This window comes from Rana temporaria, chromosome 12 (genome assembly GCF_905171775.1).
Source record: "Rana temporaria chromosome 12, aRanTem1.1, whole genome shotgun sequence".
In the NCBI taxonomy this organism is placed as follows: Eukaryota; Metazoa; Chordata; class Amphibia; order Anura; family Ranidae; genus Rana; species Rana temporaria.
In genome coordinates, this window is record NC_053500.1 from 135,645,201 (window position 1) to 135,789,379 (window position 144,179).

The 144,179-nt window shown below is 46.1% G+C and overlaps 2 protein-coding genes across 2 annotated transcripts; one reads left to right on the plus strand and one right to left on the minus strand.

The window, feature by feature from the left end:
• Window positions 1-49,370: 49,370 nt before the first annotated feature.
• Window positions 49,371-96,858, minus strand: SLC9A8 (solute carrier family 9 member A8). Its single transcript, XM_040330857.1, has 16 exons — window positions 96,719-96,858; window positions 93,754-93,932; window positions 88,779-88,859; window positions 87,399-87,457; window positions 84,918-85,001; window positions 76,657-76,758; window positions 74,571-74,605; window positions 67,482-67,625; window positions 65,161-65,299; window positions 63,726-63,831; window positions 60,019-60,135; window positions 57,151-57,233; window positions 55,321-55,432; window positions 53,209-53,429; window positions 51,562-51,708; window positions 49,371-50,367 (listed from the first exon to the last, which is right to left on the minus strand). The coding sequence occupies exons 1-16, from the start codon at window positions 96,730-96,732 to the stop codon at window positions 50,260-50,262; spliced, it is 1,731 nt and encodes a 576-aa protein (XP_040186791.1). The 5' UTR covers window positions 96,733-96,858; the 3' UTR covers window positions 49,371-50,259.
• A 22,555-nt stretch (window positions 96,859-119,413) lies between these two features.
• Window positions 119,414-140,333, plus strand: B4GALT5 (beta-1,4-galactosyltransferase 5). Its single transcript, XM_040330858.1, has 9 exons — window positions 119,414-123,243; window positions 128,128-128,262; window positions 129,144-129,257; window positions 130,492-130,613; window positions 132,315-132,431; window positions 133,638-133,825; window positions 135,718-135,840; window positions 135,976-136,077; window positions 139,335-140,333. The coding sequence occupies exons 1-9, from the start codon at window positions 123,138-123,140 to the stop codon at window positions 139,480-139,482; spliced, it is 1,155 nt and encodes a 384-aa protein (XP_040186792.1). The 5' UTR covers window positions 119,414-123,137; the 3' UTR covers window positions 139,483-140,333.
• The last annotated feature ends 3,846 nt before the right edge of the window (window positions 140,334-144,179 follow it).

The window sequence follows — 144,179 nt, forward strand, 5'->3', positions numbered from 1 at the left end:
GTCGGCGTAGATGTAAATGAGTTTTTACGCCGATTCACGAACGTACGCCCGGCCACCGCAGTCGATTTACGGCGTTTCTGTAAGGCCTTAGTAGGCCTAAAGTTATTCCACCTATTAGGTGGAATAACAATGTTAAAGTATGGCCGCCGTTCCCGCCGCGAGATTCGATTTTTTTACGTTGTTTGCGTAAGTCGTCCACGAATCGGGAGTTACGTCGTTTACGTCCACGTCGAAATCAATAGGCTCGTACGGCGTACTTAGCCGCAATGCGCACTGGGAAATGTAGGCGCCCGGCGCATGCGCAGTAGCCAAGAAACATCAAAAACGTGAGGTCAAGCCTCATTACCATTAAACACGCCCCCCTCCAACCCATTTGAATTAGGTGCCCTTACGCCCGCCGCATTTACGCTACGCCGCCCTAAGTAAGGAGGCAAGTACTTTGAGAATACAGTACTTGCCTCTCTTACTTAAGGCGGCGTAGCGTAAACACGCTAGGCTACGCCGTCTTAAAATTGCGCGCCCGTACCTGAATCTACCTATATGTATATTTAAAAAACGTTGTATGGCCACACTGTTTTTTTAAGGTCATTAACCGATTAATCAAATAATCTAAACAATAATCGGCCAACTAATCTAAATTACCATTGGTTTGTAATCGGCCAACTAATCGATTATGAAAATAATCGTTCGTTGCAGCCCTAATACAGACATGTTGGCACGGCTTTGTAGGACTTCCTGGATAGAGAAGCAGAAATTGAGGTTTAGTCCGAGAGCTTTCAGAACGTCTCCGTACACAAAGATTAATACAGTAAACGAAGAGACCACTAGAGGTCTCCGCAGACGTGAAAACAGCTTGACAAAAAGTTTTGGAGAAGGGAAAGCAAAACAGTTCAGAAAGATCCCAGATTCACTTCTATGATATCTAGCAATGATTTCTCTCTGGGTGTAAAAGAGCGCAGCGGAGAAAATGGAGCTCAGAACACTGCAAGGACCAAACAGGACCAGAATCCTGAGGACACTGCAAAGACCAAAGAGAAAAAAGACAAAGTATACAGAGCAATCCAAAAGACACAGGTAAGAGCCATTCTTTCTGCTCCACTACGTCTTTTGATATATACAATATATATATATGTACAGTATATTAGTATGATATTCTTATATATCATGTTTTCTTTCCCAGCCACAATGACCACCGCATATTCCTGGACAATTCTCATCTTCCTTAGCCTCAGCTCCATTGTCTTTGCTCAAAGCTGCAAATGGCTCCATAGAAACCAAGAAGTGGTGAACAGACAGATTCTCCAAAACTTTAAACAGATGGTGAGTCCCAGACAGTTTTCTTCTGCTCTGTACATCCTTGTCATGCTGGGCCTCATTTACGTATCTTTAGTGTGCTCACAAATTTTGTAATCATCAACCCCTCTTCTTCTTCCAGCCCCATCTTGGCCTTCCTCCGCTATGTAAAACCATAAATGGAGGCTCATGTCACCTCTGGTCAGTCCACCCCAATCATGGGGGTCACTGGTCTTCCTGTAAAACCAGAAGGTGGGATGCCACCATGCCATTCCTCTCCTCTATCCATCCCCATCATGAGCTTCATTTCTTCTTCTTGATCATGTTGTATATTTTTATGTGAACATTCAATGTACCAAAAAGAGTAAATCTATCATACTGTATGTACATTACAGATTCCAGCTGAAGATTTTCCTGAAGTTTGTCTCAGTAGTAACTTTAGTGTCCCCGATATCAAGACTCTCTACAACATCTCTAAGGTAAGTGAAACTCCATATTGGGAGCTCTTTGACATACACAAAAAAAAATGGTCTCATCATGTGAAGAAGATAATAGACATGTGCAGACTGAAATATTTGGATTTGGAATTTCGTTTTTGTCCGAAAAATAAATGTATTTACTCCCGAAACTCGTTTTTATTTATTTAGTCTCGTTAAAAATGCATTTGTTCGAAAATCCGAATTAAGGTCGAATCTGTCAATTGAAGGCATAGGCCTCGTACACACGACCGAGTTTCTCGGCAAAAAGCAGCAAGAACCTTGCTGGGAGATATTTTTTTGCCGAGGAAACTGGTCGTGTGTACATTTTCGTTGAGGAAACTGTCGAGAACCTCGACGAGCCAAAAACAGAGCAAGTTTTCGTGACAGGAAAAATTCCATATCGGGAATCGCGATTGTCTGTATGCAATTACGATGCAAAAATACCCTGCGCATGCTCAGAATCAAGCAGAAGAGCCGAACTGCCTATTGAACTTCATTGATCTCGGCTCATCGTACGTGTTGTACGTCACCGCGTTCTTGACGTTCGGAATTTCGTCCAAGATTAGTGTGACCGTGTGTATGCAAGACAAGTTTCAGCCGTTTTTTTCTGCTGAAAAAAAATGCGGTTTTCTTCGCGATTGTGTGTACGAGGCATAAGACAATGGTTCATCTAGATGAGAAATGTAGCTTATAGCAATAATTCCATCTCTCTGCTGTGAAGTATTATTAAAGTATGATATTTTTCAGGTTGAGTCCGCGGCCATCGCTGTGCATGAAGTTGCCAACCAAATCATCCAGTTCTATAGGAGATATGGGGAGAAGTTGGACCTCCACTGGCCTGCCTGGGAGAGGCTTCAGGAGCTCCTCTATTACCAGGAGCAGCAGCTGTCTGACTGTGTAAGTGTCCAAGTGACCACCAACCTTCCCTGCCCAGGCCTTCATAGATGGGAGACTTATATATGAACGTTTTCTCTGTTACAGATCCCAGAGGGAGCAGAGAACCAGATCTTCATACGGGGAATCAGCCAGCAATTCATCACCATGCAGAGGATTCTAGAGGAGCAGGTAAGTGATCCTCCTCTCCTTCGCACAATAAAAAGGTCCATTGTCCATAGATCCTTGAGCAGGCCATACATAATACATTTTATTTCGTTCAACCAGCAGGTTGACTGAAAGAAAATGAATCGATTCCCCCATTTACACATTTGAGGTGGATAGGGGAATCCCTCCCGCCGAACTATTGTATTCTGACACTAAGAAGGCTTCCCCGCCATCAGAATACACTCATCGGCACTGTTGGCTATAGCCGGGCAGCACTGATCGAGTGAAATCTTTCCAACAAGCTGGTTGTACAGAAGTCAAACAAAAGATCGCTTTCTGTGTCTGCCCATTGATGGATCGAAATTCAGCCGGCCCCTGCTGAACCAGACAAAGTTTGATCCATCTATTGCCAGCTTTAGGGAAGGGGTGAAAACAATTTAGGGGAGAGGTCTATGTTCATGGTTAATTAAATCCTCATTTTCAAAAAACTAAGCAGGTATCTGGTGGTTCACAGAGAGTTGGTGTATGGATGTCACCTGTAGATTATCTATTTATATCCGTCTGTTTAGGACTCCCCCATACACACACTAACATTTACCCCATCATATTCCATAGGATGACATGGTGTGTGCCCGGAGAACCGTCCATGCTGAAATCCAGAGGAATCTCCTACTCGCTAGTCAGCTCTCTTCTCGCATGAGAAGACGACACCTACTGAGAAGTCTTTTCTAACAGTTTGACAGAGTTCACTGAAATCTGATGCTGGGAAAATAAATATTTATATATTTATGTAATTTCATATATTTATATAGTATTATTTAGTTATTTAATTTTATATAAAAGTTGGAATATATTTTATTATATTTATTTATATTCTAAATGTAGATTTATATTATTTTTATATTTATTATTATATAAAACGGTGAATATATATTTTTTATATTTATTTATTTATATTATAAATGTAGATTTATATTATTTTTATATTTATTTTTATATAAAACTGTGAATATATTTTTTATATTAATTTTTTAATATAAATGTAGTTTTATATTTACAATTGTTTAATAAAAAATGTATTTAAACATTTTCTGACTTCTTTCCATGTATTAACATAAGGGAAATGAAAAAAAGAGAAATAGGGAATGTATTTTACCCAATTTAGGATGGCTTAAACTTTAAGCCAAAGAAGTTTTGCCTTTAGTTATACTTTAAGCCTTAAAGTATAACTAAAGGCAAAACTTCTTCCTTAGTTTTGGATAGCGTGGAGAGGGACTAGAACACCCGTCAGGTTTTTATTGCGGTCTGTGTCCCGGTTATGGAGATTCATCCTCTCCATTTGTTCAGTTTACCGTTATCATTGAAAGTGAAAAGTAAAATAAATTACCCACATTTTGGGTTGTCTCCAGAAAAGTATTAGTTGGAAAATCTTCCAATGGGGACACTAGTTCTGCTGACCTGGTCCCCATAAGATTCCCTCAATTTGCAGGAATTTCCTCTCACTTCCTGTTTGGCTATGGGACAGGAAGTGAAGGGAAATCTCTGCAATGGGACATAGATGGTGAAAAAAATATCTGATAGGGGTTATAATCCTCCTTTGCTCTATCCAAAATGTTTTGCCTATAGTTCTGCTTTAATATCGGGGTGGTGAGGGTTGTCACTATGGTACCCTCAGATGAGAAATGCATATTGGGAAAGGACACCGAGGAACTCCGTGTAGTAAGTAGATATCTGCTAGTAGTTATGGAATGGGGATAAATGTATTTTTCAATCGCAAGTAGAAATGTGTACAAATTGTACAGGAGAGGGGTTGGGAGAGTATAACATCGGGCAGTATATGGAGGAGAGTGTGGAGGGTACGACAGCAAGTACAATAGAAAATAGTGGAGAGGAGCAGAAAGGAGTACAGATGGTGTTATGGTGATCAATATTTTGAAGAAAGGAGTGTGAAAAGCATGGCCGCAGGCAATATGTGCTGGAAAAGAGTGCAGGGGGTACTGCAGTGGACACTATGTGCAGGAGAAGGGTGTGGACAGTAAGGCATAGGGCAGTGCGAACAGGGACGTGCATTGAGGTGAGTGGCTGGTGAGGCACTGGCTATTATCAGAGCCAGATACACACAAGTTACATACACGGCGAACGTTAGAGCGAGAGCAATAATTCTAGCACTAGACCTCCTCTGTAACTCCAGATATGTAACCTGTAAACAATTTTAAAGCGTCGCGAAGTACCGAAGTTTGACGCCATTCCCCAAGTGTCAAAATTGTAAAGCACGACATGTTAGATATCGGTTTACTTGGTGCAACAACATCTTTCATTGTATACAAAAAAAAAATCGGGCAAAATTTTAGTTGATTTTTTTTATATTCAAGACACATTTTATTTCCAAACACATTGTATTTACTGCGCAAATACAGTGTAACATAAAACGTTGCAATGACCACCATTTTATTCCCTAGGGTGTCTGCTAAAATATATACATATATGTAGGGGCAGATCCACGTACCTGCGCGTAAGAATACGCCGGGCGCAGAGTATCTAAAATACACTACGCCGCCGCAACTTATTTTTTTTTTCGAATCCTCAACAAATTTGCACCGTAAGTTACGGCGGCGTAGTGTATCTTTGGCGGCGTAAGGGCGCAGAATTCAAATGGATGTAATGGGGGCGTGTTTTATGTAAATACGTCGTGACCCGACGTAAACAACGTTTTTTTTTTAACTGCGCATGCGCCGTCCGTGGGGGTATCCCACTGCGCATGCTCGAAATTAACCCGAAAAAGCCAATGCTTCCGACGGTGACGTCATTCTACACAAATCCCTATTCACGAACGACTTACGCAAACAACGTAAACATTTTTAAATTTCTACGCGGAAGGACGGCCATACTTAACATTAAATACGCCTCATAACAGTAGCTTTAACTATACGCCGGAAAAAGCCTAACGAAAACGACGTAAAAAAACGCGCTGGCCGGACGTACGTTCGCGGATCGCCGTAAATAGCTAATTTGCACACTCGACGCGGAATTCGACGGTAATGCCACCTAGCGGCCGCCAAAATATTGCACCTTAAGATCCGACGGCGTACTAAGACGTACGCCTGTCGGATCCCTCCGAGATGCCGTCATATCTTGTTTTGTAGATACAAAACAAAGATACGACGTGGGAATTTTAAAATTATGCCGGCGTATCAATAGATACGCCGGCGTAATCCTTTTGTGGTTCTGCCCCATGTTTGAGGGTTCTGAGTAATTTTCTAGCAAAATAAAATATGATTTTTACTAGGGCTTTTACTGATTAAAATGTTTGTGTTTGATTAATCGTTTTTTTTTTAATCGATTAATCGACTCATTTCGAAAAATTATAACTATGTGTCGTTATTCCCAGGAGTCAGTGTGGGTGGCCGCCGGTCGTTCGAGATCTTCCGTCTCTGAGTGATTTTGATTATCTCTGTTTGCCATCACAACGGGGTGGGCACTTCGGCCACCGCCACCCATTGTGATGGCAACGTCAGAGGTGTACGGCGCTGCGCATGCGCGAGAGCGGGCGGTGCATGCTGGTAGCTCGGCAGCACTGTATCCCGGAACTGTATGCTTGTGGGCCTTACAAGCCCACAAGCAAGATGAAAACTGCCAGGAAAGATTTTTTATAAATTTGTTTAAAGGATACCGGACATCGGGGGATGAATTTAAAAAAAGAAGTGAGTTTAAAATTACAATGTTATAAACTGAGGAATTGTTTTAAAAAAATCAAAAAATCATTGTCGTTGTAAATAAAGTGCAAATAACCTCCAATAACTTCTTCAATTGCTAAAGATGTTGGGCCAGATTCAGAGAGACGGGCGCATCTTTAGTTAGGCGTAGCGCATCTCATATGCGCTACGCCGACGTAACATTGAGAGGCAAGCTGAGTATTCACAAAGCACTTTCTCCCATAAGTACGCCGGCGTAACGCAAATGGTCCGGCGTAAGCCCGCGTAATTCAAAGTAGCAAGGCAGTGGGAGTGTTGTATTATAATGAAGCATGACCCCATGTAAATGAAGTGCCGAACGAACGACGCATGCGCGCGCATGCTCAGTATCACGTCGAATTTACACCATAACATACGCCGGCTCAATGCCTGTGACGTGAACGTAACCTACGCTCAGCCCCATTCATGTACAACTTACGTAAACAACGTAAAAATATACGCTTGTTCCGACATTCATACTTCATATAGCAGGGGTAACTATACGCCGGACGTAAGCCTTACGTAAACGGCGTAGCTGAATGCGACGGGCGCAAGTACGTTCGTGAATCAGCGTATCTAGGTCATTTGCATATTCGACGCATAAATCTACGGAAGCGCCCCTTGCGGCCAGCGTAAATATGCACCCAAGATACGACGGCGTAGGAGACTTACGTCGGCCGTATCTTGGCCAAATTCAGGCGTATCTGAGTTCCAGAATACGCGGAAAGATACGACGGCGCACATTTGGACTTAGGACGGCGTATCTGGATATACGCCATCGTAAGTCCTTTCTGAATCTGGCCCGTTCAGTGTTAATTGTGAATAAAGTGCAAATAGCATAAGATGACTGATAATTTAACATATGCAAATCATCAAGCAACATGAGATAAAAAAGGTATAAAAAGCAAAAAAGCTGTTTTCACATAAAAAAAAATCCAGAAAAATTCATAAAGTGCTCCGTGCAGAAACTTTTAGGTAGATTCAGAAAGAGTTAGGTCGGCTTATCTACAGATAAGCCGACCTAACTCTGAATCTACGCCGCCCTATGTTTAAGCGTATGCTCAAACAGAGATACGCTTAAACAAAGCTAAGATAGGACGGCTTGCGCCGTCCTATCTTAGCATGCAATTTTTCTGGTGGCCGCTAGATGGCGCTTTCATTGCGGCCGGCGTAGATTATGTAAATGAGGGGATACGCCGTCGAATTACGTTGTTTCTGTAAGGGATAGGCCGCCTAAAGTTAGAGCTATGCTCTAGTGGAATAGTAATGTTAAGTATAGCCGCCGTTCCCGCCGCGAAATTCGAAATGTTTACGTTGTTTGCGTAAGTCGTCGGCGAATCCGGATTTACGTCCACGTCTAAATCAATAGGCCCGTACGGCGTACTTAACCGCAATGCACACTGGGAAATGTAGTCGCCCGGCGCATGCGCAGTGTAAAAAAACGTCAAAAACGTGAGGTCAAGCCTCATTACCATGAAACACGCCCCCCTCCAAGTCATTTGAATTAGGCGCCCTTACTCCCGCTCGTTTGAGGCTACGCCGCCGTAGATTAGCAGGTAAGTAGATTGAAAATCACTACTAGACTAGTTAATTTACGGCGGTGTAGCCTAAACAGGCTAGGCTAGGCCGCCCTAAAGATATTCCAATCTACCTGAATCTACCTATTTGTGCAAAAATAGTTCATATGGTGATGTCACCACCCAAAATGCACAAACAAGATCATTTTACAACTCTTTCAAAGTGATAAGCTTTCACCATGTAATATCACACCTGAAAACTTGCGATGCCTGTGAAAACATATTTAACAGAATAGGTAATCAGCTGAATGATCAGACAGTAACTGTAACATGAGTTTAGTAAACAGGGGTGCAAATAGGGTGACCACATTTCCAAACTGCCATTCCGGGACACACCCCCTCTCTCACCTTCCCCAAAAAAAGATGGGGGGGGGGTGTAAATGTAGTCTCGGGGTTGATGGGGAATTTGGCGGCGGGTTATTTGTCAGGTGAATGTTCCACAGGTGACACAGGTGGGCCACCCCACTGGATTAGCAGTACTATTGTAGCAACTGGGGAGGTGCTTCCCACAATAACAAAAAAATGTATGTTCTTATGCTGACACTCTGACAACGCTCCAACACACACTTTGTTTTCTCTGAATGGATTCCATACTTCCTGGAAAGGATAAACAAATATGTTGCCACAGAACCAGAAATTCCAGTTCTGTTGATTTCAGAACATCTCCATACATGAAGATTAATAAACGAAGAGACCACTAGAGGTCTTCACAACGTCTTGACAAAAAGTCAGAGGCCCCGGATTCAGAGAGAATTTACGCCGGCGTATCCATAGATAGGCCGCGTAAATTCAAATCTGCGCCGGAGTATCTTCTTTCTGTATTCAGAAAGCAAGATACGCCGACATTAGCCTAAGATACGACTGGCATAAGTCTCTTACGCCATCGTATCTTAGGGTGCATTCTCACGCTGGCCGCTAGGTGGCGCTCACGTCGTTTTCGGCGTAGCGTATGCAAATTACCTAGTTACGCCGATTCCCAAACGTACGTGCGTCCGGCGGTAGTTTTTTTACGTCGTTTGCGTAAGGCTTTTTCGGCGTAACGTTGCTCCTGCTATTAGGTGGCGCAGCCAATGTTAAGTATGGACGTCGTTCCGGCCTCGAAATTTGAATTTTTTGCGTCGTTTGCGCAAGTCGTTCGCGAATAGGGCTGGACGTAATTTACGTTCACGTCGAAACCAATGACGTCCTTGCGACGTCATTTGAAGCAATGCACACTGGGATATGTACACGGACGGCGCATGCACCGTTCGTAAATCACGTCAGGTCATCACATATTAGCATAAAACACGCCCCCCTTCCACATTTGAAATACGCGGGCTTACGCCGGCCCCATTTACGCTACGCCGCCGCAACTTACGGAGCAAGTGCTTTGTGAATACTGCACTTTCTCCTGTAAGTTGCGTCGGCGTAGCGTAAATACGCTGCGCTGCCGTAACATAAAGCGCAGCTACCTGAATCTACCCCAGAGAAGGGAAAGTAAAACAGCTCAGGAAGATCCCAGATTTTACTTTTGTGATCACTGGTAAGGAGATCCCTTTCGGAGCGCAGAGGAGAAGATGGAGCTCAGAACATTGCAAGGACCAAACAGGACCAGAATCCTGAGGACACTGCAAAGACCAAAGAGAAAAAAAGACAAAGTCTGCAAAGCAGTCCAAAAGATACCATCCACCCTGCTCCACAACATCCTCATTTATACCCTATATTATCAAAAGTATTGGGACACCTGCCTTTACAGGCATATGAAATGTAATGGCATCCCAGTCTAATGCCCCGTACACACCATCACTTTATGTGATGAAAAAAAATGACGTTTTTAAAAACGTCACTTTAATTGACCGTGTGTGGGGGAAAACGTCGTTTTATGTCTTCTAAAAAACGACCAAAAAAAATTGAAGCATGCTTCAATTTTATGTGTCGTTTTTCAAAACGTCAACTTTTACTTCACAGAAATTGACCGTGTGTAGCAAAAACGTCGTTTAAAACGACGGTTTTTCACCCGCGCATGCCCAGAAGCGAGCTTCAATGGAAAAACGTGGTGAACGTAACCTTGCTTTGCTAGAACATTGTGAGAAAAACGATGGTGTGTATGCAACTTCGTCTTTGAAAATTGAAGTTTCAAAAACGTCATTTTTTACTTCACAGAAAATGTCGTTTTTTTTCATCACATAAAGTGATGGTGTGTACGCGGCATTAGTCTGTAGGGTTCAATATTGAGTTGGCCCTCCCTTTTCAGCTTCTATAAATTCTATATTTTTTACATTTTACTATAATAAATATCCCCAAAAAAGATGCTCGGAAGCGTTGAACTTAATTTTCTCGGCTCGTCGTAGTGTTGTACATCACCGCGTTCTTGACGGTCGAAAGTTCAGAGAACTTTTGTGTGACCGTGTGTATGCAAGCCAAGCTTGAGCGGAATTTTTCAGACGGAAAATCCATTCATATGTACGCGGCATAAGATGAATTGGTGGTGTATGGTAATATCCAGCCTTCCAAGCCCAGACCATTCATATCACATATAAGCTGCACACTTCATCTGATGTCTGCAAACACAATTTATCTCCTCAGTCTCTGCAATCAGCACTGTGGTCCTATTAACATGTTTTACAGCAGAATTTAAGTGACGCTGTTCTAGAGAGAACAGAATAGGAAAATAACAGTGACATCAATTACAGAAAAAGCATATTAGCAAACTTGTTCTCATGGTAATACAAAGACAATACAGGAGACTTGCTATGTAATATCACACCTGAGCTGCTAACATGGTGCGATGTCTGTTAAAACATCTATACTTGTCTCTATCCGATACAACAGATCAGGAATTGCACCCAGTATAAAGACATGGGGCGTTATTTACGAAAAGGCAAATCCACTTTTCACTCTACGTGCAAATTACAAGTGCAACGTGAACTTGAAATTGCACTGAAAGCAAGGTCCATAAAGACATGGTGAGCGAGTTTGGGGTGGAAGAACTTGACTGTCCTGCACAGAGTCCTGACCTCAACTTAAAAGAACACCTTTAGGATGAATTAAATCGCAGACTGCGAGCCAGGCCTTCTCATCGAACATCAGTGCCTGACCTCACAAATGCGCTTCTGGAAGAATGGTCAAACATTCCCATAGACACACTCCTAAACCTTGTGGACAGTCTTCTCAAAAAAATGTAACCTGTTATAGCTGCAAAGGGTGGGGCCAACTCAATATTGAACTCTATAGACTGAAACTGGGATGCCATTAAAGTTCATGTGCGTGTGAAGGCAAGTTTTCCAATATTTTTGATGATATATAGCCAGATTCAGAGAGAGTTACGCCGGCGTAACTCTGAATCTGCGCCGTCGTAAATTTAAGTGTATTCTGGTAACCAGATACGCTTAAAATTAGGCTAAGATACGAGCGGCGTAAGTCTCCTACGCCGTCGTATCTTAGGGTGCAATTTTCGCGCTGGCCGCTAGGTGCCACTTCCGTTGAGTTCGGCGTAGAATATGTAAATGCCTAGATACGCCGATTCACGAATGTACGTGCGCCCGTCGCAGTAAAGATACGCCGTTTACGTAAGGCATTTTCCGGCATAAAGTTATTCCAACAAATAGCTGGCCTAGTCAATGTTAAGTATGGCCGTCGTTCCCGCGTCGAAATTTGAAATTTTTACGTCGTTTGCGTAAGTCGTCCGTGAACGGGGCTGGGCGTAATTTACGTTCACGTCGAAAACAATACGTCCTTGCGGCGTACTTTGGAGCAATGCACACTGGGATATGTACACGGACGGCGCATAAAAAACGTCAATCACGTCGGGTCACCACCCATTTACATAAAACACGCCCCCCTCATCCTCATTTGAATTAGGCGCGCTTACGCCGGCCCCATTTACGATACACCGCCGTAAATTAGGAGGCAAGTGCTGTGTGAATACAGCACTTGCCTCACTTACTTACGGCGGCGTAGCGTAAATATGATACGCTACGCCGCCGGAAAGATGCGCCGCCGTACCTGAATCTGGCTAATAGTGTATAGATGGATGTTTTTTATCTTTCAGACCCCAGAGGGAGCAGAGAACCAGTTCTTCATACAGGGAATTAGCCAGCAATTCATCACTCTGCAGAGGATACTAGAGGAGCAGGTAATTTTCCCTTCACTTCTCTACACACTTATGCAGCATACATACACGCTCGGAATTTCCAACAACAAATGTTCAATGGGAGCTTTTGGTCGGAATTTCTGACCGTGTGTAGGCTCCATCTGACATCTTCTGTCGGAATTTCCGACAACAAAAATTTGAGAGCTGCTTCTCAAATTTTCCGACAACAAAATCTGTTCTCGTAAATTCTGATCGTGTGTGGACAATTCCGATGCACACAATTCCACGCATGCTCTGAATCAAGTACGAGACGGAAGCGATCGGTCTGGTAAAACTAGCTTTCGTAATGGAGATAGCACATTCGTCACGCTGTAACGGACTGAAAAGCACGAGGCTGAAAAGCGCTAACCATCTCTCACCAAATTTCTACTAACACGACTGGTATTGAACTGCTCTTTTCTAGTGCCGTCGTACGCGTTGTACGTCACGGCGTTCTTGACGTTCAGAATTTCCGACAACATTTGTGTGATCGTGTGTATGCAAGACACGTTTGAGCCATCCGTCGGACATTTATCCACGGTTTTGTTGTCGGAATGTCCGATCGTCTGTACACGGTACTAGGGTCAATTTTCAATAGATCCTCAGGGGAGGGGCTTTGATTAAAAACAATTCAGGTGGGGACTGAGAAAATAGCAGATGGTTAAAATGTAATTTATGCAAAGAACTGAAAAGATAGCTGGTGGTTCACACATGGTGTAGCGATGTCGCCATCAGAATATTAATTGGCTTATCTGTCTGTCTCCCTTATACACAGTGGCCCGGATTCAGGTAGATTTGCCCCTTTCTTGCGGAGGCGCAGGGCAACGTTTTTGCCCTGCGCCCCCGCAAATTTACTGCGCTACCCGTGATTCACGGAGCAGTAGCTCCGTAAATTGCGTGTGCGCTGTGTAAATTTGCCCTGCGTAAGGGCGCCTAATGTAAATGATCCGGTAGGGGGCGGGAATCGTTTAAATTAGGCGCGCTCCCGCGCCGAGCGTAGAGCGCATGCTCCGTCGGGAAACTTTCCCGACGTGCATTGCGGCAAATGACGTCGCAAGGACGTCATTTGCTTCAAAGTGAACGTGAATGGCGTCCAGCGCCATTCACGAATCACTTACGCAAATTACGTCAAAATCGAACGTCGCGACGCGGGAACGTCGGGTATACTTTAGCATTGGCTGCCCCTGCTATTAGAAGGGGCAGCCTTACGCTAAACACGCCGTACGGAAACAACGTAAATTGCGTACGCAGGGCTCGCGCAACATTGTGAATCGGTGTTAGTATGCAATTTGCATACTATACACTGAGCACAATGGGAGCGCCCCCTAGCGGCCACCGCAAGAATGCAGCCTAAGATATGCGTGGCATAAGAGCCTTATGCCACACAGATTTTAGGCTGCAGTCGGCGTTACGATGTTCCTGAATCAGGAGCATTCGTAACGCCGGGGCAAGTAAGCAATTGCGCTGTGTAACCTACGGTTACGCAGGCGCAATTGCTTCTTGAATCCGGGCCAATAACATGTTTTTCAGCATCAGGACTGGGAAACTGGTCAGAGTTGAGGGAAAGATGGATGGTGCTAAATACAGGGATATTCTTGAGTAAAACCTGTACCACTCTGTGTGTGATTTGAGGCTAGGACGGAGGTTCACCTTCCAGCAGGACAATGACCCCAAACACACTGCTAAAGCAACACTTGAGTGGTTTAAGGAGGAACATGTAAATGTGTTGGAATGGCCTAGTCAAAGCCCAGACCTCAATCCAACAGAAAATCTGTGGTCAGACTTAAAGATTGCTGTTCACTTGAAGGAGCTGGAGCAGTTTTGCAAAGAGGAGGAATGGGGCAAAAATCGCAGTGGTAAGATGTTGCAAGCTCATAGAGACTTATCCAAAGCGACTTGGAGCTGTGATAGCCGCAAAAGTTGGCTCTACAAAGTATTGACTTTAGTAGGGTTGAATAGTTTTGCACATTTACTTTTTCTGTTATTTTGTCCTATTTGTTGTTTGCTTCACAATTAAAAAATAAGTTGTGGGCATGTTCTGTAAATTAAATGATGCAAATCCTCAAACAGTTCATGTTAATTCCAGGTTGTGAGGCAACAAAACACAAAAAATGCCAAGGGGGGTGAATACTTTTGCAAGGCACTGTATACGTAAAAAAAGATTGAAAACCATTTATCATTTTCCTTCTACTTCACAATTATGTGCCACTAGTTTGTGTTGGTCTATCACAATAAAATAAACGTATGCCCCGTACACACAATCGGAAATTCCGCCAGCAAAAGTCCAATGTGATCTTTTGAACGGAAATTCCGACCGTGCGTAGGCTCCATCGGACTTTTAATAGAAAAAAACAACAACAGGCGCCACTTAGAAAAGACTGTAAACTTTTATTGTGATTACATTAAAAGTTTACAGTCTTTTCTAAGTGGCGCCTGTTGTTGTTTTTTTCTATTCCATGTCTGGAGTTTGGCTTCAGCTCCCTGCACAAGGCTGCCCAGATCCTACAGACTGTTATCACACTTCAGAGCCTGGTGCTCAAAGGACTTTTTTACTTGAAATGTTTTATATCCTCTAACTGCAGCGTGCGCCATTACTGTGTATATTTTATTTCCATCGGACTTTTGCTGGCGGAATTTCCGCCATCAAAATCTTAAAAGCCGGTTCTCAAATTTTCAGACGAAAAACCGGTCGTCTGTAGCAATTCCGATGCGCAAAATTCCGACGCATGCTCGGAAACAATTCGACACATGCTCGAAAGCATTGAACTTCATTTTCTCGGCTCGTCGTAGTGTTGTACGTCACCGCGTACTTGACGGACGGAAGTTCAAGAGAACTTTTGTGTCACTGGGCCAGATACACATACATGTAGATCGGCGCAGCGTATCAGAGATACACTACGCCGCCGTACCTTACCTGGCGCATTTTCGAATCCTCAGTGATTTCACGCCGTAAGTTACGGCGGCGTAGTGTATTTCTGGCGGCGCATTTCAAATTGGGCGGGTTGGGGGCGGGTTTCATTTAAATTAAGCGCGTCCCCGCGCCGAATGAAATGCGAATGCGTCGTCAAGAAATTTCCCGCCGTACTTTGCGCGAAATGACGTCGCAGCGACGTCATTTTTTGAACTCAGACGTGAGTTACGTCCATCCCTACTCACAGACGACTTACGCCAAAAAAAATTCAAATTTCGACGTGGGAACGACGGCCATACTTAACATGGCAAGTCTATGTATACGCCGAAAAATACCAGCTTTAACTATATGCCGGAAAAAGCCGACTACAGACGACGTTAGAAAATGCGACGGCCGCGCGTACGTTCGTGGATCGTCGTAAATCGCTAATTTGCATACCCGATACGGAAAACGCCACCCAGCGGACGCCGAAGTATTGCATCTTAGATCCGAAGGCGTACACCTGTCAGATCTAACCCAGAAGCCGTCGTATCTTGTTTTGAGGATTCAAAACAATGATGCGACGCAGGAAATTTGAAAGTACGCCGGCGTATCAGTAGATACGCCGGCGTACTTCGTCTGTGGATCTGGCCCATAGTCTGTATGCAATCCAAGCTTGAGAGGAATTCCGTCAGAGAAACACAGCAGCACAGTGGTGTAGTGAGTAGCACTTTCGCCTAGCAGCAAAAAGGGTCGCTGGTTCGAATCCCGACCACGACACCATCTGCCTGGAGTTTGCATGTTCTCCCTGTGTCTGCGTGAGTTTCCTCTGGGCAGTCCGGTTTCCTCCTACACTCCAAAAGACATGCTGGTAGGTAAATTGGATCTTGTCCAAAATTGGCCCAGTATATATATGTATATCTGTGTGTATGACTGTGTGTCCCTAGCGTGTCGAGATCCTACAGGGTAAAATGACCGCACCAGCCAAGCAGACACTGGCTGGAAAAGCGCCCAGAGGCGATTCAGTTCGCATGTGTAGCGCTATACAAGTCATTAATTCATTCATTCATTCAGAAACCATCCAACGTTTTTCCCGACGGAAAATCCGGTCGTGTGTACGGGGCAATACGTTAACATGACAAAATGTAGAAAAATTTAAAGGGGTGTGAATACTTTTTCAAGGCACTGTAAATGAAAACCTAATGCTTTGCCTGTTTAAATATGTTAACATGTCATTTCCTTAGGTTGCACTTGACTTGTTCACATGACTGTAAATACATATCTGCCTTTTTATCAATGCAAGTGAAATGCACCCAGTACTGAATACTAATGCCACATGAATAAAAAGAATAACAAGAATGTAATTAAACCTCTGTAGATACGTCACTGTATCTGACGTAACATGTGTCTCTTGCAAACAAATTATAGCACGCTAATATTGTTTTATTAATTAAAAAAATAGCATTTCGCTTAGTAGCAACTCTTGAACATTCCCAAAAACCACGAACGTACAACTATTCATGCTCCACATAACAATTCTCAGAAAAAAAGTAGAACAGAATCAGAACTCCTTCTGGAGAACACGGAGCCCACAGAACAGTACAAGCCTTGTACCCAAGACAGAATGAACACAACGTATGCTTGGAAAGTCATCCTTCTAGGAAGCCTCAGCTCCATCATCTCTGCTTAAGCCTGCAAATGGCTTGATCAAAACCAAGAAGAGCAGACCAGACAGATTCTGCACACCTTCAACCAGATGGCAAGTTCCCCTAAACCAGGGGTCTCAAACTCAAATTACCTGAGGGCCACAAGACAAGTTTTCATATGCCATGGGGGGCCGCATGCAAACTTTCAAACTTCAAAAACAACAGTACTGGTGTCAGCAAACGCATTATTAACCCCCAGCACTGGTGTCAGCGAGCGCATTATTACCACCAGCACCGGTGTAAGTCAGGGTTTGACAAATTTGCTTGGAATCTAGGAGCCAGCTAAAAAAGTTAGGAGCCAGAAAACGCACCCCGTCCCGACGAGCTTGCTCGCAGAAGCGAACACATACGTGAGCAGCGCCCGCATATGTAAACGGTGTTCAAACCACACATGTGAGGTATCGCCGCGATTGGTAGAGTGAGAGCAATAATTCTAGCTCCTCTGTAACTTAAAACATGCAACCTGTAGATTTTTTTAAACGTCGCCTATGAAGATTTTAAAGGGTAAAAAAGTTTGTCGGCATTCCACAAGCGGACACAATTTTGAAGCGTGACATGTTGGGTATCAATTTACTCGGCGTAACATTATCTTTCATAATATTAAAAAAAATGGGGATAACTTTACTGTTGTCTTATTTTTTAATTAAAAAAAGTGTAATTTTTTCCCAAAAAAGTGCGCTTGTAAGACCGCTGCGCAAATACGGCGTAGCAGAAAGTATTGCAACGATCGCTATTTTATTCTCTAGGGTGTTAGGATAAAAAATATATATAATGTTTGGGGGTTTTCTTTAGAGGGAAGAATATGGCAGTGAAAATAGTGTAAAATGACATTAGAATTGCTGTTTAACTTGTAATGCTTAACTTGTAATACCAATGGCCACCACCAGATGGCGCCAGCTCACAACTGGTGGTAATAACTTGTAATACCAACGGCTCACCACCAGATGGCTCCAGCTCAAAAAAAAAAAAAAAAAATATTGTTTTTTTTTTTTTGCTCCCCTCACTTCCACCCTGCCTGAGGGCCATTTATAACTGGTCCACGGGCCGCAAATGGCCCGCGGGCCGGTACTTTGAGACCACTGCCCTAAACCTTACCCTCTCTCTCCATCTCCATCATGGGATCACTTCTGTTTTGCTTACCTACAAACAGGGCCGCCATCAGGGGGGTACAGGCAGTACACCTGTAAGGGGCCCGGATGGCAACCCCCTTTAAAAAAAAAATGTTTTTTTTGTCTTGTTTTTTTAGGGGTCCAGAGGTCCCCGAGATGGCAACCCCCCTTTTTTTTAATTTATTTTTTATAAAAAAATATATTTTTTTAAATATATTTTTATTTTATTTTTTATTAAAGGGCCAATTTTTTTTTCTTTAGAGGTCCGGAGGTCCCCAGGGCCCTGGATGGCAACCCCCCCTTTTTTTTTATTTATTTTTTATAAAAAAATATATTTTTTTAAATATATTTTTATTCTATTTTTTATTAAAGGGCCAATTTTTTTTCTTTAGAGGTCCGGAGGTCCCCAGGGCCCTGGATGGCAACCCCCCCTTTTTTTATTTATTTTTTATAAAATAATATATATATATATATATATATATATATATATATATATATATATATATATATATATATATATATATATATTTTTAAATATATTTTTATCTTATTTTTTATTAAAGGGCCAATTTTTTTCTAGGGGTGCGGAGGTCCCCCAGAGGCCCGGAGATCCCCAGGGCCCCCAGGTGACAACCCCCCTTATTTTCATATTTTTTTTATAAAAAAAAATAGTTTATATATATATATATATATATATATATATATATATATATATATATATATATATAAAATTATCATCATTATTATTATTTTTATTATTAAAGGACCCAGAGGTCCCCATTATTTATTTTTTATTAAAGGACCCAGAGGTTAATTTTTTAAATTTTTATTAAAGGGCCCAGAGGTCCCGGATGTCTACCCCCCTATTTTTATACCCCTGCCTCTCAATTCGCGGCAGCCCCCCCCCCCCCCCGGTTCACTGCCCATTCCTGAAGCTGTGTAAGGGGCCCCATAATTCCTGATGGCGGCCCTGCCTACAAATGAACTCTTGGTGTGATCCCTATACTGCTCTACACCTTTCTATCCACCCAGTCATGTCTTCATATAACCAGATGGTTAGTTTGTACCCCTCCTTACTTTCTCCCCTCTCAATCTCTGAGATGTCTCAGCACGACACGACATTGAGATCCTCCTGATCTTCACTCTCCTCTCTACATCTATAACATTTTTTACATCACAGAACCTGACATTTTAACAGGGGTGTGTAGACGTTTTATATCCACTGTATATAAGATGGGGGTATCCACCTTCTTCTGTCCCCTATCTCCACCATGAGGGTCTGCAAGACCGACGGTGGGTTTCTCCAGTGATTGAATATGCCATCAGTATTATGGACATAATTGTTTATAAATAGAAATTATTACTGCAAATAAGATAGAATTTTCTATATTTTACTCAAGCCCTCCTAAACATAATTTTGGCAAGTTCTGCACATTACAACTGTCAATGACCGATTATTACTGTGAACAGTGTATTATAAATTCCTTTTTTTTGTCTTGTAGGTTCTGGCAGAGGAAACAAGCCAAATTTGCCAAAAAGACACATCACACCTCCCTGTCATCGACTCGCTTTGCATTACTCTTTCGGTAGGTGGCACTAAACATTCGATTGATGTGCCTCCAGGGATTAAAAAAAAAAAAAAAAAGATTTTTACATACTTTCCCTGGTTTTACTGAAGCTGGCAACCCTGATGGGGCCCCCTAGTGACATGGGGCCCCTGGGCAGTGCCGCATGGCCCAATGGACAGTCTGCCTCTGCTCAAAACCAGTCACCTCAGTCTCTGCACCAGAGGAGCTTACAATCTATGGGCCAGATTCACAAAGCAGATACGACGGCGTATATCCTGATACGCCGTCGTATCTGTTGTTCTATCTATGCGGCTAATTCATAGAACCAGTTACGCATAGATCGCTATAAGATCCGACAGGTGTAATTTTTTTACACTGTCGGATACTAGGATGCAGTACCGCGGCTGCCGCTGGGGGGATTTCGTGTCGTAAACCAGCGTCGGGTATGCAAATTAGGAGTTACGGCGATCCACGACGGATTTTCGCGTTCGCTACGTCGTCGGTAGTCTAGTTTCCCATCGCATACTTACACTTTTTTTTTTGGTGCCCTAACTTTACACAGCAAGCGTATTGCTGTGTAAAGTATGGCCGTCGTTCCCGCGTCGAAATTTAAAAAATAACGTTGTTTGCGTAAGCCGTCCGGGAATACGGAATTACGCTACGCGCGTCGCCGTTTGAAAAAATGACGTCACGGCGCGCAAAGCACTGCGGGAGTTAAGAAACGGAGCATGCGCAGTAGGTCCGGCGCGGGAGCGCGCCTAATTTAAATGGCACACGCCCATTTAAATTGGCCCGCCTTGCGCCAGAGGCTGCCAGCGTAGGTTTTCATTGCAAGTGCTCTGTGAATCAGGCACTTGCGATGAAAACTTGCGGCGGTGTAACGTATCTACGAAACGTTACGCCACCGCAATTCTACGTGAATCTGGCCCTATGTCCCCACCACAGGTACACCCTATTAATATTATACCTTTATATAGCTCTGACATATTCAGCAGTGCAGTACAAAGATCACTAAGCCAGTCATAACTGTATGCTCCTTTGGTGCTGAAACTCTCTAATGTCCCCACCACAGTCATATCCAAGTATCTCTCATCCTTCTCCTCTCCATCCTCTCTGTGACATTCTGATACACAGTGACTTTATAGAAGGTGATGGCACCACCTACAGGCCGTTCTGTGAAATGACAATGGCATTAGCAAAGCAGCAGCGAATGCCGGCACTGATCAGGTAGTTGCAGTGATATGCAGCATCCTGGACAGTAGTTGTATTAGAGATAATAAACACGGACTTATAACTGTCTTTAACCACTTCAGCTTCAGAGGATTTACCCCCTTCATGACCAGGCCATTTTTTGCGATACGGCACTGCGTTACTTTAACTGACAATTGCGCGATCATGCAACGCTGTACCCCAATAAAATGTACATCTTTTTTTTTATCTCCTACAAATAGAGCTTTCTTTTGGTGGTATTTGATCACATCTGCGTTTTTCATTTTTTTACGATATAAACAAAAAATTCTGACAATTTTGAAAAAAATATATAATATTTTTTACTTTCTGCTATAAAACGTATCCAATAAAAAAAAAAAAAGGAAAAAAATCTAATTGCTTCATCAGTTTAGGCCAATATGTATTCTGCTACATATTTTGGAAAAAATAAAAAAAAATAAGCGTGTATTGATTGGTATGCGCCTAGCGTCTGGGATTTATTTTTGGGATTATTTTTTTACTAGCAATTTATAGCAGCACTGCGATATTACGGCGGACCGTTTGGACACCTGACACTTTTGGGGGCCAGTGACATTATTACAGTGATCAGTGTTAAAAAATATGCACTGTCACTGTACTAATGATATTGTCAGGGAAGGCGATCAAAGAGTAAAATGTGTTCCTTTTATGGGTGCTTCCGAACTGTGTGGGGGAGGTGCTTGTACTGTGAGAAGGCAGAGATCCGGGTTTCTGCTTTGCAGAAACACAAGATCACTGCCTTCCCTTGTCACAGAACAACGATCTGCCTTGTTTACATAGTGCCTCGAAACGATTGCCGGATCCCGGCGGAAATCGTGCCCGCCGGACCCGCTGATTGGCTCCTGCTGTGTCCAATCACAGCGGTAGCAGGTCGCTGGCGGCACGCGTGCTCGCCCCAGACCCGGGAGTGTAGAATCACGTACCTATAGGCGATTCTGCACAGAGCGGCTGCCCTGCCACAGTAAACCTGCTTTATGTTAAAGTGTATGTAAATCCTAACAATGAACTTCTCTTATTTGTTCCTTTTTGTCTGTTAAATATATCATTGAAAGCATTTTGTTATATTTGTCCAATAAGTGCAACAAAAAAAACACGGTTGATCCTGCCAGAAATGTTGTGAGCTCATATGTTTTTTTGCTCTCTGCAGCGTTATTTCAAGCAGTGTTGTCAGCCCTGCCCAGTTTACCTCTGTGGACCTCAGACCACCTCCACTTTATGGTATGGAAAAGGAGGAGGGTTTTCTCCATTACCGGCGGGGACAACAGCTCCTCAATAGGATCCACTGCAACGGTTGGGGGGCAGGGAACTTTTCAAACAGTTTTTTGGCCTTCAGACTTTAAGGGGACTGGATTGTGGCCATTGGGGGTAGAAAATGGCCCCCAGGGCCCCAGACGGCAACTCTCCCTTTTTTTATTTATTTTTTATAAAAAAAAAGTTTTTATATATATATATATGTTTATATTTTTTTATTAAAAGGCCCAGAGGTCCCCAGGGCCCCGGATGGCAACCTCCCTTTTTTTTATGTATTTTTTATTTTTTTATTAAAGGGCCCAGAGGTTTCTTTTTACTAAAGGGCCCAGAGGTCCCCAGGGCCCCTGATGGCTACCCCCCTTTATATATATATATATATATATATATATATATATATATATATATATATATATATATATATATATATATATATATAAATATATTTTTTTCTTTATTTCTTCTTTTTTTTGTAAAGGCCCCCCTCGCTTCTCAATTTGCGGCAGCCCCCCCGCTTCTCAATTTCAGGCGGCAGCACCAACCCCCCCCCCCCCCCGTTCTCTGCTCCAGGGGGCCCATGCCTTAAGCTGTATAAGGGACCCTAAAATTCCTGATGGCAGCCCTGCGCATACCTCCCAACACGCACGGATTCTGCGAAAGGGTTAATTTTCCCGCACTGCAAGAGGAGGCAGCACGGAAGCAAGAGGAACCAGAGAGGTGTGTGGAGGACTGTGGCTGCTGAAGGGAAGAAAGCCGACAGCCGGGCTAATGACAGTCTGTGGCCCCGGCTGTCGGCACAGGTGAGAGGCACTCCCCCCCGATCAACAACTGCAAACCTCCCCCCCCCCAGGAGGAACCGGAGCGGTGTGTGGATGTCTGCTGAAGGGAAGAGAGCCGACACATTCCGTGCAACTTTAATGCGCACCCCCCCCCCCGGCTCAACAACTATGATCCCCCCCCCCACGCTCAACATCTTCGATCCCCCCACAATTCTCGGCTCCATGGGGCCCCTTCAACACTCAAGCCCAGGGGCCCCCACCACCCTAAGTCCTGCCCTGCACATAATAATAATCATAATAGAATGAATACCTACTTAATTTAACCCATGTAGCCCCATGGTATCTCATGTGGCTCTTTCCAGGTTGAGTCCGCAGCCATTGCTGTCCGTGAAGTTGCTGACCAAACCATCCAGTTCTACAGAAGAAACCAGAAAAGACTTGACTACCACCAGCCAGCCTGGGAAAGGCTTCAGGAACTGGTCCATTACCAGAATCAGCAACTGTCCGACTGTGTACGTATCCAGGTGTCCCCCAAGGTAGTCCTCCTCAGACTTGTGTTAGGGAGTTATATTAATGTTTTCTATCTTCCAGATCCCCAAGGGAGCAGAGAACCAGCTCTTCATACAGGCAATCAGCCAGAGATTCAACACCCTGCAGAGGTTCCTGGAAGAGCAGGTAAGTCACCCTGCTTTCTTTGTCACATATATTGCCATTTGTCCATAGATCCTCAGGGGAGGAGCAGGTAGGTCACCCTGCTTTCTTTGTCACATATATTGCCATTTGTCCATAGATCCTCAGGGGAGGAGCAGGTAGGCCACCCTGCTTTCTTTGTCTCATATATTGCCATTTGTCCATAGATCCTCAGGGGAGGAGCAGGTAAGTCACCCTGCTTTATTTGTCACATATATTGCCATTTGTCCATAGATCCTCAGAGGAGGAGCAGGTAGGTCACCCTGTCTCTGTTACATATTTACTGTCAATTGTCTATAGAACCTCAGGTAGGAGTGAGAGCCCACCTCTCCTTTCTTTTCAATTCGTTTTTATTGATATTAGGTTACCCTCCTCTCCTTCACACATTTATTGTAATTTATTATTTATTGAGAAAAGGGTCGGCTTGTTGTCTTTCCCTTCCATAAACCTCTGAGCTGCAAATTTGTTTTCTCAGGGCTCCACATTCTTCTCACATATGACATCTGAGCCTAATCCAATTCATTAGTTCACTGCAAAGTCAAAGTCTAATGCCGCGTACACACGACCATTTTTAATGGTCTAGAAAAAACAACGTTTTTTTCAACCCGAATTATTGTTAAACCGGCCTTGCCTACACACGGTCGTGAAAAAAAAGATGCTCTAGCAAAGCGCGGTGACGTACAACACATATGACGGCACTATAAAAGGGAAGTTCCATTCGGATGGCGCCACCCTTGGGGCTGCTTTTGCTGATTTTGTGTTAGTAAAAGACGATTCGCGCTTTTCAGTCCGTTACAGCGCGATGAATGTGCTTACTCCATTACGAACGGTAGTTTTACCAGAACTTGCTTCTGAGCATGCACGTTTTTTTTTTCACATCGTTAAAGCCCACACATGACCATTTTTTACGACGTTAAAAACGACGTGAAAATTTAGAGCATGTTCGAAATTTTTAATGCCCATTTTTTACGTCGTGAAAAATGCTCTGGAGCCCACACACGATCGGTTTTAATGACATAAAAAAAAAAAGGCATTTTTTTACATCCCGAAAAACGTTTGTGTGTACGTGGCATTACACTAATGTAAGACATCAAAAGCTTTATCCACTTAAGCCCCGGACCATTTTGTTGCTAAATGCCCAGGCCAGGTTTTGCGATTCGGCACTGCGTCGCTTTAACAGACAATTGCGCGGTCGTGCGACGTGGCTCCCAAACAAAATTGGCGTCCTTTTTTCCCACAAATAGAGCTTTCTTTTGGTGGTATTTGATCACCTCTGCGGTTTTTATTTTTTGCGCTATAAACAAAAATAGAGCGACAATTTTGAAAAAAATGCAATATGTTTTACTTTTTGCTATAATAAATATCCCCCAAAAACATATATAAAAAAAAAAATTTCCTCAGTTTAGGCCGATACGTATTCTTCTACCTATTTTTGGTAAAAAAAAAATCGCAATAAGTGTTTATTGATTGGTTTGCGCAAAATTTATAGCTTTTACAAAATAGGGGATAGTTTTATTGCATTTTTATAATTATTTTATTTTTACTACTATTGGTGGCGATCAGCGATTTTTTTCGTGACTGCGACATTATGGCGGACACTTCGGACAATTTTGATACATTTTGGGGACCATTGTCATTTTCACAGCAAAAAATGCATTTAAATTGCATTGTTTATTGTGAAAATGACAGTTGCAGTTTGGGAGATAACCACAGGGAGCGCTGTAGGAGTTAGGGTTCACTTAGTGTGTGTTTACAACTGTAGGGGGGTGTGGCTGTAGGACTGACGTCATCGATCGAGTCTCCCTTATAAAAAGGATCACTCGATCGATGCAGCCAACACAGTGAAGCACGGGGAAGCCGTGTTTACACGCGGCTCTCCCCGTTCTTCAGCTCCGGGGCGAGATCGCGACGGAGCGGCTATAAACAAATAGCCGCGCCGTCGTCCCGGATCGCTCCCCGAGGTAAGCCGCACACATCGGGTGGGGGGGGGGGCGGGGGTCCCGATCGGACCCCCGACCCACGGAAAGGCGGGGACGTATATATACACGCCCATCTGCCTGTCCCTGCCATTTTGCGGACGTAAATAGTCGTGCGGCGGGCGTTAAAGCGGGGGTTCACCCTTAAAGGGCACTTTTTCCCCTTAGATTCCTGCTCGTTTTCTCTAGGGGAATCGGCTATTTGTTTTAAAATATGTGCAGTACTTACCCGTTTACGAGATGCATCCTCTCCGTCGCTTCCGGGTATGGGCTGCGGGACTGGGCGTTCCTTCTTGATTGACAGTCTTCCGAGAGGCTTCCGACGGTCGCATCCATCGCGTCACGATTTTCCGAAAGAAGCCGAACGTCGGTGCGCAGGCGCAGTATAGAGCCGCACCGACGTTCGGCTTCTTTCGGCTACTAGTGACGCGATGGATGCGACCGTCGGAAGCCTCTCGGAAGACTGTCAATCAAGAAGGAACGCCCGCTCCCGAAGACCCATACCCGGAAGCGACGGAAGAAGATGCATCTCGAAAACGGGTAAGTACTGCTCATATTTTAATACAAATAGCCGATTCCCCTAGACCGAACGAGCAGGAATCTAAGGGGAGAAATTTTTTTTTTTTATAAATGGGTGAACTCCCGCTTTAAGTGGTTAAAGGGTAAGTCTACCTTTTGACATAAAATGAAAAGGTGAACAAATGCCAAATATCCTGGCCATCCCTCCAGACCCCACTGCACTTAGTGACTATGATGCCCTGTGCCGACAGGGTAGAGGTCCATATACCACAATTCACAGCCCTGGAGTGAGTATCCATCATAATTCTCACAATAGCAAATGATAATTGGTCAGAGCAGTTAAATGGTCATGCTGACCAATGAAAAGGGCATCTGAGGATTCCTCTTCCACTAAGGTGTCCCACAAGATAGAAGCACTTATCATTGGACAGCATACTCACGCTGACCAAGAAGCAATTGCCATTGTGAGCATTATGAGGGAATGTGTATAGTGGTGTTTGGACCACTACACTGAAAACATAAAGGGAACAAGGCCCCTATGTGGTGCGGGTGTAGAGGGGTGGTCAAGATATTTGGAGCTAGTTTACCCTTTTTATTTTTGGTGAAAATTAAGACTTTATCTTTTAGCTGTAATTAATTCACACACTTAACATTGGATCCTTAACAAACAAAACTAAATAGAATTTTTAGTAACATTTAGATAATTTTGTCAAGACATTTTTGCAAGGCCATCATTGGATAAGCCCTGTCGCCTTGGCCTATCTCTAGGTGGTCACAGGGCCGCCATCAGGGGGGTACAGGCATTACACCTGTATGGGGCCTTATGGTCCCCAGAGGCCCGGCTGGCCCCGCACCCATTTATTTTTTTATTAAATTTTTTTTTGCATTACACCTGTAAGGGGCCCAATGGTCCCCAGGGCCCCTTACAGGCAAGGCCCACTCCCGCTTTTTAAAAAAAAAATTACAATACACCTGTAAGGGTCCCGATGGTCCTGTATGCATCCTTTAAAGCGGTTGTATACCCAAATCTCGAACTTTCCATGTAATTACGTCTCCTTATCTCCTTAATCTATTGCAATGTTTTTTTTTTGCCTACCTGCTTCTTTTTCCTGTTATCGCTATATTGCCGAGTGATGACGTCGATACGCGCATGCGCTGTATCATCGTTCAATCCGGCAAGCCGTGACCCTTCCGGAAACATTCTTTGTTTATGTCGGGGCTGCGTCATTTCCTGTTGACGTTAGCCCCGACATCCTGCGATGGTTAGGCAGATATTTCCTCCCCGAGAAGAGGCTTGACTAGTGAACTTACTGCGCACGCGCGGGATTACACGGCAAAGAAGAAACTGTGGGCGGAAATAGAAATAGAACTGAACACGGAAGACCACAAGTAATATGGCGCGGATGTAACTCGAGAATTTATTTTAAACGATCATCTGTAAAACAGCGAGTAAACTAATGTAGTCAAAACAATAGCGCTCAATCGATTTACAACTATTTGTTCTTCAAAACCATATGCATTGTTAAATTAGGACCAGAGGGTATACAACCGCTTTAATCACTGTTTCCCCTGGGCTCAACACTGCGTGGCTAGGCTATTAGGTGGCTCTGAGTTTCCCATGATATGCCATTTCGGTTACCTGCATTGCAGAATGTTATTTTTGTATTAATAAACGTATTGTAATGAATGTGCGTTGAGCTAAATATGATGGCTGGCATCAGAATCCAATAATTACAGTATTGATATACACTTATATTCACAAGGTAGAGATTTAGGGCAGAGATCCTTACTCATTGTTCAGAGATCCTCGTGGTAGGAGCTTCAAGCTCCAAGACAGATTTAAGGGAACAACAAGGATTGAATCAAGAATATCTTCTTATATGTCTATGTAAAGTGGATAACAGATTATGAAAAAAAAAAACTTATGGCTCACCAAGCATTCATCAGTCCTTAAATTTTATCCTGTTATTTTCTGCAGGAAGACGAGGTATGCGCCCAGAGAACTGCCCATGCTGAAATCCGGAGGAATCTCCTGATGGCTAGTCAGCTTTCATCTTGCATGAAAAAAAGATACCTAAAAAGCAGTCTTACCCAACTGTGATCACTGGAACTCAGATATTTAAATATATACGTAGCGATACCCTCCGCGAGGGCTGCTAGTAGACTCTATACCCCCCCATTGGTTATCTTAACTCTGCAAATCCTCTCTTACCTCTGACACCTTGGGTTCCATCCTGTCACAGCTGTGATAGTAATTAAAGACTCACGCAATGTCAGGAAACAAATCAGATAAGTTTAGTGCAGTAAAGAAACACAAAGAATTGTATAAGTACATTCAGCTGAGGTCAACAGTAAAGATGCCCCATACGTTATTATGCATGAACAATTGACATAAATCCAATACAAGTCCTATGTGGACAGAGGAATAAATATCCAATACTATATCACATGCATTGGATTTCTCCCCTCTGTGTCCTCCACACACAGACCAGCAGGAATATATGCAATATAACAATTACAATACAAATCAAATAACCTCCTATAGCAGTGGTCTCCAAACTGCGGCCCGAGGGCCGGATGCGGACCTTTACTTGCCTTTATCCGGCCCTTGGGGCACTATTCCTCCCACTGATACAAGACACTATTCTGCCATCTAACACTGACAGTGGAGCACCATTTCTCCCACTAACACCACTAATGGGGCACTATTCCGCCCTATGATACCAACAATGGGGCACTTTTCCTCCCCCTAATACCAGATGTTTAGTCCCACTGATGGCAGAAAATTTCCAACCCCACTGGCCAAAATCCGGCCCTCCAAGAGTATGAAGGACAATAAACCGGCTCTTTATTTAGAATGTTTGGAGACCCGTGTCCTATAGGGTGGCTCCCTGAAGTGAATCAATCGAGTGTGCAACGGCGTTTAACCACTTAAGGACCCCTAACGCCGATATACGTCGGCAGAAGGGCACGCTGGGCACAAGCATGTACCTATACGTCCTCTTTAAGAGCCCAGCCATGGGGTCGCAATCGCGCCGCCAGGTCCGAAGCTCCGTGACCACGCCCGCGGGACCCGCGGACCCGATCACCGCTGGTGTCCCACGATTGGTCACAGGAGCTGAAGAACTGGGAGAGGTGTGTGTAAACTGGAAGGGTATCAGAAGTGAACTAGACTGTAATTTGTTTGAAGAAAAGACAACCAGGGTATGTTCCTCCTTTACTGTGACAAATAAGTGTTCACAATACTGACTTTAAAACACAAGTGTGTATAGGCCCCAAACAAATGCTGTGTGAGGTCTGTGTAGAAGTAGATTCACATCCGTGGAACTACAAGTATCAGCAGCCAGTCTGGATAGTGGTTACTCCGTAATACAGTTGTTAATTAAAAGGGGTTGTAAACCTATGTGTTTTTTCACCTTAATGCATCCTATAAGGTGAAAAAACACCTTGCAGTGTCCGGCCCCCCAGCCCCCAGTTTTTACATACCTGAGCCCTTTTTCCTTAGGTGGATAAAGGGTTCCAGCCGGAATTCCTTGCCTCTGTATCCCTCTTCCTGTGGAAATGGCGCCACGGCGCCACGCTGCAGCTCCCGGTGGACTGGATGGCAGGCACCTCCGGATGGTATGGAACATGCTCCGGTCTGCTGGGCTGGAATAGCAATGCTGTCCCCAGAGATCCCTCTGGGGCTGGCTATCCGGCTTCCTGCTTGCTAGGCCGCAGATTCTCAGCACTCCCCGTCACACAGACCAACTGCTGGCAGGTTCAGAGTGGTGTCCAGAGAGAGAGAAATCAGGCCACCGCAGGCTGTTCTGTGCGCACAGCATTCTGTTACCTATGGTCCAGATTAACCCTGACGACAGTGTCACTTCCTTATCCCGAACTACATGTCCCATGATGCTTTGCTCTGAATCTTCACAAGTGTAAAGAAGAGACACACACATATAGAGTCCAGCATGCACTAGAGAGGGAGCCAAACCCATATAACGATACAGAAAATGGCCCTTAATCATAAACATAGTAGCAAACCGTGGCTACATTACATATAAAGTATATACTGTTATATATATATTACATTCAATTTTATATTCACAGAGATTTAATAAAAAATTATATTAAATTGAATGGCTAAGCTTAAATTGATCTATGAAGAAAAATGCAGAGCACACAGGAAAATGTGGAAGGTATCCATCTTCAGGTGGATTTATAAGGGGGTGCAGGGGGGGGGGGGGGTATCAGCGAGGTACAACAAGATAAGAAACACATTTGTAAAAGGATGTCGGTGTAACAAGCAGATGGAGGTTCAGTACATAGATGTAGATCAGTGGTTCTCAACCTGGGGGTTGAATTACTATTTGCCAGGGGTCACCGAATCCTGGGATGTTCCTAAAGTCCATCAAGGCTGTCCCTGGAGCCTGTGGCCACCCAGCTGGGCTGTTCCTGGAGCCCGCAGCCGCCCACTCAGCCTCTTCACAGCCGCCCATTCAGTTCATGGCATGGCTGGGGGGGGGGGGGGGGGCAGAGACTAGAGGTCAGCTGACTGGTGAGGAATGTGAAGTGGGAGAGGCTGGCGGAGACCCTATCTCCTGATTTTGGCATAGGTGTCACTGCTGCGAGACACTACAGAGCCGGAGACACATTAAGTAACACTACCTGTGATTATAGTTGCCATTAATAGTGCCCACTGCAGTTCTCAGATCAGCAGATGACCTTGATCAAGAGCACCTAAGTTGGCTGATCAGAACTCCCCTCCCAGAACTGCCACTCATCCCATTCCCCCCCTCCCCCCACCAAGGAGTAAGAGAAGGAATAAAAAGAGAATACATGTAAGGGAAAGGAAAAGAGGGGGAGGAACAAAGAAAAAGAGAAAGAATATGAGAACAAGAAAGAAGACTAGAGAGATGGATGGGAGAAAAAAAACAAGAATCTAGGATAGAGAGAGATAAAAGGGAAAGAAATGAGAACAAAGAGTGGTACATCCTAAATTGTACCACAAGGGGTATTAATACTGTATGGGTGGAAGGGACTCAGGTAGCGCTAAAATGTCCGTGGGTTAGGGGTGCAAATTACTTGTCTTGCCTTGGGTGCTGGCAACCCACGCTACAGAATTTTTTTTGTTAGGGGTCCCCACAACTTAGGAAATTTTATCAAGGGGTCACGGCAATAGAAAGGTTGAGAACCACTGATGTAGATGGTACATATCAGAACAGCTGGAAGCCTTTCAAGAATTTGTAGCTCATGTTCAGAGGTGATGGTGAATGAGTTTTCAGTCTATGTAAAAGATACAATGAACCCTCTGTTTTGGCCAACATCCAGCTTGTTAAAATACTACTGTAATAACGAGACTCCCTAGTTCCATGATATATGGATGTCTCAAGGACTTATGTGGACAACTCGTAGGATTTATCTCATAGATATAACCCTAGGTCCTGATAGCCAAACGGAAAGTTCAAAGCTTTTTTCATTATTGGGAAGGTCTCTGTGTGGGCAGGCACTATCAGGCCCTGTACACACGGCCGAGAAACTCGACGAGCAAAACGCATCGTTTTGCTCGTCGAGTTCCTTGTGAAGCCGCTGAGGATCTCGGCAAGCCAAGTTTCCCCGTTGACTAACGAGGAAATAGAGAACATGTTCTCTATTTGGCCCGACGAGATCCTCGTCGGTTTCCTCGGCCGAAAGTGTACACACGGCCGAGTTTCTCGGCAGAATACGGCTCCGATCGAGTTTCTGGCTGAATTCTGCCGAGAAACTCGGTCGTGTGTACGGGGCCTCAGAAACAGAACATTTCAAGCAAGCTTTCACACAGAAAACCCAACGGAAACGTGAAGTCAAAATGAAGGAGCAAAGATCAAAGTGGAAATTCCTTTAACACCACTTATCCTGAGGGACTCAAATAACGCTCCATACATACAGGTACAACTCCACCTCATGTAGGACTGATAAGTTCTGTGCAGAAACAAGCAGGAATTGCCAAACAGGCAGGGGAGGATTTACAAACATTCACAAATGACGCCTACTGGACTGAGCCGGTGGGTGACTTCTAATCAGAGGGAGCCATGTGCAAGAAAGCTTTGGCCCTATGTAAATACACGGGAACCTTGGAAAATCAGATTTCCTGAGAATGGGAGCAGAGTAGGGGGAAGGAAATTGCGCTAACAGTTTGAGGGACTTAAAACGTGAGCTTATGTAGAGTGCAGGAGTCAGAAGTATGTAACATAAATAGCGCAGGGGTCAGGTGTGTAGAGTACAAAGTGTGGAGGTCAAGTGTGTGTAGCATACCAAGTTTAGGAGTCAGAATTATTTACAACCCAGCACAGTGCACCCCCTCTGATTCTTTTCACCCCCACCATCCTATATGTAGAACTACGCCCGCAAGGGCTGCTGGTAACTGGCTCACCCATTTCTGCCGAGCAAAGCAACACACATTTTGCACTTGCATTCGGACACAAAAAATCAGTCCCTGGGCTTGTTTTGGTAGTTTTTATTAGGGATAACAAGTTGGATGGGGTAGAGGGGACAACTTCTTTTCTATGTACAGAGAAATGATCCTGGACACAATCAGTCATTAAGGATCAGTGGCAAAAGTCCCTTGCGGACTAGGAGCTCTTAGTACCCTTTGGAAAATAGCACAAAACTTTGCAAAACCGCATGCCGGAGTATCTCCTCTGCTCTGTAGAACTGTTCCAAGCTCCAGTGCCTACAGGTACTACCAGCCCTCCTATAGAGCCTGATGAAGAAGCACGCATGCATCGAACGCGTGTACCTCCCCGCTGACTTCTCACCCGGAAGTGACGTCATCTACGGCCGTGCGCTCGGGAACTCCGTCCTCCTTCTCCACTCCTCGAGAGCGCCTGGATTCTCCACCGCTGCCGATAGAGGCAAGGAGCCATGGTGACCCTGCCTGACAACATCAAGGCACGAGCAACACTAGCTGTACCCGGGGCCAGAGCAGATGAATTTCTACAGATAAGCCCTGCTATGTAGCTCCTTTTGTGAGTTCCTTTTTTTATATGTTTTAATACTTTTTAAATAAATACTATTTACTACGCTCAGAAGGCGCCGTTTTTCTTTTCTTACTACCAGCCCTCCTTGCTGCTTGTTTGCCAGCCCACCTGGCTGCTCAGATCTCCCAGGACAAGCGATAAAACGGGTAAACGAAAAGCGCTGTCCTTTGAAAGCTTGCTACATGCGAAAGTCTCTCTCCTTGCGAATCTCTGGGTGTGCTGATGTACTCACGCTGTGTTCCTTGCTCCCAGGCAAGATTCCTTCTCAAACCTGGCGCTGAAATGATTCTCTCCAGCCAGCCCAAGCCCAGCCTGTAGGCAAAGCCCCCTTAGACCTAGGGGACCCCTCCTAGGCCACCGACACAGCCTCCTAAGCACTCCATCTTCAACCAAACTTCCCTTGCTGGCTAGGCTCTGCCATATTTAAGGGCTGATCCATCCACCCTGCCAGAAAATGTGGTCTGGGGATTGGTCAGACTCCCCTATATATGCAGATCACTAACTTCCAGAAGCTGCTACGGCAGCAGAAAACGATACCATGGGTGTCTCTTCTGTCAGCTAAGAACAGGAATCCGAGGCTACAATTCGCACATGCTCACCAAAATTGGACAATAAAAGATTGAAAAAAAGCTGCCTGGTCTGATGAGTCTCGATTTCAGTTGCAACATTCAGATGGTCGGGTCAGAATTTGGCGTAAACAACATGAAAGCATGGATCCATCCCTATCTTGTATCACCGGTTCAGGATGGTGGTGGTGGTATAATGGTGTGGGAGATATTTTCTTGGCATGCTTTGAGCCCCTTAGTAAAAATTGAGCATCGTTTAAACACCACGGCCTACCTGAGTATTGTTGCTGACTATGTCCATCCCTTTATGACTACAGTGTCCCCATCTTCTGATGGTCACTTCTAGCAGGATATTGCACCATGTCAAAAAGCTCCAATCATCTCACCACTGGTTCCTTGAACATGAAAATTAAGTCACTGTACTCCAATGGCCTCCACAGTCACCAGATCTCAATCCAATAGAGCACCTTTGGGATGTGGTTGGACGGGAGATTCGCATTATGGATGTGCAGCCGACAAATCTGCAGCAACTGTGTGATGTTATCATGTCATTCTGAGGGATGTTTCCAACACCTTGTTAAATCTATGACATAAACAATTAAGGCAGTTCTGAAAGCAAAAGGAGGTCCAACCCGGGACTAGCAAGGTGTACTTATTAAAGTGGCCAGTGAGTGTATCTTGCCAGCACACTATTGATACGTAATTAATTGTCCAATGTTTATTGAAGTGATCAATTCACAATAAGTATAGGTGCAACGTTTCGAGGCCATGCTGGACCTCTTTGTCAGGCATGTGATAAGTTCAAATTTGTGTTTGCCCTATAGCCTATTTCCCCTCAATGATGTTTTAACTGTACAAGCGCTATGGTATGGCAACTAGTGATGCAGGACCACCAGAAGGTGGATCAAGCTGTCACAAGGACTATGGGAGAAGACCATGGAGCAGATAAACTAAGATTGGTATTAGTTCAAATTGTTACACATGATATCTTATTTTGGTGCATCACAAGTCAAAAAAACTATTATGTCTCAGTGGATAGTAGAATGAGTTACTGTCTTGCACCGCCATCCTCTTGGCGTGCTACCACATACCTTATGTGGCAAAAGCTGACAAACTCAATTTCCATACCATTACCATTTCCATACCTGCTTTCCAGGGTCCTAGACTATGGAACGCTTTACCAACCAGCATTCGGTTGGAGGAAAACCACCTGACTTTCAGAAGACGAATCAAAACTCTGCTCTTTTGAGGTCATGAGTCATAAACAACTAGCGCCCAGAAGCGATTCAGTTCGCATGTGTTGCGCTCTATAAATTTTTCATTCATTCATTGTGATGCCGCGTACACACGACCAATTTCCATGACGTGAAAAAAATGCAATTTTTTTAAATGGGTCATTAAAAACGATCGTGTGTGGGCTCCAGAGCATTTTTCTTGACGTGAAAAATGGCCATTAAAAATTTAGAACATGCCCTAATTTTTCTCGTCGTTTTTCACGTCGTGAAAAACGGTCGTGTGTAGGCTTTAACGACGAGAAAAAAAACACGCATGCTCAGAAGCAAGTTATGACACAGGAGCACTCGTTCTGGTAAAACTGGCGTTTGTAATGGAGATAGCGCATTTGTCACGCTGTAACAGACTGAAAAGCATGAAGACTGAAAAGTGCGAATCGTCTCTCACCAAACTTTTACTAACACGAAATCAGCAAAAGCAGCCCAAAGGGTGACGCCATCTGAATGGAACTTCCCCTTTATAGCGCCGTTGTACGTCACCGCGCTTTGCATGAGCATTTTTTTTTAGCGATCGTGTGTAGGCAAGGCAGGCTTGACAAGAATTGCGTCGAGAACATTTTTTTTTTCCTAGTATAATAAAAATGGTTGTGTGTACGCGGCATGAGATATTATATGAAGTCACATATAGGCTTCTTTTTTCTTTTTTTTTACAATTGCTGCGCCAGTTGAATCTTTATTTTCAAACACTTGAAATTGAACTATTATTTGGCAGATCCAAAATTTTGTTTCACTGCCCTCCAAGATCACGATAGTTAAACTATAAATGCAGTAGAAATAATGTTTAGCAAAAATGAAGGATAAATATAATTTTATAACATGAGAGTGCCATAAATCTGTGCTTATGTTTCCCCCAAAAATGCAATAGTTATTCTCGAGCACAAATATAAGTAATTCTACAAAAATAATACTAGTGTATGGCAAGCTTTAGGCTGGATGCTGGCAGGTAAATCCCTCACTGGTTTCCTGTGTCACCCCCTTACTGCTGTTCATTTACGTGTACAATATGTCATAAAAAAGGAACCATATGAGTTCAGAAAGGGATGAAGTAAAACGGCTGAAACAATTATTTTTCGTCACTGCGAAATGATGTGAAACTGAAACTAAACTCCTGTCAGTATGTCAGGGAAGTCTGAACTTAACGTTTTTGAAAGTTTTCACTTTTGTGATAAATTGTAAAACATCAGCATATAAAAAGAGAGCTAAAAGATGGAGCTCAGCACAGACAAGCAAACCAGCAGAACCAGAATCCTTTCTAGAGACCAAGGAGCCCACAAAGCAGAACATCCCTTGCACCCCCGACACAATGACCAGCACATATTCCTGGACAGTCCTCGTTCTACTGAGCCTTAGCTCCATCGTCTCTGCCCAAACCTGCAAATGGCTCTATCGAAACCAAGGAGAATGGTCCAAACAGATTCTGCGCAGCTTCCACCAGATGGTGAGTTCCCCTACATCTCCTCTCTCCAATCTCTTAAGTCCATCTATCTCTGTTGTCTATCTACATCTTTGTGTGCTCCCCATTGCTCTTCTCTCGTCATCTCATCCCGGGGGTCTCATCTACAGTATCTGTTATAAGTCTTCATATAACACACCTCACCTTTTCTCCATCCATATAATCTCAGTTGTCTACCTACAACCTCATGGTGTGCTCCCCATTGCTTATCTCTCGTCATCTCATCCCGGGGGTCTCATCTACAGTATCTGTTAAGTCTTCATATAACACACCTCACCCTTTCTCCATCCATATCCTCTCAGTTGTCTACATACAACCTCATGGTGTGACCCCACCATGAAAATCTCAACTACAATATCTGCCATAAAGCCAGATGATGAGGTTGTACCACACCTTATCTCCTCCCTCCATCACCATTATCCCCTGTATCTCTGTTGTCTATATACAATGTATTGGTGTGGTCCCCATACTGCTCTTCTTTCTCTATCCCACCCTGGGGAGGGAGTGGGTCTCATCTACAGTATCGGACATGTCTTCATTTAGCCAGATGGTGAGTTTGCACCACTTTCCATCCCCATCGTCTCATCTATTCGTACAATCTCTTAGTTGCTTCTTATGCTACTCTTCTCTCTCTGTCCGACCCTGGAGGGGGAGAGTATCATCTACAGCAGTGGTCTCCAAACTGCGGCACAGGGGCCGGATGTGGCCCTTTGCTTGCTTTCATCCGGCCCCTGGGGCACTATTTTTTTCACTGACACAAACAAAGAGGCAGAGTTACCTCCAATGACACCAACAAGGGGGCCCAATGAGACCAATGACACAAGATGGGCCACAGTTCCTCCCAATGACACCAACAATGGGGTACAATTACTCCCAATGACACCAAAGATAGGGCATAATCCCTCCTAATGACACAAACAATGGGACGCTATTCCCCCTAATGACATTAACAATGGGGCCCAATGACAGGTCACAATTCCTCTCACTGACACCAAAGACGGGAGATTGTTTACTCCATCTGATGCTGGCACTTTTTCTACTCCCGATGGCCACAATCCGGCCCCCCTAAAGTCTGAAGGACAGTAAACTGGCCATTTATATAGAAAGTTTGGAGACCCCTGATCTACAGTATGTGACATGTCTTTATATAACCAGATGATGAGTTTGTACCACACCTCATCTCTCTCCATCCCCATAATCCCACCTATCTCTGTTTTCTACATACAATCTCTTAATGTGGTTCTATGTACAGCTATTCTATCTCTGTCCCATCTTGGACGGGAGAGGGGGGGGGGGGGGGCTCATCTACACTATCAGACATGTCTTCATATAACTAGGTTAGTTTGTACCACACCTCATCTTTTCTCTCCATACCCATTATCCCATCTATCTTCGTTATCTACAATTACTTGGTGTGGTACCCATTACTGTTCTTCTCAGTCCATCCCACCCTGGGGGGAGTCTGATCTACAGTATCTGACACGTCTTTATATAACCAGATGATGAGTTTGTACCACACCTCATCTTTTCTCTCCATACCCATTATCCCATCTATATCTATCTATGTCTACAATTACTTGGTGTGGTACCCATTACTGTTTTTCTCAGTCCATCCCACCCTGATTTTTCTATGAATGTTCGTACACAAATCGAACTGTGTATGGCCAGCTTTAGCCCTTAAAGGGACACTAAAGGCAAGATTTTTGTTGGTTTAAAAATAACAAACATGTTATACTTACCTCCGCTGTGCAGTTCGTTTTGCACAGAGTGACCCGGATCCGTGTCTTCTGGGGACCCTCGGCGGCTGTCTCGGCTCCTCCTCGCAAAAGCTTTCCACGTTCATGCGAGCTCCCTCGCATGGTGGAAAGCTTTTGCGAGCACGCAACGTGATACAGCGGCGGTCATAGCCGCCGACTCTATCACTCGGCCCCACCCCCCGGCGCGCCGCGTCATCCGCTGTGACTGACAGCAGCGCCAGCCAATGGCTGCGCTGCTATCAATCCGCCCAGCCTAGCCAATCAACGGCCAGGCTGGGAACCGAACAGGAGGACGAGAACGTGCACAGGACTTTCGAGGGGTGAGGTAAGTAAAACGGGGGCTCGGGGGGCGGTGCTGTCAGATGTTTTTTTCCCTTAATACATAGGATGCATTAAGGTAAAAAAACTTTTACCTTTACAACCCCTTTAATATTGGAGGGAATGAAGGGGGGGGGCTGTCTACATCAACCTTTCTCCACCAGGGTTCCGTGGAACCTTATGCCCCGTACACACAGGAATTTCCGACAATAAAAGTCCGATGTGAGCTTTTGGTCAGAAATTCCGACCGTGTGTAGGCTCCATTGGACTTTTCCTGTCGGAATTTCCGCCAACAAAAATTTGAGAGCTCTTTTATACTATTTATATATATATATATATATATATATATATATATAGTTGTGACATGACGCTACTCTTATATCAAGACATCGCTTATATATCAAGTCAAAATGTATTACAAATGTTTGCTTGTCTTGCAAAACGCTCTCAAACCAAGGTTTTACTGTACTTTAACCACTTAAGCCCCGGACCTTTATGCAGCTAAAGGCCCAGACCAGGTTTTGCGATTCGGCACTGCGTCGCTTTAACAGACAATTGCGCGGTCGTGCGACGTGGCTCCCAAACAAAATTGACATCCTTTTTTTTCCACAAATAGAGCTTTCTTTTGGTGGTATTTGATCACCTCTGCGGTTTTTATTTTTTGCGCTATAAACAAAAATATAGCGACAATTTTGAAAAAAATGCAATATTTTTTACTTTTTGCTATAATAAATATCCCCCAAAAACATATATAAAAAAACATTTTTTCCTCAGTTTAGGCCGATACGTATTCTTCTACCTATTTTTGGTTAAAAAAAAAAATCGCAATAAGCGTTTGATTGGTTTGCGCAAAATTTATAGCGTTTACAAAATAGGGGATAGTTTTATTATTTATTTATTTTTACTACTAATGGCGGCGATCATCGATTTTTTTCGTGATTGCGACATTATGACGTCATCGATCGAGTCTCCCTATAAAAGGGATGACTCGATCGATGCAGCCGCCACAGTGAAGCACGGGGAAGCTGTGTTTACATACGGCTCTCCCCGTTCTTCAGCTCTGGGGAGCGATCGCGAGGGGGCGGCTATTCGAATAGCCGCGCCCTCGTCCCGGATCGCTCCCCACGGGTTTCCGACCGCCGCATGTACCGGGGGGGGGGGGTCCCGATCGGACCCCCGACCCCGGGAAAGGCGGGGACGTACATGTACGCCCATATGCCTATACGTGCCATTCTGTGGACGTACATATACATGCGGCGGGCGTTAACCAGTTAATGAAGTAAAAAAAACAAAAAACTAACCAGTAGTTAGCGCAATTTTTTTTTGTATAACGTGAAAGATTTTACGCCGCGAGAATAGTGATCTTTATTCTAAGCAAAAAAATTGTGATTCTCATTTTGGCCAGAATGGTGCAGCTCTAGTGCAGAACACCACTGGGCTCCATCTACATCTTCATATCCAAATCTTATCTCTCCTGTACATTGTGTGTGAATGTATTGACTTCATAGTTATATAAGAATTTATAGCAATGTTGTCACTGACAGATCATAACCATGATTTATAAACACCAATTTTTTTTTTTTGCATTATAGGTTCCTGCAAATATAAATGGCCCAATCTGCCAAGGGAAGACACAACTTCTACACAACTTCGATGACTCGCTTTTCAATATTGACTCGCTTTTCAATATTACTCATACTCAGGTATGTGGCATCAAACACTCCATTGTTTTGTCAGAAGAGATGTGGTCTATGTATAAGGATTTCTCATGTCTCCTTTGTATATCATTACATTATGATGCTAAAGCCTCATACGCGCGATCTGACTTCAAACCAACTTTTCCGTGGATTTTTGTTCGAAGAGCGTTGGCCGTGAACTTGGTATGCATACACACGGCAGGACTTTTTCAACAAACTTTCCCAAAATCACATGTTTTTTCAGCTTTTTACCGCCACCCTTTGGTCAACTTCTGTATTGTTGTCTGATCTTTTGCATTGGTTCCAACTTGCGTGTTTGTACTTTGGACTTAAAGGGGTTGTATAGGTACAATTTTTTTTTCCTAAATAGCTTCCTTTACCTTAGTGCAGTCCTCCTTCACTTACCTCATCCTTCCATTTTGCTTTTAAATGTCCTTATTTCTTCTGAGAAATCCTCACTTCCTGTTCTTCTGTCTGTAACTCCACACAGTAATGCAAGGCTTTCTCCCTGGTGTGGAGTGTCGTGCTCGCCCCCTCCCTTGGACTACAGGAGAGTCAGGACGGTCTCTACGTTGCAGATAGAGAAAGGAGCTGTGTGTTAGTGGGCGTCCTGACTCTCCTGTAGTCCAAGGGAGGGGGCGAGCACGACACTCCACACCAGGGAGAAAGCCTTGCATTACTGTGTGTAGTTACAGACAGAAGAACAGGAAGTGAGGATTTCTCCGAAGAAATAAGGACATATAAAAGCAAAATGGAAGGATGAGGTAAGTGAAGGAGGACTGCACTAAGGTAAAGGAAGCTTTTTAGGAAAAAAAAAATTGTACCTTTACAACCCCTTTAAGTCCGATGGATTTCTGTACACACGGCAGGACTTTGCACCATAGGACTTTTGTTGCCGGAAAGTTTGTCCGTTTGCAGAGCGAACTTTTGTCCGATGTAAACCGAAAAAGTTTGTCCGATTGAGCGTACACAGGGTCTGATTGTTTGAAAAACCTGGTCATATTGAAGTTTGTTGTCAAAAAGTCTGATCGTGTGTGTATGGGCCTTTAGATTTTGAAGGCCATTTTTGGTGAGGGGTTTCACAAGTCTATGAAGAAGTACTATACAGCTGGGAGGAGTTGCTGGTAGGAAGACTTTTAGGATTGACATCAGACGAGAAGATCCCCAGAGCTGGGATGACGCTCAGTGCGGACAACAGCCCTTTGGTGATGGTTTGTGCCCTACCAATATCACAAGCCCGGTGCCCAGCTAGTCACCTCATACACCAAGTAGTCAGGCTAGTCTTTTTCCAGCAGTTGGTGAATCTTTTTTTTTGCTGTAAAATTTAGGAATCTCCTGGCACTTGATAAATACACTTCATATTGGCTTCATGTGATTTCATGTTTTTTTTTTTTTTTGTTGCTTCTTCCAGGTTGAGTCTGCAGCCATTGCTGTCCGTGAAGTTGGCAACCAAACCATCCAGTTCTACAGAACAAACCACAGCAACCCGGACTACCACAAGCCAGCCTGGGAGAGGCTTCAGGCACTGCTCCATCACCAACAGCAGCAGCAACTGTCTGATTGTGTAAGTGTCCAGGTGACCCTGCAAGCCTGTCCCCCACTAGGCATGAATAGGCAGTAGAGTTATACAGCAAAACCTTGGATTGTGAGCATAATTAGTTCCAGGAGCATGCTTGTAATCCAAAGCACTTGTATATCAAAGAACATTTTCCCATAGGAAATAATAGAAACTCAAATGATTCGTTCCACAACCAGTTATTCAAGGGTCCTTCAGCCTATAGTCCATATAAAAAGATTATAGCAATGTGATTAGTTGTGTTACCATAAAATGTCCATCCACAAATGGAAGACTCCACAAGGGGATTAGGAGCAAAATCCAGCAGGAGCTCCAGAGTATAAAAGAGAAGAGAGGCGCCTCTAAGTGTAGCAATATGGTTACATTTAATGAAGGTACAACATTTAGCAACTCACGTGGTTGATGATTAAAAGAGGCAAATCTAAGTATGCAGGGATCCGGCGTAAAGCTGTCCACATAGACCAGGTATAAGCAATTAGCGGACCTCCAGCTGTTGCCAAACTACAAGTCCCATCATGCCTCTGCCTCTGGGTGTCATGCTTGATGCTGTCAGAGTCTCGCTATGCCTCATGGGACTTGTAGTTTGGCAACAGCTGGAGGTCCGCTAATTGCATATCCCTGACATAGACCGACCTCCTCACCGCTGGCTACCACCGCTGTCAGTCTGCAATCGTGACCAGGAAGACTACCCTGCAGTAGAGAAATCTGAAAGCGAGGCTCGTGGAAGGGATGACATCAATGGTGGTGTGGAGGATGGTCTATGTGGACAGCTTTACCCCGGATGCCTGCATACTTAGATGTGCCTCTTTTAATCATCAACCATGTGAGTCTCTAAATGTTGCACCTTCATTAAATGTAACCAAATTGCTACACTTAGAGGCGCCTCTCTTCTCTTTTATACTCAGTTGTGACATGACGCTACTCTTATATCAAGACATCGCTTGTATATCAAGGCAAAACTTATTTAAAAAATGTGCCCGTCTTGCAAAGCGATCTCAAACCAAGTTACTCTCAAACCAAGTTACTCTCAAACCAAGGTTTTACTGTATATTGATGTTTTCTTTCTTACAGATCCCAGAGGGAGCAGAGAACCAGCTCTTCAGAGAGGGAATCAGCAAAAGATTCAACACCCTGCAGAGGATCCTAGAGGAGCAGGTAAAAAAAAAAATACCCTTCTCATTTATACATAGTGAATAAATAATCTGGAGATCAACAAAAACTCCTGGTCATAGTAAAGCCCCCTAAACCTAAAACAGCAGTTTATTCCCCACTGCAAGCAAGAACATTCAATCTTCCCGGAGTTCAGCTTTAATTTTTAAGAGACCAAACAGGAAGCCATCAAAAACGATCAACGTCCCTAAGCGCCCCTTGTGGCTCCATCATGTAATGGCAATACTACCTCCAGTTGCATGGAGTGCTGCATTTCATTCAGTGACCTCTACGTCTCTCTGGCACCATTGCAGCTATCACATCAGTTTCTGTTAACATCTCTCTCTAATATCACAGGAACACTCTCTGCTAATATGCTGCACTCTATTGCAATACTTCTCTCTGATATCACAGGAACACTCTCCGCTAATATGCTGCACTCTATTGCAATACTTCTCTCTGATATCACAGGAACACTCTCTGCTAATATGCTGCACTCTATTGCAATACTTCTCTCTGATATCACAGGAACACTCTCCGCTAATATGCTGCACTCTATTGCAATACTTCTCTCTGATATCACAGGAACACTCTCTGGTTGTATGCTGCACTCTATTGCAATACTTCTCTCTGATATCACAGGAACACTCTCTGGTTGTATGCTGCGCTCTCATTTACCAAAGATCTCTCTAGTATCCCAGTAACACCCTCTAGTAACATGCAGAGCACTCTAACCCCATAGCACTCGATATGCTGCATTTCCTGTTACCATAGATCTCTGTGATATAATTGGAACTCTCTGATGGCATGCTGTACTCTCTGGTACTGTAGTTATCCTTGGTATACATGAACACACTATTGTGCAATACTCTCTGTTGGCAAAGTTCTCTATAGCAGTGTTCTCCAAACTGCAGCTCTTTACTTCCCTTTATGTGGCCCTTGGTGCACTGCTACCCACTAGGGTGACCACGTGTCCTGGATTGCCCGGGACAGTCCCGCATTTTGCAGGTCTGTCCCGAGCACATTTATTCCAGGACAATACAGTGTCCCGGAATGAATCTGACACACCCCCCCCCCTCCCCGGGCCAATCTGATGCCCCCAAAAAAGGCTGCCCCATCACCGCTTTACTCACTGACAGTACTTGTCCTGGCTGGGAATGCCTGGAGGAGCACAATCCCCACCCCCTACTTGTGATTGAAGAATATAAATCCCGCCTCTTGTGTCCAATCACTGTGCTGTGATTCGTTACAGCACAAGCTAATTTTCGGGAAGGGAGGGTGTCCCCGAATGGTAGGTTGGAAATGTGGTCACCCTACTACCCACGCTGATAAGAGGCGCTATTCCACCCACTGTTACCAATGATGGGGCACTGATCTTCCCACTGACACCAATGATGAGGCACTGATCTTCCCACTGACACCAATGATGAGGCACTGATCCTCCCACTGACACCAATGATGAGGCACTGATCCTTCCACTGACACCAATGATGAGGCACTGATCCTCCCACTGACACCAATGATGAGACCCTGATCCTCCCACTGACACCAATAATGGGTCACTAGTTCTCCCACAGACGCAAATGATGGGGCACCATTCCTTTCACTGACACCAAGGATGTGGCACTGATCCTTCTATGGACACATATTATGGGGCACTATTCCTCCCACTGTCACCAATGATGGGGCACTAGTCCTCCCACAGATGCAAATGATGGGGCACTATTCTTCCAACTGACACCAGCAATGGGGCACTAGTCCTCACACTGATAACAATGGGGCACTATTTCTCCTCCTACTGACCACCAATCCTGAGGCAATGTTTATTCTCTCTTATGCTGGGGCCAGGACAATTTCAACTCTTACTGCCCATAATCCGGCCCAACTAAAGTAAGGAGGACAGCAAACTGGCCCTTTGTTAGAAAAGTTTGGAGGCCCCTAATCTAAATGTTTGTATAACTGGGACTGTACAGTGTATGGGGACCCTTGGTGTTGGTTAAGATGAGGCCTTAAACTTTACCCCCAACCAAAAAATACAGAATTCAGTCCACCCAGTTCTGGGTCACACAGACCTGTGACATGAAGCCCAGCACAGGCGGAGATGCCCATTTTGCAATGTTACACCCTCATGTACCATGGCATCCCCACACTAACACCTCTTTTCTTATTCCCCACAGGGATACGATGCGTGCGCCTGGAGAACCGTCCATTCCCAGATCGGGAGGATTCTACTACTCGCGTCCCGACTTTCAGCTCTCATGAGAAAACACAATAACTAAATCTCTGACCAATCACATTGAAGGAACCTGATTTCCCCTATTTATTTATTTTTACACACAAAACCTATTTATTTTATATACTGTATTTATATTTATTTATTTTGTTTAACAAATCCAAAATAAACTTTTTCTATTGTATCAAATTTTAGATTTGAGTTCATTTGTGTGCTGAAATATTAAAGGCTAACTGCAGACAAAAATCACAGAAAAATCAGCAAAGGGACATAACATATAGCCAGCAGGATATGTCCCTTGTGCTAATTCCTCTTCTGTTAGTAAACATCTTTCTTAGTCCTAGTGCTGTGCTGGCTGGTACTAGTGCTGTGCTGGCTGGTACTAGTGCTGTGCTGGCTGGTACTAGTGCTGTGCTGGCTGGTACTAGTGCTGTGCTGGCTGGTCTCGGTGCTGGCCTGGCTGGCTGGCCTCATGGTACTCAGTGCTGGCCTAGCTGGTCTCAGTGCTGGCCTGGCTGGTCTCAGTGCTGGCCTGGCTGGTCTCAGTGCTGGCCTGGCTGGTCTCAGTGCTGGCCTGGCTGGTCTCAGTGCTGGCCTGGCTGGTCTCAGTGCTGGCCTGGCTGGTCTCAGTGCTGGCCTGGCTGGTCTCAGTGCTGTGAATGGAACAGAATCTAAGAATGGAGGGGCAGAGCTATCGATCAACCACCCGTCCACAATTCATAGATCGTTTACCATTCATAGAAGCTGTAGTACAGAGTCTATGAATGACAAATATGGATGGAAAGAGTAGGCATAGATGGGCTCTCTTAATAAAAGCCCCTTAGTTAAATTGAAGGGACACTAAAGGTTACCGTTTAAAAAAATAACAAACATGCTATACTTACCTCCACTGTGCAGCTCGTTTTGCACAGAGTGGCCCCGATCCTGGTCTTCTGGGGTCCCTCGGTGGCTGTCTTTGCTCCTCCCTGCATCAGCTAACCCCCTTCATGGAAAGCGCTCTCCCAACGATGTTAGCTTGCGGGCGCGCTCCCGTGATACAGCTGGCGGCCATAGCCGCCAACTGTATCACACGGCCCCGCCCCCTGGTGCGCCGCGTCATTACATGTGATTGACAGCAGTGCGAGCCAATAGCTGCACTGCTATCAATCTAGCCAACCGACAGCCAGACTCCGAGGAGAAGAGGACGCCGGGGGACGCGCACAGCAGATTCAGGGCTCAGGTGAGTAAAATGATGATGTTGGAGGGGGTGCGTCATTGCCAGGTTTTTTTCACCTTAAAGTGGAGGTCCACCCTAAAAGAAAAAAAAAGAAAAAGAAAAAAAAGACACCAAAATCCTGCAAAAAAATGTTTTACTTACCAGAAATGGCGGTTACTCTGCGGAACTTCCTAATCTGCCTCTTCCCATATTTGGCATGTCATTTTTTTGGGGGGGGGGTTTTTTTTTTTTGCGGGACCCTCTTTTGGGAGGGTTCCAGCTCCCACTTCCTCTCGGGGCAGCACGGCGCTGGAAGGAAGTTCACCTCTCCCCCTCCCTCTTGGCAATCATCTGTGACACGTCATTGCCCGGCTAATCACGGCGCGCAGCGCAGTGCGTGCCCGGCTGTGAAGCCACAGCCGGGCGCACACAGTCACAATGCCGGTGCTTCAGAGAGGAGAGGGAGACAAGCAGGGCTACGTACGCCCGCATTGCTGGAACCTGAGATAAGTGAGTGTCTGATTAATAAAAGTCATCTTCGGTAAGGGAATCAGGAAGTGAAGCATTGCAGCTTGACTTCCTGGTTCCCTACAGCGCATGCGAGACTCATGCTGCGCGTTCCCACTGGCCCATGCTGTCTTCTGGGTCCCGTGTGTGGTGCCGGAAGGTGCCGCTGAAGGTGCCGGAGGGGGCGTAATACCCGCGGGTGGCTTGGGTATCTGGTCCCGGAAGTGGGAGGAGAATACCTGTATAAGACAGGTATCTGCTCCCCCCCCCCCCTGAAAGGTGCCAAATGTGACACTGTAGGGGGGGGGGAGCCGGAAAAGCAGAAGTTAAATTTTTGGGTGGAACTCCGCTTATAAGGTCAGTCATAGGTTGAGGCAGTTGCCGTTTGTAAAGTATGGGGATGAGGTTAGAGCAAAGAGTTGGGTATAGGCAGGTGAAGCAGAGCTTCAGGCAGATGTAGGTGGAGCAGAAGGTCAGGTGATTTGGTAAGGGCTCATGGCACAATCTATTTATGTGTGGCTTTTTCTTTCTTTTGCCAATTTTCTCCAGCTATTCCCCCAAATTACCACGTTTACCAGAAGGACAAAGAAAAGTAGACAGACTGGCGGTAATCATTGACAGAATGGGCAAAGGGTGGGGAGGGAATCAAAATCCTGTGGAAAGTCCCATCCACTGACAATACTGGATTGCGGTGGATTCCACCGTACGGGCACCATTTCCACCGTCCAGAAAAACGTCAACAAACAAGAACTCAAATTTCTTATGAAGAAATCCCCAATCTCGGCCCTGACCCATCACCATTTCCCACCTCCAATCAATATTGGGGAATTCTGGCAATGAGTATGAGGGAACCCCCTGAAAGAAATACGAATTAGTGATCATTGTCTTCCACCCCCGAGAGTAACACAAAACCCAAGGAAGACGCTCCTGTCGGTGAAATGTTTTTATTTTAGAAAACTCCGAAAGCATTCACTTACTTCAAAGACATTAAATAACATCAGACACAATCATGAATGTCAATAAATACAAATTGTCACAATGTCAACCGTCGGATTTGGCAGTAAATGTGCAAAATGTGTGATCCACAAAATGATCAGCAGTGCACCCCCCATCCCCACCCCCACCCCAACAGCCTCTGTTCTTCATCGTACAATATAACCTTCATGAGAATCGCTCGCAGTCATTAATATATAATATTAAAATAATAAAAATAGAATTTTTGTACTAACCATAAAATATTTTTCTTGGAAATCGACAGTCAAACTGTCAAGTGATACTGCCCCCTACGGGAAGATTGGATACTAGAAAACTGGAGACAACAGGCTGATCCTTCAAATGCAAAGTAGTATGTACCATCAGTGGTGTTACTAGGGTTGGTGTCACCTGGTGCGGTAAAACATGGCGTCACCCACACATAACAAGAGATAGCCAGAGATAGTGGATAAGAGATGGTCAGAGACTGCAGAGAGGATACAAGAGACGGTCAGAGACTGTGCAGACATGATACAAGAGATAGCCAGAGATAGTGGACAAGAAATGGTCAGAGACTGCAGAGAGGATACAAGAGACGGTCAGACATGATACAAGAGCTAGCCAGAGATAGTGGACAAGAGATGGCCAGAGACTGCAGAGAGGATACAAGAGACGTCAGAGACTGTGCAGACGTGATACAAGAGACAGCCAGAGATTGTGGCTATAGCCATACTGCTACGTGGGAGTCTCCAGCAGCCATGGATGGATGGTGCATGGAAGGGGTCCAGTCTCTGGGACTCCATGTCTGTGCTGCTCACAGTGGCATGGTGGTGGGATTTTATGGGCCGGGATCTGGTTTCCGGGTCAGGACTTGGGTTTCTTGCAAACTGCTGTGCTGACATTCATTCAAACATGGCGCTGGGCAGCGCCATGATGTCACTAACTCACTGCGCATGTGCCTGTCCGGTCAAAAGTGGTTGAGCATGTCCAAGCCCGGCACATTCACAGTTCCAAAGTCGTCCCCCAGCCATATTTTTTATGGACGCTTGGCAACCCTGTTGTCACCCCTCTGGTGGAAGTCACCCAAGTGAAGGTCTGCACACCCCTACAGTGATGCCACTGTGTACCACATTGATAAGGGTTGAAATGGTATCTAGCAATTCTGCGGCAATGACAGGGTAAAGTAGTGAGGCAATGCCAACGACTCTGGACCTGAAAAGAGCTCTGTGACTAGCTTGGTACCAGAATGGAATCTAGAAAGAGTCTAGAGTAGAACTCAGTGGCCGAATGTCACTTCCAGGCTATCCCTGCAAAGTCCAGTCCAGCAGGGTCCAACTATGGTGTTGCAAAGCTAGGTTGAGGAAAAGCAAATGAAAGTAGCTGCTATCATGGATATTGAGTTTACTGAATAATCTTGGCTAAAGAAATATACAAGAAAAGTAGAAAAACAATGCTAGCATAAAAAAAAATACTGATGGGAATTTTCCCAGCAGAGTTGACTGGAAGATGCACATCCCCATAGAACAAAAACCAGGACATGCTGGGAATAGGAGGTGTATATCCTGGGCTAGTCTAAAGATTTTTTTTTCTTGTTTGATAGTGTCCAATCCTCCACTAGGCGGCAGTATAACCCAATGGTATATGACTTCCAGTGTCCCTCAGTGAATGAAAAAGAAAATATATTATAAGTTCAGATCCTGAAACATCTGCAGCTTCACTCCCTACCTCACTAATCAGCTACATCAGCCCTGACAGCACACACCTCAATATCCTCTGTATTAAACCCCTCCTCTACATCGTATTCTCTCTCCCTGATTGGTGCATCTCAAACCCCCACCTAACCCCAACATCCGTCTCCCTATTCCGGATTGGCTGTATGTCCAATCTCCACCACTACAGCTGTGTACCCTCTTCGTGAATTTCCAGCCCTCTATATCTACTACAGAACAGCCTAGGGGGAGCCCAGCACCAAGGGGAGGAGCCCAATTATCAATATAAAACAACCCCCATCCCTTTAATTTCTAAATAACTATTTTTCAAAGTGCATTCTTGTATTTACTAATTAATAAATCTAACATTGAAGACAAAGTCCAGTTGTAGCATCACCTGAGAGTCCCCCCCCCTGACCCGTACAATTACCTAATAGTCCACCTCCCCGTCCAATGCAATTAGCGGCTCCTACTCAGTAGTAGTACGGTCAGGTGTCAGTGAGCATTGAGAATCCCACAATCCATTTTCTGGACACAGCTTCTCATTGGCGATATTCAGGATATTGTCACTGACAAGCCAGCGCAGACCAGGCTGGCAATTCTCCAACATATAAAGGTTATGTGGTCAGGCATTAGTGGAGCCTTAGCCAGCCAGGACTCCATAATATCACATTATCAGGAAACTGTAGAGAAAATACAACTATGGAAAGACTTGTCTACAGTGTGGGCAGCCCACAGAAGAAGCATCCCCCCCCCCCCCTTCTGTAGGGTGAACACACCATGGACAGGTAAAGCAGCTTTTAGTGTCACCTGGACAAACCGCATACTCTCTGCAAGTCACCACACGCCAGCATGGAAACTCTGGGGGGCTATAACAGCTCCTGCTCGTCGTCTTCTGACCCAGATGGTCCTTGGCGGACCTCTTCATACCACTTGTTGGTCAGACTTTTCATCTGTATGCGGCCGTGATGAAGGTCCTAAATGAAAGACAAACAATGGGGTTAGTACCTTGCAGCACTGAGGTCCTCGGTTCTAATCCCAGCCAGGAGACTATCTGCATGAAGTTTCTCCCTTGTGCTTGCATGGGTTTCACCCCGATTCTCCAGTTTCCTCCCACACTCCAAAGACATGCTGGTAGGCTAATCTGTTCCTGTCTAAATTGGCCCTAGAATGTGTGCATGTATGAATGCCTGTGACACGGGGACCTTAGATTGTAACTCTTCAAAGGCAGGGACTGATGTGAATATACAGCGTGTTAAGTGATGCGTAATTTGTCGGTGTTATTAAAAAAAAAAAAATTATGTAAAAATAAAATAGTTAATAATGATTAACTGCTTGCCTACCGACGGTGCAGCTCTCGTTCTGGGCGGACGCCATATGACGTCCTCGCCTTCCCGGTCCACGAGCTCCCGTCGCGTCACTGGGAACCCCGATGCACGTGCCCGGTGGCCACCCTAATACTATATAAAATATTAGGCGGATCCCCTGAGGACATGCGTGCGCACAAAACGCATTAGGTGGGGCCTGGCAGCACGCCCCTGAGTCCAGAAGTCAGGTCAGCGGCCTCTGGAGTGACTTTATTGCAATTTTTTATACTTTCCAGGTGGATTGCTTATTTTATGTACTATTGCTCATATTTCAAATACTGCACTATATACATTTTCTGTGTAGGCTCCATGGAGGGAGCTTTATATGCAGAGAAAGGATCACCGGCACCTGAGCTGTTGGAGTCTGATGAATATTGGGCGATATATGGATTGGATGTGTATTTGCTTATACATTTCATCTATCCAGTGAGTTGTATTGCAGAGGTGGTGGTGGTGCGGTGGAAGATTGATATTTATCTTTGCACTTATTTTTTGGGACTATGTTTGCACAATTAGCACTTTTTAAGCATGGTTGCCATCTAGTGGAGCTTACCCCTCATTACATGTATTGTTTATGTTATATATTTATTTTGTTTAATTTGAGGATTAAACAAAATACAGATCAGCCCCATGACAAATATATTTATTTTGTTTAATTTGAGGATTATGAATTCTAGCATTTCATTTATGTATGTAGAATTTGAGTAATTTTTTTATATAAAATATTACCGTCCCATCCCAATACTATATACAGTTTTACATTATGAATTAGGGGACACAAAGGGGGCAACAGAGCTATATTACCTCCTGAGTCAGCCTGCGAGTGAAGAACGGGTTGAGATATTTGGCGTCAAGCCACATGAAGCCTTTCAGATTGTGCGGTTTAATATAATGGGCCTCGTATTCTTCCTCCGTCAGCTCGGAGAGGTGTTCCGACTCCACCGTGTTACCCTGAAAAAGAAGGCAGCGTCAGCCTCTGAGGAAGGGTGGCATCATATACACTTCTCTGTAATTCTCTAAACACCAGATACAGATCAGCCCCATGACATCACGCCAGGCACAGCTCTGCCCCATGACATCACGCCAGGCACAGCACTGCCCCATGACATCACGCCAGGCACAGCACTGCCCCATGACATCACGCCAGGCACAGCACTGCCCCATGACATCACACCAGGCACAGCTCTGCCCCATGACATCACGCCAGGCACAGCTCTGCCCCATGACATCACGCCAGGCACAGCACTGAGCCATGACATCACGCCAGGCACAGCACTCCCCCATGACATCACGCCAGGCACAGCACTGCCCCATGACATCACGCCAGGCACAGCACTGCCCCATGACATCACGCCAGGCACAGCACTGCCCCATGACATCACGCCAGGCACAGCACTGCCCCATGACATCACGCCAGGCACAGCACTGCCCCATGACATCACACCAGACACAGCACTGCCCCATGACATCACGCCAGGCACAGCACTGCCCCATGACATCACGCCAGGCACAGCACTGCCCCATGACATCACACCAGGCACAGCACTGCCCCATGACATCACACCAGGCACAGCACTGCCCCATGACATCACACCAGGCAATGCACTGCCCCATGACATCACGCCAGGCACAGCACTGCCCCATGACATCACACCAGACACAGCTCAGCCCAATGACATCACGCCACACACAGCTCTGCCCCAAGACAACACACCAGACACAGCTCTGCCCCAAGACAACACACCAGACAAAGCTCTGCCCCAAGACATCTGCGGCTGTGGCTCCTCCTGCCTCTCCCATGGCTTTGTTCCCCCCCAGCCTCCAGCTCCTCTCTCCCCCCAGCCTCCAGTGGTCCAAGCCATTCACTGGACCCCCTCACCACCCCCACCGGTCCCACCGTACCAAATCAGAAAAAACACTTTACCGTTTCGGGATTTGAAACCCACAGATAATGCCATCCATGTGATGGTGCTGAACAATTAGAATCCCTGCAGTCCGTACCATTAGCACGGTGAAGGTGATGGCACAAACTGCTGGCGGCTGGAGGGACAAAGCCATGGAAGAGGCATGAGAAGCTACAGTCAGAAGGGAGCCTGGGTTCACACAGGAGCGGTGTGGAGAACCGCATGTGATTCTAACAGAAATCACACCACATCCCTGTTCAAATTGCATGCAATTCTTTGCAATGCGATTCGCACCTATTCATTTTGTATGGACGCAAATCGCACTGCAAAGTATCGGTTTCACAGTCCGGCAAATTTTCACAAGCACTCGTAAAAATACTTGGTGTCAGTATCGATGCCTACCTACTGTAAACCCTGCTGGGCTAAGCTGTTGAGGAAGTCAGATACAGGAGGTCAGGTACAGAGAACCATGATCTCACAGCTTTGGAATCATTCTCCCCTATTACAGAGCTAGGTCAGAGGTCTGGACAGATGAACGTCCACTCACCATTTTCTGCGTCTTGCTGAGATTAATGTCCTTCTTGCTCTTCTTCCGAGCTCTGGAGTCCTCGATGTCTATGAGTCGGATAAGAGGCATGGTGCCACCCCCCAGGAGGAGGATGGTGAACAGCACAATAATGATGGTGGTTGTTCCAATCAACTGACGCTTCTCCATTGGCTCCAGCTCCAAGTGAAGACTCAGAGCATAAGGAATGGCCCCCCGCAATCCTATAGGGACACGGCACAAGGTCACTAGGACAGACCACAGTAGGGACCCACATACAGGAGCACCCGCAAGTCAAAATGTCACACTAGACATGAAAACATAAATCACACATCTGGTTCAGTGGAAAAACAAAATGTAGATGATATAAATAACAGGAGCACGGATATCCAAAGTGATGAACTGAATATCCCAAGGACTGCACAAGGCACCCCAGATATAGGAAAAAGGACACTGTACAAAGGGCATGGGTCACCATACAATGGATGATGGGACATTGTGTATCCCAAGGATTATACGAAGGACAGGGGAACACTGTACAAAGGGCACGGGTCACTATAGAATGGATGGGGGGACATTGTGTAGCCTAAGGATTATACAAAGGACAGGGAGACACTGTACAAAGGACAAGAGGACATTGTGTGTTCCAAGAACCATACAAAGGACAGGGGCACATTATACAACGGAACAATTTCTACAAAAGGACAGGAGGACATTATGTACCCCGAAGGATTGTACCAAGAACAAGGTGACTTGCTACAAAGGACAAGGGGATAAAGGACAGGTCAATAAAGTATGAGGATTGAAGGGGTTAAAGGAGAAGTCCAGCCTGAGCTCGTTTGGCTGGGCTTCTCCTATGGGTCACTGGACTGCAATTAGTTTTGCCCTCCTGTGGTTTTCAGCAGAGAGCGGACTTCACGTCACACAAATCAGTCCAGGCACCTTGTCATCCCGACTCAGAGTCTGGATCCACCAGGTGCCTGGACTTGCAGCCACCTCAGCGAGCCGCTGAGAGCCTAAGACGGCCGCTCCCCGCCCCTCAACAGCCCAGCGCTCCAGTGAGCGTTAAGGAGCAGAGCAGGAGAGATGATAATTGACAGTGAGCAGCTCTCCGCTCGGGGAGCCGAGAGAACTGAACCATTGGCTGTGTTCGATCGATCGGTTCTCAGTGAAGAGGTGCTGGGGGACCGATGCAAAATCCACCTAGGTAAGTTTGAATATGGAAAAAAAGCCAAACCCATACTTCTCCTTTAATGTGCTGTATAAGGAAGGTGACGGCATTTTTTGCAGAGGTCACTAAAGAGACCGGATGGAGATTAGATATACAGGTAAGGGGGGTCTAAGGAAGAGGTGCTGGGGGGGGGGGGGGGTAGGTGAGGAGAGGGGGCTCTGAAGGCCTAAAAATCGAGCTCATAATCAAATAAAATAATTAACAACGTTTTTTTAAAAACCTTCTGTGTGCAGCAGACGGCTTTCGATCCAGCAATGTCCACGAGAGCCCTGCCTGGGGACTCGCACTCTGGATTGGCTTTCAACAGCAGTGGGAGCCAGTGAGCCAATCAGGAGATGGAGGGGGCTGGGGCCGAGCTGCAACTCCATGTGTGAATGGACACACAGAGCCACGGTTTGGGAGCGTGCCTGCTTTGGTGCCCCCACAGCAAGCTGCTTGCTGAGGGGGCACCTGGCAGGAGGGAGGCACCAAGAGCGCCGGCGTGAGGCCCGAAAGAAGAGGATCTGGGCTGCTCTGTGCAAAACCCACACACAGAGCAGGTAAGTATAAAGGTTCTTTTCAGTAAGAGTGGATAAGTCCAGGAAGGCCCAAGTATATTAACAGCTTAATAGTAAGGGAAAAACAGACTGGACACTTACAATATACAGTTATAATTACTACAGGGCAGGAAATATTTGTATTTAGTAATTGATTGGACTGCCATGGTGGTATCAGGAAAACAGAGTTCCATGCAGTTAAGCCCTTAGGACAAGGACCTGCCAGAGTCCAAGAAAGTCCCTGAAAGGCTGAGCCCCTGGGACAGGGACCCACTGGAGTCCTTGGGACATTTCTCTCTTAACTAGAAAAATACAAAGCATTCTGTAAAAAGAGAACTAACCACTCACCACTGAACCACATGATGCACATCATTTTCGGGGTGATCTTGTGATCGCGGAAGAAGTTGAGCAGAAAAGACAAAGGAAATATATTGATTGCTCGACCCAGCAACACCAGAACCTGAGTGATAAAAGCTGCTGTGAGAGACCTGACAGTCACCAATGAACTCCATGGACATTATTCATATTAATTATAGAACATCTTCTAGCCGGGCAATATAAGTGCATCACCAAATTATCGCACGGCGCAAGATCACATCATCCAAACAGAGACATGAAGGGCCGGAATGCATCAATACTTATTATTATATTATGTGTACAGGGAATGGGATGGTCTAGCACCCCCGGTATTGTGTGTAAAGGGGATGGGGTGATCTAGCACACCCGGTATTATATTGTGTGTACAGGGGATGAGGTGGTCTAGCACACCCGGTATTGTATTGTGTACAGGGGATGGGGTGATCTAGCACACCCAGTATTATATTGTGTGTACAGTGGATGGGGTGGTCTAGCACACCCGGTATATTGTGTGTAAAGGGGATGGGGTGGTCTAGCACACCCATTATTATATTATGTGTACAGGGGATGGGGTGATCTAGCACACCCGGTATATTGTGTGTACAGGGGATGGGGTGATCTAGCACACCTAGTATTATATTGTGTGTACAGGGGATGTGGTGATCTAGCACCCCCGGTATTGTGTGTACAGGGAATGGGGTGGTCTAGCACACCCCGTATTATATTGTGTGTACAGTGGATGGGGTGATCTAGCACACCCGGTATATTGTGTGTACAGGGGATGGGGTGATCTAGCACACCCGGTATTATATTGTGTGTACAGGGGATGGGGTGGTCTAGCACACCCGGGATTATATTGTGTGTACAGGGGATGGGGTGGTCTAGCACACCCGGTATTCTATTGTGTGTACAGGGAATGGGATGGTCTAGCACACCCAGTATTGTATTGTGTGTACAGGGGACGGGGTGGTCTAGCACACCCGGGATTATATTGTGTGTACAGAGGATGGGGTGATCTAGCACACCCGGGATAATATTGTGTGTACAGGTGGTGGGGTGGTCTAGCACACCCGGTATTATATTGTGTACAGGGAATGGGATGGTCTAGCACACCCAGGATTATATTGTGTGTACAGGGGATGGGGTGGTCTAGCACACCCTGTATTGCATTGTGTACAGGGAATGGGATGGTCTAGCACACCCGGGATTATATTGTGTGTACAGGGGATGGGGTGGTCTAGCACACCCGGTATTATATTGTGTACAGGGAATGGGATGGTCTAGCACACCCGGTATTATATTGTGTACAGGGGATGGGGTGATCTAGCACACCCGGGATTATATTGTGTGTACAGGGGACGGGGTGGTCTAGCACACCCGGGATTATATTGTGTACAGGGAATGGGATGGTCTAGCACACCCGGTATTATATTGTGTGTACAGGGGACGGGGTGGTCTAGAACACCCGGGATTATATTGTGTGTACAGGGAATGGGATGGTCTAGCACACCCGGTATTATATTGTGTACAGGGGATGGGGTGATCTAGCACACCCGGGATTATATTGTGTGTACAGGGGACGGGGTGGTCTAGCACACCCGGGATTATATTGTGTACAGGGAATGGGATGGTCTAGCACACCCGGTATTATATTGTGTGTACAGGGGACGGGGTGGTCTAGAACACCTGGGATTATATTGTGTACAGGGAATGGGATGGTCTAGCACACCCAGTATTGTATTGTGTGCACAGGGGACGGGGTGGTCTAGAACACCCGGTATTATACATTAACACAATGATTACACAGTGACGGATACTCACAATGCACCAGATGACAAATGAGATCTCAAACTTGTGTGGAAAGCTGAAAATGGAGAGGCCAAGAAAGGCAAAGACACATGTTTCTGGAGAGGAAGAAGAAGAGAGATCGGCATTCAACACATAAGAATCATCCACTGCACACAAAAAATTAAACACCACAGGCCAATAATACACACTGTATGAAATGATAAACACTGCACACCAATGATAAACCCTGCATACTATCATGCACACCCCATACCCCACTGCACATTGATTATACACACTAGTAACATAATGGATAAAGGAAAAATATGATACTGCGCTAAGCTAACTAAGTGAAACAAACAAACATTTAAAACTTAAACAAGCTGCAACAAAAATTGTGATATACACACAATATCCAATCAAAACAAAACAAATAAGTTGCGCTAAACATATGTGAATGTGAAAAATAAATGAAAAAAATTTTAGGTGTCCATAAGTGTCCAATGAACAATAAAGATATATTGAAAATTCAGGTTAATTGTTGAGTGAAGTTTTTAACCGTGACTGGCAAACAAAACTCCTCCACCAGTGAAAGGATAAAAAAGCTATGCGCTTACCAGAAGGGCAAGCACTTAGGGCTTGCAGCTGGAAACCCCCAGCAAGGGTCTTTATGGAAACTGCTGCTGATGATCCAAATAATATTCCTCCAATGGTGTGGGTGGATATGGAATCCGAAAAACATGAAAGAAATATATATACAGCATATGGTGATGTACCGCAGATAACACAGGATGATGAGCACACCAGGAAAAGCCGCCACCAAATAGAATCACCAAATAAGGGGGACTCTTACCAGATATGCTAAATAGAGTACTTGTGGCCAAACCCAGCCAGGGCCTTTAGATAATCTCCAAACACGCCAGCCAAAGCACACGGCTTTCTCAGACAACCATAACGGAATATGTCACCAGAAAGAAAGATGAAATCCACATAGTGAAGTATCGCAGATATAGGTTTAATAAAAAGTAGATGCACTTACATAAAAGGAGTAATGTCAGCATAAAAAATTTTGCGAGCCGGCCGGCTTCTACGAGCGCCCGTCCTTCGGGACCTAGACGCAGCACGTCAGAGCGTCTCCTCCTCCCGACGTACGTTTCGTCAGTATGTGACGTCGTCTGGGGAACCCAGACGACGTCACATACTGACGAAACGTACGTCGGGAGGAGGAGACGCTCTGACGTGCTGCGTCTAGGTCCCGAAGGACGGGCGCTCGTAGAAGCCGGCCGGCTCGCAAAATTTTTTATGCTGACATTACTCCTTTTATGTAAGTGCATCTACTTTTTATTAAACCTATATCTGCGATACTTCACTATGTGGATTTCATCTTTCTTTCTGGTGACATATTCCGTTATGGTTGTCTGAGAAAGCCGTGTGCGTTGGCTGGCGTGTTTGGAGATTATCTAAAGGCCCTGGCTGGGTTTGGCCACAAGTACTCTATTTAGCATATCTGGTAAGAGTCCCCCTTATTTGGTGATTCTATTTGGTGGCGGCTTTTCCTGGTGTGCTCATCATCCTGTGTTATCTGCGGTACATCACCATATGCTGTATATATATTTCTTTCATGTTTTTCGGATTCCATATCCACCCACACCATTGGAGGAATATTATTTGGATCATCAGCAGCAGTTTCCATAAAGACCCTTGCTGGGGGTTTCCAGCTGCAAGCCCTAAGTGCTTGCCCTTCTGGTAAGCGCATAGCTTTTTTATCCTTTCACTGGTGGAGGAGTTTTGTTTGCCAGTCACGGTTAAAAACTTCACTCAACAATTAACCTGAATTTTCAATATATCTTTATTGTTCATTGGACACTTATGGACACCTAAAATTTTTTACACTAGTAACATAGTCTGCTGTATCCAGCCCTGATGGCAAACTGTTGTACAGACACTTCTCTGCCAACAGAGGGTGCCGTATCCAGGCTGTACATCCTCTAAGGACAGGGGTCACCCAATTTCCTAAACAAATGACCAGTTTACTGTCCTTCAGACTTTAGGGGGGCTGGACTGTGGCCATTGGAAATAGAAAAAGTCCCGGCATCAGTGGGAGTAAACAAATGCCCCATCTTTGGTGTCAGTGAGAGGAATTGTGCCCCATCGTTTGTGTCATTGGGTGGGAAGAATCATGTCCCATCGTTGGTGTCACTGGGAAAAAACGTGCCCCATCGTTGGTGTCACTGGGAAGAATTGAGCCCCTTTGTTGGTGTCAGTGGGGGGAATTATGCCTCATCGTTTGTGTCAGAGGATAAAATCTTGCCCCAAGTGCCGAATAAAAGCAAGCAAAGGGTCGCATTCAGCCCCCAGGCTGCAGTTTGGAGACGGCTGCTTTAGGACACAGGAAATGTACACACACTACTCTGCCAGTAGAGGGTGGCTGTGGACCTCTTAGGACACACACACTGCCCTGCCAGGGGGAGGGTGCTTCAAATAATCTTTACACCCCCCCCCCCCCAGGACCCAACAAATGTACACACACTACTCAACTACTCTAGTTCATTCAAGTGCTGTGTGCAGGTTGTACATACCTTATGACACTAATGTATACACAATGCTCTGTTAGTAGAGAGCACTGTATCCAGGTTGCACATTTCACAGTCCACGTACACACTCTGGTCTGCTAGTAGAGACTGCGGTACTCAAACTATGCATCCTTCAGAATGCAGCTCATGTAAAAGGCACTACTCTGCCAGTAGAGGGTGCCGTATGTAGGCGGTGCACCCCTCCGGACAGAGCACATTGTATAATACTGCTCTGCCCATAGAAGGTTTGGTATCCAGGATGTGCACCTCCTCAAGACACAGTCCATGTACACACACTCCTTTACCAGTAGATGGCACTGTAACTCACCGCACAAGAAGGCTACAGTTCTCAGGGTTTGCTGCATGAGGATCTGGGTGACAGGGGACAAGTTGTGGTGAGTATAGTGAGACATTACAATACCAGCGAACAGAATGGCCATTATACCTGCAAAACACAAGACACAACAATCAGAATTAAATCCAAATATCACACTGGATGTTACTACTCCCCATTATAGTCCAACCACCTGGCCCCATATTCCTGACATCCCCCACTACTCCCCATTACAGTCCAACCCCCCCCCCCCCCCGACTCCACATTCCTGACATCTGACATCCCCCACTACAGTCAACAATGACCCTATATTCCTGACATCCCCCACCACTCCCCAATACAATACAACCCCCTCTGAGCCCATATTCCTGATATTCCCCACTACTGCCCCATTACAGTCCAACTCCCTGACTCGTACTCCTGACATCCCCCACTACTGCCCATTACGATCCCACCGCCTGACTCCATACTCCTGACATCCCCCACTACGGTCCCACCGCCTGACTCCATACTCCTGACATCCCCCACTACTGCCCATTACAGTCCCACTGCCCGACTCCATACTCCTGACATCCCCCACTACGGTCCCACCGCCTGACTCCATACTCCTGAAATCCCCCACTACTGCCCATTACGGTCCCACCGCCTGACTCCATACTCCTGACATCCCCCACTACTGCCCATTACAGTCCCACCGTTACTCCATACTCCTGACATCCCCCACTACTGCCCATTACAGTCCCACTGCCTGACTCCATACTCCTGACATCCCCCACTACTGCCCATTACGGTCCCACCGCCTGACTCCATACTCCTGACATCCCCCACTACGGTCCCACCGCCTGACTCCATACTCCTGACATCCCCCACTACTGCCCATTACAGTCCCACTGCCCGACTCCATACTCCTGAAATCCCCCACTACTGCCCATTACGGTCCCACCGCCTGACTCCATACTCCTGACATCCCCCACTACTGCCCATTACAGTCCCACCGCCTGACTTCATACTCCTGACATTCCCCACTACTGCCCATTACAGTCCCACTGCCTGACTCCATACTCCTGACATCCCCCACTACTGCCCATTACGGTCCCACCGCCTGACTCCATACTCCTGACATCCCCCACTACGGTCCCACCGCCTGACTCCATACTCCTGACATCCCCCACTACTGCCCATTACAGTCCCACTGCCCGACTCCATACTCCTGAAATCCCCCACTACTGCCCATTACGGTCCCACCGCCTGACTCCATACTCCTGACATCCCCCACTACTGCCCATTACAGTCCCACCGCCTGACTTCATACTCCTGACATTCCCCACTACTGCCCATTACAGTCCCACTGCCTGACTCCATACTCCTGACATCCCCCACTACTGCCCATTACGGTCCCACGGACTCCCACCGCCTGACTCCATACTCCTGACATCCCCCACTACTGCCCATTACGGTCCCACCGCCTGACTCCATACTCCTGACATCCCCCACTACTGCCCATTACAGTGCCACTGCCTGACTCCATACTCCTGACATTCCCAAAACTGCCCATTACGGTCCCATCGCCTGACTCCATACTCCTGACATCCCCCACTGCTGCCCATTACGGTCCCACTGCCTGACTCCATGCTCCTGACATCCCCTACTACTGCCCATTACGGTCCAACTCCAGGACCCCATACTTCTAGATCCTCCACTATTGCCCATTTCATTCCAATTTCCTGACTCGTACTCCTGACATCCCCAACTCTTCTCATTACAATCCCCGCCCCCCCCCCCCCCCCCGAATCCCATATTCCTGACATCCCCCACTACTCCCAAATACAGTACAACCACCTCTAACTCCATATTCCTGACATCCCCCACTATTCTCTATTACAGTCCAACCCCCTGACCCCATATTTTTGACACCTTCTACTACTCCCCATTACAGTCCAACCCCCTCTGTGCCCATAGTTCTGACATCCTCCAATACTCCCCATTACAGTCCAATCACCCAACCCCATACTACTGACATCCCCCTCCTCGCATTATACTAGTACACCCCATACTCCTGACATCCCTCTCCTCACATTATAGTAGTACACCCCATACTCCTGACACTCCTCTCCTCGCATTATACTAGTACACCCCATACTCCGGACATCACCTCCTCACATTATACTAGTACACCCCATACTCCTGACATCCCCCTCCTCGCATTATACTAGTACACCCCATACTCCTGACATCCCCCTCCTCGCATTATACTAGTACACCCCATACTCCTGACATCCCCCTCCTCGCATTATACTAGTACACCCCATACTCCTGACATCCCCCTCCTCGCATTATACTAGTACACCCCATACTCCTGACATCCCCCTCCTCGCATTATACTAGTACACCCCATACTCCTGACATCCCCCTCCTCGCATTATACTAGTACACCCCATACTCCTGACATCCCCCTCCTCGCTATATAGTAGTACACCCCATACTCCTGACATCCCCCTCCTCGCTATATAGTAGTACACCCCATACTCCTGACATCCCCCTCCTCGCATTATAGTAGTACACCCCATACTCCTGACATCCCCTCCTCACATAATACTAGTACACCCCATACTCCTGACATCCCCCTCCTTGCATTATAATAGTACACCCCATACTCCTAACATCCCCCTCCTCGCATTATAGTATTACACCCCATACTCCTGACATCCCCTCCTCACATTATAGTAGTACACCCCATACTCCTGACATCCCCCTCCTCACATTATAGTAGTACACCCCATACTCCTAACATCCCCCTCCTCGCATTATAGTATTACACCCCATACTCCTGACATCCCCTCCTCACATTATAGTAGTACACCCCATACTCCTGACATCCCCCTCCTCACATTATAGTAGTACACCCCATACTCCTGACATCCCCCTCCTCGCATTATACTAGTACACCCCATACTCCTGACATCCCCCTCCTCGCTATATAGTAGTACACCCCATACTCCTGACATCCCCCTCCTCGCTATATAGTAGTACACCCCATACTCCTGACATCCCCCTCCTCGCATTATAGTAGTACACCCCATACTCCTGACATCCCCTCCTCACATAATACTAGTACACCCCATACTCCTGACATCCCCCTCCTTGCATTATAATAGTACACCCCATACTCCTAACATCCCCCTCCTCGCATTATAGTATTACACCCCATACTCCTGACATCCCCTCCTCACATTATAGTAGTACACCCCATACTCCTGACATCCCCCTCCTCACATTATAGTAGTACACCCCATACTCCTGACATCCCCCTCCTCGCAATATAGTAGTACACCCCATACTCCTGACATCCCCCTCCTCACATTATAGTAGTACACCCCATACTTCTTGCACCCCCTACCCTGTAGTAGAAGTACGGTATATTAGTATTTTCTATTTCCCCAGATTTCCTGCACCCCATTATATATTTTTTGTTAATGCTCCCAGTGTGAGAGTCATAGGACGTTTGTATGACAGATACTCTAACACTCCTCTCTGATCAGCCACAATTTCACAATCTGGACTCAAAGAGCATTCCACAGATCCCCCCAAATCTCTATCATCCAACCTCCTCCAAAGTGTTTATCAACCTAGATACAGTGACCCCCCAACCTCTTCTCCCATGTGTTAATCATTCCAGATACAGCGCCACGCTCAGGACTCACCAGAGAGTGAAATACCCTCAGCCAGTCCATATGGGAGGTAAGCAAAAATGATCATCATTCCAAATTCCAGGGAAGGCGTCTTCCGCAGATCCAGATGCTTCAACACCTGAACACCGAGCTGAGGAAATCTACACAACGGATAGACCGCAGCAATGTACACAACAGAGTGACAGACGACAGTATACAAAACACACAATGGGGGAGATTTACTAAAACTAGTGCACACAGAATCCAGTGCAGCTCTGCATAGTAACCAATCAGCTTTTACGTTTTATTGTCCAAGCTTAATTGAAAAAGCTGAAATTAGAAGCCGATTGGTTAGCATGCACAGCTGCACCAGATTCTATGTGCACCAATTTTAATAAATCTCCCCCAATGAGACAAAGCATGCACCTACACAAACAGTGTACAACATATATTGACAGAATCTCTGCAAAAGACATCTTACAAAAAATGCACACCCTAAAAAGATCAAAAAAAAAAATAGGGGCATAAAACACACACATTTCATCCCTTGCCGTGCTGCTACGCGCCGGAACAGATATATATATATATATATATATTTTATATTAATATCATACAATCCCATATACCCAATTCTATACCCACAGTTGATCCAGAGGTGAAAAACCAATTTGCTACAGCAGGGAAAAAAATATTCCTTCCTGATCCCCCGAGAGGCAATCGTATTTTTCCCGGATCAACTTTACCTATAAATGTCAGTACTCAGTTATATTATGTACATTTAGGAAATAATCCAGACCTCTCTTAAAGCAATCTACTGAGCTGGCCAGAACCACCTCTGGAGGGAGCCTATTTCACATTTTCACACCTCTTACTGTGAAGAAACCTTTCCGTATTTGGAGGGGGAATCTCTTTTCCTCTAGACTGGCTGTGTTGATGGGGGAATCTAACAATTTTCTTTCAGGATCCAGAAATGCAGGAAAAATAGAATAAAAGCGACAAAATCGCAGAAAAAAAATCTCAAGAGCACATAGGCCCAGAGGAGCCATGTCTTCTCCTCACGCTAGGCAGAAAAAAACTGGAGCTGCATGATGCAGAGAGTGGGATGTACCCGGGGGACCCGCCCCCTGGGAGGTGCTGTACTGAAAGAAGTGTTTTAACACTTGAAGTGCTGTTTTTTCTGCCTAGTCTCTCCTGAAAGGAAGGATATATAACCTAAGGTCAATTGCTGCTGTGTCCGTCCATGAACGGAAAGAGAAATAGGGGCAGTCCTTAACCTTATTTCACAGAAGATAGGGGCAGTCCCAAGTCAAATAAGAGTGGGGGGGGGAGGGGAAGGGAGGATTGGAAAAGACTGCTATTAGAGAAGCAGCCTACAGACAGTGTCAGCAATGCTACAATGAAATCTCTGGTGTAGTAAAGGGAAGGGGAGGGGGGGATACAGGATTGAGGAATTGTACAGAAAGGATATTACTGCAGAAATAAGGCCGGTCAGCGTTCCCAGAGCTGCTGAACCAAAAAACATCTTCAGGAAATAGGTCAAGGCCTGCAGGAAGGTCTGCCAGCCGCTGACATTGGCCAGGTCCCCGCGGTTGAGTCCTTCCGCTGTGCTGTAGGGAGACAAAACATAGGAATCACATGTAACATATCAGACACAGGAATCATATGTAACACGCCTGTGTATCTGGAAATTACACGTTTTTCCATCCAGCTAGGTGTACCTGTCATTTACAGATCAAAATTCCAATGGTGTCATATAGACAGACTTTAGATGTTCTACTTCTGCACCAGTTCTGTCCTTGAGTACCGTTGCTTTGTCTACAGTCATTAAGAAAGAAGCTGGAAAAGTCCATCCAGGCCCATTGCCTTAAAGACTCTTAGCCAGACTGGGCACTTGCCCACGGTCTCCTAGTCACAACAATATCATGAACACGTGCTGGATGTTATCAGAGTAAATGTTTCAGATGTAGGCAAGAGGAAGATATGGTAATAATTGGTGCATGCTAAATACAACATATTTACATTTATGTCATTATATCTTTTTTCATTTAGTTATCCCACCCCAAACTTCAGTCTAATCACCTCTCTTTGATCGATTTTTATATCTCTGGTCACCTCAGCCCCTTCTTTCAAATTTTATCTTTATGTCTTTTTGGTATGTATTGAGGCTTATTAGCCCTATTTATGAAATAGACATGGGCTCTTTTTGAGTTAATTGTCTTTATCTATTATTTTTTCTTCTTATAGTTTTTATTGGTCTCCTTTTTTTGCCCTCTGCAGCCACACTGCGGTAGTGGTGTCTTGCCGTTTTTTGGGACCTTGACCCTGTAGACCCTTCCCCGTGGGGGCAATAGGGTAGGTTGTGTAAATGCTTTGGGGTAGTTGGGGAGGGGGGTGGGACTACGAGTACCCTATGGCCCAATTATTCAGTACTGTGCACCATGCCTGACATTATACTTCTGTTTATTTGATGTTGTGTTTTCGAAAAAAAATGTTTTCTCTTTTTGTAGAGCTATAACTATATTGGTCACGTCTTATTCCCCTGAGGAAGCCAATATCTTGGCGAAACATGTAGGGAAGACTTGACCTGCTACTATAATAGCCAATATCTTCTTGGCCAACAAGAACTGAATCGCCAAGAGGTGATTCAGTTCGCATGTGTTGCGCTATATAAGTTTCTTACTCACTCAACTGTATAATGTATATGCTCCTTTAAAGAGGAAGTAAACCCTCTCTAAAAAATAAAGAAATAAAAACACTCTGCAAGGCAAAGGCATAATGAGCTAGTATGCATAGCATACTAGCTCATTATGTAGTACTGGGTGACCCATTCCGTCGCCGCCATGATACCAGGAGTGACTTCCGGGTATCGCTGCTCCGGTGCTGTGACTGGCCGGAGCAGCAATGCCGTCATGCATGGGGGTTGTTACTGCCGACCGATCATTGCCACGAACGGGGGATTGTCACGATTGCTGCGAAATTGCGGGAGGGGGTTGCTGGGAAATTGCGAGAGGGGGTTGCCGCAATTTCCACAAAACTGCAGGAGGGGGTTGCCGCGAAATTGCAAGAGGGGGTTGCCGTGATTGCCACTAACATGGGGTTTGCCGCGATTGAGCCCGGGGCCCCCTATTGGGTGGGGCTCATGGGCTTGAGCCCAGTCAAGCCCAATGGTAAGTCCGGCACTGCACACAGGTGCCGCCACTAACGGCATGATCGCCATTAGAAGCTACACACTCAGTGCGCCCGATGTCTACGGGGCATGCAACGTAGACATCGGTGCCGGTATTTTCCGCAAATATCTCCCAAACCTAAAAGGTCTAGGAGATATTTGTTGCACCTACAGGTAAGCCTTAATCTAGGCTTACCTGTAGGTTAAAGTGGTTGTAATGGGTTTACAAGCACTTTAAACATTCATGGGAATTTATATTTGGAATATGTGTTTTTATGTAATGCAATAAAGTTTGTTATTTTAACGATAATTTGCACCGAGTTGTTTTGGCACCCCAATAATCCCCTTCCCTTTGTCCCTATTTAAATACAACATATATTTTGATATTAAAAATATTAATATACATGGAGAGTATCACTCAGCACTTTTTTTGGCACCCCGGGCCTGACAGACACCCAAAGAGCACAGAGGTCACTGGAACCAATGTCCCAACAGGGCTATCGGAGGTCATTTACAGAATAAATGGGTCCCGGAACCAGAACTGAAGACCAGAAGACACGTCCCAGCAGCTGGGGGGGGGGGGGCTGCACATCACACAATAACACTTTATACAATGCACTCACTTTGTAAGAACGATGGAAACGGCGTCATTAAGGATGCTCTCTCCAAACACCAACATGTTCAGCACCGGATCGAGGTTCAGGGCATTGAAAATGGCAATTGTGGCAACGGGATCCACAGCAGAAATTAATGATCCGAAGGCAAAGCTGAAATATAGGCAGCATTGGGACGTCAATTACATAGGAAATATAATGTATCACCTTATAAGGAAGAAAGCAGAAATAAATGAGAATACTCCCAGTCATGTGATTACTGTCCTTCCATTATCCCTGTCCCTATGGAGACTTTTTGTCCACCCTGAGTGAGCCGTTTCATATGTCTGTGTGAATTCATGTGCAACCATGTGTGAGCTGGTACATTAAGTACCAGAGAAGAGAAGTATAATCCATAACATGACAAAAAGAGAGCCCCACCTGCACCCCCTCCATGTGATCCGTACCCCACCTGAATCCCCTTCTGTGATCTCTATACTACGCCTGCATGCATGCATCATTCATGTGCTCTCTACCCCCTCTGTGTGCGCTGTACCCCGCCTGCATGCCCCTCTGTGTGTTCTGTACCCCGCCTGCACGCCCCTCTGTGTGCTCTGTACCCCGCCTGCACGCCCCTCTGTGTGCGCTGTACCCCGCCTGCATGCCCCTCTGTGTGTTCTGTACCCCGCCTGCACGCCCCTCTGTGTGCTCTGTACCCCGCCTGCACGCCCCTCTGTGTGCTCTGTACCCCGCCTGCACGCCCCTCTGTGTGCTCTGTACCCCGCCTGCACGCCCCTCTGTGTGCTCTTGTACCCCTCCTGCACGCCCCTCTGTACCCCTCTTGCACGCCCCTCTGTGTGCTCTGTACCCCTCCTGCACGCCCCTCTGTGTGCTCTGTACCCCGCCTGCACGCCCCTCTGTGTGCTCTGTACCCCGCCTGCACGCCCCTCTGTGTGCTCTTGTACCCCTCCTGCACGCCCCTCTGTACCCCTCTTGCACGCCCCTCTGTGTGCTCTGTACCCCTCCTGCACGCCCCTCTGTGTGCTCTGTACCCCGTCTGCATGCCCCTCTGTGTGCTCTGTACCCCGCCTGCACACCCCTCTGTGTGCCCTGTACCCTACCTGCACCTTCCTCTGTGTGCCCTGCACCCCGCCTGACCCCCCTCTGTGTGCCCTGCACCCCGCCTGACCCCCCTCTGTGTGCCCTGCACCCCGCCTGATCCCCCTCTGTGTGCCCTGCACCCCGCCTGACCCCCCTCTGTGTGCCCTGCACCCCGCCTGACCCCCCTCTGTGTGCCCTGCACCCCGCCTGACCCCCCCTCTGTGTGCCCTGCACCCCGCCTGACCCCCCTCTGTGTGCTCTGCACCCTGCCTGACCCCCCTCTGGGTGCTCTGTACCACGTGGTAGTATCACATGTCAAACTTTCTGCACTGCGGTTAACAACCAATCACACTGATGTTTCCTGTTGCCAGAGTTGCTGAGGAAAGAGGAGGAAGCTGACTGGCTGCTAGGAGGGAAATTCAGACAGTCCTCAGTTGGACAAAGTGATGAACTTTGGACTGTACGCTAACCATTTTATTTAGTGACAGAGACTTTGACTAGCGTTCAGAGAGCTTTAAGAGCTCATTTACACTTGTTTCAGGCATCAACATACATGAAGGGCTAGTTTACACTTGCTTCAAAACAAGGCTTCGGACAGGCTTTGTTAAAGCTCCCTGAACGCTGTCACTAAATAAAGAGCTTTTTCTTTGCTTTGCTTTGGCTTCGCTTCAAAAATTATACCCCATGTAGCTTCAAAGCATCTTCAAAGCCTCCATAGAAGTCTATGGCAAAGTTTGCTTTAAGCCCCACCAAAGCCTCAATGAAGCTCCACCAAAGCCTCATCGAAGCTCCACCAAAGCCTCATCGAAGCACCAAGCAAATGCAAGGTGTAAACAGGACTGTAAGCTAACCATTTTATTTAGTGACAGATGTTTTGACTGGCGTTCAGAGAGCTTTAACAAAGCCTGTCCCAAGCCTTGTTTTGAAGCAAGTGTAAACTAGCCGTTAATGTGTGTTGAAGCCAAAGCAAGTGTAAATGAGCCCTAAGAGAGCAGAGACCACACAGAGGTGAATCACACAGGAAATTTCATGAATCTGGATATTTCAGTACACAAAAGCAATGTGTTGGAGGCTGGGGGTTAGATCCAGGGAGAAGCAGGACAGCAATACGGTACAGCAGGACCACAGGGTGGCGACAAAGCCCAGTGGTCGTAATCTGGGGTACAAGGGCAGTTCAGAAAAATCCTAGTGGCAGCAATACAGTGGAGAGCTTTCAGTGCCCAGATAGCAGCGCACAGCCAATACAGAACTACAAGTCCCAGATTCCTAATAGCAGCACACAGCCAAAAGAGAACCGTCGGTCTCACAGTTCTAAGGTCAGCCATGGACGGCTCGCCGGTCGGTGCAACGCTTATCAAGTAAGGGACAACAATCAGGTGACAAGAGGTGTCTGTCTACAGCCTGGTACAGGAAATGTTGAATGAGTCAGCAGACCCCCTGGGGAGTGCATAGGAATTCATTGATAAGATAACTGGTTTAAAGTGACACTAAACTTTATATTCTATTGCTCTCAGATTCCTCAAATTTTTTTATTTTTTTTGCTGCTGTGATCTGACTTCCTGTTAGACGGTGACTCCATTCATTCTCCGTGGTCCCAATGTATGTAGGCAAGTCTGTACAGCAGCCCCCCCCACAATACTTACCTGAGCCCCATTGCGGTCCAGCAATGCGCACGAGAGCCTCAACTCTCTGGGGACTCTACCTCCTCATTGGCTCCTGCCACTGCCAATCACATCCAGTGAGCCAATGAGGCGAGAGAAGGGGTGGTAGACCCCAGAAGAGGAGGATTGGGGCTGCTCTGGCAAAACCACTGCACAGAACAGGGAAGTATAAAATGTTGTTGTTTAGAAACAAAAAATGCCTTTAAAGCAGAGTTCCATCCAAAAATAGAACTCCCGCTTATCCGGTTCCTCCCCACCCCCGATGTCACATTTGGCACCTTTCAGGGGGGAGCAGATACCTGTCTAATACAGGTATTTGCTCCCACCTCTGGCGATAGATTGCTGCAGGATCCGCGGGTATCTAAGCTATGTCTGGCCCCTCCCCCCTCGCTGTCTTCTGGGAGACACACGGGTCCCAGAAGACAGCAGGGACCAGAATGTGCAGCTCAACTCGCGCATGTGCAGTAGGAAACCAGGCTGTGAAGCCGCAAGGCTTCCCTAGCTGAAGATGGCAGCACCTCCACCAGGAGCCGAGGGGACAGATCGGCTTCGAGTGAGGACATCGCGGGCACCCAGGACAGGTAAGTGTCTGTATTTTAAAAGCCAGCAGCTGCGGTATTTGTAACTGCTGACTTTTTATTTGAATTTTTTTTGGCCGAACTCCGCTTTAATATCACTTTAAGCTGGCTGCACACGGTATACATTTTGTCTGACCCTGATAAACTGGATAAAATTGAGTCACTAGGTGACCCTGTTGACACCCAACATCCTTTGATTAACCACTTGCCACCCGTATAACGGTAAGGTGGCACTGCTGTACCTAGTATATGATCCGACACTTCCTGGTTGTGGGCGCCCTCGCTGCTTGCCTGCTCCCACTGTGATTATACACAGCAGAAGCTGATCGGCGGGTACGGCTGACTCGATGTGCGCCGGCACCCGTCGATCCTTCGGTACACAGGCAGAACGGCGGTCTGCCTATGTAAACAAAGATTGCCGCCCTGTCAGGTTCCTGCAAAGCAGGAACATGGAAGTGATTTTACTGGGGAAAGGCAAAGATCCAACACAGTACACAAGCATAGGCTAGGCACACTGTTAACCCTTTGATCGCCCCTGATGTTAACCCCTTACCAGCCAGTGTCATTATTACGCTGACAGTGTATATTTTTTAGCTCTGATCACTGTGTTAGTGTCACTGGTTCCCAAAAGGTGTCAGTGTCCGACTCTCCGCCACAATATCGCAGTCACGTTATAAGCCGCCGATCACGCCATTACTAAATAATTTAAAAAATCCCATAGTTTGTAGACATTATAACTTTTGTGCAAACCAATCAATCTACGCTTTTTGTGTTTTTTTTTTTTTCCAAAAATATAAAGCAGAATACATATTGGCCTAAATTGATCAATAAATTCAATTTTTTTTATTGGAATGTTTTATAGCAGAAAGTAAAAAATATTGGCCCAGATTCTCGCAGGGAGCGCGTATTTGTGTGCGGGCGTAACGTATTTACGCTACGCCTCCGCAACTTTGACAGGCAAGTGCAGAATTCACAAAGCACTTGCTCCGTAAGTTGCGGCGGCGTAACATAAATTGGCCGGCGTAAGCCCGCCTAATTCAAATGTGAAAGATGTGGGCGTGTTTTATGTAAATTTATTTTGACCCCACGTAAATGACGCTTTTATCGAACGGCGCATGCGCGCGCATGCTCAGTATCACGTTGAATTTTCTAATTAAATTGCGCCCGCTCAATGCCTAGTCGACGTGAACGTAACTTACGTCCAGCCCCATTCACGGACGACTTACGCAAACGACGTAAAACGTGAAAAATTCAACACTGTTCCGACGTCCATACCGAACATTAGTACGCCTCATCTACGCCTCATAGAGCAGGGGTAACTATACGCTGAAAAAAGCCTTACGCAAACGATGTAAAAAAATGCGCCGGCCGCACCTACGTTTGAGAATTGGCGTATCTACCTCATTACCATATTCGACGTGTAAATCGACGGAAGCGCCACCTAGCGGCCAGCGTAAATATGCAACTTAGATACGACGGCGTAAGAGACTTACTCCGGTCTGATCTAATACAAATCTATGCGCAACTGATTCTAAGAATCAGGCGCATAGATAGGACGCCTTAGACTCAGAGTTACGACGGCGTATCTGGAGAATCTGGGCCTCTGTTTTTTTTTTTCAAATTTGTCAGTCTTTTTTTTGTTTATAGCGCAAAAAATAAAAACCGCAGAGGTGATCAAATACCACCAAAAGAAATCTATTTGTGGGAAAATGTATTTTTATTTTTTTAAATCGGAGTACAGAATACAGTGTAGCATTACCGCGCAATTGTCAGTTAAAGTAACGCAGCGCCGTATCGCAAAAAATGGCCTGGTCATGAAGGAGGGGGTTAAGCTTCCAGGGCTAAAGTGAAAAGTTAAAAAACTGTAGGAGCCGGGTGGAAAATTGTGAACCACACACCATATATGTGTACAATCGCCAGTTGCTCTGAGTCACCTGGTCACTGTCAGTGACTTGATAAGTGTTGTAACCATTCTTATATCCAATGACAATCTGTGGATTGTACGTAGTAAATGGTAACAACTACGTAGTCTACCGAGTCACTGCAAAACTTATCAACATGCTGGACATTTTCTGCTGCTAATCAGTTTGCTAATTAGTATTGTGTAATTAGTATTGTGTAATTAGTATTGTGTAATTAGCATTGTGTATTAGTGTGCGTGGAAAATGACAAGTCACATCTAACTAGACTGGAGAATTTGTTTTCTTTGTAATTATTTAATTATTAATGTTCACATCTTCCTGCAATTCCCGCTTCCAGTGACAGCTGAGGAAAATATAAGATGTCCCTGTATACCGAGACAATGACCCCAGGGACGCCACACATGACATAAGGGGAGAACATGACCCCCCGGAGAAGAAAGGGCAAACGACACGCTCCATGGTGTTCCTTTGCAACAGTTACCGTAACAAGGATGTACTCAGCCACGGCGTTCTCATCTTACCACATCATGGAGACAATAACGACAAGAAATGGCACCCCGCCAGATGGCAGAGGATCCTGTCCACAGACGCACTGCCCTACCCTCACACAGCGAGACACCTCATCAGGTCAGGTATTCATTGACTAATAATTCCTTTACAGTGTGTGTAAGGCTTTATTTAACTTGGCACTACTGCGTTTAATGTTTGTAAATGCAGCAGAGGTTACCTAGGGGCAATAAACAACTTTAATGCTTCCCAGATCACCATTTCCTGCGTTTGGATGTTTCTGCTTTAACCACTTTTAGCTCCAGGAACGTTTTACCCCCTTCATGACCAGGCCATATTTTGCTATTCAGAACTGTGCTCCTTTAACTGGTAATTGTGTGGTCATGCAACTCTGTACGCAAATTAAATTTGTATATTTTTTTTTAAACAACAAATAGAACTTTTTTTGGTGGCATTTGATCACCACTGTGTTTACATTTTTTGCTATATAAACGAAAAAAGACCAATTTAAAAAAACAAAAAATTATATTTTCTATATATATAGGCCCGGATTCAGAAAGAAATGCCTATCTTTAGGCGGGCGTAGCGTATCTCATATACGCTACGCCGCCGTAACTTTGAGAGGCAAGTCCCGTATTCAGAAAGAATTTGCGCCCTAAGTTACGGCGGCGTATCGTATATGGGCCGGCGTAAGCCCGCCTAATTCAAAATAGGCTGGTAGGGGGCGTGTTGTATGCTAAGTAATCGTGACCCCACGTAATTGACGCTCCTAACGAACGGCGCATGCGCCGTCCGTGAAAGTATCCCAGTGCGCATGCTCCAAATTACGCCGGAAATAGTCAATGCTTTAGACGTGAACGTACTTTACGCACAGCCCTATTCGCGTAGACTTGCGCAAACAACGTAAACGACGCAAAATTCGACACTGTCCCGACGTCCATACTTAACATAGGCTACGCCTCATATAGCAGGGGTAACTTTACGCCGAAAAAAGCCTTACGCAAACGACGTAAATCAATGCCCCGGGCGCACGTACGTTTCTGAATCGGCGTATCTAGCTCATTTGCATATTCTACGCGTAAATCTACGGAAGCGCCCCTAGCTGCCAGCGTAAATATGCACACCAAGATACGACGGCGTAGGAGACTTACGCCGCTCGTATCTAGGCAACAGTGAGGCGTATCTGATTCTATGAATCAGGCGCAGAGATGCGACGCCTCACACTCAGAGTTACGACGGCGTATCTGGAGATACGCAGTCGTAACTCCTTTCTGAATCCGGGCCTTATTGTGTTACATATTAACCTAAAAATAATCAGTTATTACTCAGAACAGCAGGGGAGATAGATACCTGTCAGTCATGGTGAGTTTGTAGATGACATCCGCCTGAGAAGAAGAAAACATTACAGTCAGGGTGAAAGTGAACTGTCAGATTCCATCATTGTTTGCAGCATGTGCCCTCTTTTAGGGGCGTGGCTTTGAACACATGCATTCCCGGGGGAGGGGCCCCTCATTACCATGTCACCAAAAGGTACCATGTCCCCCCTATACAGGGGTGTGGCCTTCTACATTGGACTTCCCAGGGGACGGGCCCAGTATTACCATGTCATCATACAAACATCATGTCTCTATACAGGGGTGTGGCCTTCTACATAGGACTTCCCAGGGGAGGAGTCCCTCAATACCATAGGTATCATGTCCCCCCTATACAGGGTGTTGCCCTCTACACTGGAATTCCCAGGGGAGGGGCCCAGCATTACCATTTCATCATACAATAATCATGTCTCTATATATGGGGGTGTGGCCTTCTACATAGGACTTTCCAGGGGAGGGGCCCAGTATTACCATTTCATAATACAAACAGCTTGTCTCTATACAGGGGTGTGGCCTTCTACATAGGACTTCCCAGGGGAGGAGTCCCTCATTACCATGTCATCATATGTATCATTCCCACCTATACAGGGGTGTGGCCTTCTACATAGGACTTCCCAGGGGAGGGGCCGACTTTACCATTTCATCATACAAACATCATTAGCCGGATTCAGAAAGGACTTACGCCGACGTATCTTCTGATACGCCACGTAAGTCCACGGATGCGCTGTCGTATCTAAGCGCCTTATTCAGCAAACAAAATGCGCATGAATTTTGGCTTCATACGACCGACGTAAGTCTCCTACGCCGTGGTATCTTGGGTGCATATTTACCCTGGCCGCACAAGGGGTGCTTCCATTGATTTACGAATATGAAAATGACCGAGATACGCCGATTCACAAATGTACTTGCGCCCGCCGCTGTAATCTACGCCGTTTACGCAAGGCGTACGTCTGGCGTAAAGTTATTCCACCTAAAGCAGGGGTAAGTCATGTTAGGGTATGGACCAGGGAACAGCTGTCGTATTTTACGTCGTTTACGTAAGTTGTACGTGAATGGGGCTGGGCGTAGGTTACGTTCACGTCGAAGGCATTGAGCCGTCGTATCTTAGGGCGTATATGCGACGTGATTCTGAGCATGCGCGCGCATGCGCCCTTCGTTCGGCCCTTCATTTACATGGGGTCACAGTTAATTTAAATGTATCACGCCCACTACCTTCCTACTTTGAATTAGGCGGGCTTACGCCGGCGCAAGTTTGGGAGCGAGTGCTTTGTGAATACTGCACTTGCCTCTCAAAGTTACGTCGACGTAGCACATATGAGATGCGCTACGCCGGCACAAAGATGCGCCGACATGTCTCTATACAGGGGTGTGGCCTTCTACATAGGACTTGCCAGGGGACGCATCCTCCATTACCATGTCATCGTAGCAGAACAAAGCACTGTGGAGATAGAAAGAGGCACTGCAGGGGCAGAGCAATGCACCATTGGCACAACATCAGGCACTGAGGGGACCCAACAATGATTTGAAATGGGCAAGAATTAGGTAGTGTGGTGGCAGAACAATGCACTGTAAGGGGGGAAGGAGTCACTACAGGGCAGAACAGTGCACTGTGAGGGCAGTGAAGGGCACAGCAGGGGCAGGAGGAGGTGTTACTATAGAGCAAATGAGGACTGCAGGGAGAAGAATGAGGACTGCAGGACAACCATGAGAGATAAGAAATACTGTGAGGCAAGCTCTACACCAGGGTTTCTCAACCAGCGTTCCATTGAACCCTAGGTTTCCTCCAGAGGTTGCTAGGGGTTCCTTGAGCAATGAGCAACTCCTGCCTCTCTACCTGTAAGGGGGTAATCATTCCCAATGACCACAAGTGTAAGGAGCATTCTCCCCACCGACCATCACACTAATGTATCATGAGTTGTAGATATAGTCATTTTTTAGAAGGGGTTCCCTGAGATCAGAATGTTTTTTTTAAGGGTTCCTCCATGTTGAAAAGGTGGGAAAAAAGGTGCTCTACACGAAAATGTATATCCTCCATATGATGAGATTGTAGCTCAGACACCTACCTGCCCCAGGAAGAAGATGCCTCCACCCACAATGAAGGCTGATATGGCTGTACCGATTACTGCAAACAGAGTGATGGAGCCAATATTTTGGAAGAAGTTTCCCTGAAATGATAAAAAAGTGACATCAAGAGAAGGAAGAGACTTCTAGAACTACATTTCTCGGATTTTTTTTTCTTTTTTCCTTCTTCATTTCTATGGTGTTCTCCAAGCGCTGCATGAAAATACCCGATTGTATGGAAACTCTGCACTTCCAGTAAAGAGTGATGATGTCACAGCAGGTTCCACCATACATGTTTCGTCACAAATGACGTCTTATGTGCCCTGGAAAATGCATAGAACGGAGCCTATTGCGATATCCCTTCATGCTTTGCCAGAAGTCTACCGGAAGAGCAAAGTTTCCATATCATCAGTGCTGTTCATTACTTTTAATTGTGATTCTTAATGCTTCTTAATAAGGACGGTGTTTACAGATTCTTCTCATTGAACTTTATTAAAGGGTCATCATATGATTTTTAATGTTTGATACATTGTAGCCCAATATGACTACCTTAATCTATTTGTACGCAATATATACTCTGTTTGTACATCTACTAATGATCACTCTATTTTTGCAACAGTTGTATGTGATGTTGTCATTGTATATATTTTTTCCTGTCCCTAATTCTACTGTAAATATGTTATTTGATTATTATAGACTCTCACCCTCCACGGGTTCCCGATGAAGCCGTAACGGCGAAACTAGTAGAACCTTTCTACGTGGGGTCTGAAGAAGACTATGTGCAGTTTCTCTGCACCACTAGTACTTTTTCTATTTTCTGTCTGAACATTTTAAACATATGTCAAAGTTTCTATATATATTTTTTTCTATGTTTTTGTAATAAACCTTTTTTACTTAATCAATGGTGCTTGTATATTCCATTTGTTTGGGGTTTGACCAGGCTTAAACATATATTTGTTATACATATCTATTCTGCAACATTGAAAATTCCACATCCCATCCTGTCACAGGAATTTTCTCTAAACCATATCTTAAGTGGAATTATGTTGCAGATGGCTTCTCACCTTTAATCAGTGTGCGCTCTACAATCTAATATATCTCTTTATTAAAGGGTTACTAAAGGCTCATATTTTTTTTTCTTCAAAATAACAAACATGTTATACTTACTTGATCTGTGCAATGGTTTTGCACAGAACAGCCCGATCCTCTACTTCTGGGGTCTCCCCGTCAGTGCTGCAGGCTTCTCCTCTTTGGCAAGTGCCCCCATAGAAAGCCGCTGTCAATTGGGGCACCCATACGTGCTCGCTCCCTCGAGCCACCCTGTCTGCTTCTATTGATGTGCATTAGATAGAATGCACAGAATGCATTAAGATCAAAGACCTTAAAGGGGTTGTAAAGGTAAAAAAAAAAAAATCCCTAAATTGCTTCCTTTACCTTAGTGCAGTCCTCCTTCACTTACCTCATCCTTCCATTTTGCTTTTAAATGTCCTTATTTCTTCTGATAAATCCTCACTTCCTGTTCTTCTGTCTGTAACTCCACACAGTAGAGCAAGGCTTTCCCCCTGTTGTGGAGAAAGCCTCTTGAGGGGGAGAGCAGGAGAGTCAGAATGCCCACTAACACACAGCTCCTTTCTCTATTTGCAAAGTAGAGAGCGTCCTGACTCTCCTGCTCGCCCCCTCCCCCCTCAAGAGGCTTTCTCCACACCAGGGAGAAAGCCTTGCATTACTGTGTGGAGTTACAGACAGAAGAACAGGAAGTGAGGATTTCTCAGAAGAAATAAGGACATTTAAAAGCAAAATGGAAGGATGAGGTAAGTGAAGGAGGACGGCACTAAGGTAAAGGAAGCTATTTAGGGAAAAATGTTTACCTTTGCAACCCCTTTAAGGCTTTAGAACCACTTTAAAGGGGAGTTCCAGGCATTTTTAATGTTTATTAAAAGTCAGCAGCTACAAAAAGTGTAGCTGCTGGCTTTTAATAAACATACACTCACCTGCTCTACGTTCCAGCAAAGCGCCGGCCGGGGGCTCCGATCCTCTCCCCCCCCTCTCCGGCCGGCGTCTTCATTCTAAGTGTGGGCATTCGGCCGTGACAGCTTTTGGCTTCACGGCCGGGCACCCACTGCACATGCGCGAGCGGCGCTGCGCCATCCGATTGGACAGGCGATCGCCTGGGACCTGTCACGTGTCCCAGGTGATCGCCTACAGGGAGGGGCTGCCAAAAGGCGATATGACGTATCGCCTTAGCAGCCCCCTCGGTGGGAGGAGGAAGTGGGACAGGAAGTCCCACTCCTCCTGAAGCCCCCACTCCCCCCCCAAAAAAATGACATGCCAAATGTGGCATGTAAGGGGGCGAGGAGTGGGTTAAGCGGAAGTTCCACTTTTGGATTTTTGGAAATTTTCAAATATTTCCTTTTTTTTTTTCCATTTCTATGGTGTTCTTCTAGCGCTGCACTTAACTTGTATAAATTGTCTTCTGCGAAAAATATGTGCTAGCAGCTGATATTGTTACTGTTCTCACAAGTGCGGGTTACCTATTGTGTACATAGGGTTACGCACAGCAGAGGAGAGGTAATTGTCAGCTCTGCCAAGAACAATCAATCAATCAAAATGAAACAGATCTGTCACTGTGCTATTAAATTGCTATGGGTGGTTTGCCAATGTGTTCAAGCCAAAAAGACCAAGATGTATGACACCGGCATGCCCTGGGCCCCAATCCAGCCAGGGGCCCCCGTGCACACCCACTCATGGCTACACAAACTGTAAACAGACATTTGTGTATCTTGTTCTAACTAAAGTAAAGGAATATTTATTAACTTGTACCCGCAGGAACTGTTCTAAAGTGGTTTTAACAAGGAAAGAATCTCAGCCTCACCCCTAATGGCAATCAAATAAATGCCCAGACTAATAATTTCCATCGTTTATCATACAATCATTCTTTGTTCTAGCTTAGATCAATTCTTACATCAAACACTAATAAAGATCAATATCGACCAGGAAAGAACTTTTTAAAACTAACTTAGCATTAAAACAGTGAAGCCTCATTTATACTAGATTGATTTATGTTGCGCCAGCCACTGCAACGTATGACAATAAAAAATCACATTGTTCTCAGTGGTGTCCATTTACATCAATGCAACATGATGCAGTGCGAGTTGGGAATACATTTCAATGGGAGTCCATAAAAAATGCTTTCTTTGCGCTTAAAGTGGTAAAAAATAAATAAAAATTGGGTCACTGGGTATTTTAACTACTTGCCGCCGCAGTTCTACGGCGGCAGGTCAGCTCCCCTGCGCGAGAGCCCGTACAATAACGTTGTCTCTCTCTGTGGCCAATAGGGGCACATGCGCGCCCCCCGCTCGTCCGTGACTCCCGTGCGGGTGCCCAGCGGGCGCGATCGCCGCCGGGCACCCGCAATTGCTCGTTACAGAGCAGGGACCGGGAGCTGTGTGTGTAAACATACAGCTCCCGGTCCTGTCAGGATCGGGAGTTATGTTTCAAAGCATAGGCATCTTTCTCCAAGACTAATAGGGAAAAAAATCTATTTTTCGAGACCTTATCTCATTCTAGAAAAAGAGAATGCCTTTTAAAAAAGGAAACTTCTGCTCCTGCAACCCCTCACACACGCTGCAGTAAGAAGCATTTCCACCTTCTCTTCCTGAATCTCCAAGACAATCTTTTCTTACAGATAATCTTTATTCAAATGGAAGTCTGTATCTTCAAAACCTACCTTCATGACAACTTCTTCAGCTCTATGCATAGGAGAGGGTTCCCGGGAATGGGTAAGCTGTTGACTCTTAAGCCATGTACACATGATCGAAAATTCCAAACAACAAAACCGTGGATGTTGGCTCAAACTTGTGTTGCATACACACGGTCACACAAATCTTGTCGGAAATCCCGACCGTCAAGAACACGTGATAGTATCACAAATGTGTTCTTATATCAGTCTCCAGTGGTGTATGAACAAATGTGGGTTAATTTAAAGTAGGCCTCTAACAAATCTGTGACAGGACGCTGCGAGTTGGTGGCTGCAGATAAGGGTGGGCATCTCTGACCTTGCACACCATTAAAAGAATCCTCCAGACATGTACAACTACAATTCAGCAGGGGGAAGAGATCAGGAGGCAGCAGGGGGGGGGGGGGGGGAAGAGGTCGGCAGGCAGCAGGGGGGGGGGGGGAGGTCAGGAGGGGGGGGGAAAGAGGTCAGGAGGCAGCGGGGAGGGGGGAGAGGTCGGGAAGCAGCCTGAAGCCCGACGCTATTGCAGCCTGCAATACGCTGTAGGGGTGATTTAACATTGTCGGCTATGGAGATGGTTCACATCTCCACGCCGAACGTCGAAACGCCGTACGCCTGAAGCTCAAAACAAGTCCCGGACCCTTTTTTTCAGGCGGCTTTCGGTATAGCCGACAACGTTAATTACCCCTCCGGCGTATGTTAGGCTTAAAAAACGCTGTGTTTTGTCGCGGCAAATCGCGGTACAATACGCCGTGTTCAGGTGTGAATGCAGCCTAAGGACAGAGCGGGGGAGTGGCTAAGCTGCACTGTGTGTGTCTATGAATGTACACAGCCTGGCTCGGAAGCGCTCCCGCATAGGCGCCCCCAAAGCACCCACTGAAAGAAGAAGCAGACTGCACCAGCAGCAGACTCCAAAAGAGGAGATAAGGGACTGCTCGGAGAATACAATTGCCCAGAGAAGGTAAGTATAACCTCTTTATTTTTTTTAAAAGGCTTTAATATCAGTTTAAATATTAAAATAGGTGACCTAATGTGCACTAAGCAAACAATTCACACTCCTAAAGAGACAGTTGTACTGTATTACCAATGCCTGTACTCTTGACAGTATGTTTGCCGCTAATCTGTTTGAGAATGCATTGTGTAGCTGCATGGTGTTCGTGTGAAACGCGTCAACCTGTAATACTTGACTGTGTCCTGGTGTCAATTTTTTTGCACTTTGTGAAATAAAACCTGTTTGAACTGGTATTGGAGCGCAGCCGTTTTCTATTTTGTATCCAGTCTACAGAAGCGAGACGGGGCTAGCACCCAGCTTACACAATCCATCTGGAGATTACACTCACCTGGAGGGTTGCATTGTCTTGTTTCCTTTATGTACACTAAGCAAATACTTCACTCCATTACCAATGCCTGTATGCTCGGTTGTATGTTTGCTGCAAATATGTTTGAGAACACGTTGTCTATCTGCACACTCATGTTCTCTGTAATTGCACAGGTTGGTTGACATTAACCCCTAAACGCCCGTCGCACGACTATTTACGTCCGCACAATGGCACGGACAGGCAGAAGGACGTATATATACGTCCTTGCCTTCTAGCGGGTGGGGGGTCCGATCGGGACCCCCCCCCCCCGCTGCGTGCGGCAGGCGGATTCCCTCAGGGAGCGATCCGGGACGACGGCGCGGCTATTCGTTTATAGCCGCTCCGTCGCGATTGCTCCCCGGAGCTGAAGAACGGGGAGAGCCGTGTGTAAACACGGCTTCCCCGTGCTTCACTGTGGCGATCGCATCGATCGTGTCATCCCCTTTATGACGTCAGACCTACAGCCACACCCCCCTACTGTTGTAAACACACACTAGGTGAAGCCTAAAACGTTCAGCGCCCCCTGTGGTTAACTCCCAAACTGCAACTGTCATTTTCACAATAAACAATGCAATTTAAATGCATTTTTTGCTGTGAAAATTACAATGGTCCCAAAAATGTGTCAAAATTGTCCGAAGTGTCCGCCATAATGTCGCAGTCACGAAAAAAATCGCTGATCGCTGCCATTAGTAGTAAAAAAAAAATTATTAATAAAAATGCAATAAAAATATCCCCTATTTTGTAAACGCTATAAATTTTGCGCAAACCAATCGATAAACGCTTATTGCGATTTTTTTTTTACCAAAAATAGGTAGAAGAATACGTATCGGCCTAAACTGAGGAAAACAAATGTTTATATATGTTTTTGGGGGATATTTATTATAGCAAAAAGTAAAAAATATTGCATTTTTTTCTAAATTGTCGCTCTATTTTTGTTTATAGCGCAAAAAATAAAAACCGCAGAGGTGATTAAATACCACCAAAAGAAAGCTCTATTTGTGGGGAAAAAAGGACGTCAATTTTGTTTGGGAGCCACGTCGCACGAGTGCGCAATTGTCTGTTAAAGCGACGCAGTGCAGAATTGGAAAAACGCCTTTGGGCATTTAGCAGCATATTGGTCCGGGGCTTAAGTGGTAAAGGAAGCGCTTCCTCCTGATGATGTGCCCCAGAAGCCAAAAAACTAAATTGGCATCAGAACAAGCTGCTAGTCAAGGTCTTGGGAAACATGTCAGGGCAACATTCTGTCAATAAAACAAAATATAGTGCAGCGCAATCAATAGAAAGTCCACATAAAATTATCCAGTGATGAGAACTCCTGTGTATCAGCAAGCAGAGAAAGTCTCCTTAGGTGCAATAATGGACAAGACGGTAAAGCGGTGATTATAGCCCATCCACCACAGATAATCAAGCCTCTCTGCTCCCTAGACTCAACCTGCAACAGGTTACACAGCTTTTGACCCACACCTGGGGTACCCATCACATGCGATCCAGCCGATGGTTTTCCCAAACATAAGGACTAAGAAAGGACAATCTAGTGCTCTCCGCTTCACAGGTTTATTTCACGATAAAAAATGGAAAATCTACCTACAAACATGACACTCATCACTGGATAATTTTATATGGACTTTTGTCCATCAAAGGATCCGGGCCAAGGGGCGGGACTGGGTGTGACGCCGAGCCAAGTACACAGGAGATCTGGCTCTGTCTATTTCGGCAAGGCTGCAGATGGACACTGATCAGGCTGCAGTGAGGAGCAATGCTGCAGATGGGCATTAATCAGGCTGCAGTGAGGAGCAATACTGCAGATGGGCATTAATCAGGCTGCAGTGAGGAGCAATGCTGCAGATGGGCATTAATCAGGCTGCAGTGAGGAGCAAGGCTGCAGATGGACATTAATCAGGCTGTAGTGAGGAGCAAGGCTGCAGATGTGCACTGATTAGGTTGCAGTGAGGAGCAATCCTGCAGATGGGCAGAGATCATGCTGCAGATGGGCACAGATCAGACTGCACTGAAGCTGCAGATGGGCACAGATCAGGCTGCATTGAGGCTGCAGATGGGCACAGATCAGGCTGCATTGAAGCTGCAGATGGGCACAGATCAGGCTGCATTGAGGCTGCAGATGGGCACAGATCAAGCTGCATTGAGGCTGCAGATGGGCACAGATCAGGCTGCATTGAGGCTGCAGATGGGCACAGATCAGGCTGCATTGAGGCTGCAGATGGGCACAGATCAGGCTGCATTGAGGCTGCAGATGGGCACAGATCAGTCTGCATTGAGGCTGCAAATGGGCACAGATCAGGCTGCAGATGGGCACAGATCAGGCTGCATTGAGGCTACAAATGGGCACAGATCAGGCTGCATTGAGGCTGCAGATGGGCACAAATCAGGCTGCATTGAGGCTGCAGATGGGCACAGATCAGGCTGCATTGAGGCTGCAGATGGGCACAGATCAGGCTGCATATGGGCACAGATCAAGCTGCATTGAGGCTGCAGATGGGCACAGATCAGGGTTCATTGAGGCTCACTGACCATTATTTTGCTTCGAATTGGCTTATTTTTCCGAAAACTTCCCTCTTAAATTGAGGTGCGTGTTATACGCCGGCGCGTGTCATACGTTGAGGCATTCTGGATTATCCTTGAGTGTCAGCTAACAATTCCATGTATTAAAAAAAAAATGTATCTGCGCTGAACATTTTTTGTTTATACAACATTCAGTCAAGACAACTCGCAGTCTTTTCCAAGTGCCAGCACGGGAAAGGACCAGTGCTTTTTCCACATATGGGGGAAGAAGCATACAGCACACCAGAGAAAGTCTCAGATGGTTTCAAAGGGCCTCAATTTTGTCCAGTTACAGAAAAACCTTCCACTGGTCCCGGGGAATTAATTTGCGTTTCCTGTCCTGCTAAAAGGGCCACAATCTCTCCTGTGCTGACTGTTAAAAGCAGAAAATAGCACATGTGAACTAACCCCAGTGTTTATATATGATGGTGGGTAACATTTCAAATTCTGTTCTCATCAGGAAACCATTTTTAAGTAATCTGCTATACTGGCTGATGCAGCTCTCTGGGTTTTCACAGCTTTTACAGTAAAGATCCCTTTTTTGGATTACAAACACACATATATCTGCCAGATTAGGACAGCACATACCATACAATAAAAATAGAGTTACCTTGTGCAGCGAGTAACCCGACTCAAATATAATAGGTGGGAGCAGCAGCAGGAAGAACATATTAGGCCGGAACATCTCCTCCTCCTGTATAAAGACAAATATCTCAGCTTTCTCCACACACAGCAAAGGTGGTCATATTGAGATCCCAGCAAGCTAGCTTAAGGATGTAGGAGAGTGGGGGGGGGGGTATATTGATTGCTGATAACAGTAAAAGGGTTTTGGATAGAAGAGCAATAAAGGCTGACTTAACAATGGCTGTGACCTCCAGTGACCTCAAATGGTGTTACTGATGGGAGATAGTAGTAAAGGGGTCCAATACAATGGCTGGGACCTCCATTGGGGTTACTGAAAAGAGATAATAGTAGAGGGCTCCAGTCCAATGGCTGGGACCTACAGTAGGGCTACTGAAGGGAGATAGTAGTAAAGGGGTCCAATACAATGGCTGGACCTCCATTGGGGTTACTGAAGAAAGATAGTAGTAGAGGGGTCCAGTGCAATGGCTGGGACCTCCAGTAGGGGTGACTGATGAAAAAGAGCAGTTAAGGGGTCCTGTACAAGAGCTGTGACCTACAATGAGGTTACTGATGGGCGAGAGCAGTAAAGGGGTCCTGGGCAATGGCTATGACCTCTGGTGTGGACACTTGAGGGATAAAGCAGAGAAGGGGTCCAGTACAACTTATGTGACCTCAAACGGTGTTACTGATGGGAGACAGTAGTAAAGGGGTCCAATACAATGGCTGGGACCTCCATTGGGGTTACTGAAGAGAAATAGTAGTAGAGGGGTCCAGTGCAATGGCTGGGACCTCCAGTGGGGTTACTGAACAGAGATAGCAGTAAAGGGATCTAGTACAATGATGGTGACCTCTAGAGTTGTTACTGATGGGAGAGCAGTAAGGATGAGCTCCGGAGTGTTCGCACACCCCAGTGCAAACACGCCGGAGCTCATCCTTAGAGAGCAGTAAAGGGGTCCAGTACAATGGCTTGGACCTCCAATGGGGATGACTGATGGGAGAGAGCAGTAAAGGAGTCCTGTGCAATGGCTGGGACCTCCAGTGGTGTTACTGATGGGAGAGAGCAGTAAAGGGGTCCATTACAATGGCTGGGACCTCCAGTGGGGTTGACTGATGGGAAAGAGCAGTTAAGGGGTCCTGTACAATGGCTTGGACCTCCAATGGGGATGACTGATGGGAGAGAGCAGTAAAGGAGTCCTGTGCAATGGCTGGGACCTCCAGTGGTGTTACTGATGGGAGAGAGCAGTAAAGGGGTCCATTACAATGGATGGGACCTCCAGTGGGGTTGACTGATGGGAAAGAGCAGTTAAGGGGTCCTGTACAATGGCTGTAACCTCCAATGAGATTAATGATGGGTGAGAGCAGTAAAGGGGTCCTGTCAATAACTGTGACCTACAGTGAGGTTACTGATGGGCGAGAGCAGTAAAGGGGTCCTGTACAATGGCTATGACCTCTGGTGGGGATACTTGAGGGATAAAGCAGAGAAGGGGTCCTGTACAGTGACTGAGACCTCCAGTTGGATTATTCATGGGAGACAGCAAAAAAAATGTGTCCTGGGAAATGCCCATGGGACTTTTGCAGGTACATCAACACATATATCATATATAAGATCTTTATTTTATTCAGTGTTCACTTATACAATCTTGTATATAGAGTCCCAGGGATGGGGAATGGCGTGGGACTTTATGGATAGATATACAATCTTGCCTTATACAGAAAACAAATATAAAAACTTTTTATTATTTTTTTAATTTTGAAGGTACTATATACATATATTTGTTGTAGGGTTGAGTGCCGTTGTTGGGCTTTGAGTCATACCTGCCTGAGTGCCCTTGTTGTCTCGCTGGGCCCTCCCCCCCCTCTCCACAGCCCCCCAGGACAGACATCCCATAGAGATTACCATCCAGAAGTTCCAACTTCCTTCAAGGCCGATTTGTAAGTGTGTACTATATTTTACAACATGATGATGAACAATGTCGCCCATTCATTTTTTTGTACTTTTGTAAATTACTTTTGCATTTCATTTTATTTCCACTTTTTAGAGACATCCTGATGAAGCGAGTATTGGTTACGAAACGCGTTGAGAATTGAAATGCATGAATGTCCATCTGTATACTCTACAAGCTTATATAACTATTATTTAAATGGGAGATTTAGGCTGTAACATACTAAGCTGATTACATTTTATGTGACCGATGCTGGTAAATCAGTTCATAGTACAAACAAAGGTTTTAGATTTGTTTTCCGTATAAGACAATATATTTTTTGTTAACACTGGATAAAAATAGGATTTTATATAAAATAATAATTGTGTTGACGTACTTCCAAAAAGTCCCATGGGCATTTCGTTTGTTTGGGATGAAGGTGTGGTAGTCTATGCAGCAGATCGTAGTTGAAATCCTTCTCGGAAATGGTGACTTGCACAATGGCTGTGAACTCTCCCATACCATGTCCTGTAAGACACACTTACCTTCCAATTGGCCAGTTTATGAGCCTCTATGATCTTGATCACTGCGCCCATTAGGATTCCTGCCAATGAGGGAACACAAGAAACGTGTGACCTCACTCCGGGACACAACACACATGACCTCAGCCCAGGCTACACGTCACACACACATAAACACCCAGAGATTCACATCTTAAAAAAAAAAAAAAAAATACCTCACTCTGGGGTACACATAGCACACACATGACCTCATTCTGGGATACACATCACACATACATGACCTCACCCGGGGTACACATCGCACATACATAAACTCACCCCAGGGTACATAACACAGACACATAACCTCACCCCAGGATACACACCAAACACACAAGACCTCATTCCGGGATACACATCACACATACATGACCTTACCCCAGGGTACATATCACAAACACATAACCTCACCCCAGGATACACACGAAACACAAGCCTTACCTCACTTCAGGGTACACATCACACACGACCTCACCCCAGGGTACACACTGCACACACATGACCACATTCTGGGATACACATCACACATACATGACCTCACCCCAGGGTACACATTGCACATACATGACCTCACCCCAGGGTACATATCACAGACACATAACCTCACCCCAGGATACACACCAAACACACATGACCTCATCCCAGGGTGCACACTGCACACACATGATCTCATTCCGGGATACACATCACACATACATGACCTCACACTGGGGTACACATCGCACACACATGACCTCACCTAGAAATACACACTTAACAAAAACATGACCTCACCCCAGGGTACACATCGCACACACATGACCTCACCCCAGAGGGTACATAGACACATGATCTCACCCAAGGATACACACCAAACACACATATGACCTCCAGGGTACAAATCGCACACACATGATCTCACCCCAGGGTACACATCGCACACACACATGACCTCACCGCCAGGGTGCACATCACACATACATAACCTCACTCCATGACCTATATCTCAGACAAAAAACCTCACCCCAAGGTTACAAATCACACCGACACACATGACCTCACCCCAAGGTTACAAATTACACAGACACACATGACCTCACCCCAAAATACACATCACACACGACCTCACCCCAAAATACACATCACACACGACCTCACCCCAAAATACACATCACACACGACCTCACCCCAGAATACACATCAAACATACATGAGCTCAAGATAAATGCTATACAAACACATGAGCTCATACCAAGATACACATTACAAGCACGTGATCTTCCAGGTATACATTATACACTCACACCTGCTGAATTGTGTAGACACATGAATCCAGCTATGAAAAGGTAGTAGACACGACACACAGATCACGTTCCCATCACTTACCTAAAGAGACCACAGCAACGCTCTCCGGCAGGAAGTGGAGACGATACTTGATGAGAAGATGGACCAAAACAATACAAATAGCTGCACAAAACAAAGAAGACAATATTCATTGTGTGATTGCAAATAACAAAGGATGGACGGTATTAATATTATTATTATACAGGATTTATTAGGCACCAACAGTTTGCACAGCGCTTTACAAAATAAGAGGAGATGGTACAATTACAATACAAACCAAAACAAGAGGGTTAAGGGAGGGGGCTTCCCTAAATTGATATATTTATATTATGACACCGGGGATATCTGTACTGCTGGCTGGGGACCTGTGCTCTGTACAGCACAGGGGGGTGAAGGGGGGGGGACAAAGTGCAGAACTTTATGACCCATGGGCTATACATACAGCAGATAAAATAAGTTTTGAACACGTCACCATGTTTCTAGGTAAATATATTGGTAAAGGTGATATTGACATGACATTGTCACCACAAGTCGGTAACAACCCATGCAATCCATACATACAAAGACACCAAAACAAATAAGTTCAGAAATGAAGTTATGTGTAATAAAATGGAATGACACAGGGGAAAAAGTATTGAACGCATAAAGAAAGGGAGGTGCAAAGAGGCATGAAAAGCCAAGACACCAGCAGAAATCAGTATCAATAATAAGGTGTCTCATTATAAAGGTGTCACACAAGAAACATCTCATGGTGGGTAAAAGCAAAGAGGTCTCTTAAGACTTTGTAGAACCACCTTTAGCTGCATTTACAGCTGCAAGTCTATTTGGGAATGTCTCTACCAGCTTTGCTCCATCCAATCTGACAGAACTTGAGATATTTTGCAAAGAAGAATGGGCAGAAATGTCCCTCTCTAGATGAGCAAAGCTGGTAGAGACATCCCCAAAAAAACTCGCAGCTGTAATTGCAGAGAAAGGGGGTTCTACAAAGTATTGACTCCGGAGGGCGCTATACAAATGTTCCCCCCACACTTTTCACATACCGTATTTATCGGCGTATACCGCACACTTTTTTGCCCTGAAAATCAGGTATACGCCGATACCCGCTTTCCTGCGCCAATTTTGAATACTGCGCCGGCATATACCGAGCGCAGTACACTCGTGTATTGTCGGGCAGTCTCGGGTCCTCTCGCTCTGATGTCCATGACGTCAGCGCGTAATTAGCCGAGCCTGCCCGACGATACACGAGTGTACTGCGCTCGGTATATGTCGGCGCCGTATTCAAACTCGGCGCGGGAAACGAGCGGGGAGGATGCGAGGACGCCGCAGAAGGACGCCGGACCTGACAAAGAGGACACCCGAAGCCGCAGACGGACGCCGGACCCGACGAGGCCGCCGATGGACGCCGCGCAAGACACCAAAACTGTAAGTACAAAAAATCTTTTTTCTCACAGGAATTCGGGGCAACTTTAGGGGTGCGCGCTATACGCGGGAGCGCGCTATACCCCGATAAATACTGTATTTATTTGTAAAAAAAATATTGAAACCATTTATCTTTTTCCTTCCACTTCACAATTATGTGTCACTTTGTGTTGGTCTATCACATAAAATCCCAATAAAATACATTTACGTTTTTGGTTGTAACGAGGTATATGTACCACTGGCTGGTGACCTATGTTATCTGTATCCAATACAGCAGGGATATGCAATTAGCGGACCTCCAGCTGTTGCAGAACTACAAGTCCCATGAGCCATAGCAAGACCCTGACAGCCAAAAGCATGACACCCAGAGGCATGATGGGACTTGTAGTTTTGCAACAGCCGGAGGTCCACTAATTGCATATCCCTGCAATACAGGATACTGCATATAACACAGGTGGCTGATGGGGGGGTTTAACATTTATAAGACCTTTGAGGTATATGTTCTGGTGGTAAGGGACCTCTACTATATCTGGCTGGGTGAAGTGCAGATCTATATGATCTTGGAGTGACATACTGTTGGCTCAGGACCCATGAACTACTGTATGTATAATGCAGGGGGGGGGGTGATGGGGGAATGGGACAAAGTGCAGATCTATAAAACCCCTCTATGGAGGAAACACTCTGTACAAGACCGGGATAATTAGATTGAAGTGCAGGGTTATATTACCCCCCCAGAGAAGCACAGGAAGAAGATGATTGCACATTAGTCCTCAGCCCATGCCTTACAGAGGGCTCAGTAATCACTCATCAGTTCTGAAAGGCAGTACTGTTCAGTCAACTGACTTATGACTGGCACCCGGGGATCAGGTGACCAGGGCAGCAGCATGTGAACCCAGGGGGGGGAGGGGTAGCAAATGAACAATAGTACACATTCAGGAAGCTCAGCATCCCATGACCATAATGAACCCATCTGAAGTATATCTATGAGAAGGACGGCTCCGCCAGCATGGGACATCCGAAATTCTCCTTTCTGAGAGACACAACTTCTGCTAAGAGCCAATTATTCTTTAACTGGTCACATGATCAAAGTATGCATGACCTCTCCTGCTCCTCAGCCTACCGCAGCCAGTCAATTTACTTTTCCTGATGGAAGTTTTCTGTAGGCACAGAAACCCCTCACATCATCCCTCCGCATGTGCAGGATCCCCGGGCAAGCTTGCAACTGACCAGCAAGGAGGAACAAGCACATTGAAGTGTCTGGAAAAATGTACACATGACAAAGAGGCTCGTGCTGTATATAGATTATGAAAATACGGCTGCTGACTTGATGTATTCTGGTGTGATGATGGAGCTGGATGACTAGTCAGTCACACTGGCTTACTGAGCAAGTCATACCACCCCATGTCTAACCATTCTTTTATTATCCCCTGTCCATCCACTCCATGTCTCACCATCCCTCAACCAACCACGCTATGTCTACATTCCATGTCCAACCACCCTTGTCCATCAAGCCATGTCCAACCACCTATATCCCACCATCCCATGTCCTAACGCCCTATGCCCCACCATCCCATGTCCCACTACTCTGTTCCCACCATCCCATGTCCTACCACCCTATGCCCCACCATCCCATGTCCTACCACCCTATGCCCCACCATTCCATGTCCTACCACCCTATGCCCCACCATTCCATGTCCTACCACCCTATGCCCCACCATTCCATGTCCTACCACCCTATGCCCCACCATTCCATGTCTCACTACTCTGCACCGCACTATCCTGTGCCAACTACCCTATGCCCCATCATCCCGTGTCCAGCTACCCTATGCCCTACCATTCCATGTGCAACTACCCAATGCCCTACCATTCCATGTCCAACTACCCAATGCCCCACCAGCTTGTGTCCAAACTTCTCCATGGCCCACCATCCTACTTCCAAACACACTATTTACCACCATCCCATGTCTCACCATCTCGTTTTCAACCACTACCTATCCAACTATCCCTTGTCCCACCATCTCAAGTCCAATTGCTCCATGTTCTACCATTCTATGTCTATTCATCCTGTGTCCAATCAATTAATGTCCCATCATTCGATGTCCAACCACCCTATGATTAACCATCCCATTTCCAACCACTCCATATCACATCACTCCATGTCCAACTACCCATTGTCCCACCATCTTGTGTTCAACCACCCCATGGCCCATCATTCCATGTCCAACCACCCTATTTACAATTATCCCAGGTCCAACTACCCTATGTTCCACCACCCCGTGTCCTACTACCCTATGCCCCACCAACTTGTCTCTTACTACCCTATGCCCCACCATTTATGTCCAACTACCATAGGCCTCACCATCTTGTGTCCAATTTCCCCATGGCCCACCATCCCACATTCAAACACACTATTTACCACGATTCCATGTCTCACCATTTCTTGTTCAACCACTACCTATCCAACTAATCACAGACTTACTCTCTCAAGTCCAACCACTCTATGTTCCATCATTCTATGTCTATTTATCCTGTGTCCAAGCAATACACGTCCCATCATTCCATATCCAACCACTCCATGATCAACCACTCCATATCCAACCATCCCATGTCCAACTACCCATTGTCCCACCATCTTGTGTTCAACCACCCCATGGCCCATCATTCCATGTCCAACCACCCTATTTACAATTATCCCAGGTCCAACTACCCTATTCTCTACCACCCCATGTCCAACTACCCTATGCCCCACCATTCATGTCCAACAACCCTAGGCCTCACCATCTTGTGTCCAATTTGCCCATGGCCCACCATCCCACATTCAAACACACTATTTACCACCATTCCATGTCTCACCATCTCTTGTTCAACCACTTTCCTTTCCAATTAATCACTGACTTACCACTCTATGTTCCATCATTCTATGTCTATTTATCCTGTGTCCAAGCAATACATGTCTCATCATTCCATATCCAACCACCCCCCCTGATCAACCATCCCATGTCCAACCACTCCATGATCAACCATCCCATATCACATCACTCCATGTCCAACCATCCCATGTGCAACTACCCATTGTCCCACCATCTTGTGTTTAACCACCCCATGGCCCATCATTCCATATCCAACCACCATCCATGTCCAACCACTCCATATCACATCACTCCATGTCCAACCATCCCATGTGCAACTACCCATTGTCCCACCATCTTGTGTTTAACCACCCAATGGCCCATCATTCCATATCCAACCACTCCATATCACATGACTCCATGTCCTACCATCCAATTTCCAGCCATCCATTGTCCCGCCATCTTGTGTTCAACCACACCATGGCCCACTATTCCTTGTCCATCACCCCATTTACAACCATCTCATGTTCTACTAACACATGCTTTTATTTAGCTGGCCTCTGTCCGAGTGCCAATCGCAGGCATGTTGTACTGGTTTTTCCTGGTCAGGGCAGCAATCTCATCATGACTGGCTGGAAGATTACCGGGAGGATGGCTGAACAAAATACTGCTGATCAGAGGATGCCCAGCATGACCACAGAGAGGTTGTTCAGCTTTATGTGGAGCAGATGACAACTCTACACCCTCACCTAGGACCAGCAGGCTGAAGAAGATGGACATCCCGCTTGATTGCTCCTCCTGCAGAGCCTGGACTCCAGTGTTGACCGGGATGATGGGCTTAGCCGGGGTCTGTAGGACAAGCCGCGTGGACATGGCCGCAGTGGTGAGCAGAGTGATGTTGAAGTCTCCATGGCTGTCATTCCGCACCCTGGAATAAAACCATAAACACATCCACCAACAATCAGAACATGGGACCTGCAGTCATCCCACATTTCCCCAATAGGTCCAGCATGGAGTGTGCAGGACATACAGCAACCAATCACAATCCATCACTCACTAGACTACTAACAGGAAAGTTTTTATGGGTTACCACACAACATTCTTTTTATATAAGGTCCATAGCTGAATCCCACCCACAAAATTGATAATTATTATATAGAGAGCAGGGGCCCCTCAATGATAATAAAGGAGGCACAAAGGGGTCCCTCAGTTATATGCAGGAGATAAACAGAGGGCCCTCATTGATAATGCAGGACTGTGATAGAGAGGAAACAGGGGGGCCCTTCAGTTATGGTAAGTCAGGGGTTGACAAATTTGCTTGGAATCTAGGAGCCAGCTAAAAAAGTTAGGAGCCAGAAAACGCGCCCCGTCGCGACGAGCTTGCGCGCAGAAGCGAACACATACATAAACGGTGTTCAAACCACACATGTAAGGTATCGCCGCGATTGGTAGAGCGAGAGCAACAATTCTAGCCGTAGACCTCCTCTGTAACTCAAAACATGCAACCTGTAGAGTTTTTTAAACGTCGCCTATGGAGATTTTAAAGGGTAAAAGTTTGACGCCATTCCACGAGCGGACGTAATTTTGAAGCGTGACATGTTGGGTATCAATTTACTCAGCGTAACATTATCTTTCATACTATTAAAAAAAATGGGGATAATTTTACTGTTGTCTTATTTTTTAATTAAAAAAAGTGTAATTTTTTCCCCAAAAAAGTGTGCTTGCAAGACCGCTGCTCAAATACTGCATGACAGAAAGTATTGCAACGATCGCCATTTTATTCTCTAGGGTGTTAGGATAAAAAAATATATAATGTTTGGGGGTTCTAATTAGAGGGAAGAAGATGGCAGTGAAAATAGTGAAAAATTACATTAGAATTGCTGTTTAACTTGTAATGCTTAACTTGTAATACCAACGGCCACCACCAGATGGCGCCAGCTTACACATCTGGTGGTAATAACTTGTAATACCAACGGCTCACCACCAGATGGTGCCAGCTCATAAAAAAAAAAAAAAAAAAAAATTTTTTTTTTTTTTTTTTTTTTTTTGCCCCCCCTTCCAAGCCAAGTCGCCAGGACCCTATTTCTAGTCGCCATGGCGACCTGGCGCCCGGGATTTGTCGACCCCTGTAAGTTGACACACAGGGACCCTCAGTGTTGAAGGTGGAGGGGACACATAGGGGCCCTTAAGTGATGATAATATAAAGGACATCCAGGTGCTCCTGAGTGATGGTGGCAGAGGGGACACACAGGGGCCCCTCAGCGATGATAGTAGAGGGGACACACAGGGGCCACCTAATGATGATGGTAGGAGGGACACCTAAGAGCCCCTCAGTGATGATATTACAGGGGTCAAACAGGCCCCTCATGATAAACGCACAAGGGAAGACACAGGGGCCCTTCAGTGTTAATGCAGGGGACACATAGGGACCCTTTAGTGATGATAATACAAGTGACAATTATAATACAGCGGTCCGTCTGTGATGATAAAACAGGAGACACACAGGACCCTGAATGATGACATTAGAGGGGACACACAGGGCCCCCTCGGTGGTGACAGTAGAGGGGACACACAGGGGCCCCTCAGTGATGACATTAGAGTGGACACATAGGGGCCCTTCAGTGATGACTGTAGAGGGGACACACTGGGACCCCTCGGTGGTGACAGTAGAGGGGACACACAGGGGCCCCTCAGTGATGACAGTAGAGGGGACACATAAGGGCCCCTCAGTGATGACAGTAGAGGGGATGCATAGGGGCCCCTTAGTGATGACAGTAGAGGGGACACATAGGGGCCCCTCAGTGGAGATAGTAGAGGGGAAAAACAGGGGCCCCTCAGTAATGACATTAGAGTGGACACATAGGGGCCCTTCAGTGATGACAGTAGAGGGGACACACTGGGGCCCCCCAGTGATGACAGAAGAGGTAAAACACAGGGGCCACTCAGTAATGACATTAGAGTGGACACATAGGGGCCCTTCAGTGATGACAGTAGTGGGGGACACACAGGGGCCCCTCAGTGGTGACAGTAGAGGGGACACACAGGGTCCCCTCAATGATGACAGCAGATAATACAGGGAACATATAGGGGCCCTTTCGTAAAGGTAAAGCAAGGGACACCTAGGGCCCCCTACGTGATAATAATACAAGGGACTCACAGCAGTCCCTCTGTATTGTACTGCCAGGGGCCCCTCTGTGGTAATAATACAGGGGAAACATGGGGTCCCAGAACACAGGAACACACAGGGGCCCCTCAGTGGTGACAGTAAAGGGGACACACAGGGGCCCCTCAGTGATTACAGTAGAGGGGACACATAGGGGCCCCTCAGTGATGACAGTAGAGGGGACACACAGGGGCCCCTCGGTGGTGACAGTAGAGGAGACACACAGGAGCCCCTCAGTGATGATAGTAGAGGGGACACATAGGGGCCCCTCAGTGATGACAGTAGAGGGGACACATAGAGGCCCCTCGGTGGTGACAGTAGAGGAGACACACAGGAGCCCCTCAGTGATGACAGTAGAGGGGACACATAGGGGCCCCTCGGTGGAGATAGTAGAGGGGGAACAACAGGGGCCCCTCAGTGGTGACAGTAGAGGTGACACACAGGGGCCCCTCAGGGACAGAACACACAGTTCCCCGGCCACTCTCCCCCTCAGTAACATGTCCTATGTATATCTATCGTAAATACGGAAGTAAAGAAGGGCCAACACTCACTCCGCCTCCGCCATCTTGCTACACCTTCATAAAGCGAGCGGTACCATAGAGTGCAGCTTAGGGCGGGGCAGAGCGCCTCCCTGCAGTGACAGGACCGCAGCCGTATTATCTCTCCCCGAGATCACCAGAGAGAGGAAGCCAAGAGGGTGACGTCTCCTTAGGGATGACAGGAAGCGTGCTGACGTTGCCTGTTGCTATGGTTAGGAAGCTTTAGACGGGAGGAGGAGCCAATGTGTGGAAGGGAGGAGCCTGAACCTGCATGGTCGCAGTGACATGGTCTGGGGAAGTACTGACCATGTGACTAAACAAATGTGGTGTTCACCTATCACATACCTACCCCCATACACAGTGTAGAAAGGAGCAATGCAATCTGTGACACAGTGACAGAAGGAAGTGTCACTGCAAGTAAAGAGTAAAGGGAACACCCCTTTAACCACTTCCATACTGGGCACTTACGCCCCTTCCTGCCCAAGCCAATTTTCAGCTTTCAGCACTGTCGCACTTTGAATGACAATTGCGCGGTCGTGCTACACTGTACCCAAACAATTTTTTTATCATTTTGTTCCCACAAATAGAGCTTTCTTTTGGTGGTATTTGATCACCTCTGCGGTTTTTATTTTTTGCGCTATAAACAAAAGAAGAGTGACAATTTAAAAAAAAAACACTATTTTTTACTTTTTTATTTAATAAATATCACAATTTAAAAAAAACAAAACGTTTTTTTTCCTCAGTTTAGGCCGATATGTATTCTTCTACATATTTTTGGTAAAAAAAAATCGCAATGATCATATATTGATTGGTTTGCGCAAAAGTTATAGCGTTTACAAAATAGCTGATAGATTTATGGCATTTTTATTTTATTAATTTTTTTACTAGTATTGGCGGCGATTTGCGATTTTTTTACTGTCACCGTGTCATTGCGGCGAACACATCGGACACTTTTGACACGTTTTTGGCGCCATTCACATTTATACAGCGATTAATGCGATAAATATGCACTAATTACTGTATAAATGTGACTGGCATTCAAGGGGTTAACACTAGGGGGTGAGGGAGGGGTTAATATGTATCCCTAAATTGTGTTCTAACTGTGGGGAAAGGGGGGTGATGTTGGCTGGTGCAGATGATGCAAAGAATAATCAGACATATATGGATGGCTGTAGTTTACTTGGATTCATTTGTATTGAAGAGACATACAGCAGAGAGCATGGTGCTCAGGTTAGCACACGAGATATAAAAGAACAACGACCATAGATAACAGGAAAATGCAGTAACAGATAGTTAACACATAGAACATTATGATAGAGTATCTGTGTATAGTGACATCTAGTGGACATACTCCAAATACACAGGGAAATAAACCAAGCAATGTATAACATAGCATGAAACAATGTTCAGTCTCCAACACCCCTTCTCATTGTGAAGTGCTTAATTAGACAAACCGATTCTTCTCGTTAGATCCATATGTCTCTTTGCAGGCAAAGGCTTAGTAAGGATGTCTGCTAACATTTCCTCAGTGGGACAGTATCGTAGATCCATCTGTCCTTGCTCTTGTAAGTCTCTTAAGAAGTGATATCTCACGTCTATGTGTTTGGTTCTCGGGTTTATCCGCTCTGTCTGTGCGAGTGCTATACATCCTTGATTGTCCTCATAGATTGGCGTGGACTCTTTCTGGTTCTGATCTAGATCTTCCAGCAATTGTCTCAACCAGATTACCTCTTGCCCTGCTTGTGATGCGGCCACGTATTCTGCTTCGGTGGAGGACAGTGTCACTGTGGACTGTTTTCTGGTGGTCCAGCTGATCAGGCCGTCTTTAAATAGAAACAGGTGTCCACTGGTGGATTTCCGATCACTGGGGTCACCTGCCCAGTCTGCATCCACATATCCAGTCAGACCACTCTTCCCTGTTGATGAAAATTTCAGTTTAAAGTCTATTGTTCCCTTCAAATAGCGTATGATTCTTTTTGCTGCGTTCCAGTCCATCTGGGTTGGCTGGGATACTTTTCTGCATAAGAATCCCACTGCTGTAGCTATGTCAGGCCTTGCCACTGTAGCAATGTATAGTAACTTCCCCATTGCCCTTCTGAATTGTGAGTCATTTTGCAAGGGGTTAATTGAGTTGTTTAGTTCTTTAAGATAATTTGTCTCCATAGGCGAGTTGACTGGTTTGGCATCATTGAGCCCAAAAGTTTCAATTACTTCCTGTATTTTGTGACTCTGGTTAATAAGAAAACTACCATCTTCTTCTCTTTCTATCTGCATGCCTAGGAAGTGTTTGACATCACCTAGATCTTTTGTTTCAAAGTCCATGTTTAAGACCTCCAGCAGTCTGGAACAATCCCCTTCTTGCTCATAACATACTAACAGATCATCTACATAAATGAGTACAAAGATCCACCTACCATTTAGTTTCTTGGTGTATAGGCAGGGATCGGCCTTGCTCCTCTGAAAGGATTCTCTCAAAAGCGCCTCATTAATCTTCATGTTCCATGCTCTGGCTGCTTGCTTGAGCCCGTAGATCCCCTTCTTAAGTTTACACACCTGTTCTGGCTTTTGTGGGTCTACAAAGCCCTCTGGTTGCTCCATGTAGATGTCTTCTGTTAAGTCACTGTGTAGGAAAGCGGTTTTTACATCAAAGTGCTTTACTAGCATTTGTTTTGTAGTTGCAACTGTGAGTAGAGCTCTGATTGTGGTATGTTTGACGACTGGGGCAAATGTCTCGTCGTAGTCTTCTCCATATTTTTGGGAGTATCCTTTGGCTACGAGTCTCGCTTTATATCTCTCAACTGTGCCATCAGTGTTGTACTTGACCTTGAAAGTCCATTTACACCCAATTGCCCTCTTTTTGGCCGGCAGTTGCGTTAGTACCCAAGCCTGCGTGTCCTGTAGTGAGATGATTTCTTCCTCAGCTGCCTTTATCCATCTCTTGGCTTCCCTCTCTGGGAGTTGTGTTATGTCTTTCCAACAAGTGGGTTCTCTTACGCAGGATGTTTCTACTTTGTACGAGAGTCTGTTGGGGGGTTTACCTCTGTTTTCCCTCACTGAGCGTCTTGGTTCAGCGTCATTAGCTGGTTCAGTTTGTTCCAGTCTTTTCTGTGACACAGTATCACTTTCGGGGGTTCGTTCCATAGGAAAGAAAACCTGCTCAGCGTTATTTGGTTCTTCTGCTCTTGGCATGGCTGGCTCCGTTACTTCATTTCTCGGGTCCTCGATAAATGTTACGCTGCTGCTGATTGTCACTTTATCGGTCTTCGGGTCTATGATTCTGTATCCTTTGGTGTTGTCGGCATAACCAACAAAGACACCTTCAATTGCTCGATTCTGGAGCTTGCTGCGCTTTTCTCCCGGAATGTAAGCAAAAGCTTTGCTTCCAAATACCTTGAGGTGTCCTATGCTTGGTTTTCGACTGTGCCATAGCTCGTATGGAGTTTTGGTTGTTGCCTTGGAGTGTAATCTGTTTTGTAGGTAGGTGGCCGTTTGTGCTGCTTCTCCCCAATATTTTTCAGGGAGTCCAGAATCAGTCAACATGCATCTGATCATTTCAGTCAGGGATCTGTTTTTCCTCTCTGCTACCCCGTTCTGCTCTGGAGTATATGGGACAGTCTTTTGATGTTCTATTCCTAGTTCCCTGAGTGTATTCTCAACTTGAAACCCTGTGTACTCCCCACCATTATCACTTCTGAGTACTAATGGTTTTCTGTGAAATTTATTGCTTACTTTGGTAACATAGTCCTTCAGCTTGTCGAATACTTCTGACTTATTCTTCATTAGGTATGTCACTGTAAACCTTGAGTAGTCATCTATAAAAGTTAATATGTATTTATTTCCTCCTGGGGTGGTTGTTCTCATAGGCCCGCATACATCTGTGTGTATTAGGTCGATCGGTCTTGTTGCTCTGCTTTCACTTGCCTTTGGTGGGGTTACTCTGGTGGCTTTGGCCTTGATGCAGCATTCACACCTTAGCGTGTTTGGGCAGCCTGTTAACTTGAAGCCTTTCGTTAAATCCCGTCTGGCCAGCTCCTGTATGCTGTCAGGGTGCCTGTGGCCCAGACGTCTGTGCCATAAATGAATACAGTTCTTGTGTTTATGTGTGCAGAGCTTTGTTTCTTGCTCAACAACATCAAGTTCATAAAGGTGCTTGCCCGCTTTAGCTGTTGCTATCACTCTTTCCCCATCTTGGATAGTGCATTGGTCACCTTTAAACGTTGTGGTTAGTCCTTTGCTTGCCAGTCGCCTGACTGATATAAGGCCGCCATTGAGTCCGGGAACATACAATACATCCGTCATTGGTATTTTTAACACTTGTCCATTCTCATTTTTACAAGTGACTATTCCATATCCTGTTCCTTCAGCAGTTGTGCAACTCCCGTCTGCAAGATATATGGCTTCTTTCTTGTCTGGATTGAGCTCTACAAAGAATTCTCTGTCGTTAGTCATGTGACTTGTTGCTCCAGAATCTATATACCATTTATGGTTGGTGACGGCATCTGTCACTTTAAAAGTTCCGTGCCACGCTGCTTGGTCGTTGTTTTTCATCATGGTTATGAGTGCCTGATTGGGATCTTTTTCCCTCTGCTCATTCCTCCACAATGGACAGTCGCGCTTGAAATGCCCGGCCCTGTTACACCGGAAACATAGTTTGGCCTTCCAGTTTGGCATCTTAGTGTCTGTTGCTTTAAGTGCTGCTCCTGTATCGCTCTCTTGCTTGTGAGAAGTCTGCTCCTTTCTGCGCTTGTATTCATCTGAGAGTCGAGATTTCACTAACTGTAATGTGAGTTCTGCTTCAGATCTTGTCTCTAATGCATTAATCAGAGGGTTGTATGACTCTGGCAGGCTGCATAAAAGTATTGCTGTCACATGGTTATCTTTGATCTCCTCTCCGAGGTCCCTGAGTTGTGCAACAATCTCCAGCACGCTTCTTATATGTTCTTGCATATCCCCTTCTGGAGTCATTTTTGACTGATACAGCTTCCTTAGTAAATATAACTTGTTGTTTAAGCTAGAGCTCTCATGTAATCTACGGAGTGCATTCCACATACCTTTGGCAGTATCTTCCCCTTTTATGTGGATAAGCTGTTCATCTTCTACCAGTAGGGCTATTGTAGCTCTTGCCTGTCTGTTTTTCTTATCCCACTCCTGGTTGTCTACATCCGGCCTGTCTGTGGTGAGGACATCCCATGTGTCATCTTTGCTCAGCAACATCTCCATCTTGAACTTCCACATCTGGTAGTTGTCACTATTTAGCTTAGTGATCCCCAGTTTAAGATCCCCGCTGCTAGCCATGATTGATGTACCTTGCTCGTATTCCAAGTGCCTGGATACCTCAGAGCAGATTTCCTCCGCAGCTTGATCAAAGATGGTGTGCAGGTGAAGACTAGGCCTCTGTTCCGGCTGTCTGATGATTCACGTTGTCTGGGCCCATAACCTTTGTTGGCTGGTGCAGATGATGCAAAGAATAATCAGACATATATGGATGGCTGTAGTTTACTTGGATTCATTTGTATTGAAGAGACATACAGCAGAGAGCATGGTGCTCAGGTTAGCACACGAGATATAAAAGAACAACGACCATAGATAACAGGAAAATGCAGTAACAGATAGTTAACACATAGAACATTATGATAGAGTATCTGTGTATAGTGACATCTAGTGGACATACTCCAAATACACAGGGAAATAAACCAAGCAATGTATAACATAGCATGAAACAATGTTCAGTCTCCAACAGGTGACTGGGGGAGGTGACCGATGCTGTGTCCCTATGTACAAGGGACACAGATCGGTCTCCTCTCTCCCCTGACAGGACGTGGAGCTCTGTGTTTACACACAGAGCTCCACGTCTTGTCCCTGTAGCCGCCGATTCCGAGTGCCTGGCGGACATCGCGACCGCCAGGCACGCGCATCGGCATCTCGGGGACGCGCCGGGCGCGCGCGCGCGGCCGCCGGCGCGCTCGCGCGCCCCCCAGTGGCCGCAAGAATACAGGACGCCAAATGACGTCCTGTTGAATTTTCAGAGTAACCGTGGAGCCGTCATTTGACGATGGCCCGGTACTCTAGTGGTTAAAGAGCAGTAGTTGCAGACTGGTGACACCCTTCTTCACATTATTGCACATTATATAGCACCCTGCACCTCTGGACCCCTTTACATTACACAGCACCCTGCACCTCTGGACCCCTTTACATTACACAGCACCCTGCATCACTGGACCCCTTTACATTACACAGCACCCTGCATCTCTGGATAGGGTTGCCACCTCATCCCTTTAAAAAGGAACACATCTGAATTACACAGGTTCTGTGGCTGATTAAGGTGGTAATTAAACTCACTTGGTGCCTTATCTGCATTAAATTAGCCTCAGAACCTGTGTAATTCAGATGTGTTCCTTTTTAAAGGGATTAGGTGGCAACCCTACCTCTGGACCCCTTTACATTACACAGCACCCTGCACCTCTGGACCCCTTTACATTACACAGCACCCTGCATAACTGGACCCCTTTACATTACACAGCACCCTGCACCTCTGGACCCCTTTACATTACACAGCACCCTGCATCACTGGACCCCTTTACATTACACTGCACTCTGGACCCCTTTACATTACACAGCACCCTGCATCACTGGACCCCTTTACATTACACAGCACCCTGCATCACTGGACCCCTTTACATTACACAGCACCCTGCATCACTGGACCCCTTTACATTACACAGCACCCTGCACCTCTGGACCCCTTTACATTACACAGCCCCCTGCACCTCTGGACCCCTTTACATTACACAGCACCCTGCACCTCTGGACCCCTTTACATTACACAGCACCGCACCTCTGGACCCCTTTACATTACACAGCCCCCCTTTTCCTTGACTGAAACACTACACTATATTGACAGTATATCTATTTCAGGTCTAAAGAGGAACCTTTTGGAATGAGGGGCAAATGGATTTGATTCCAGAAGAGGGACAGGCACTCTAAATAAGGGACAACTAGAAACGATGCCGTATGCTACAACTCTGTGTTGTGTTTGCTCTGCGTTTCTAGACTTGCTAAAAACACATCAGAAAATAGTCTAGAGTTACCTCTGGCAACAGATGTTGGAACAAACAAAGCACAGGCCTGGTAAACGATATAAAACGGCGCTCCCCTCCCTCTGTCCTCTGGCGCTCGTATCGTATGTCACGGAACTGAGTCTGTGTGTAAGGTCCCGCCCCCCTAGTTCGGCTCGTGTGATAGGCGGAACATTAGAAGACTATCAGACGAGCCGAACTAGGGGGACCTTGCAGACAGACCCAGCTCCATGACATACGATACGAGCGCCGGAGGACAGAAGGAGGGGAGCGCTGCAGTCGCCGCATAAGGCGGCCCCAGGGCCAGTTCGGCCCTGCTCCTGACTCTCCCTGTCGATTCCAGGGGGGGGGGGGGGAATTATCCCCCTTGCCCTATGGAGCGGAAACCCATGCTAGTACCGAGTACTTTCCTCCTTTTTTACCGATCTGCATAGTTGTTCAAGAACAGAGACTTGGGGCCAGATTCACGTAGCTCAGCGGATCTATAGATCCGCTCGTTCTACGTGAATTAAGATCCGCTCCCGCAAGTTTAGGAGGCAAGTGGCTAATTCACAAACCACTTACCTCCAAACTTGCGACGGCGGATCCTAAATCCCCCAGCGGAATTCAAATTCCGTGGCTAGGGGAATGTCATATTTAAATCAGGCGTGTTCCCGCGCCGATTTAAATGCGCATGCGTCGTCCGGGGAATTTCCCGGCGTGCATTGCTCCCACTGACGTCACTAGGACGTCAGTGGTTGCGACGTGAGCGGGACTTGCGACGCGCGTGTTCGTGAATCGGCGTACGCAAACGACGTAGGAAAATTCAAATTCGACGCGGGAACGCCGGCTATACTTAACATTGGCTGCGCCTGATAAAAGAAGGGGTAAGTATACGACGGAAAACCGCTACGGAAACGACGTAAGAAGACTGTGACGGGTCCGCGTACGTTCGTGAATTTGCGTATCTCGCTGATTTACATATTATTTTTTGTAAATCAGCGGGAACGCCCCCGGCGCCATTTTTAAATTGAAAAAAAGATCCGACAGTGTAACACATTGTAACACTGTGGGATCTACCCCTATCTATGCGTATCTGATTCTATGAATCAGGCGCATAGATAGGACCAGTGTAAGTCAGAGATACGATGGTGTATCTGTAGATACACCGTCGTATCTCTTTGTGAATCTGGCCCTTGGAAAGTATTAAAGCTAGTGGCTCAAAACCGCAGCCAGGGATCTAGCATTTCCATAAGAAGGTCAGCAGTGGCATCTCCTGTATATCCCTCATGAGTCAGGTTGAAAAAAAGACACAAGTTCATTGAGTTTAACCGATAGAAAAAATACGTATAAATGGGTCCTCTGTGTTTTTACACCAAACAAGATATAAACTTGTTATTTCTGAAACTCTACATGCTGTTCTTGTTTGATATGACGATGCCAGGGGCATCATGTGAGCGGAAGGATGCACTGCCTGATACTAATGTATGCCAGTCCCTCAACTCTGCACCCAGGATGCCTCTGGCTTAGTCATTTGATACAAGAAAAGAATTACCGTATTTATCGGCGTATACCGCGCACTATTTTGCCCTGAAAATCAGGGCAAAATCGTGGGTGCGCGATATACGCCGATACCCGCTTTCCCGCCACGAGTTTGAATACTGCGCCCGCATATAGCGAGCGCAGTACACTCGTGAATCTTCGGGCAGTCTCGGCGCCTCTCGTACTGACGTCCTGAGCGTACAGGACGTCAGTGCGAGAGGCGCCCGAGCCTGCCCAAAGATTCACGAGTGTACTGCGCTCGCTATATGCGGGCGCAGTATTCAAAGTCGTGGCGGGAAACGAGCGGGAGGACGCCGCAGAAGGACGCCGGACCCGCCGAAGATGGACACCGGACCCGCCGAAGATGGACACCGGACCCGCCGAAGATGGACGCCGGACCCGCCGAAGATGGACACCGGACCTGCCGAAGATGGACACCGGACCCGCCGAAGATGGACACCGGACCCGCCGAAGATGGACACCAGACCCGCCGAAGATGGACGCCCGACCCGCCGAAGATGGACACCAGACCCGCCGAAGATGGACACCAGACCCGCCGAAGATGGACACCGGACCCGCCGAAGATGGACACCAGACCCGCCGAAGATGGACACCAGACCCGCCGAAGATGGACACCGGACCCGCCGAAGATGGACACCGGACCCGCCGAAGATGGACACCGGACCCGCCGAAGATGGACGCCCGACCCGCCGAAGACGGACGCCGGACCCGCCGAAGAGGACACCCGAAGCCGCAGAAGGACGCCGGACCCGACGAGGCCGCAGATGGACGCCGCGCAAGACACCAAAACTGTAAGTACAAAAAAACAAAAAATCTTTTTTTCCCACAGGATTGGGGGCCACTTTGGGGGTGCGCGGTATACGCCAGAGCGCGTTATACCGCGATAAATACGGTAAACATTTCTGGAATAACCACTTTGTGCCTTGGTTTGGTAAAAAGACAGAGGACCATTTATATAGGCTGAAGTAGCCTCTCAGGCTTGCAGGAAGTTAAAGGAATTTGTTGAGATGAGATGTGTAATTTGCTGAGAAGGATGTACACTATATTACCAAAAGTATTGGGATGCCTGCCCTTACACAAAGCGGCATAAAGACATGGATGAGCGGGTTTGGGGTCGAGGAACTTAACTGGCCTGCACAGAGTCCTGACCTCAACCTGATAGAACACCTTTTACGTTGTTTCCGTAAGGATTTTTTCGGCGTATAGTTACCCCTGCTATATGAGGCGTATCCTATGTTAAGTATGGACGTCGTTCCCGCGTCGAATTTTGAAAATGTTACGTCGTTTGCGTAAGTCGTTCGCGAATAGGGCTTTGCGTAGAATGACGTTCACGTCGTAAGCATTGGCTTGTTGCGGGTTAATTTCGAGCATGCGCACTGGGATACCCCCCACGGACGGCGCATGCGCCGTAAAAAAAAACTTAATTTACGTCGGGTCAAGACGTTTAAACATAAAACACGCCCCCATCACATCTATTTAAATTGCGCGCCCTTACGCCGCCAAAGTTACACTACGCCGCCGTAACTCACGGCGCAAATTCTTCCAGGATAAGGAAAATACGCTGTAAGTTACGGCGGCGTAGTGTATCAGAGATACGCTACGCCGGACGCAAAAATGCGCCACGCTACGTGGATCTGGCCCATAGTATTCATCTTACTGCAATAAACACGGTTTCTTGTGTGGATAAGTGGAATTTACTTATTGTGCAATATAATATCCAGAAACTCATTGCTCACATTTTAGTAGGAAGATAGGAATTAGGGATTTATTTTTTCTTTATTATTTTTGAATAACTTGTCCTGTGAGCCTTGCTTCCAGACGGGGAGTGTATTGGGTTACATGAACCCCCAGGACCCACATGGACATTCTGCTGACATAGTACTTCATGTTCCGGTAAGTGAATGTTCTCCCCCTGACATGTCCTACAAATCCCACAGAAATAATCAACATCTTCTCTTATATACTCACTTTACTTGCATTAGAATATATTTTCCGTGTGGTGACTTTGGAGGACTGTGGGATTTCCGCATGGGAGACAGTTTTTTTTATCATGCACTGGCTGTTCTATGGTGATGAAGGACCCCTGACCCTCTGTCTGGACAGTGCTGATCACATGCACCATCCCAAGAAAAAATAAAAACTTTCTAGCACTACACACTAAACTGAGCATGTGCAGGCTGACTCCACTAACTCTGTCTTATCCAGAGATGTTTTGGGGACAATGCAAGAAGGGAAGGTTTAGAGAAGACAGGATCAAACAGGGACACTAAGGTGAAAAAACATCCGACAATACCACCCCCCCCCCCCCCAGCCCCTCCGTTTTACTTAACTGAGCCCGTTCACCTGCGGCGTTCACCCCCAACGTCCTCTTCGCCGCTCAGCCTGGTCGTTGATTGGCTAGAGTGGATGGATTGAAAGCAGCGCAGTCATTGGCTCGCGCTGCTGTCAATCACATCCAATGACGTGGTGCGCCGAGGGGCGGGCCTGAGTGATACAGTGAGCAGCTATAGCCGCCGGCTGTATCATGGGAGCGCACGCCCAAGAACTTACCACCATGCTCGCTCGCATAAAGGTGGAAAGTTCTTGTGGGCAGGACCAGAGACAGCCGCCGAGGGACCCCAGAAGACGTGGATCGGGGCCACTCTGTGCAAAACGAACTGCACAGTGGAGGTAAGTATAATATGTTTGTTATTTAAAAAAAATATATATATATCTCTTTACATCCCTTTAAGGTTCCATAGTGAGTACAGTATAACAAGCATTCTTTACTGCATATACAGACTGATTTTACTGTTGTGGATTTAGTAACAACCTAAAGCGGAGTTCCACCCAAAAATGAAACTTCCGCTTTTTTTTCGGAACCCTCCCCCCCTCCGGTGTCACATTTAGCACCTTTCAGGGGGAGGGGGGTTCAGATACCTGTATAATACAGGTATTTTCACACACTTCTGGGTATAGATAGCCGCATTATCTGCGGGTATCTACGCCACTAATCCGCCCCCCCTCTGTCTTCTGGGAGACACACTGGTCCCAGAAGACAGCAGGGACCATTCGGATTGCGCAGCGCGACTCACGCATGCGCAGTAGGGAACATAGGCGTGCGCACAGGGTGTGCCAGGTGTGCCAAGGCACACCCTAATCACCCTGTGCAGAACAGATTCCCCCTACTGACCTGGCTCCCCCTCCTTCCCCCTACAGCACTGCCGGCTCCCTCCCTCTCCCATCGGTTGTTGCTGTGGATGTTTTACAATGAGTGGGGGAAGGGGCCAGTAAATATGCCATTTACTGGCACCTTCCCTTTCTGAATGAACATTGTGAGTGATCGGTAGTGTGTTTGAGCTTTGGGGTGCACACCCTAATGCCAAAGGCGTGCACCTATGGTAGGGAACCAAAAAGTGAAACCGCAAGGCTTCACTTCCTGATTTCCTTATCGAAGATCGCGGCGGCAGCATCTGAGGGCCGAGGGACAGGTCAGCTTCGGGTGCCGACATTGCGGGTGCCCTGGACAGGTAAGGGTCTTTATTTTAAAAGTCAGCAGCTGCAGTATTTATAGCTGCTGACTTTAAAAAAAAAAAAATTGGCGGATCTCCGCTTTAAGCACTTATAGCCAGATTCATAGAGAGTTACGCCGGCGTATCAGTAGATACGCCGTCGTAACTCTGAATCGACGCCGGCGTTAATTTAAGCGTATTCTGGAAACCAGATACGCTTAAATTAGGCTAAGATACGAGCGGCGTAAGTCTCCTACGCCGTCGTATCTTAAATTGTAATTTTTAGGCTGGCCGCTAGGTGGCGCTTCCGTTGAGTTCGGCGTAGAATATGTAAATGACTAGATACGCCGATTCACGAACGTACGTGCGCCCGTCGCAGTAAAGATACGCCGTTTCCGTAAGAGATACGCAGCGTAAAGATAAAGCTGCCCCCTAGGAGGCGTAGTCAATGTTAAGTATGGCCGTCGTTCCCACATCGAAATTTGAAAATTTTGCGTCGTTTGCGTAAGTCGTCCGTGAATGGGGCTGGAAGTAATTTACGTTCACGTCGAAACCAATACGTCCTTGCGGCGTACTTTGGAGCAATGCACACTGGGATATGTACACGGACGGCGCATGCGCCGTTCGTAAAAAACGTCAATCACGTCGGGTCACCCCCCATTAACATAAAACACGCCCCCTCATCCTCATTTGAATTAGGCGCGCTTACGCCGGCCCCATTTACGCTACGGCGCCGTAAGTTTGGAGGCAAGTACTTTGTGAATACAGCACTTGCCTCTCTGACTTAAGGAGGCGTAGCGTAAATACGATACGCTACGCCGCCTGAAAGATACGCGCCCCTACCTGAATCTGGCTATTAATGTTTTGTGTAGATGATGTCTGAGATCCCTCTAAAATGAGCAGATAGCAAAAGAAGCTAAAAGACAAAAGTCACGCCCCCGTAATCAACTACAACAACAAAAGACACATGACAGAGACAGTCACCAGTGCCGGAGATAAAGTTACCGGCCATATTACTGTAACCTAAGAGCCCAGAGTCTTTGCATGACTGGAAACTGCCTGATTAATTTACAGATCTATGGGATGTTCGCTGAGCACAGGTACAGGAGCCATGCTTGTCCTGCCTGGCTTATAAATCATCCATGAAACATATCCCAGAATGAACAGAATAATGGCGCTCTGATCATACCTCCAACTGGAGTCCGACCAATGGGGGGGTTCCTAAACAATCCCCATATGCAGGCTGTGCAGGGACAGTCTCTAACGCATTTTATCCATAAATAGGAACTATACAGGAAAAGTGCACCCTACTAAGAAAGAAGAATGAGTAGGGTGACACTTCATACCCATCGTCGGGTGCGTATAGTCACAGTTCAGGTTATATAACAGCTCGCAACATATCAAATGTCACAAACAGAAGCTTCTTTGTATGAGTTTTTAGTTCCTGGAAGTGACTGTTGAGTCCCCCTTAGGACAGTCTTAACCACTTGCGGACCGCCAGCCCGCCCGCAATGTACTGTGGACAGGTGTCCCGTACAGGCACGGCGACATACTGGTACAGCCAGCGCTGCCTGTTTTCAGATTCAGACCGCTTTCACACTGGGGCATTTTTCAGGCGCTTTAACATTAAACAAAGCACCTGAAAGAAGCCTTGGGCCAGATTCAGGTAGAGCGGTGTATATTTGAGCGGGCGTACCGCAGCTCATATGCGCTACGCCGACGTAACATAGAGAGGCAAGGCCAGTATTCACAAAGCACTTGCTCCCTAGGTTACGGCGGCGTAGCGTAAATGGGCCGGCGTAAGCCCGCCTGATTCAAAGTAGGCAGGTAGTGGGCGTGTTGTATTAAAATGAATCGTGACCCCATGTAAATGAAGCGCCGAACGAACGGCGCATGCGCGCGCATGCTCAGAATCACGTAGAATTTACGCCCTAAGATACGACGGCTCAATGGCAACGACGTGAACCTACACCCAGCCCCATTCACGTACGACTTACGTAAACGACGTAAAATCCATACCCTAAATGACTTAGACCAGCTTTTTGGTGGTTCATGCACCCATGATACGACGGCGTAGGAGACTTACGTTGGTCGTAGGAAGTCAAAATTTAGGCGTATCGTGTACTGTGAATTAGGCGAATAGATACGACGGCGCATCCGTGGACTTACGCGGCGTATCATTAGATACATCGGCGTAAGTCTTTGTGAATCTGGGCCCTCGTCTGCAATCCCAATGTAGAAGCCCAAGTGCTTTCACACTGAGGCACTGCGCTGGCAGGGCATCAAAAAAAAGTCCTGCAAGCAGCTTCTTTGAGGGCTTTAGGAGCATTGAATACACCGCTCCTAAAGCGCCCTTCCCATTGAAATCAATGGGAAGCGCCTGCAAACCGCCTTGGCAGCGGCGCTTTGTGGGCACTTTTAACTCTTTATTCGGCCACTAGCAGGGGTTAAAAGCACCCCACTAGCGTTCGAAAAACGCTGGTAAAGTGCCGCTATAACTATTACCGGCGTTTTTTGGGCGCTCAGGCTTTCACATTGGGATTGCAGATGAGGCTTCTTTCAGGCGCTTTACAGGCACTTCTTTTAACGCTAAAGCACCTGAAAAACGCCCCAGTGTGAAAGGGGTCTTAGAGCCTCTTTCACACTACCAGCGCCTGAAAAACACTGGTAAAGCTCCACTAAAACTAGCGGCGCTTTACCGTGTTTTTTGAGTGCTAGCGGGGCACTTTTAACCCCCGCTAGTGGTCGAATAAAGGTTTAAAAGCGCCCACAATGTGCCGCTGCCAAGGCGCTTTCCATTGGTTTCAATGGGAAGGGGTGCTTTAGGAGCCGTGTATTCACCGCTCCTAAAACGCTGCAAAGAAGCTGCTTGCAGGACTTTTTTTGACACCCTGCCAGCGCAGCTCCTCAGTGTGAAAGCACTCTGGCTTTCACATTGGGATTGCAGATGAGGCTTCTTTCAGGCGCTTTACAGGCACTTTTTTTAAACGCTAAAGCGCCTGAAAAAACGTGTGAAAATGGGTCTTAGAGCCCCTTTCGTACTGCCAGAGCCCGAAAAATGCTTTACCGGCGGTTTTTGAGCGATAGCGGGGTGCTTTTAAAGGGTAAAAAGCGCCCACAATGTGCCGCTGCCAAGGCGCTTTGCAGGTGCTTTCCATTGATTTCAATGGGAAGGGGCTCTTTAGGAGCCGTGTATTCACGGGGGCTGTCCATTTTGACAGACTCCGCTTGCTCAGCAGGGATCCATCCGTTGATCCCTGCTAGATAACAGTTCTGTCTCTGCTCACTGTGCAGGGTCGGACCTATCAGAGCATCCGATCCGATGCGCCAGATGGATGGAAAATAGGGTTTCCATCTGTCTGCATTTAGCGGATCAGATGTCAGCGGACATAGAGGTGCATAGAGCGTCTGTTCAGGTCCACCTAAAAACTGTCAGGCGGACCGTTCCGCTTGTGTGAAAGAGCCCTTAGGGTTAGGGTCACGGCCGCCCCTCTTGGCCACCCCTTGTCCCGACCCTGCCTCAGGTACCCGGTGATTAAAAGTCACCACTTTCTGCTCATAGTGGACCCGAGAACTGAGCGATCATGGTCACGTGATCGCTCAATTCTCAAGCTTAGAGCCAGCAAGGGACAACTTGTAGCATCAGAGTAATGCCTGCAGTAGGTAGGTACAGTAAGTATGTCATTTATTTTTTTCTTTTATTACCACACTTCTTTTTTATATGAAAACTTCTATGAAATGGTGGTCGTATTTCTAAAATGGTTTGAGAGTAGGTGATTAAGTATGGTTCGTCCAGAAATTCCCTACACATTCTGAATTCACCCCCTTTTTTGCCACATACTTTACTTTATAGTGGTACTAATACTAATAATGATGGTAATAATAAACTAATATAGCCAGATTCAAGAAACTTACGACGGGCGTATCAGTAGATACCCCGTCGTAAGTCTGAATCTGCGCCGTCCTACATTTAAGCGTATTCTCAAACTGAGATACGCTTAAATGTTGCTAAGATACGACCGGCGTAAGTCTCCTACGCCATCGTATCTTAGCTGTTTATTTACGCTGGCCGCTAGGGGCGTGTACGCTGATTTACGCCTAGAATATGTAAATCAGCGAGATACGCCTATTCACGAACGTACGCACGCCCGTCGCAGTAACGATACGCCGTTTACGTAAGGCGTTTTCAGGCGTAAAGATAATCCACCAAAAAGATGGCGCAGCCAATGTTAAGTATGGACGTCGGAACTGCGTCAAATTTTTAAATTTTTACGTCGTTTGCGTAAGTCGTCCGTGAATGGGGCTGGACGTAAATTACGTTCACGTCGATAGCATTGCGTTTTTGCGGCGTAATTTAGAGCATGCGCACTGGGATACATCCACGGACGGCGCATGCGCCGTTCGTTCGAAGCGTCATTTACGTGGGGTCATGATTAATTTAAATAAAACACGCTCCTCTTCTACATTTGAATTAGGCGGGCCAATTTACGCTATGCCGCCGCAACTTACGGAGCAAGTGCTTTGTGAATACTGCACTTGCCCATCAAAGTTGCGGTGGCGTAACGTAAATTAGATACGATACGCCCGCACAAAGTTACGCCGCCCTACTTGAATCTGGCCAATACTGTTTATTCTGCCACCATTTTATGTAAGAAGCATCACACATTACATACAGTATTTTTGCGATGGGAATGAGGGACACCTATTAGCAAAAGTACACAGGTGTAGGCCACGCCCACTGCCACACCCCCTTAAAGGAGAATTATACAAATGCAGCAAATTAGAAATCGGGTGAAAAGTTTAGCACTGGGAAAAACATTTTGATAGATAAATAGTGCATTTTATATACAACTATATAGATCAGACCAAAACGAGGGACAAATGAGGAGAAAAAAGGGACTTTGTTCCAAATCGGTGACTGTCCCTCGAAGTCAGGGACAGTTGGGAGCTCTGCATTAGTGTTCATCTGCCAGCACATAGAACTGTTTACTCACTGAGGTATGCGGTGAGCAAGCTTATTGATTTGTTCATTAATGGGGGTGAGTGACCGAACGGCCGCCGATGTGACTAAGGAGTTCAACCTTAAAAATGTACACATTGCATGTTGTGACACTGACATCAGAGGAAACTCTGCCATCAGAGATAATATGACTAAGACTGACCCAGGGGCGGACTGACCATTGGCACTCTCGGGCACTGCCCGAGGGCCTCATGCCACTAGGGGGCCCCATCAGGGTTGCCAGACTCAATAAAACCAGGGACAGTATGTAAAAATCTATGTGTTTTTTTTTTTTTTACATATGTCCTTGATATGTCCGAAACCGACATGCTTTTGATGTGAAAATCCAGAGATTTTAGCTGCCCCGCCTCTGCACTGCCTCCTGGCGTGGTGGCCCTCTGTAAGCCCAGGGGCCCCATAATCTTCTATTGCCCGGGGGCCCCATGAGTTGTCAGTCCACCCCTGGACTGACCTACCTGATTAGACCCAAATACTTCTCTCTGACCCAGATTCAAATCCCACTCTGTACCCCTTGATCATACCCCCCAAATCCTACACTGTCCTTCCAATCAGACAGACGCAAATCCCATCACGTACTAGTGCCTATCAGACTCATATCCCACTCAGCCCTCCCACCTGACCCATTTCTCACTCTGTCCCCCCCTCTCCCCTTCCCCCCATAATAAATCCCCCCCCCCTCAGTGCCCCCCTCTCTTAAACCTATACAGGTGGGGGTTAGCGGCAGTGCCGCACTGGAATTCGCATTAAGAGCTAAGAGAGAAATAAAAAAATAAAAAATAAAAGACAAAAACTCACAAACAAATTAGTCCCTCCCAGTACACCCTGATCAGACACAAATCCCTCCCAGTACTCCCTGATCAGACACAAATCCCTCCCAGTACTCCCTGATCAGACACAAATCCCTCCCAGTACTCCCTGATCAGACACAAATCCCTCCCAGTACTCCCTGATCAGACACAAATCCCTCCCAGTACTCCCTGATCAGACACAAATCCCTCCCAGTACTCCCTGATCAGACACAAATCCCTCCCAGTACTCCCTGATCAGACACAAATCCCTCCCAGTACTCCCTGATCGGACACAAATCCCTCCCAGTACTGCCTGATCAGACACAAATCCCTCCCAGTACTGCCTGATCAGACACAAATCCCTCCCAGTATTGCCTGATCAGACACAAATCCCTCCCAGTACTTCCTGATCAGACACAAATCCCTCCCAGTACTCCCTGATCAGACACAAATCCCTCCCAGTACTCCCTGATCAGACACAAATCCCTCCCAGTACTCCCTGATCAGACACAAATCCCTCCCAGTACTCCCTGATCAGACACAAATCCCTCCCAGTACTCCCTGATCAGACACAAATCCCTCCCAGTACACCCTGATCAGACACAAATCCCTCCCAGTACTCCCTGATCAGACACAAATCCCTCCCAGTACTCCCTGATCAGACACAAATCCCTCCCAGTACTCCCTGATCAGACACAAATCCCTCCCAGTACTCCCTGATCAGACACAAATCTCTCCCAGTACTCCCTGATCAGACACAAATCCCTCCCAGTACACCCTGATCAGACACAAATCCCTCCCAGTACTCCCTGATCAGACACAAATCCCTCCCAGTACTCCCTGATCAGACACAAATCCCTCCCAGTACGCCGTGATCAGACACAAATCTCTCCCAGTACGCCGTGATCAGACACAAATCCCTCCCAGTACTCCCTGATCAGACACAAATCCCTCCCAGTACACCCTGATCAGACACAAATCCCTCCCAGTACTCCCTGATCAGACACAAATCCCTCCCAGTACTCCCTGATCAGACACAAATCCCTCCCAGTACTCCCTGATCAGACACAAATCCCTCCCAGTACTCCCTGATCAGACACAAATCCCTCCCAGTACGCCGTGATCAGACACAAATCTCTCCCAGTACGCCGTGATCAGACACAAATCCCTCCCAGTACTCCCTGATCAGACACAAATCCCTCCCAGTACACCCTGATCAGACACAAATCCCTCCCAGTACTCCCTGATCAGACACAAATCCCTCCCAGTACTCCCTGATCAGACACAAATCCCTCCCAGTACTCCCTGATCAGACACAAATCTCTCCCAGTACTCCCTGATCAGACACAAATCCCTCCCAGTACGCCGTGATCAGACACAAATCCCTCCCAGTACGCCGTGATCAGACACAAATATCTTGCTGTACTCTCCGATCAGTGACAAAGCTCCTGCTGTACTCTCCAATCAGACACAAATTTCTTCCTGTTCTCCCCAATCACACACAAATCTCCCCGTATACTCCCCAATCAGACCCCGAACTCACCTGTTCTCTCCGATCAGACACAAATCCATTCCTGTACTCCCAGATCAGAGAAAAATCTCCTGCTGTACTCCCCGATCAGACACAAATTTCTTCCTGTACTCCCCCCGATCACACACAAATCTCCTGCTGTACTCCCCGATCAGACACAAATCTACAGGAGAGTCAGGACGCCCACTAACACACAGCTCCTTTCTCTATCTGCAACATAGAGAGCGTCCTGACACTCCTGGGGTCCAAGGGAGGGGGCGAGCACAACACTCCACACCAGGGAGAAAGCCTCGCATTACTGTGTGGAGTTACAGACAGAAGAACAGGAAGTGAGGATTTCTCAGAAGAAATAAGGACATTTGAAAGCAAAATGGAAGGATGAGGTAAGTGAAGGAGGACGGCACTAAGGTAAAGGAAGCTATTTAGGGAAAGAAATTCCTTTACAACCCCTTTAACTTCATTTGAAGACCCCAAATATCTGTGGAATTTCCCTCATCTATGTATATCTGGAGATCCTGATATCTGTGAAACATCCAAAGCTGCAATATCTTTGGAACATTCCTTCTTCTATATCAGGATATCCTGATATCTGTGTAACATCCCCTCCTCTATATACAAAGACCCTATTGTCTGTGGAATTTCCCTCTCCTATATCAGGAGACCTTGGTATCTGAGGATTATCCCCTCCACGATATCTGAAGACCCACATCACCTGTGGAACATCGCTGCCTCTATATCTGTCCACGTGGAAGAAAAATATATTTCTTTCCCATTCTGATGCTCGGTTTGAACTTTAGCAAGTCACCTTCACCGCGTCTAGATGCCTAAATGCATTGAGTTGCTGCCATGTGATTGGCTGGTTAACAATTTGTGTTTCCAAGCACTTAAACAGGTGTACCTAATAAAGTGGCCGGCGAGTATATAATAGGTATGTAAAGCGCTACGTAAGTTGATGGCGCTATATAAGTACCTAAAATAAATAAAATTGCACTTATGATAACCAGCAAGTCTGAAACAGATGTGCGCAGTTGATCAAAAATTGTTTTGTATTAGAGTGTATCTGTATTGTAAAAGGAATCATTTGTAGATATGCGCGTTCGTTTTCGTCTGGGTGCATTTCCGTCTGAATTTTTCTGGGATTTTCGCGTTCGTTTTAACGATAACGAATGCGCAGAATCTGAAATCCGACATAAAAATGCTTTTTTTTTGTTTAGTAACAGTTTGATACAGATAAACACTGTAGCTGCTGACTTTTAATAAGGACACTTACCTGTCCTAGGCGCCCGCGCCCCCCATGCCAAACCGGATCATTGCAGGTCCCGGGCCTCCAATCCTCAGTAAGGGAAACAGGCAGTAAAGCTTGCAGCTTCACTGCACGTTTCCTACTGCGCATGCGCGAGGCTTTGTAAATGGGTGGCTGCTCTCTGGGATACACACAGTTCCCAGAAGGCAGCGCACCCCATTCACAAGAAGGAGGATGCGGAAGAAGACCCACCGCGGATAAGGAAGAGGCAGATTAGGAACATCCGCATAGCAACAGGTATTTCGGGTGAGTATTATTATTTTTTGTTTTTTTGTTTTTTTGCAGCATTTTCCAGCAATTTTTTTTTTCAGGGTGGAACTCCACTTTAACTCTATTACTAGTGTCATACAACATTAGAATTCTTCTATAGCTTGTGGGCGGAGCATTTGACCGGAAATGTACGATTGCGGCGTCGTACAGTTTAGCTGCTCCGTCGACTCTTCTTAGAACATTCGACGGACATCATAAGCCTTCAATTGACAGATTCGACCTTAAAGGGGTTGTAAAGGTAAATGTTTTTTCACCTTAATGCATCCTATGCATTAAGATGAAAAAACATCCAACAGCACTGCCCCCCCCCTCCCCCGAACCCCCGTTTTACTTACCTGACCCCTCGAGAGTCCCACGCGCGTCCCCGTCATCCTCCTCGGTTCTCAGCCTGGTCGTTGATTGGCTACACTGGATGGATTGAAAGCAGCGCAGCCATTGGCTGGCGCTGCTGTCAATCATATCCAATGACGCTGCGCGCCGAGGGGCGGGACCGAGTGATACAGTCGGCGGCTATGGCCGTCGCTGTATCACGGGAGTGCGCCCGCAAGAGCTTTCCTCCATGCGAGCCGCCGAGGGACCCCAGAAGTCGTGGATCGGGGCCACTCTGTGCAAAACAAGCCACACAGTGGAGGTAAGTATAACATGTTTGTTATTTAAAAAAAATATATATATTTACTTTAGTGATCCTTTAATTCATTCGGATTTTCGGACGAATGCATTTTTTAACGAAACAAAATAGGTAAAAACGAATTTCCGGAGTAACTAAATGAATACATTTTTCGGACTAAAATGAAATTCCGAAACAAAATATTTCAGTGTGCACATGTCTAATAATTTGCACAACTCGTTCACTATCCTAAAATGTGAAATTAACCCTTTATTTCTTTTGTTGCTGCGCGATGCATAAAGATAAAAACAGCAAACCCTAAACTGAGATAAAATTAAGTGTTAAGCCGTGTACACACGATCGGTTTGTCCGATGAAAACAGACCGATAGACTGTTTTCATCGGTCAGACCGATCGTGTGTGGGCCCCATCGGTTTGTTTTCCATCGGTGAAATACAATAGAACTTGTTTTAAATTTGTCCTATGGATAAAAAAACGATAGAAAAAAACGATCGTCTATGTGGAAATCCACGCATGCTCAGAATCAAGTCGACGCATGCTCGGAAGCATTGAACTTAATTTTTCTTAGCGCGTCGTAGTGTTTTACGTCACCGCGTTTGGACACGGTCGGATTTTTTGACCGATGGTGTGTAGGCAAGACTGATGAAAGTCGGCTTTATCGGATATCCGACTAAATAATCCATCGGATTAGATTCCATCAGATATCCGATCGTGTGTACAGGGCATAATTGTGAAAGAGGGATTTGTGCTCCTTTGCAGTAATGCACGGGGTGATGCACAGCCACACATCTGTCTGTATTCACTGTGTCCACTATGAATATTCTATTCATCACCTCAACCCAATCACGGTGGACAATTGAAACCTTCCTATTCCTAATAGCATTGATCTGTTGTAGGAGGCAGGGAGAGATCTCTGATTGGCCGCTGTGAGTTTCTGCAGAGGACATAGCTCTGACCTGTCTGCTATCTGCTGCAGCTGGCAGTTTGTAGACAGTCTCTGCCAGAACACACCCACTTCCATGTCTCCTCGCTCCCCCTCCCAGGCTTCTTTCTTCCCATTCATGAGCTGCTCAGCATTAGACTAGCAGCTAAGGGAACCCCCTTCTCTTCACTGTCCTCCCCTATCACTTTCCCTTTCCAGGAACTGCCCAGGGCCCCCTTTGTTCTGCATGATGCCCACCTGCTGAGGAGTTGCTGCAGACTCCGAAGCCCTCTCTGGGATTACCATTTATCTCCATCCTTCCAGTTACTCGTGTTTCTACCTCTGCTCTGCGGTACAACCCCCTTCCTTTCTATCTAGAAGCCCTCGTCATCTGTGGATCTACCTTTACTTCATACATTAATATCCCTGGAACCTCTGAATCTACCATCTTCTCTATATACAGTAGCCCCCATCATCTACGGATCTACCATCTCCTCTATATCCAGTAGCCCCCATCATCTACGGATCTACCATCTCCTCTATATCCAGTAGCCCCCAATCATCTACAGATCTACCATCTCCTCTATATCCAGTAGCCCCCATCATCTACGGATCTACCATCTTCTCTATATCCAGTAGCCCCCATCATCTACAGATCTACCATCTCCTCTATATCCAGTAGCCCCCATCATCTACGGATCTACCATCTCCTCTATATCCAGTAGCCCCCATCATCTACGGATCTACCATCTCCTCTATATACAGTAGCCCCTATCATCTACGGATCTACCATCTCCTCTATATCCAGTAGCCCCCATCATCTACGGATCTACCATCTCCTTTTATATCCAGTAGCCCCTATCATCTACGGATCTACCATCTCCTCTATATCCAGTAGCCCCCATCATCTACGGATCTACCATCTCCTTTATATCCAGTAGCCCCCATCATCTACAGATCTACCATCTCCTTTATATCCAGTAGCCCCCATCATCTACGGATCTACCACCTTTTTCTACATACAGAGACCACCCACCGTCTCTGGATCCATCACCTCTTCTACATCCAGAGACCCTCATCATCTGAAGATCGGTCATCTCTTCTACATCCGGAGACCCTCGTTGTGTAGTGTAGATCTTTCAGAGACCTTCATCATCTGTCATCTCTTCTATAACCCCCCTTCTTTTCTATCTAGAAGCCCTCGTCATCTGTGGATCTACCTTTACTTCATACATTAAGATCACTGGCACCTCTGAATCTACCATCTCCTCTTATCCAGTAACCCCCATCATCTACAGATCTACCATCTCCTCTATATCCAGTAACCCCCATCATCTACAGATCTACCATCTCCTCTATATCCAGTAGCCCCCATCATCTACGGATCTACCACCTTTTTGTACATACAGAGACCACCCATCGTCTGTGGATCCAACACCTCTTCTAGATCCAGAGACCCTCATCATCTGAAGATCGGTTGTCTCTTCTACATCTTGAGACCCTCGTCGTGTGTAGATCTTTCAGAGACCTTCATCATCTGTAGATCTGTTATCTACAGATCTACCACCTTTTTCTACATACAAAGACCACCAATCGTCTGTGGATCCTACACCTCTTCTACGTCCAGAAACCCTCATCATCTGAAGATCGGTCGTCGCTTCTACATCTGGAGACCCTTGTCATGTGTAGATCTTTCCTCTCTTCTATATCCAGAGACCCTTGTCATCTGTAGATCTATTGTCTCTTCTGTAGACCCCGTCGTCTGTGGATCTACTGTCTCAACTATCTGATTCTTTATTATCTGTGGACCTACTTTGCCCTCACTATCATCAGAGGTGCTATCATCTGTGGATCTACCATGTCCTTTATATTTAGAGGCTCCCAAACATGTGTGGACCTGCCTCCTCTTATAATCTGAGATACCATCATCGGTGGAATATTCCTTCTTTATATCCAGAGACCCCTGTTATCTGTGGAACATCTCTCCTGAATATAGGTAAACCGTCAACATCTGTGGAATATCCCCTCCTCTGTATCTCAAGACCCCTGACAAGACCCCTGACATCAGTGGAACTCCCATACTCTATATCTGGAGACCCCTGACATCTGTGGACTATCCTTTTATATCTGGAGACCCCCATCAACTGTGGAACGTCACTTTCCCTAAAGACAGAGAACCCAATATCTGTGGAATATCCCTCCTCTATACCAGGAGGCCACAGTGTCTGTAGAACACCCCTTCCTCTATATACAGAAGTCCTGATATCTATGGAACATCTCTTCCTCTAAATCTGAAGACTCCAAAATCTGTGGAACATTCCCTCCTCTATATATAGAGTCCCCGAAATCTGTGGAACATCTCCTCCCATACAGGGGCCGCAATATCCATGGAACATTTTCTTCTCTATATCTGAAGACCCTAATACTTGTGGAACCTCTTCTCCCCTAAATCTGAAGACTCCAAAATCTGTGGAACATTCCCTCCTCTATATATAGAGTCCCCGAAATCTGTGGAACATCTCCTCCAATACAGTGGCCGCAATATCTGTGGAACATTTTCTTTACTATATCTGAAGACCCTAATACTTGTGGAACATCTCCTCCTTTATAAGTGAAGACTCTGATATTTGTGGAACTTCTTCTCCCCAAAATCTGAAGACTCCAAAATCTGGGGAACATTCCCTTCTCTATATATGTAGAGACCCCGAAATCTGTGGAACATCTCCTCCAATACAGTGGCCGCAATATCCGTGGAACATTTTCTTCTCTATATCTGAAGACCCTAATACTTGTGGAACATCTCCTCCTTTATAAGTGAAGACTCTGATATTTGTGGAACTTCTTCTCCCCTAAATCTAAAGTCTCCAAAATCTGTGGAACATCTCCTCCTCTACATACAGGGACCCAAATATATGTGGAACATCTCCTCTATATCAAAAGACTCTTGACATCTGTGGAAAATTCCCCTTCTCTATATACCAAGACCCCAATATCTGTGGAACACCTTCTCCTCCTTATCTGAAACTCAAATAATTGTGAAACATCTTCTCTTTCTCCGAAGACTCCAAAATTTGTGGAACATCTCCTCCTCTATACACAGGGACACAAATATCTGTGGAACATCTCCTCTATATCTAAAGGTCCTTGACATTTGTGGAAAATTCCCCTTCTCTATATACCAAGACCTCAATATCTGTGGAACACCTTCTCCTCCGTATCTGAAGACTCTCATAATTGTGGAACATCTTCTCTTTCTCCGAAGACTCCAAAATTTGTGGAACATCTCCTTCTCTATATACAAAGACCCCAATATCCGTGGAACAATCTCGCCTCTATATACAGGGACCCCGATATCTGCGGAACATCCCCTAGTCTGTATATAGAGACAGAATATCCCTACTCCATTTATAAAGACTGTGATATATGTGGAATGTTTGTCCTCTATATACAGAGACCCATATATATGTAGAAAATAAACCTTCCTCTATATCCGTAGACTCTAATATCTTCAAAATATTCCCCCCATTATATTTGGAGACCCTGAGATCTATGAAATATTCCCTCCTCTATATCAGGAGACCCCAAAATCTACGGGATATCCCTCTTCTACATCTGGAGACTCCTTCTTAATTCCAGGAAACATTTGACTATCATTCATTATTAAATACGCACAATCTATGGATGTGTCCCCTCCCCCCTTATTACCATGCCCATAACCTCTAATTTTCAGATATGATCGCCGATTGTTATCCGTTGTCACCCTGAGCCCATTAATATGTGGATGTGACCCCCCCTTCCTCTATCCAGTAACTGCACATTTTCCTTTTTTACATCTCATTTTCGAAGATTCCATATTGTGCCATGAGGAAGATTGCCCGAATTCCAAACCGATCTGTGCTGGTGGTCATTTTTTTCTTTTGCCTGTCCTCTTCTTTTCTTTATTTCATTTATGTGGCTCCAGGAATAGGTAAGAGACATTTATATATATCATTTATATGTGTGTGTTGATGGATGAATATTGCTAGTGATAGGGACTTAGCTTTAACCCTTTCATGAATAAGCCTTTTTCTGAGACTTGGTGTTTACAAGTTAAAATCCGTATTTTCTGCTAGAAAATTACTTAGAACCCCCAAACATTATATATATATATATTTTATTTTAGCAGAGAATCTAGAGAATAAAATGGTGATTGTTGCAATATTTTATGTCACACGGTATTTGTGCAGCAGCTTTTTTTTAAACGCAACTTTTTGGGGGAAAATTTACTTTCATGAATTAATTTTTTTTTTTAAAAGTTAAGTTAGTAAATTTTTTGGTATAATGTGAAAGATGATGTTACGCTAATTAAAAATATATCAAACATGTCATGCTTTATAATTGCACGCACTCGTGGAATGGCGACAAATTACGGTATCTAAAAATCTCCATAGGCGACGGTTACATTTTTTTTTAAGGTTACCAGGTTAGCGTTACAGAGGAGGTCTAGTGCTAGAATTATTGCTCACGCTCTGACGATCGTGGCGATACCTCACATGTGTGATTTGAACACCGTTTACATATGCGGGCGCGACGTCCGTGTGCGTTTTCTTTGCTGTGCGAGCTTGCGGGGGACGTGGGCGCTTTACATTTTAATTTTTTTTTCTTATTTATTTTTACATTATTAAATTGTGTTTTTTTTTTTAAATATATCACTTTTATTGCTGTCACTAGGAATGTAAACATCCCTTGTGACAGTAATAGGTGGTGACAGGTATTCTTTATGGAGGGATCGGAGGTCTAAAAGACCTCAAATCCCTCCTTTACACTTCAAAGTATTCAGATCGCCAAAAACTGCGATTCTGAATACTGTATATATACTGTATATATTTTTTGAGATGGGAATGAGGGACGCCTATCAGCAAGAGCATTCAGGCATAGGACACACACCCTTGTCATGCCCCCTTAAAGGAGACTTGTACAGAAAAACAAGATTGGTTGAACCCACAATTGCTTTTTTTTGCCACTACTATTCCTTTATATTGGCTTTTAAAATTTACAAATGCAGCAATTTAGAAATCAGGTGAAAGGTTTAGCGCTGGAAAACACTTTTTGATAGATAAAAAGTGCATTATATATATATATATATATATATATATATATATATATATATATATATATATATATATATATATATATATATATATATATATATATATATAAATGAGGGACGAATGAGGGACAGAGGGACATTGCTCCAAATCAGGGATAGTCCCTCGAAATCAGGGACATTCCCTTGAAATCAGGGAAATTGCCTTGAAATCAGGGACAGTCCCTCAAAATCAGGGACAGTTGGGAGCTATGCCTGTGAAAGTAAAATAATACGTAGAAGACTTCATGCAAAGCAGTCATTATGATATGTTGGTGGCTCCTCGTCTTGTCCGGGTGTAATAGATGGTTCCTCCACCCATGCATGGAGATCAATACTTTCCTGTTGGGGGACAGGATGTCTGGTCACCCTAGAGTAAGACTTTGGCTCTGCCTGTTTTTCCTGCCTCCTAGCCTCACATCTAAAATAAGCCTTATGCCCCGTACACACGATCGGAAATTCCGACAGCAAAAGTCCGATGTGAGCTTTCGATTGGAAATTCCGACCGTGTGTATGCTCCATCGGACTTTCATCCGATCGTCTGTAGCCATTCCGATGCGCAAAATTCCGACGCATGCTCGGAAACAATTCAACGCATGCTCGGAAGCATTGAACTTAATTTTCTCGGCTTGTCGTAGTGTTGTACGTCACCGCCTTCTTGACGGACGAAAGTTCAGAGAACTTTTGTGTGACTTTGGCCCAGATTCTCAAAGGGCTTACGACGGCGCAACGCCATTTGTGGCGTCGTAAGTCCTAATCTGGGCCGTCGTATCTATGCGACTGATTCTTAGAATCAGTTACGCATAGATATCCCTTAGATCTGACAGGTGTAAGGCTCTTACGCTGTCAGATCTTAAATGCAATTTTTTTCCCGCCGCTAGGTGTCGCCTCGTCTTTTCCCCGTCGTCTATGCAAATTAGCTATTTACGCGAGATTCCCGAACGTACGCGCGGAGGACGCAGTGAATTTACGACGTTTCCGTAAGCGTAAACTTGCCCCTGCTATATGAGGGGCAAGTTTACGAAGGTCCGTCGTATGCCATGTTAAGTATGGCGTCGGGTCAGCGTCGGCTTTTTCCGTCGTTTACGTTGTTTTCCTAAGTCGTCCGCGAATACGACTTTACGTCAATGACGCTCACGTCGGCGTCATTGACGTTTTCCGTCGTGAGCTGGAGCAATGCGCACTGGGCTATTTTTCCGCCTGGCACATGCGCAGTTCGATCGGCGCAGGGGCGCGCTTAATTTAAATACAAGCCGCCCCTTTTGAATTACGCAGCCTTACCCCGGGCCATTTACACTACGCCGCCGCAAATTACGGAGCAAGTACTTGGAGAATACGGCACTTGCTCCAGTAATTTGCGGCGGCGTAGTGTAAATGGCTTACGCTACGCCGCCGCGGATTCTACAAGAATCTGGCCCTATGTGTATGCAAGCCAAGCTTGAGCGGAATTCCGTCGGAAAAACCATCCGAGGTTTATCTGACGGAAAATCCAATCGTGTGTACGCGGCATAAGGGAAGATTGGACACCTCTGGAAATCCACTGGGCCCTAGGCTACTGCCTAAATGTAAGACTCAATGCCGGTAGAAGTATCTCTTTCTATTAGATGGTGAGGGAGTGCTAGAGAACACTCTGGGTGGCTCTGGGATTACAATATAAGCACACAGGTCCCCAGGTTACGGCGCCTTTTTTTTCCTGCTCTCGCAGTCTGCTTTCTGTGCAGTGCTGTGGTGTCCCCTGAGTCCTATTTATCGGCCTCTGAGCAAGCGGAAAACAGCAGGTAAGGCAATTATAAAGCCATGATAACAGGAGGAATCACCTGAACACTGAACCGCAGACAACATACAACCATATTATACGTGCAGATGAGTGGAAGGGCTCAAGTGAAGTTCAGAGGTTTAAGTGTAATAAGCTAGTATAGGTGTTGGGGCCTATGGTGACTGAGTGGAGTAGGGCCCGTTCACATTATTGTAGGGCGGTAAATTTGCAGTAACCCACCATCCAGGCGATGTAAAAAATAATAAAATAAATAAAACAGAAATAGTTATTCCTACAATGGAGGTCCATTCCAGTGGCAATAAGGGAGTTAATTTAATTTTGGAGAGACTTCTTCTTACTTCCTGTTGCATCTTTGGAACAGGAAGTGAAGGGAAGTCTTCCCAGTAGGACACAGCAGAAAACAATACTGGTAGGTTTTAGTTTTGGCTTTAGATGCCATAAGAGGGAGCTGCGGTGGCTCAACGCGATTGGCACTGCGCTGACAAGCCATTCACCTCTGCAGCTAGGGGTTCGGATCCCGGTCTCGGCTACATGTGAATTGAGTTTGGTGGTCTCAGCCCGGCTCCCGGTGGGTGTGCTATGCGAGGTAAGCCTGTGCTTAGTACGCCCACCCCCCTCCCACAAAAAACACCACACTTACACGCACTCGAAATTGAGTTAACATGCACGCACTTTGACCACGCGGTCTCTAAAAAGAGTTTGAAGCCCAGTTGGGCTTCAAAGCGGAGCAGGTAGGGCGGGCTGTGTGGGAGGACCCCCTCACACACCTGCCATTGCCACCCAGGGCATGGAGAAAGGTGGCAGATTGCCGCTGGGCCTGCCTACTCCCAACTCCTGCAGTCCGGCTCCTCTCTCGAGAACACGCACAAAAAAAAAAAAAAAGATGAAGCCATAATGTGAAGTATTAGGGCTGTATACAGGTAAAAGTACAGAGGAGGGGCCACAGGGAACCCATCTGTAGACACGACAGAGGATAGAGGTGCCATAGGAGTATACAGGAGGGAGAATGGAGGGGCCATATGAGTATACAGGCGGGAGGATAGAGGCGCCATAGCAGTATACAGGAGGGAGGATGGAGGGATCATATGAGTATACAGGAGGGAGGATGGAGGGGCCATAGGAGTATACAGGAGGGAGAATGGAGGGGCCATAGGAGTATACAGGAGGGAGGATGGAGGGGCCACAGGTGTATACAGAAGGGAGGACAGAGGGGCCACAGGTGTATACAGAAGAGAGGACGAATGGGCCACAGGTGTATACAAAAGGGTGGATAGAGGGGCCACAGGTGTATACAGAAGGGAGGACAGAGGGACCATATCTGTATACAGGAGAGAGGACGGATGGGCCACAGGTGCATACAGAAGAGAGAACAAAGGGGCCACATGTGTATACAGGAGGGAGGGGGCCACAGGGGACCTGTCTGCACTCCTCTCATGTGTCTTATCCATTATTCATCCCCAGCCTTCTGCTTCATGTCATGTAACATGTTCTTCTCTCACTGTGTGTAAGACATTTAATCAGTTGGTGTGAATTCGCTATCTTTGTATTTCTTCATCATCGTCCTCCAGCTTCATGCCCTATTTGGGGGGGAAGAATTGCCAGTAAAGTGTCCGTTTTCTTCCTCCATTCCTTGAATGGTTCCCCATCTCTCAGTAGATCCCACAAGCAGAACCTCCTTGTCCTCATCTCCTCGTAGTTATCATCACCGCCATTGATAGTACATATGGAGAATGACAGATTCTGATTGGTTGTAATAACTTTCCCTCATTGTTTGGAGGAGAGAAAAATGTCTGTGTTTGCCTAACAGCCAATCAGATTTCATGCAGCATTTTATCTACAGAGTTTGCAGTGAAAGCAGCTTTCTGATTGGCCGATCTCCTCCATCCTCCCCAAGATACTGATACAATGGGAAGCTCAGTACATGACGTCTCCTTGTTGTGTCTCCGCAGTGAACACCTATCTTTTCATGATGCAAGCTCGTGGTATCCTCATACGGGAGAACATGCGCACTATAGGAGCACAGGTGTATGAGCAGATGGTGCGCAGTGCGTACGCACGGAGGAACAACAGCAGTAATGACACAGGTAGGTACACAGGGGTGACCACAAACACACTGAGGGCTGGGAGTCAATCCACAGTGTCCCCCATCTTAATACGACACATCCCTGTCCAATCACAATGCATGTGTCCAGGGCAGCCTTCTCACAACTGTTAGGGCCCCTTACAAAGCTTTAGGCAGGGCCCCCCTGGAGCAGAGAATCGGGGAGGGGGGGGGAGGGGTGCTGATGAAAAAGTGTATTCTCTTCTCTCCTGACGCAAGATAATATGCGGGGGGGTGGGGGTGGGGACCATCGGGCCACTTACAGGTGTAATGCAAAAAAGGGAGGGGGCCAGCCGACTGACAGCTAAATGTAAAAACAAGAATTGGCAGCAATAAAAGAAAAAAATCGGTAAAAAAACTGCGTGGGACCCCCCTCCCAATCTATACCAGGCCCTTTGGGTCTGGTATGGATTTTGGGGAACCCAACGCCAAATTTATTTAAAAAAATGGAGTGGGGTCCCCCCAAAATCTATACCGGACCCTTATCTGTGTATGCAGCCCAACAAGTAAGAAAAGAGAGGGACAAGCGAGCGCTCCTGAACCATACCCAGGTCACATGCCCTCAACATGGCTCAGGCTCACAGGCTCTGCCCCCCCCCCCCCCCACCTAAAGCACCTTGTGCCCATGTTGAGAACACCACCATGAAACTACATGATCAATGCATCTTATGCAGGTGAAAAACAAAAGCTGAAGGTTTATAATGCCTTTTTACATTTCCCAGGGTACCCATCGAGTGTTCTCAGTGGAAGGATAATGAATGCTAACTCTTATTTCCTGAAACTCACAATGGAAGTGGCAGTTCTGATATATAAATATCACATTCAGGTTCCTGATCATACCTTTCCATCTGTGTTTTTCTTCAGAATATCCCATCTATTTCAGCAACAATGACTCCTATATTCAGACCACGACTTTCCTTCCCGAAGACTTCACCTACCTGCCGCATCTTCAGTGCCCGGAGCGCCTCCCGTTCATGAGTGAGTCAAGAGATCGGTGACCAGTAGGGCACCATTGTGATCGACACTTGGCCTGTATAAGTTATTTACTTCTGAAGCCCCATAAAAGCAAATCTAAATAATATGATATACCAGTGTTGCCAACCTACCAGATTGAAATTTACTGGCACGACACCCAAAATTTACTGGCGCAGCCACGTTTTTACTGTCCTGTCACAAAAGTTACTAAATTACATTTTTAGGTGCAAGTTTCAGTATTTAGGCTACAAACAAGTACGCTAGGCAAATAGCAATGTGATTTAAGGTAGATATTAAGGTAAAAAAACATATTTTTGTTATTTTCGATATAATAAGGGCAAATTATTTAGTCAAATCACCCCCTGCCTCCATCCCCCTCTGCCACCAACACCCCCTGCCTTCACCCCCCTCTGCGGTGCCACAATCTCCCCCTGCCTCCAATCTCCCCCTGCCTCCAATCTCCCACTGCCTCCAATTCCCCCCTGCCTCCAATCTCCCCCTGCCTCCATCGTCCCCTGCCTCCACCCCCCTCTGAGGTGCCACCAACAACCCGTCTCCATCCCCACCCTCTGCAATGCCACCATCCCCCTCTGCAGGGCCTTCAATCACCCCCTGCCTCCAATCTCCCCCTGCCTCCAATCTCCCCCAGGCCCCCTGCCTCCAATCTCCCCCAGGCCCTCTGCCTCCAATCAACCCCTGCCTCCATCGTCCCCTGCCTCCATCCCCCTCTGCGGTGCCACCAACAACCCCTGTCTCCATCCCCCACCCTCTGCGGTGCCACCATCCCCCTCTGCGGTGCCACAAACACCCCCTGCCTCCAATCTCCCCCTGCCTCCCTTGCCCCCAGCCTCTATCCCCCTCTGCGGTGCCACCGCAGCCACCATCACCCCCTGCCTCCAATCTCCATGTGTAGTCCCAAGCCAAACAGATCTTGACTATTTTTACTGCCACATTCCCGCAACCACGGACATTTACGAACGGGGGAAAAAGTGCCCGTTTTTTTATGGACTGTCCGTAAAAATACGTACGGTTGGCAACACTGTGATATACTGTATCAAATAATCTGGACTATAGGTGCGCGTGTTCCTCTTGACTTCCTCTCCAACTGTAATGCTGCTCTGGAAGAGCACCACCTGCAGTGGAGAAAGTAGACTGCACCTGCCTACACTCTTCTCTATAATGGGGCACTGACAGATTCACCAGTAATTGTCCTTTTTCCCCCCCCCCCACAATCTAGAAGGCCCCATGGAGGTCAACGTGAGTGAAGTACAGTTGAGTGACATCCAACAACTCTTTGATGAAGACGCCATCAAACTGGGTGGTCACTGGAAGCCCAGAGACTGTGTCCCACGTTGGAAGGTAAGGACCAAGTTTTAAAGATATTGGGCCAGATTCTCGTACATCCGCGTATCTTTGCGCGGGCGTAACGTATCCGATTTACGCTACGCCTCCGCAACTTAGACGGGCAAGTGCTGTATTCTCAAAGCACTTGCTCCATAAGTTGCGGCGGCGTAGCGTAAATCGGCCGGCGTAAGCCCGCCTAATTTAAATGTGGGACAGGGGGGCGTGTTTTATGTTAATGCTATGTGACCCGACGTGATTGACGTTTTTTACTCACGGCGCATGCGCCGTCCGTAGAAATCTCCCAGTGTGCATTGCTCCTAATACGCCGCAAGGACGTATTGGTTTTGACGTGAACGTAAATTACATCCAGCCCCATTCACGGACGAGTTACGCAAATGACGTAAAAATTTTAAATTTCGCGGGAACGACGGCCATACTTAACATTGGTACGCCGCACTTACGCCACCATATAGCAGGGGTAACTTTACACCGGGAAAAGCCTAACGTAAACGGCGTAACTGTACTGCGTCGGCCGGGCGTACGTTCGTGAATTCGCGTATCTAGCTGATTTACATATTTCGACGCGTAAATCAGCGTACACGCCCCTAGCGGCCAGCGTAAATATGCAGTTACGATCCGACGGCGTAAGAAACTTACGCCTGTCGGATCTAAGGGAAATCTATGCGTAACTGATTCTAAGAATCAGGCGCATAGATACGACGGCGCAACTCAGAGATACGACGGCGTATCTGGAGATACGGCGTCGTATCTCTTTTTAGAATCTGGCCCATTCTATCTAATTGCCATCAGGATAGCCACGTCTATAAGAGGGAGCTTATGAGCCATGACAACCCCCCCCCCCCGTTTTACTTACCTGAGCTTGTTCACCTGCTCGGCTCGTCCACGGCGTCCTCTTCTCCACTGCTTCTCGGAGTTGATTGGATAGATTGATAGCAGTGCAGCCATTGGCTCCCGCTGCTGTCAATGAAATCCAATGATGCAGCCACCGGGGGGCGGGACCGAGACATACACTCTGTGTCTATGGACGCAGCGTGTATGAGACGGGAGCGCGCCTGCAAGGGGTTATTTATTGTGGGTAGGAGTCGAGAGAGTCGCCGTGGGACCCCAGAACAGGAGAATCGGCCACTCTGTGCAAAATGAACTGCACAGTGGAGGTAAGTATGACATGTTTGTTTTTAAAAAAAATTATTAACCTTTACAACCCCTTTAAGGATTCAGCATACCAAGACATTTTGGACAATTTCATGCTCCCAACTTTGTGGGAACAGTTTGGGGACGGCCCCTTCCTGTTGCTACATGACTGCACACCAGTGCACAAAGCAAGGTCCATAAAGACATGGATGAGCGAGTTTGGGGTGGAGGAACTTGATTGGCCTGCACAGAGTCCTGACTTCAACCTTATAGAACACCTTTGGGATGAAGTAGAGCAGAGACTGCGACCCAGGCCTTCCCGTCCAACATCAGTGCCTGACCGCACAAATGCTCTTCTGGAAGAACGGTCAAGACACACTCCTAAACCTTGTGGACAGCCTTCCCAGAAGAGTTTAAGCTGTTATAGCTGCAAAGCGCGGGGCCAACTCAATATCGAACCCTACGGACTAAGACTGGGATGCCATTAAAGTTCCTGTGCGTGTAAAGGCAGGTGTCCCAATACTTTTGACAATATAGTGTATCTTGTATTACCCATGTCTCCAGGTTGCCATCCTTATCCCATTCCGGAATCGACATGAGCATCTCCCGGTTCTGTTCAGACACCTCATTCCTATGCTGCAGAGACAGCGACTGCAATTTGCCTTCTACGTCATCGAACAGGTAAGAGAACAGCACTCCGTCCATCTCTTGTCCTGCTGAATTCGTGTTTTGTATTGATTAACCAAAGTATTGGTAAGATTATTTCATACTGAATAGATCAGATACTGGTCCTGGTCCAGATTAGAGATTATCTATTAGTTTACTTTTTTTTCAGCTGCTGTCATTTGTGTTTAAACATTTTTTTTTTAGCTCTCCTTATTGACTAAACAACATTTACAAAGTGGAGCATAGTACAAGAAGAGTGCAGTTGGTTGATACAAGGCTGACCAATGTTGGTGTATATGGCACTTCTCTGTAATTTATAAAGAACACTGCTGACACCTAGTGGAGAAAGAGAGTTTTGCCAAGGTTATGATATCACCTTCAGCTTTAAGAGGAGAAGGTGTGACAGCCATCTACTGTCTTCACCTCAGTCCTGTGATTCCCCTACCTTAGATCTCTTATCCTCCATCATCAGATCTTTGATCCCCCAACCTCGGATCTTTGACCTGTGATTTTCCCATCCTTAAATCTCTGGTCCCCCAACCTTGGATCTCTGATTCTCCAGCCTTGGATCTTTGATCTCTCAACCTCAAATCCCAGACGTCCCCACCTTGGATCTCTGATTCCTCAACCTTAATTTCCAGACCTCCCCACCTTGGATCTCTGATCCCTCAACCTCAAATCCCAGACCTCCTCACCTTGGATCTCTGATCCCTCAACCTCAAATCCCAGACCTCCCCACCTTGTATCTCTGATCCCTCAACCTCAAATCCCAAACCTCCCCACCTTGGATCTCTGATCCCTCAACCTCAAATCACAGACCTTCCCACCTTGGATCTCTGATTCCCCTAACGTGGATCTAATAATCTCCCTATTTTAGATCACTGGTCCCCCAACCTTAGATCTCAGATCCCCCTACTTCATATCCCTGAACTCACAATGTCAGAATCAATCTTGGATCTCAGGTAGCTCAACCTAAGATTTTTGATCCCCTACCTTTTGATCTCTGACACCCCAACCTCGGATCTCTGGTTCCGGTACCGCAGATGACTTTTCCTACTACCTCCAATCCCATCATTTCCATCCTCTTTATTTCTTGTGTATGACATTGGGAGGATGCTGGTAAGGAAAAATTGTATTCCTAAAATTCCATAGAACTTTAGTCCTCAGTACTTACCGCACTGTCCCAACAGCTCGCTGACTTATATTGTTTTTTCTTTGCAGACAGGGAATCAGCCATTTAACCGTGCAATGCTCTTTAATATCGGCTTTATTGAAGCAATGAAGGATTTGGATTGGGACTGTCTGATATTTCATGACGTTGACCACGTTCCGGAGAACGACCGCAATTATTATGGCTGTCAGAATATGCCACGGCACTTCGCCGCAAAGCTGGACAAGTATATGTACCTGTGAGTTCCCCTGTGTGACTTTGCCTTTGGTAACTTCCCCTTTTAAAAATGCGATGTGCCTGGCTTCCATGCCGACCCTCTGAATTGAATACTTTGACTCTGCATCCAGAACAAGGATGCAGATATGGATTTCTGACTTTTCTCTGACTTTCTTGATCTGCATTTCTCAGGTCAGTGACTTGTGGGAGGGTGCAGCAGCAGTAACTCATACACACATAGGGCCGATCCTAGGCAGGGTGCACAGGGTACTTTGCACCCAGGCGCCTGCAGAGGTGGTGGCGCTGAAGTGCCAGAGTTCTCCCCTCCCTCCTTCTCTCCTTCCCTCCTTGTTTGTGTCCGTCCAGAGCTAGTGTTCTGAGCATAGATGTGTGTCCGTCTAGAACTGATGTGTGAGCATAGGGTAGCCATCCAGTCTGGCAGTGCTCGGTGGAGGGGCCGCTCCTCTTCCTGACACAAGGGTTCTAGTTTTCAGTGGCTGCTGAGTGCTGATGTGCAGGAATTAATTCCTCACACTGGGAGTCTTGGATCCCGCACTGTCTCCACCAAATCCAGTTGGAATGCTTCCCCCTCCCATCTCTATCTTGGGCTGCACAGAGAGAGAACCGAGGTGAGTCACAGTGTTCATTGTGCTGTGTGCTGGGGGGGTGGTATCCCCAGCATCCCTTTACACATGCTCTGGGCTGCCCCTGCTCTAGATGTTTTATGGCATGATAGATTGCATAGGATACACAGCCCCTGCCCATCCCCTGTACTATGTCTGTAGTCTCTGACCATCTCCTGTACTATGTCTGCAGTCTCTGACCATCTCCTTTACTATGTCTGCAGCCTCTGACCATCTCAGGTACTATGTTTGCAGTCTCTGACCATCTCAGGTACTATGTTTGCAGTCTCTGACCATCTCCTGTACTATGTTTGCAGTCTCTGATCATCTCCTGTATAATGTCTGCAGTCTTTGACCATCTCCTGTACTACGTCTGCAGTCTCTGACCCTCTCCTGTACTATGTCTGCATAAAGTACTCTGCTTCTCTTCCTGTATTTTATTTATTGTTAAGAGATCGTGTAAGGATCCCAGGTTAATGAAGATTTTGTGGGGGGCATATCTGTGGTTGAGTCATTGCCATAGAAACATTTGTAAAGGGGAGTTAGTTAAAAGACCACGCCCATGTGGGGGCGCCAGAAATATTTCTGCACCCAGGCACCTGTGACCCTAGGATCGGCCCTACACACACAGTTCAGTTGCAAGAACTTGTAGTCAGAATACAACTAAACACAACAAGCCCGGCAGAAGGCAGCCCAACCAGGAACACTCACAGGTGAACAGCAGAGTAGATCTCAGCCAAGCTTACAGCATCTGTCTTGAGGGTTAGAAATGCGGCCTAGCTGGTCCCAGCCAGAGGGTAAAAGGTTTCCAGGAGGAGTACCAGATCCCTATTCTTTCCCTTCCCGTCTGGAACCTTTCCCTGCTGCTATTACTGTCCCTGACAGACAGGTGATCTGTCCCGACACTAACAACATGTCAGTCTAGGGAGGCATGGACGTAAATAGACTCTGCCTGACACCAAGATGGCCACCAGAGTCACATGGGCTGTCAGCATCCAACCTGAACGCTGACCCTGTGACCCAGGAAACCATAGAGGAACCATGTTCCCCTTGACTTCCTCTGCCTCTGCACTGCAGCTGCAGCTGAGCGCCACCTGCAGTGGAGAAAATAGACTGCACCTGCCTACAGACTGAGAAAGTACTAAAGCTATAGGATCAGCATGGTGATCAATATAGTTCTTATAAAAGTTGTACTGTAAATCTCTTTGCTCTCATAGGCCATGTCCTCTATATTCAGACATGCCCTTTCTGCCAGCTAATAGCTGCTCTGCTTTCTGTATTCTCCGCCCAGGCTACCTTATAAGGAGTTTTTTGGAGGTGTGAGCGGCCTGACGGTGGAGCAGTTCCAGAACATTAATGGTTTTCCTAACGCCTTCTGGGGTTGGGGCGGAGAGGATGATGACCTCTGGAACAGGTAAGACCAGCAGAGAACTGGGATGGTCAAGAACTGGAGAGGCTAAAGGAGAAGCCAGCGGACACACAGCACTTCCTGTCCAATCACCACTATGGTGTATAACAAGCTCAAACATGACTCTTCTCTCCTTCCCAGGGTGCAGTATGCCGGATACAACGTGACACGTCCAGAAGGTGATATTGGAAAATATAAGTCCATTCCCCACCACCACCGAGGAGAGGTCCAGTTTCTGGGGCGGTAAGTCTGCTGCTTATAAGGAAAAAAATCATATTGTGTTGGTCAAAAACAGGATGCAAAACTATTTTGAGATTCGATTCCTGCAAGCAGAAGACTCTGGCCCGGATTCACATACATCGGAGCATATTTATGCCGCCGTAGCGTATCTCATATACGCTACGCCGACGTAGCGCAGAAAGGCAAGCACCGAATTCACAAAGCCAGTGCTGCCAAATCTGCACTGGGTTTCCTTGGCGTAAGTCGTCGTAAGTGGAAGTGAGCGTGAGCCATGCAAATGAGGCGTGACCCCATGCAAATGATGGGCCAGACAGATACGAATAACGAACGGCGCATGCGCCGTCCCGTGGACGCATCCCAGTGCGCATGCTCAGAATCACGTCGGAACAAATGCCTAACATACGACGGATCACTGCCTACGGCGTGAACGTAACCTACGCCCAGCCATATTCACGTACAACGTAAACAACGTAAAATACGACGGCTTTTGTTCCCTGGTCCATACCTTTGCATGGGTTGCGCCTCATATATGGGGAATAACTTTACGCCGGACTACGACTTACGCAAACCGTGTATATTATGCGCCGGGCGCAAGTACGTTCGTGAATCGGCGTATCTCCCTCATTTGCATATGTGCATAGAAAATTTATGGGAGCGGCAAATGCGCCCAGTGTAAATATGCGCCCACGATACGACGGCGTAGGCAAGTTACGTCGGTCGTAGGAAGCCTATTTTTAGGCGTATCTTAGTATGTGGGTCGACGCATAGATACGACGCTGCACATTTGTACTTACGTCGGCGTATCTTGAGATATGTCGGCGCAAGTGTATGTGAATCCGTGCCTCTGAGTTTAGATCTGGGTGAGGAAGGAATTTCTTGTCATTAACAACATCCTGCTGGGTTGCATTCAGGGTCATGTGACTTAAACCTGGTATGTTAGGTCAACGGCCTTTACCTCAGCTGCCATGGCATTAGGTCATGTGACGTATGATTGCTGAATTCTTCATCATATGATTGCTGAATTCTTCATCGTATGATTGCTGAATTCTTCATCGTATGATTGCTGAATTCTTCATCGTATGATTGCTGGATTCTTCATCGTATGATTGCTGAATTCTTCATCGTATGATTGCTGAATTCTTCATCGTATGATTGCTGAATTCTTCATCGTATGATTGCTGGATTCTTCATCGTATGATTGCTGAATTCTTCATCGTATGATTGCTTAATTCTTCATCGTATGATTGCTGAATTCTTCATCGTATGATTGCTGAATTCTTCATCGTATGATTGCTGAATTCTTCATCGTATGATTGCTGAATTCTTCATCGTATGATTTCTGAATTCTTCATCGTATGATTGCTGAATTCTTCATCGTATGATTGCTGTATGATTGCTGAATTCTTCATCGTATGATTGCTGAATTCTTCATCGTATGATTGCTGAATTCTTCATCGTATGATTGCTGAATTCTTCATCGAAGGATTGCTGAATTCTTCATTGTATGATTGCTGAATTCCTCATCGTATGATTTCTGAATCCTTCATTGTATGATTGCTGAATTCTTCATCGTATGATTGCTGAATTCTTCATCGTATGATTGCTGAATTCTTCATCGTATGATTGCTGAATTCTTCATCGTATGATTGCTGAATTCTTCATCGTATGATTGCTGAATTCTTCATCGTATGATTGCTGGACTCTTCATCGTATGATTGCTGAATTCTTCATCGTATGATTGCTGGATTCTTCATCGTATGATTGCTGAATTCTTCATCGTATGATTGCTGAATTCCTCATCGTATGATTGCTGAATTCTTCATCGTATGATTGCTGAATTCTTCATCGTATGATTTCTGAATTCTTCATCGTATGATTGCTGAATTCTTCATCGTATGATTGCTGAATTCTTCATCGTATGATTGCTGGATTCTTCATCGTAGGATTGCTGAATTCTTCATCGTATGATTACTGGATTCTTCATCGTATGATTGCTGAATTCTTCATTGTATGATTGCTGGATTCTTCATCGTATGATTGCTGAATTCTTCATCGTATGATTGCTGAATTCTTCATCGTATGATTGCTGAATTCTTCATCGTATGATTGCTGAATTCTTCATCATAGGATTGCTGAATTCTTCATCGTATGATTGCTGAATTCTTCATCATAGGATTGCTGAATTCTTCATCATAGGATTGCTGGATTCTTAATCGTATGATTGCTGAATTCTTCATCGTATGATTGCTGAATTCTTCATTGTATGATTGCTGTATGATTGCTGAATTCTTCATTGTATGATTGCTGAATTCTTCATCGTATGATTGCTGAATTCTTCATCGTATGATTGCTGAATTCTTCATCGTATGATTGCTGAATTCTTCATCGTATGATTGCTGAATTCCTCATCGTAGTATTGCTGAATTCTTCACCGTATGATTGCTGAATTCCTCATCGTATGATTGATGAATTCTTCATCGTATGATTGCTGAATTCTTCATCGTATGATTGCTGAATTCTTCATCGTATGATTGCTGAATTCTTCATCGTAGGATTGCTGGATTCTTCATCGTATGATTGCTGAATTCTTCATCGTATGATTGCTGGATTCTTCATCGTATGATTGCTGAATTCTTCATCGTATGATTGCTGGATTCTTCATCGTAGGATTGCTGAATCCTTCATTGTAGGATTGCTGAATTCTTCATCGTATGATTGCTGAATTCTTCATCGTATGATTGCTGAATTCTTCATCGTATGATTGCTGAATTCTTCATCGTATGATTGCTGAATTCCTCATCGTATGATTGCTGAATTCTTCATCGTATGATTGCTGAATTCTTCATCGTATGATTGCTGAATTCTTCATCGTATGATTGCTGAATTCTTCATCGTATGATTGCTGGATTCTTCATCGTATGATTGCTGAATTCTTCATCGTATGATTGCTGGATTCTTCATCGTATGATTGCTGGATTCTTCATCGTAGGATTGCTGAATCCTTCATTGTAGGATTGCTGAATTCTTCATCGTATGATTGCTGAATTCTTCATCGTATGATTGCTGAATTCCTCATCGTATGATTGCTGAATTCCTCATCGTATGATTGCTGAATACTTTATTGTATGATTGCTGAATTCTTCATCGTATGATTGCTGAATTCTTCATTGCACGATTGCTGAATTCTTCATCGTATGATTGCTGAATTCTTCATCGTATGAAGCTGGATTCTTCATCCTGTGTTTTTTTTCCCCCTTCAGTTACACTTTACTAAGAAGATCCAAAGAGCGTCAGAACATTGACGGCCTGAACAACCTGAAGTACTCTCCGCAAATCACCTATGAAAATTTATATAAGAACATCACGGTAGAGCTAACCCCGGAGCTGGCTGTGGTGAGTGATTATTGAACTCAATAGAGATCTTTACTTCCTGACCAGACGGATCCTTCAAAGCGTATGAAATGGCGCAGGCTGCGGCAGGCTCGGATAGACACTACCATCTTCGTCGTGGAGCTGGCCGCCATAGAGGCAACGCTCGCTGGAAACGAAGGACAGCCTCGGCGTCCACAAGGCACCTGCATATTACCAGATGGAAGACTTTCTTTGGGGAGGACTTTGTACCTGATATTTCAAATATATCTATCTCGATGTATGCAGATATTTATAACTTCTTACAGAAGTGGCAGTATACGGTATATAAGCTTCATTTCCTGTTTACATAGATGGGAGAAGTCAGTATTGTGAACCGCTCCTCCTCCAGCTCCCGTGTCCTCGGAAATGTCATACAAGGGGTTATCCAATATGTATAATAAGATAGGGGGGGGGGGGATACATCTTCAATTGTCACAAGAAGAGGAACTTTCGAGGAACTGCAAAAGTTACACTCCATGAGCCCAAGCTGCTTTGCCAACAGGGGGCGCAAAGAGTCGGGAGGGCACCTCTCCCATGGGGAGGATATTGAGGTTTTACTGTACCATCAACACAGATCTTTTCATTGGTCTCATTTCTCTTATTTATTGAGCAGGGTGGACAGTGTCTTATGATGTGTGTAGTGGGTGAAGGACCAATGGCCATCACATAGGCTGTAGCGAGGCTGTAGGCTCCATTATGTGTCCCATAGGGTCCTGGTAGATGGCAGAACATAGGCTTTGTACACCTGGACATTACTATAGCTAGGTGCGCACAAATAGCTGGATTCAGGTAGGCGGGCGCATCTTTGCGGCGGCGTATCGTATTTACACTACGCCACCGTAAGTTAGCAAGGCAAGTACTGTATTCACAAAGTACTTGCCTGCTAAGTTACGGCGGCGTAGCGTAAATGGGGCCGACGTAAGCGCGCCTAATTCAAATGAGGATGTGGGGGGGCGTGGTTTATGTATATGAAGTGTGACCTGACGTGATTGACGTTTTTTAAGAACGGCGCATGCGCCGTCCCTGTACATATCCCAGTGTGCATTGCGGCTAAGTACGCCGCACGGACATATTGGTTTCGACGTGAACGTAAATTACGTCCAGCCCTATTCACGGACGACTTACGCAAACGACGTCAAATTTTAACGCGGGAACAACGGCCATACTTAGCATTACTAGTCCAGCTATTTGATGGAATAACTATACGCCTGAAAATGCCTTACGTAAGCGGCGTATCTGTACTGCGTCGGCCGGGCGTACGTTCGTGAATCGCCGTATCTAGTGATTTACATATTCTACGCCGACCGCAATGGAAGCGCCACCTAGCGGCCAGCCTAAACATTACACTTTAAGATACGAGGGTGTAAGACACTTACGCCGCTCGTATCTTAGCCTAATTTAAGCGTATCTGGTTACCAGAATACGCTTAAATTTGCGTCGGCGCAGATTCAGACTTAGGCTGGCGTATCTACTGATACGCCGGCCTAAGTCTTTCTGAATCTGCCTAAAAAAAAGCAATAATTTACGACATTAACCAGCGGTTTAGGGCACAAGAACCGTCCTAGAGGAACTGTCAAAGGACCTAGAACAGGGGTCTCCAAACTTTCTAAACAAAGGGCCAGTTTTCTGTCATTCAAACTTTAGGGGGCTGGACTGTGGCCATTTGGAGGAAAAAATGTCCTGGCATAAAACAATGAATCATCATTGATATTATGGGTGTAATAGTGCCCCCCGTTGTTGGTATCAGTGGAAGGAATAGTGCCCCATTGTTGGTGTCATTGGGCGGAATAGTGCCCCATCATTGGTGTCATTGGGCGGAATAGTGCCCCATCATTGGTATCAGTGGAAGGAATAGTGCCCCATCATTGGTGTCAGTGGGAGGAATAGTGCCCCATCATTGGTGTCAGTGGGAGGAATAGTTTCAGAGTCACGCAGGACCCCTTCGTCAGGCATGTGACGTCATGCCTGACGAAGGGGTCCTACGTGACTCCGAAGCCTTGCACCTTTCTTGTGTTGTGATCATGAAATAAACTGCCCGTTTGGACGCCACTTTGTGACGATCCTTGGTGTGCTGGCAAATATCTATTTAGTGGGAGTAATAGCGCCCCCATCATTGGTGTCAGTGGAAGGAATGGAGCCCCCATTATTGGTATCAATGGGAGGAATAGTGCCCCCATCATTGGTATCAATGGGAGGAATAGAGCCCCCATTATTGGTATCAATGGGAGGAATAGTGCCCCCATTATTGGTATCAATGGGAGGAATAGCGCCCCCATTATTGGTATCAATGGGAGGAATAGCGCCCCCATCATTGGTGTCAGTGGAAGGAATAGAGCCCCATCGTTGGTATCAATAGGAGGAATAGAGCCCCCATTATTGGTATCAATGGGAGGAATAGCGCCGCCATCATTGGTATCAATGGGAGGAATAGCGCCCCCATCATTGGTATCAATGGGAGGAATAGCGCCCCCATCATTGGTGTCAGTGGAAGGAATAGAGCCCCATCGTTGGTATCAATGGAAGGAATAGCGCCCCCATCATTGGTATCAATGGGAGGAATAGCTCCCCCATTATTGGTATCAATGGGAGGAATAGCGCCCCCATCATTGGTATCAATGGAAGGAATAGAGCCCCCATTATTGGTATCAATGGGAGGAATAGCGCCCCCATCATTGGTATCAATGGGAGGAATAGCGCCCCCATCATTGGTGTCAGTGGAAGGAATAGAGCCCCATCGTTGGTATCAATGGAAGGAATAGCGCCCCCATCATTGGTATCAATGGGAGGAATAGCTCCCCCATTATTGGTATCAATGGGAGGAATAGCGCCCCCATCATTGGTATCAATGGAAGGAATAGAGCCCCCATTATTGGTATCAATGGGAGGAATAGCGCCCCCATCATTGGTATCAATGGGAGGAATAGCGCCTCCATCATTGGTATCAATGGAAGGAATAGCGCCCCCATCATTGGTATCAATGGGAGGAATAGAGCCCCCATCATTGGTATCAATGGGAGGAATAGCGCCCCCATCATTGGTATCAATGGGAGGAATAGCGCCCCCATCATTGGTGTCAGTGGAAGGAATAGAGCCCCATCGTTGGTATCAATGGAAGGAATAGCGCCCCCATCATTGGTATCAATGGGAGGAATAGCTCCCCCATTATTGGTATCAATGGGAGGAATAGCGCCCCCATCATTGGTATCAATGGAAGGAATAGAGCCCCCATTATTGGTATCAATGGGAGGAATAGCGCCCCCATCATTGGTATCAATGGGAGGAATAGCGCCCCCATCATTGGTGTCAGTGGAAGGAATAGAGCCCCATCGTTGGTATCAATGGAAGGAATAGCGCCCCCATCATTGGTATCAATGGGAGGAATAGCTCCCCCATTATTGGTATCAATGGGAGGAATAGCGCCCCCATCATTGGTATCAATGGAAGGAATAGAGCCCCCATTATTGGTATCAATGGGAGGAATAGCGCCCCCATCATTGGTATCAATGGGAGGAATAGCGCCTCCATCATTGGTATCAATGGAAGGAATAGCGCCCCCATCATTGGTATCAATGGGAGGAATAGAGCCCCCATCATTGGTATCAATGGGAGGAATAGCGCCCCCATCATTGGTATCAATGGGAGGAATAGCGCCCCCATCATTGGTATCAATGGGAGGAATAGCGCCTCCATCATTGGTATCAATGGGAGGAATAGAGCCCCCATCATTGGTATCAATGGGAGGAATAGAGCCCCCATCATTGGTATCAATGGGAGGAATAGCGCCCCCATCATTGGTATCAATGGGAGGAATAGCGCCCCCATCATTGGTATCAATGGGAGGAATAGCGCCCCCATCATTGGTATCAATGGGAGGAATAGCGCCCCCATCATTGGTATCAATGGGAGGAATAGTGTGCCACAGTTAGTGTCAATGAGAGGACCATTGCCCCATTGTCGATCTCAGTGGTGGGATCTATGCCACATTGTTACAGTGGGGGGAGGGGAATAATACCCCAAGGGCTGGATAACAGCGAGCAAAGGGGCGCACCCAGCCTCCGGCCCACAGTTTGGAGACCCCTGACCTAGAGGAAGTGCATGGGCTGTATGTCCTAAGATATGATAAAACACAAATAAAAGTGTCCAATTCTTATTGGCTACTCTCAGCTTCTTGTAAAAATCCAACAGTCTCATGCCGCGTACACGCGACCGTTTTTCACGTCATGGAAAAAAACGACGTTTTTCTCGACGGGATTCCTGTCAAGCCGGCCTTGCATGCGCGCGATCGTGATTAAAAAACGCTCGAGCAAAGCGCGGTGACGTACAAAACACGTAAGACGGCACTATAAAGGAGAAGTTCCATTAGAATGGCGCCACCTTTTGGGCTAATTATGCTAATTTCCCTTCTCATAACTCGCTTCTGAGCATGCGCGTTTTTCCCCCCCGTCGTTAAAGCCTACACACGACCGTTTTTCAGGACGAGAAAAACGACGAGATATCAGTGTATAATACAGTCATGTACAAAGCCAACGTGTTTCGGCCATGAGCCACAGGGCACTTTTACCCCCTTCCTGCCCAGGTCAATTTTCAGCGCTGTCGCAATTTGAATGACAATTGCGCGGTCATGCTACACTGTACCCAAACTAAATATTTAACATTTTTTTTCACACAAATAGAGCTTTCTTTTGGTGGCATTT

Bases quoted from the DNA above. Each gene is read 5' to 3' on its own strand.
- SLC9A8 (XM_040330857.1), bottom strand. The intron at 85,002-87,398 runs GTAAGTGTGTCT...GTCTTTATACAG, and splicing joins ATAAACTGGCCAATTGGAAG to GAGGAGGAGATGTTCCGGCC. The intron at 67,626-74,570 runs GTATCTATCTCC...CCTATATTTCAG, and splicing joins AAACTCACCATGACTGACAG to CTTTGCCTTCGGATCATTAA.
- B4GALT5 (XM_040330858.1), top strand. From the start codon at position 123,138: ATGAGGAAGATTGCCCGAATTCCAAACCGATCTGTGCTGGTGGTCATT. The intron at 130,614-132,314 runs GTAAGGACCAAG...CCATGTCTCCAG, and splicing joins ACTGTGTCCCACGTTGGAAG to GTTGCCATCCTTATCCCATT. The intron at 132,432-133,637 runs GTAAGAGAACAG...TTTTCTTTGCAG, and splicing joins CCTTCTACGTCATCGAACAG to ACAGGGAATCAGCCATTTAA.